This window comes from Cydia splendana, chromosome 10 (assembly GCF_910591565.1).
Source record: "Cydia splendana chromosome 10, ilCydSple1.2, whole genome shotgun sequence".
Taxonomy (NCBI): Eukaryota; Metazoa; Arthropoda; class Insecta; order Lepidoptera; family Tortricidae; genus Cydia; species Cydia splendana.
In genome coordinates, this window is record NC_085969.1 from 16146252 (window position 1) to 16288887 (window position 142636).

At 37.6% G+C, this 142636-nt stretch overlaps 1 protein-coding gene across 3 annotated transcripts; it reads left to right on the forward strand.

Annotated features, from left to right (window-relative positions):
* The first annotated feature begins 54736 nt into the window (after positions 1-54736).
* LOC134794383 (delta-1-pyrroline-5-carboxylate synthase) lies at positions 54737-117362 on the forward strand. 3 transcript variants are annotated; one of them, XM_063766188.1, is made up of 11 exons: positions 54737-54766; positions 55215-55262; positions 89529-89708; positions 92419-92562; positions 94143-94250; positions 112689-112859; positions 113781-113969; positions 114924-115116; positions 115220-116224; positions 116739-116876; positions 117111-117362. In XM_063766188.1, the coding sequence occupies exons 1-11, from the start codon at positions 54752-54754 to the stop codon at positions 117230-117232; spliced, it is 2313 nt and encodes a 770-aa protein (XP_063622258.1). In that variant the 5' UTR covers positions 54737-54751; the 3' UTR covers positions 117233-117362. The 3 variants fall into 3 exon arrangements, with proteins under 3 accessions (XP_063622258.1, XP_063622256.1, XP_063622257.1); XM_063766186.1 differs by lacking the exons at positions 54737-54766; positions 55215-55262 and adding an exon at positions 56542-56755; XM_063766187.1 differs by lacking the exons at positions 54737-54766; positions 55215-55262 and adding an exon at positions 70235-70434.
* The last annotated feature ends 25274 nt before the right edge of the window (positions 117363-142636 follow it).

Consider the following 142636-nt stretch of genomic DNA (forward strand, 5'->3'; position numbering starts at 1 on the left):
CCTCTACTATGCACAAGGAATCGTACCGACGAGAACGGTAGACGGTATCACTTGCTTTGGCAATGTACCCATATGTTTCCGATTTAGGCCACAAGATCGCAGACCTTCCAACTCGCACGGTCCCTATGATTTGTATCATCTGACCATGTTAGGTAGAAGCTAACTCTGTACCTATAGATTTGGCAGTACTAGGTACTCTTCTTCGACCTAGCGTTTTCCCGGCCTGGCGCCAGGGTCCGCTTTCCTGCTGCATCCTCGGGTGTGAGATTGTTCTCTCCCATGTTCGCTGTCACGACGTCCAGCCAGCGCTTCTTAGGCCTACCGCGTGATCTAGGGCCTTGGACAGTGAGATTGAGGCATCTATTTCCGACGTAGTCTACCGGTCTGCGGCGTATATGGCCATACCATGGGAGGCGACTTTCCTGCAGCTTATCCGCTACGTCACGGATTCCGAGGCTGCCACGGATGTGTTCGTTACGTATGCGATCTAGTCGCGTAAAGCCACACATCCATCGCAACATCTTCATCTCCGTGACGTGAAGCTGCTGGACATGCCTTCCGAGGACAGGCCAGGTCTCGCTACCATATAGTAGGACTGGTCGGATGATGCTCTTGTACACAAGGCCCTTTAGCTTCACCGGTAACCTGGGGTCGCAGAGGACACCGGTTACTTCTCGCCATTTTGCCCAAGCAGCGCTAATTCGAGCTTGGACGTCGTGATCGATTTCACCCGATTCGTGCAGCATGGACCTTAGGTATTTGAATTTATTCGTTTTCACGACAAAATCGTCTCCTACCTTTATGGGGTCGGGGTCCGTGCCGCCACATGCCATGTACTCGGTCTTCGCAACATTTAGTTTCAGACCGCCGTTCTCTAGCGCACCCTTCCATTGGTTCACTTTATCCTCCAGTTTCTGTTTGTCTTCATCTGTCAGTGCAATGTCGTCAGCGTACATCATAAGCCATGGAGATGGTTCGTGGACTTTTGCTGAAACTACATCTAGCACTACGCTGAACAGAAAAGGACTCAGGGCTGAGCCTTGGTGAACACCAACTGTGATCGGGAATGGGTGAGTATCGCCAACGGCGGTCCTTACTATGGATTCTGAGTTGTGGTACATGTCTCGGATAATGTCAATATAGGTTTGCGGCACATTCTTCTCCTTCAAAGCCCACCAGATTACCTGGCGCGGTACGCAGTCGAAAGCCTTCTGTAGGTCCAGAAAAGCCATATGCAAGGGCGTTTTCTTTTCCCTGTAGGCCTCGACTAGCGTTCTTAGGGCAAAGATGGGATCTATAGTGCCACAGCCAGGACGAAACCCATACTGACATTCCGAGACCGTGCACTCTTGCCGGAGCCTTGAGTCGATAACGCGCTCGAAGAGTTTCATGGTGTGACACATGACCTTAATACCTCGGTAGCTTCCACAGCCCTGTACAAAACTGTGCCTTTATAAACAGGCAGTACTAGGTACTATAAACGTAAATTCCCTAAAAGAATATGAGGCACACTTTGTCGCTGCAGTTACCTAAAACGTACGAACGGACGATGGACGGCTTACCTACATGTCGGGTTGGCAGTGTTGGCACTCAACACATGTGAATATTGAACGTGGTTTAACCCTTTGGACGTCAATGACCGATATATCCGCACCGTAGGTTCAACGCCAAAGACCTCGGAGTAATTAACAATGGAGCCGCCATTAACAGGCGTTCCCCTCTGTCGAAAATAGGCGGCCAATGGTCAACAACTTGTCAACCATATGTATGGACTGACGTTTATCTGACATGACGTACCTATACATTTGATGTGCCCCTCCCCCGCAAAAAACGGCAGACTATTTTGTACCGAAAATTTTAGACATGGCGTCTCCGTTGGTTATATCCTCTAAGCCAAAGACCGATTAATCGGTCACAGACCACAGAGCAACATAGACCTACGTGCATATGCATAAAGTTCAATTTCAGTTTTGACACTTCGGTGACGTGGCGTCAGCGTGACAGCTTTTGTGTTCGACACGGCGTCGAAAAGGTTAAGATAGGGTAATTGAACAAGATATCCAAAAGTATGACTATTAATAGATCTAGAAACTATTACGATCTAAAGACTAGGATTAGATGAGTCAGTGTCAAAAGTGACGTTTTTGTTTGAAGAAACGTCACATTTGGCACTGACATATCTAATCCATATCGTTATTAACTGACGTATCTTAAAGTTCGAATCGGGCCGTTAGGGCTTTTTCCCTTATAAGAAGTAGCATGGTCTAAACCTGCTTTATAGATTAGCATTTGCAACCGCTACATATATTTTCTATGCACATTTAACGTCGGACATTACGAGTATTAGAGAACAATAAAGACTTATTACAATATTGTTTATAAGTCACTTATTTATTACCGTCCACAACATATACAACATTAAAAAATTGGACCACATTGTAGTCTAGGACCATAGTTATTTCACTTTAACGTATTGCGTACCTACGGAACTCTTCATTTGAGAATGGACACCTAAGTAAAAATATAAAAGTAAAACATAGTATCTTTGTCAATTTTGTTATTGGAATCACAAAAATTACAGAATGAAATCAAAGTGCACACATTTTACTCATCAATGGGTTCCAGCAAATATTGGGATAAAAGTCAAAATACAGGCCACGATTGTTCCAAATAACATACAGCAGATAATACATCGAAAGCACAAGTTCCGTGGTTGACGACATCTCCTCCTCCTCCATCTCTTGAGCTTTCTTCTTTTTTTTCGGCGGCATTTGCTGAAATAAAAATAAGTAATCAAATTATTACCACAGATCACCCGAGGCAGAGGCAGACCAAAAATGAGATGGAGAAACGATCTAGCCGCGTAGCCAACATGCCAATCGCTTACGCTTCGTAGCGATCGAAACGCAACTGTCACTGTCGCACTAATATGAAAGAGTGGTAGAGAGACACAAAGCGTTTCATTGTCGAAGCGATAGCGATTGTCACCTTGGCTAGGCCGGCAGGACTCATTTTGTGGCGACTGGCGGGAGCATGCACAAAGCCGTGACCAGAGGCGCCAGACAGGGGAGGCATTTGCCCAGCAGTGGGACACAATATACTTAAAAACAAAAATATTTACACACGTCTTGTCTACTAGATATTCAAAGAGGGCAAGAACTGGGAACATAGGTAATGATCATCAAGTTCTCTTGATGGAGTCTAGCAGGCCAATTCTAACGTAAGAAATCAGAATGATATCTAACTGATGTCATTCAGTTATCGTACATTAAATTTCGCTTATAGTTGTTTGTACATGTACTGGGGCGGGCGAGACGCACGATAACTAAACATGATTCAAATATCATTCTGATGTCAGGTCGTACTCGTACGTTACGTACGAATTGGCCTGTAGGTCTAAAACCTAGTATTGGATTGCCTTACAAGTTTCAGCCGCAATTATTCAACGAGACACTAAAATATTGAAAAACAAATAAGTAAGTACGACAAATGGGTTAACTGGGGCAGATGGGGAAACTATAGCTAGACAACGTTTTTTGAGCATGTTCTAGCTAGTTAAAAAAATGTTTCTAAGACTGAACAAAGTACAGTCCTGTCAATCACGATCATATAATTATGGAATACTGGAATAATACCTTTTGGTATTGTTACCGAACCTGTCCCCAATTACCCCAATTGACCTAATTTTGGTACTCACCAGCATCTTCGCCGTTTATCTTTTGAGCAAGACCGTTTAGGCGGCCGCCTGCACTTAGGAACAGGTTTCCATTTGATACAATCACTACAACAGCAGTCTTCTAAACCTGTGCACATAGGGCCGCCACAGCCGGAACATACGCTCTCGCAAGAACGACTAGGTTTGACTTTATTACATTTACGTTTTTTCTTGGGACCCTTGCAAATTGAATCACAGGAATTGCAAGGAGAAGGAGGGCATGCAGAACGGTCACACTTGGAGGATATACGCTGGCAAGAACGACTAGGTTTCACTTTATTAGATTTACGTTTTTTCTTGGGACCCTTGCAAATTGAATCACAGGAATTGCAAGGAGAAGGAGGGCATGCAGAACGGTCACACTTGGAGGATATACGCTGGCAAGAACGACTAGGTTTCACTTTATTAGATTTACGTTTTTTCTTGGAGCCCTTGCAAATTGAATCACAGGAATTGCAAGGAGAAGGAGGGCATGCAGAACGGTCACACTTGGAGGATATACGCTGGCAAGAACGACTAGGTTTGACTTTATTAGATTTACGTTTTTTCTTGGAGCCCTTGCAAATTGAATCACAGGAATTGCAAGGAGAAGGAGGACATGCAGAACGGTCACAGTTGGAGCATATACTCTGGCAAGAACGACTAGGTTTGACTTTATTAGATTTACGTTTTTTCTTGGAGCCCTTACAAATTGAATCACAGGAATCGCAAGGAGAAGGAGGGCATGCAGAATGGTCACTGTCACGGGATATACTCTGACATGAACTGGTCGGCATGACTTTGCCTGACGAAGACTTACGTTTTTTAAATTTATTTTTCTCACTTTTCATTGAGATCTTGCAAGTTGAAGAACGGGAAGGGCAATAAGGAAGAGTACATGTTGATTGGTTGATGCAAGGACGAGGGGCACATTTAGGTTGCTCTGTGCATTGATAAGGGTTACATGCAGGGTGCTCCTTGCATGAATAAGGGTTACACCAAGGGCTGTGAGGACAAGGGATACAGACAGGTTTCTCCGTGCAAGTATAAGGGGCACATACGGGTGTCTCCGTGCAAGTATAAGGGGCAGATGCAGGTTTCTCCGTGCAAGTATAAGGGGCAGATACAGGTTGCTCCGTGTAAGGATAAAGGGTGCATACAGGTTGCTCCGTGCAAGAATAAGGGCGAAGCGCGGAGCAAGGTTGATCACGAGTATCACAGGTCGTCTGAATGCTATTATCATTCTTAGGAGGCGTATGTAATTCGGAGTCAATGTCATGGAACGAAGGTTGAGATAAAGTGAATGCAGCTCTCTTTAGGTCGCTTAGTTGCTTTTGTCGCCTGCGTTGTTCCTTCTTAAGTTTCTCAAGTTTCTTTATGCAACTCTGGTGCCTATCAATGTCAGGTATTTCTGTTGTTTCGAGGGAAAAAGATATCTTCTTGCTAACACGTTTGTTTGATTTCTTTGATATATTTGATTTCTTTGATTTCTTCAGTGGAAACTTATTTGTAATTAGAAGCTGTAATTTTGAAAGCCGAATCTTGATTCCTTGCTTAATTGCTTGCTTGATAAATGCCTTGGCATTTTTTGGGTAGTACCAACGTTTTTCATCAGGCATAGCAACTCTTGCATTGGATCATTTAGTTACTAGTTATATTTATGTCTGCTGTCGTCATGATTTGGAAATAAATAAGATTCAACAAAAACATTACTGTTGGTTCAACTACATGTTTGACTAGATTATGTCATTATGCTCTTTGACATACATTGACAAGTTTAACGTGTGTTGCTTGATCTATAACTTATTTATACCTTTAAATGTATATTTATTTATTTATAGACTCTATAATATTATTATAATTTTATCTTATACCTTTAAACGAGCAATTCTTGTATATTTACTTATTTATATGTATATATATTTCGGGGATCTCGGCAACGGCTCTGACGATTTCGATGAAATTTGCTATATGGGGGTTTTCGGTGGTGAAAATAGGTGAAAATCGATCTAGCTACATCTTAACTATGGGAAAACTCGCATTTTGAGTTTGTATATGTTTTCCGAGCAAAGCTCTGTCTCTCAGATATTATTCATTACTAGCTGTGCCCGCGGCTCCGCCCGCGGCGGAACTTGAAGCAAAGTTGACAGATGGATATGCTAGAGGACTGTAGTCCAGATAAAATATTTTACAATTAGGTACCACCTGGTACCACTAAATAAAACTACACTCCAAAATAAATAGTTTTTTTCGCCCTTATTCAAATTCAATTCAAAATTCAAAAATATACTTTATTCATGTAGGCCTAGGAACAAGCTCTTATGAATCGTAATTAATCTTAATCTAATTATCAGAGCAATTTATTGATGTTAATATTATTCCATAATAAAATTGGATTATTATACATATCAAATTTAACACTAAGAATTTCACAAAAGGATCGTCAAACATTAAAAAGATTGTATAAAAAAATACTAGTCTAGAATTTCTAGAATAAAATCTAAATGTCAATGTCAAGTCTTATTCAAATTTTACACGTGATTTAAACCATAGAGTAACTTATATATACTGAGATAGAGTATACACTCAGCGTTGAGACACTACGCCATCTAGCGAAATATGTCAAAATAACTTGCACTAGGGTAATTTTTTAGGGAAATTTTAATTCTGTTCATGGTTGATTAGGGTAATAAAACTATTCTTTGCACGGTTAAATTAATATAATAAATAGTTTGATTACCCTAAAAACTAAAGGCATCTTGTTAATCATTAAGTAAAACAACTTTAAAAATGGTTAAATTACTTTATTTACCAAATTTTATAACATTTAACAGCAATTTTAAACAAATCCACTAACAAAGTTATAGCAACACAACAATAAGTACTATAAAAATCTTTTAACAATTTAAAATACAATAATTACTCGTCATATCTTGACGCGTAAGCAAGTTATCGTAAGCCCCCGGATGACCCGGATCTAGGACCTATGATCACCTAGGTACTACTAATGGAGGCTTTGACAATCGAACTGGAAATACAAATTCTTTATTGCAGTAACTAATAATACATTGCAGTCGATACCTAAGCATATTCCAATTATGGTACATTATAATTGTAGTTTGGCAAACCAATATGTCAGTAGGAAAAGCGTAAATTGATATTTGCCGTTTGTACTGGTCTGGTGGTGGTGTTTGTAAAGGTACCTACAAGTCGCGCGAGTGTCTAAAAATACCTACGTTAAACATTATAAGCTTAGTGGTCTGCCTGATTATAAAAAAAAATATATAATTATCAGGTAGTCAGTTTATATTGCCTACTACCTATATTTTACAATATTCTACATAATTCACAGATAGTAAACGGGTACAAAAACGGGCGCTGAGGCTCTAGGATAAAGTCACAAATAAATAACTAGATTATGCTATTCTGTCTAAAAAAATGTGAGGAGTGAGATCGTCGGAGGAATCTTCTGGCTAAGGATTATACCTTTTCTGCTACGGGATACTTTCTGCTAACTTGCTACTAAGAGCTGTCTCTCACAGCAGAAATTATCCTGTTACACTTGTGACAGGATAGATTTAGCCCTTCTATTTCTATTAAGGAGATCACCATAAAGGATGACTCACGCTATTAGACAGGGCTGAGACCGAGCCGGAGCTCCGGCGCTTCGTTTTATATGGAAAGCACCACGTGAACACCGATCAGCCGTCATAGAAAATTACGTGTCGAACGCCTCGGCTCGGATCCCGCGCGGTCTAGCGTGAGTCATCCTTAATTTTTACTTAAAATGTAACATTACGTTAGCTATGTTTGTACGGACGTCAATCCTGTTTACAGAAGTTGTTGGAAGTTACAGAACCGACCTCTAGCTGACAATATTCGTTACCTACCATACATGTACCACACACTCTCAAAAGACACAAAGGAGACTGGCGAAGCCACGTCACAACTAGTAAAAAAAATGGGTGGATCAACTATTCCTTGACGTTATGTACATTATAAGCGCTTATTACACTTCCACACCGTCGGGCCTTAATACGATCGTGGCCGACGGTGCGCCCGAGCAAGATCGTTTTGCATTTCACGAAATATAAGAGCATCGTCAACAATATTTGACATGTAACATATACTTTGTCTCGAATTGGCAATCATGGTTGATATTTTTGTAGTTGAACTATTTTTTACACCAAGAAATATTGTGAACGATGTGACAATATTTCATGAAACCACATGACACGTAAAACGATCCTTGCCCGATATCGGGGCCGACGTCGCGGTTCATCGTTAGCCGTCTGAAGGCAGGATAAGTGTAATAAGCCCTATTGTGTCCAGGGATCGACTGTCTCATATCAAACATAAAGTGTCATTCTATGGAACTTGCTAACTATGTAAACCTACAACTACGTAAACATATTGAAATTGTCTCTGAATGATGAACTTACTTCTGACTTTTGTTTACATAAGTAAATGTAGTTAGCAAGTTCCATAGAATTACACTTTAGACAAATAATCTTTCAGAAAGAGTCTTTGTAGTGTTACGCTAATACTAGCACCCAAAAGAAAGGGATGAGTACCCATTGTTTTGTAGTTCAGAAAACCATAACTATGGCAATAAGTGGTAAAACAAGTTGATTCACCCACTTATACACATGTAGTGGCCACATGTATCCAAATACAGGTACATATCTAATATCGCCTGGCAAACCAAGCATTTAGTTGCGAAATTCAAATTTCATATGGGAGATAGAATTTTCCCGCCAATTTTTTTTCAATTTGCTGCCTTTTCTTCTAACAAATTTGGTTTGCCAGACCATATACCTAACGTTACATTGTTAACTTAGGTATTTGCTAATTTTAAATAAACTAGGTAAACTACTTACCTGTACTTAATCTATAGTTTGGGAAGAGTCGTTTTTCAGTGGAGCATTTTAAGCAGAAAGAACAGAGAGGCTATCGCAAAAACCGAAATTCGCAAATTGCGGGGATCTTTCTCTTTTACTGCAATGAAAAATTATATGCCTTCATTGGAGTAAAAGAGAAAGATCCCCGCCATTTGCGAACTTTTCATTTTCGCGGTTATAGCTCAGTACTCTCTTTTTCGTAACAGTTTTTTACTGACAATTACTTGTTTACCAAACTATAAAATTACAGATTTCAATACCTTTCATGTTAATATATATTACTGTGTCAACTTTTAAAAAGGCTGCCCCGCTCTCGCTCGGCACTTTTTCACACTTCTGAGGCATATCACACGCGAACTGATTTTTTAAAATAGAAGTTTTCTTTTTCTCCGGGAATCTAATATATGGTCACTACTGTCACTAGTTAAGTAGTAGAATACAACCAACATTGGAAGGAAAAATTGATGGCAAGAGAGGAAGGGGAAGAAGGAGGGTCACCTGGCTTGACAACGTAAAAAAGTGGACGAACATGGATAACGCAGCCACACTGGTAAGAATGGCTAAGAGCAGGAGAGAGATGGCAAAGGCGGTCGCCGACTTCCGTTAGGGCATGTCAAATGAAGAAGAAAAAGTAGTAGAATTAAGTAATACGCTTCATACCCTATTAATAAATTTAGTACCGTGACTATTAGGTATACATATTTTTTTTACTAAGCGCTTATAGCTTATATCGCTTTTTATTACATTAAACCATTGCCGAGCAATTTCGAAAGGGCGGGTGTACAGTCAACGGTAAAAATATGGGTGTACAAATCATTTCAAGAATATGTCCCATAACTCTTATGTCAGTGAATTAAGAACTATGGGACATATTTTTGTGTAAGTTGTCTACAGCCATATTTTTACCGTTGACTGTACCATGGATTTCCGATGGTCGATTGTGGCCTCGGCAGCAATTAGAGGGCGTGGTTACTTTTTGTTTAGTTTAAGACATCTATTTCAATTCATAATTTACTAGCTTTTGCCCGCGACTTCGTGGAATTAGTAATTTAGGTAGCTATTATTTTATCCATACTGCGTTTTGTTGATTCCCCATACAAACTTCGACGCCCCTTTTCACCCCCTTAAAGGGTGATTTATTGAATGAAACCTATCCTTTCTCCTTCCCCGGGACTCAAACTATCTCTATACCAAATTTCAACTAAATCGTACACCAGCGCCGGTGCTACACCTCGCGGGCGGTATAGTTCCTATTGACAAAGTTTGTTATGCAGTTGTTGTTAAGTCCCCATACAAAATTTCACCTCTTTCAGGGATGATTTATGGGTTAAAAACTATCCTATGTCCTTCCTCGGGACTCGGACAATCTAAATACCAAATTTCATCTAAATCGGTTCAGCGATTTAAGCGAGAAGAGGTAACAGACAGACAGATAGAGTTCCTTTTATAATATTAAATATTAAATTATATTATATTCAAAAAGTATGGATATGGTAGCTCAAACCAATTTGTCAGTAAATAAGAACAATAAATAGTACATTTCGATGCTAGTGCGGAAGGTATGTCATTACTTCACGAGTACCGAGATATCTTGCCACGAGCCGCAGGCGAGTGGGAAGACTCGGGACGAGTGAAGAATGACATTTCCGCACGTGTATCGAACGACGTTTTTTAATACAGTTGCGAAAAAATAAGTAAAACATTGTTAATCGTACACTAAACAAAAGTGGTAACAGTGACAGCTCGCTTAGACGTCGTCTTTAAGTATATTATATCTATGGGCGTTTGGCAGCTATTCCGTTCCATTCAGACAACTTATTAAGAACGGAATTTTCAATATTCAATATTAAAAAATAAACGTGTTATAATGATGAAGAGGTAAGTATTAAAATATGAAATATGTATAATTTTCATATTCTTACATTAACAGTAGGTTTTTATGCTGATTACGACGTTTAAAGGAAACTAATATTAACACTCATCAATAAGTAGTCGTGAATTGGAACAAGTATAAATTTAAAAAAATTGGAAAAGTAAAAAGCACTAGTTCGAGATAACCAACTTTCCGCACGCTAAACAGCTACGTAATGTAGCACTTTTTGAGCAACTGTATTAAAAACTATGTTTTGCTTTTGGATGCTAGCACTAGTGTAAGATCTTTAGATACTATGATTCTCTCTGTCTATGTTTGAAATTAGACAGTCCTTTGACATACTATACTTAGGTACACCTATTTGTAGTAAAATAATTAGATTTATTTCAATCTCTATTCGAAAATAAACTCGTCTAGTTTCACATAATTAATACGTATCGCCCGACGCTTAATACGTAAACAATACGTAGAGTAGAAGTGAAATGCTGATATCACTGTCGATAACTATAACGTATAGCTGCGCCCCTTCCGTCAGTTAAGTAGGTACACAATAAGTAAGGTATGTGAATTGCTTTAGTATGCTTTGTTATAACTGTATCCAAGAAATATTTTTCGGAAATAAACAATTTATTTTTTTATTTTATGACCGACTTATATCGGGCTTTTATTACTCGTAACAGTCGTAATGTAATTTACAGCTAGACTTTTGGCGCGCGAATGATATCTGAGGGTCTACTACAGCCAACATCACAAAATCGAAAAACGTTATTCTACCTGTCTACCGGCACCACAGCCGGTAGCAGTATTGGCTTAGGTACAAACAGCAATACTCTTAACTATCCATCGGTGGACCTTATGCTTTTTGTAATAAGGTTTAGAACATGGTTGCATAAAGTGTGCACGCATTGTGACCCCGGGTTCGAATCCCACCTAGGGCGAACTTTTTGTTTATTTATATTTTTATTTTTTTCCGTTACTTTTCCGTTTCACAAAATATCAGAAGATTGTTAACAATATTTTAAAATAAAAAAAAAAATTTGCCTTGTATTGCCGATAATATTCAAGGCCTAATATTTTTTCGTCACCTTTCCTCTTAAAAAATATATTGGTAACGGACATAACAGTGTCCTGATATTATGTGGAACGGAAAACGAATTAGGCGACTATTGTCGTAAGGAAAAATGACTAAAAATAATAACGTCTAAAATGTCTAAATACCTATTATTGTCAAAAAATTTAAAAGACTAAAAGTATCAATAACGAAGTACAAAAATGAAACTAAGTCTAACTGTGAATAGTCCGAAAAAAAATGTCGAGAATTGTATTTTCTAAATCAATGTAACCAATGCGATGTCTTAACATCTCAGGTTTAGGCTGCGTTTCCACCAGAGGTGTGCGAGGAAGCTGGGTGCTTAGCCAAGTTGCAAATCGCTTACACTCCGTAGCGAACGAAACGCCCAATGTCTCTGTCACACTAATATAACTGAATAGTATACTTAACCGTTATCTGAGACTGTCTGTTCGTCTGTCTGTCACCAGGCTGTACCTCATGAACCGTGATAGCTAGGCAGTTGAAATTTTCACACATGATGTATTTCTGTTGCCGCTATAACAACAAATACTAAAAACAGATTATAATAAATATTTAAATGGGGCTCCCATACAACAAACGTGTTTTTTAGCCGTTTTTTGAGTAACGGAACCCTTCGTGCGCGATACTGACATGCACTTGGGCGGTTTTTTTTTACATTATTATAATTCGTAATTTTTCCTTATAGACATTAATCGACTAATAATTCCGGAAAACTGCTTTTAGCATGCTTACTAACTAGGGTGGCAGAGTAAGACCAAGGTAACGTTAGTTGCAGTGTTTTTCAAAGCAAAGACTTGCAAAGTGTTATTTTAAAGTCATAATGTCATAGCTGTTTGACATTTAAAATATAACACTTGCATGTCTGGTCTGAATCTAGCAAGCAGCTTAGGTATGTTTGACTTAGCACAAAGTATTCGCTTGTGACTTGGGTTCTATTCCCGCCATCGGTGAATTTTTTCCTTTTTTTTTTACATTTTGCGCTGAATTTTTCCTTTCAGACAACCGGCTTAGGTAGAAACAGCAATACTCTTAACTATCCATCGGTGGACCTTATGCTTTTTGTAATAAGGTTTAGAACATGGTTTCATAAAGTGTGCACGCATTGTGACCCCGGGTTCGAATCCCACCTAGGGTGAACTTTTTGTTTATTATTATTTTTATTTTTTTCCGTTACTTTTCCGTTTCACAAAATATCAGAAGATTGTTTACAATATTTTAAAATAAAAATAAATATTTGCCTTGAATAGCCGATAATATTCAATGATTAATATTTTTTCGACACCTTTCCTCTTAAAAAGTATATTGGTAACGGACGTAACAGTGTCCTGATATTATGTGGAAAGGAAAACGGATAGCTCCTAAAATGTCTAAATACCTATTATTGTCAAGAAATTTAAAAGACTAAAAGTATCAATAACGAAGTACAAAAATGAAACTAAAAGTCTAACTGAGAATAGTCCGAAAAAAAAATGTCGAGAATCGTATTTTCTAAATCAATGTAACCAAGGCGATGCTTAAAATGTCAGGTTTAGGCTGCGTTTCCACCAGATATGTGCGAGGAAGCTGGGTGCTTAGCCAAGTTGCAAATCGTTTACACTCCGTAGCGAACGAAACGCCCAATGTCTCTGTCACACTAATATAACTGAATAGTATACTTAACCGTTATCTGAGACTGTCTGTTCGTCTGTCTGTCACCAGGCTGTACCTCATGAACCGTGATAGCTAGGCAGTTGAAATTTTCACACATGATGTATTTCTGTTGCCGCTATAACAACAAATACTAAAAACAGATTATAATAAATATTTAAATGGGGCTCCCATACAACAAACGTGATTTTTTCCCGTTTTTAGGGTTTTTGAGTAACGGAACCCTTCGTGCGCGATACTGACATGCACTTGGGCGGTTTTTTTTTTTTACATTATTATAATTTGTCATTTTTCCTTGTAGACATTAATCGACTAATAATTCTGGAAAACTGCTTTTAGCATGCTTACTAACTAGGGTGGCAGAGTAAGACCAAGGTAACGCTGCAGTGTTTTTCAAAGCAAAGACTTGCAAAGTGTTATTTTAAAGTCATAATTTCATAGCTGTTTGACATTTAAAATATAACACTTGCATGTCTGGTCTGAATCTAGCTAGCAGCTTAGGTATGTTTGACTTAGCACAAAGTGTTCGCTTGTGACTTGGGTTCTATTCCCGCCATCGGTCAACTTTTTCGTTTTTTTTTTTTTACTTTTTGCGCTGAGTTTCTCCTTTCAGAAAACCGGCTTAGGTACAAACAGCAATACTCTTAACTATCCATCGGTGGACCTTATGCTTTTTGTAATAAGGTTTAGAACATGGTTTCATAAAGTGTGCACGCATTGTGACCCCGGGTTCGAATCCCACCTAGGGTGAACTTTTTGTTTATTATTATTTTTATTTTTTCCGTTACTTTTCCGTTTCACAAAATATCAGAAGATCGTTAACAATGTTTTAAAACTAAAAAATTGTTTTATCTTGATTTGCTAAAAACGTTAAATGAATGTAGTTCATTTTTATAGAATAAAAGTGGATGACAGGCTAGATTTATCTCTGGATAGATGGACATATATTTCAATTTATAACTAACATTATTAAAGATATTTTGTTAATCGACTACTATGAAAATCTCTGCAGAGTTATCTTGGTCTTAATCTAGCAAGCAGATCTATGTATGCTTGGCCCAACGCAAAGTGTTCGCTTGTGACCTGGGTTCAATTCCCGGCACGGGAGAACTTTTTGTTTTTTTTTTTTTTCATTTTGGGCTGTTACCCTTTCACAAAATATCAAAAGATCGTTAACAATAACTATTTGAAAAGTCGACCGGCGCAAAATCACCTTTCATAACAAATCATCTATTTCAATTTATAATTTATAATATTTTTACACAATTTGATGTCAAGTAGGTACCTACATATCAATCACAGACATGCCGCATCGTTTTATTTTTTGAATTTATTGAGCTATAGCTTATAGGGACCGAACGCGTTGGAGGGTCTACCACCAGTCAGCTGCAGAGAAAAATGTCATACGTAGAGGCATAGCTAAGTAATAATAGTTAATAAGAATAATAAGTATAAATTAAATTATGTAAAAATAATTTTCCATAATGTCAATATCCTGAGAGCAAAATGGGGACTACGTTTGTTTGAAGCGGCTGTCCTATTTCCTCTTAAAATTTCGTATGCCTTGTCCCGTGTACGTGGTAGTACGTACCACACAATTTGGACTGTAATTTACAATTTTCATTCATATCAGTAGGTTATTAAATCAGTAGCAAATGTTTAACAAAGGCATACGAAGGGTTACGTATTATTAGATATTAAGTATAACGGAAAACTGCTGTAAGAATGCTTACTAGGATGGTATAGCAACCGTTGACCGGCCTTCCTACAAAGAGTGCCCTGGGCCCCGGGTAGATGTAATAACCGGTATTATACAAAAAGACAGGTGCCATTTGACTATTAGGTACTGATTCAGGTAGTGTGTGATGTGCCTTAAATAGTCGTCGAGTGAAAAATTTACTCATTGACTTTCGGTCCCTCCTGCTCGCTGCTTCTTGGACTTTAGTGAGAGGCCTAACTGAGGCGATTGGTAAGAAGTTACTAACTGACCCAGTCCGTAGGCTGCCTGGATCAAGGTCATTTTTATTATGTTCACTGAGAAAAGTATAATATTTTTTAATTAGTTTTAGTCCCAAAGTTCATTTGCCTTCTATTAGAAAACTACCGCACAAGTTCTTTACCAACCGCCTGAGATTGGAGTCACAGCCCGTAACATTGTTCTGCAGCTTTTGGAACTATAAGTACCTTCTTTTCGTAACTATTTATAAATCGTCCGCTGTTTAAGTGCACTCCTGCAGCCTTGAGACTCTTCTTGTGTTCTGAAAAAAAAAAGCAACAAAGAAAATTTTATTGAGTTTTAAAACATTATGTAACTATTGTAATAACCTAAAAATTCTAAAAACAACTTGATTAATTTACAGTCATATTGCTGGCATTTTGCTTCGGAAGAAAGTGTGAACGCATATGACCTGAGTTCGATTTCCAGGAAAGGTGAACTTTTTGTGTTTATTTTAAAATATATTTATTTCAAAATTAATAAGTAAACCCGCGCTATTGTAGATGGATGGATTATCTTTCAAAATGTCAAATGTATAGAAGTTTTGGGGGTTTCAAGCTTTTAATTATCGCTTTTTTCACTCCTTATTCATTTAATTATCGCTTTTTTCACTCCTTATTCATAATTGTGATAAATCTTTGATTGTAATCATGGTAAACCATAGCTATAGCTCAATAAATATTAGTGGTACTTATAAAAAAAGTGCCAACTAAAATACTTATATGCATTTAGAAAAATAAGCATGTAAAAATTTTGATATCTTCTGTTTTTCTGGACCACCATCAACAGTGGCGCCAACTGGTGAGCAAAGAAACGCTAGCCCTCATTTACAGTCATATTGCTGGCATTTTGCTTCGTCAGAAAGTGTGATCGCATAAGTGACTTGAGTTCGATTCCCAGGAAAGGTGAACTTTTTGTGTTTAATTTTTATTTGTAATTTTGATTGCAATTTGTATCCTTTTTTAGTTTTAACAAGATTAAAAAAATATGCTTCAGCTAAATAAATAATGTTCTTTACTAATTGTTATAGTTCGTTTTTTTAGCATTAGAAAGAACTTGAAAGAAGGTAAGTGATCTTGACATGTCTTTTAATTGAAAAGCGCGTTTTAAAAATCAGTAACTATTTTGCTATTACTTATGAAAGCAGAAGAATATAAATGATCGTATTAGATTCATAATTGTTACATACTTGCCGTAACTTATTTTTAAATTCTCCATCATCAGATCAGCTCGATGGTACCATAATATTGCATTGTCATCCGATTTATACATGCATGAAAAATTTCAGCTCAATCGGACACCGGGAAGTGGAGATCAAATTTAACTTGCAAGATTTGATTACAGACAACGGGACAGCTAGGTGAAACTAAATAAAAGCTTGTAAAAGATTTCAAAATTAATAACTAAACCCGTGTCGTACGTTCGATCCCCGACCGCGATGTAAATTATGTATTTACAAAAAAAATATAGAAATTAATGGGCGGTATCTTATCTTATCTTATTTTATACCTTTAAACGAGCAATTCTTGTTATTTATTTCGGAAACGGCTCTAACGATTTCGATGAAATTTGCTATAAGTATGGGGGTTTTCGGGGGCGAAAAGTCGATCTAGCTACTAGGTCTTATATCTGGGAAAACGCGGATTTTTGAGATTATTATATATTTTCCGAGCTAAGCTTGGTCTCCCAGATATTATAAACATAAATTTACACACGAGTGTGTATTGAATGGCTTAAGAGCCAACAGGAGTGGTCATTTCTCCATACAAACGTACTCGACTATTTCCTCCATGGGTTTTGATGCTAGAGCAATGATTTTTTCAACACAGATTAATATTGTCAATATCTGTGTCGGACCGTTTTGCTTTTTTTGATATTTTTGTTTTCTAAGGCGCTAGAGCCCTTCAAATATGGCCTCATTGACTATGCCGCAATGAGAGGCCTAGTATTCAAAACTGACATCAATTAGCCAAAAAAGCAAAACGGTCCAACACAGATAATTTCATAATTATTTAGATTTCCAAATTTGGTTACGATTGGTTAAGTTTTGGAGGAGGAAACAGTCGAGTACGAAACCTCCATTTTTGAGATTTTTACGCAGGATTTTTCGCCTTGTCCTTATCGCACTAGTTTAATTAAGGAGCCGCTTCCGTTAGCGAGACGGGTATATTTACCTAAAATATTTAAAACTCAGCTCCTGTTTCGTCTTAATTAACACAAGTTCGCAATTCCTGTACCTATCGCTGTTATATTGCGGTGCATGAATAGATATACCTATTTTGTTGACTGTAATCAAACACTCAAGCAGATTTTACTTCACATAGCTCAAAGTGGAAAAATAAAGCTATCTAATGAAAAATATATTTCAAGACGTAGGACGACTAATGCATGGATTATAAATTATCTACTTAAAACGATATTTAAATCAGCGCTGGGGGTCTACCGCGAACACCGAAGTTTGCAAATTGCGGGCATCTTTCTCGTTTACTCCCATTACGGCGTATTTAGAGTGACAAATTCATAATTATCTTTAATTGAATTTAGCTGACCTGCTAGATATCCAATAGTAGTACTTGTGTAGCCTGCAGTCTCTTTCGTTTGTCTTGTTGGTTGGAAACATGGGGCTCACCTGTAATTTTAAAAGTCCATCATACAAAAAGAATACAGGTACAGAGGTATGTACCTACCAGGTAGTGATCGGTAGATTTTTAGGGTATACACTCAAAGTTAAGTATTGTCGAGGCTCGCGAAGGCCGAAGGCCGAGTTCCGCGTAGGGTTGAAGGCCCGAAGCGTCACACGAGAGGGGGAAGTTGGAGCTTAAACACGACCCAATAGGAAAAGTGTCTTGACAACCTCACGTCGGGCCTACGGCCTTATGTACAATAACAAAAATAAATTACAATTGAATATAAATAGGTATCTTATATATAAATTACAATTGAAAGTTGAACAAATATCCGTACATTTAGATAAGTTTACACGTAGATGTCGCTGTTTCGTGCAGTCAAAATTCTGCTTCGCGTAATCATGGTTTTTAACTTTTTATTTACTGGGAATGGAGCTCACGGCCAGGCTGTGCTATTACAAATTGGAATTTAGACAAATTGGGATTCTCCTGTATTTCTTCGATTTTTCTTGGGATAATGATGACCATCAGTCCCATTATTACTTATAATGTCTACCGTGGAGTCAACATCATAATCTGCCACTTTTTCGGTTTAGCTTAGAGGTACGATCGAGCGTATGTTTTGGCTTAGCACTAACTGTTCGCAAAGTATCTGAGTTCGATCCCCGAAACTTTTAATTTTAATACGTATACTCGTATAGTACAGAGACGAATTGTTTCATTATTTTCCAAAACGTACTATTCTATTTTCTTTCCTCAGCAGCCTAGTGACGCCTGGATGATGTCTGTGTTATGTTATAATGTTGGGTGGCTGATGGTAATGGATGAGATGGCCCTACATATTTCTTAAAAAATATTTTACTATAATAGCCTATAATTATGTCGGACTACTTACCTGCCGCCCACAACTTCGTTTGCGTGGAATTAAATAAATAAATTTTCGTTGAATTGTGTGTAAAAAATCTAAAAAGTAAGTACTTATAGATCTTGATAGCAAAGTTACGTACACTTATCACCAAACATCGGATTCTAGGGGGCAAATTGTATGACGGATAGGGATCCCGTCATACAATTTGCCCCCTAGAATCCGATGTATGCTTATCACTGTGATCGTTCGATTCGCCGGCACGGCCTGAAATGACGGCCACGGTTCCTTTAAACAGTTCCAGTTCCATCGTCAGGGTTTAAAATCACATCAGTATAATATCTCTTCGATAAGGAATAACTTAATAGTAAGAAAACTTAACTTATCGCAATAATGCATATTTGTTCCTGAGTTATGGATGTTTCTATGTAAGTATATAAGTATTTATATAGGTATATATTTGTGTATATTATATATATCGTGGTCTAGTACCCACAACACAAGCCTCATTGAGCTTACTGTGGAACTATGTCGATCTGTGTAATTATTGTCATATAATATTTATTATTTAATCCTTTGGATTAGGCTGATCAAACAACAGTCCACCTACCCTGCCTATGTACAGTCAGCCAAGAAAGTGGTCTACCACTTTTCGACTCTATCATCTGATTGATAGAGTCGAAAAGTGGTAGATCACTTTCTTGGTTGACCGTACCTACAGATTCGATGAAGGTGTTATAGAGCTAGAAGAGCCTAGAAATTAAACCAAAGTCAAGTCTTAAAGTGTAACTAGTAGTCGCTCCCTGAGATCTTTCTAGCATTTTTGAAAGTTGGATATTGTGTATTGTGTAAAAGTTATTTTGTAATTTTCAGTCTTAGTTTCTTAATTTTATTACTTGTTTTATTATTAAGGTATTAGCCAATTGATGTGACCTGGTTAAAAAGAGTGGCTCGTTCTCTGCACGGCGCGGCGGCGGCGCTGTGGTGGAGTGTGCGCGTAGGTCTCGGCGGGACGTCACAGGCGCCGCGTCCCAGGACGGCCAGGATCAGCAGGGCAGTACTGTGTGCTCTCCGGAGCCACAGGTGGACTGGCGTCGGTAGTATTACTCCCTCTGGAATTTGCAGGTTTACACATTTAGTCAAATGTTGGATTTCACGTTACTACCTGCGACATTTGGCCGATCGTTGATAAAATCCAAGGCGAAAGTGCAGCCAGCCGTGTGGCCCGTGAGTTCCAAGTTGAATGTAAGAACTTTGCTTTGCTTTGCTCGGTCGATCGAAAAGGGCTATAGGCTATATATAAACGAAACTAAATAAAGGAATTGTGAACCTCTATATAACTATTACCGGATTTGACGCAGAAGAGCCACGTTACAAAATTCGACAAGTTTACTGGATTAGTAGTTTTTTTTATCGATCCAAATTTTGGAAATTTTTATAATGCGGAAATTGGCATAAAGGACTTACGGCTCGACCACGTCATTGAGCGACTGGTGACGGCGGCAGCGACAACCATAGATGGAAACGAAAGGTCCGATCGCTGTGTCTCGCTTCAACCTATTTATATAAATACTTAATTTGAAAAAGACGGGTAGTCTTGTCTCGCTCGCTCGCGAGGCGAGATGCTGTTGTCGTATCCGTCCTGTGCTAGGCCTAGGTACTATGATCTCAATTTGACTTGATTGCATTATTCTTCTTCTTTCTCACGTTATCCACCACTCGAGAATCGATTGTCTGACACTTTGTTTGTTGTTCACCTCATAGGTACAGATACCGCCTATATACAAGCACAGCAAGTTATCTTACATATTTTCATTAGGTAACAAATTAACTGGTTATTCCGTTATATTTAAGGACTATTTCTCATTTGCTTTTTATCTATCTTTACAAATTACTAGGTACCAAACTAACTTAAGCAGGTATTATTACTAACAAACTAGCTTCTAATCTATTTTCGTACCTACTTTTATGATAGGTATTACGGTTATTATAAGTAGGTAGGTATTTAAACTTACTGTAGTCTATCGGTTTTATTAATTTGATTTTATGTTCAAAGCCTTTTACTAGTTATACTATGTACCAACATATTGACTACAATTATATATGTAGGTACATATCAGCCGATTGATGCCTTAACTTAAACTAAGGCAAACCAACTTTGGCAGTAAAAAAAACGCGAAATTGGAAATTTGTATGGAATTCTACATTTTTCAAATTTGTCGCCTTATTCTAACTATAAGTATAACAAAGCTGGTTTACCGGAGTATATTTAGGTAACTAATGACCCATGTAAGGCCCATAGTGCCTTACCTAGCCCACTTTTTAAATACTAGATCCTTTTTACAAAAACTGTTACAATTAATATAAAACGCTGTTTTCTAACAAGGAAGGGTACCCAACTGGTCAGCTCCGATTTGATTAATTTTTATATATGTTATAGAGTAGTCTAAAATAACGGACACGTATTTTGTTTAGCTGCCCATACTCAACTTCCTGGGAGAAATTGGCCTCCAAAGTACTGAAAAGTGACAAAACGCTCTAACTTCTGTAGAGAGTTTTATTCAAGCAAATTTCAAGTTAATTACTGGTTTGTATATACGTTACAGAACATGAAAAAATACTGGACACGTGTTTTGTTATTTCGACTCAAACTCATATTTTACAAAAAAAAACACACTTCAAAGTTTCATAATTCTTATCCTTTCACTCGAACTTCACGTTAGTTATCTTTTCGTTTTTTTTATCATGAAAACTAAAAACTTCCCGGTATAGTGAAGAAAATGTTATCAATGTTAGCATGGTTGTAAACCGGTTTGGACATTAAGTCCTAGCATATTTTGAAACATCAAAGATTCTAAAAGTGTACATTTGAAATATTTGAATACCCTGTTAGGCGCGCGGCAACGTGTTTGCGGCGCCGGGCGGGCGACGTGAACACACGGTATTGAAGTGAAGCGCGTCGTGAAACGATGACAAGTATGAAATTTAGAAGTGTTTTTTTTGTAAAATATGAATTTGAGCCCAAATAGCAAAACACGTGTCCATTATTTTTTCATGTTCTTCAACATATATTCAAACCAGTAATTAACTAGAAATTTGCTTGAACAAAACTCTGTACAGAAGTTAGAGCGTTTTGTCACTTTTCAGTACTTTGGAGGCCAATTTCTCCCAGGAAGTTGAGTACTTATGGGCAGCTAAAAAAAAAATACGTGTCCGTTATTTTAGACTACTCTATAACATATATAAAAATTAATCAAATCGGAGCTGACCAGTTGGGTACCCTTCCTTGTAAGCCAAAGCTACAATAATAATTATGACGATGATTCGTACATGATTCGGAACTGTTCCCTGCTGATTTCGCCGTACTACCGTACTGCGTCCCGACCGGTCGGTGTCGGCGTCCTCCTGTCCGCCCACTCGCCTTTTGAAGACTCTAGATATGCTGGACTGCGGTGCGCCACCTAAATACGAAATGGTTTGTGCTCAACCATAGACTAGGAATTCTCTAGACCGAGTTCAGAGCAATTATTTCATGCAACCGATGATGCCAAGGAAGTCGGTTAAAAATGCGGGGGTGCGCGGGACGAGGTGAGCAAAGTCCCGTGCCGTGATTGGTCCGTTCAAAGACACGGACGTCACACAAAGACACTTTCGACTCGAACATGGAGTAAAATTACCGTATGCGTGGCAGAGGGGGTAGCGCGACTATGCTAAGTCTGGAGGATGTTTTGTCTGTGTGCTCAACTAACTAAAACTAACCCATATGAACATACCTCAGACACTGAAGTCAGAGTTTGATAGTTCATAATGTAAAATAATAATAATAAGCACTCTAGTTAATAATGTAAAACATGGAATAGGGTAGGTGTGTTAGTTTTCGTCCAGATCTAGTTTTCGTCCACTTGATGAAATTTGAATATAAACCTACATTAGTGCACAAATTTGTACGTATTGCAATCCTTAATGTCAAAACAATATATCTGTCTACATAAAAATGATATTTCGCATTTAGAAAATTAAAAATCAAATACATATATATTATTATTTGCTTTTCTGTCAAGTGGACGAAAACTAGAGCATGGACGGAAACTAGCGCAATGACCCTATATTTCCATTAGTTGAAATTTCCTGCAGTTGAAATTGCCCCCCTGCACTTATCGCACTTTCTTGATTTTCTTATGTTCCCATCGTGGGCCAACATTACACCATTAAGATTAACTGGAAAGATCCCTGAAAGAGATATACGAGTATGTTTGCATTTGTACAAATGATGTGTGTTTTTTCTTGTTTTATGTTACTTTTTGTACAATAATAAAAATCACTATAATGTAAGCCTATAATATTTAAAGAGTTCCCTCATTTCCTCATCGATCCCATCATCAAAAATGGATTTTGACAAACTGTATACTTTATACTTTACCTCCGTGATCGTTAGTGCTAGAAAGCTGCAATAATGGCATGGATTTGGATATGCACGCCATCATAAATCATGCATGAACATCAGGACCGGCTGGAATGCATACAGCGGGCCTCGTACGCCCGACGCTATTCTGAGCTGAGTATGAGGGCGCCGAAGGCGCCCGGCTTTGGTAAGCGTCTAGCGTGTCACGTACGTCAGTACGGTTACCATCAGTTTGTCACTGACATAAACGCCGTCGAGAACGTAATTTACTTTCTATACATCTCGCTCGCACTCGCATATTAGTGCAAACGGGATGTATAGAAAGTAAATTACGTTCTCGACGGCGTTTATGTCAGTGACAAACTGATGGTAACCGTACTCATCACTCAGGTCCTGGAACTTCATAGTGTTCAAGTACCTATACCTACCTACTGTTAATATAGACCGGTAGTAACGAAATATCACTGAACGATCACGTGAACCGCGGTTCCTTTAAAGATTTCCAGTTTCATTATCACATTTTGGGACAGGGATATTTACGATCTGCCGGCCTAGCCAAGGTTACAATCGCTATCGCTTCGACAACGAAAAGCATTATGTCTCTCTATCACTCTTCCATATTAGTGCGACAGTGACAATTGCGTTTCGATCGCTACGGAGCGTAAGCGATCGGCATCTTGGCTACGCGGCCTGATCATCTTCGATGAGGAAAAATATCGTAAAAAAATCTTATCACAATAAAGCCTAGATTTCTTTCTGAAGTTAAACTTCCGATGGCAGTTCCTTTCTTATAAATAGCGCCTGTACTTATACCAATCCTTGTGGTGTTATAAATGTGATTGCAATAAACTTAACTATAAATAAAACTAAACCTAAGCTAACCCATAATAACTATTGAACTTTATAACCCAACTCGCATCGTTACCTACTTACCTATTAGCTGTATCTACCTAAGTTAACTCAATTAACAAAATTGTATGAATCACATAGGGCATCCGATACCTGGCGCAGGTAGTAATGTATGTAAAGTATGAGCATGAGCGTTATGTGAGCATCTACTTAAAGGTTTCGTCACACAGGCGCATTTTCCGGGCGGGGCGTGAGCGCGGCGTGAGCGTTTTATATGTAAAAAATCAAAAAAATCACTATTGTTGTATGGGAGCCCTACATAAATATTTATTTTATTTTGTTTTTGGTATTTGTTGTTATAGCGGCGACAGAAATACATTATCTGACAATTTCAACTGTCTAGCTATCACGGTTCATGAGTTATTGCCTGTTGACAGACAGACAGACAGACAGACAGACAGACAGACAGACAGACAGACAGACAGGCAGACAGACAGATAGACAGACAGACAGACGGACAGAAGGACGGACAGCGGAGTCTTAGTAATAGAGTCCCGTTTTTACCCTTTGGGTACAGAACCCAAATTAAAAAAATTGTGAACCTCTTACTTGAAGAATTATAATTTTTTTCTTGCTCATCACACATAACAGCGGAATGCCCAGGGTGCCAAGATCACAATAGTTGATAGAAAACGCCAATCGAAACTTAAATAGTGCGTGACTTTTCGCAGCATCTATCACCCCGATACATTTCTTTTTATCGTTTGGCGTTTGTCGATTAAAGATTTGAGTCTAATTAAATATACCTATACAAATGTCCCGTCTTTTTACGAGGAACAATCTATAAGCGCCATCGGGATCTATAGCACTTACGACCTTCTTCGGGAAAACAGTCTTACAGGGTAAGCAAAAATTTAATAATAAGTACAACTAAGGTCTAATTCAAAATACACGTTGTGTAAACAAACACAATTTGCTTTAGTAGGTACCTATCTACCTACCTACCTATCTACTATAGCAAATTCAACGCATTCACACATTGATACTACACACTGTTTTGTACAAGTAAGTACACATAGGCTCAAACCAAGCGGACGACTGGGATCATATCTCTATCTCTCTCACCCCACCTTCAATCATGCGAGCGTGTATGAGAAGTTTTACGACCCCGGTCGTCCGTTTGGTTTGGGTCAACTATAGATATAGATTATTTGTTGTACCTTGACCGTTAAATTGGTTCCCATCCGGTTCCAGGTCATTGGAGTCAGGTGAGGTGTATCTGGTTGCTCTGCTGTTAGGCCAGAACCCCTGGAGCAGGGCTCCCGCTGCCGGATGCTTTGTCATTGGAACGCGTCGCGGGTTGGGGTTTGGAGAGCCCTGGATTAGAGCATAGATGATCTTAATGTATGATGTGCTATACGCGTGCGTCCGTGAGGGACAGAACATAAGCAATGCGAATTGGTTTGTTGCCCACCATAAAGCATACTAAATTTACGCTGGGGAATAAAAATGTGATACTGCGACAAGGACAAACAATTAGCGCTTTCTCTGCTACTCCTACTGAAAGATACATAAAACTCTCCCATTCGGTCATATCCCCCACCCCTCATGCCTGATCCAGTTATAGGTACTAGATTCATGGTTTAGACTTGAGTGTAAAGTTAGACCTAAGAAAAGTCTGCAACGATTTACATAGCACACGCTGTGCAAGTGTTATTTTAAACGTCAAACTTGCACTGCGTGTGCTATCAAAATCGTTGCAGACTTCTTTTGGTCTAACTCTAGTAGTGTTTTAGGCAAAACTAACGGGAAAATAGCATGAATTATAAATATTATATCATGTTATGATGACAATTCTTTGACATGTATTATAGCTTGCATATTAAAAATACGCTTTAGAATCCATTTCGCATGTACTAATCAGCGTGAGCGATTATTATACATCGACAGTTTACAAATAAATACAGAAAAACACATCATGGTCGCACGCCGGGCCGGTACAGGCCGGTTAGCACTATTATTTTAAATTTTCCCGCTCGATATTTTACTTACGATAGTTGCTGCATCCCCGAACGCAGCAAAGTTTTTCAGATGCGGCCATTATCTACTCCGCCTAGTTGGCCGTAAAACTAAAAATCAAGACACGAGTCACGATATTCAGAAATGTTTGTTTTGAAAATCAGGTTACCTAGTAAAAAGTCAAAAAGACAATTGAAAGACAGTTTAGGTATTTTTTTATTTCATTGCAGTGACATTATGCCAGTACAATATGATTTTATGTAGCAAAAATAACAAAAGTATAGCCGGTCAAACAACTGTGTCAGTAGAAAAAGACGCGAAATTCTGATTGTCTATGGGACGATAACCCATCCCGCTTATATTTTTTAAATTTTCCGCGTTTTTACAGACCATAAATACTGATAGCCGTAACAGACTAACCGCACCGCTTTTTTTCTGCGTATAACTAAACTATTAGGATTAGGGCTCCAAGCAGGAAAGAAAAAGCTTTTAAACACCAAATTAAGTTTATTACTCTCAAAACAAGACTACATACTATAATGGCGTCTCATACAAGAAGAACACCTACATTTGTTTTTTTAGATTGACAACCGAATAATTCAAATACCTATCATAGACTATACTCTTTATTTTTTGTTGACATTAACACCCTTCCTCAACAAAAGAAGCTAGGTACCGACAGCAGAAAAAACTATAAATTGAAGGAATATTTAGAAGTCCTTCAAACATAGATCGTCAGCAACTAAAACACTACGACCACATAGCGAACACAACACAATTAACCACTTTAAATAAAAGAACACTTTATGGGTCTGTCGGGTACCATTTACATACTTTTAAGGGTAAGTTAAAAATTACCACTCAAACCTATTTGAGAACACAGGTCTCGAAAAATCACTTTTCCCAACGCTTTTGTAAACAGATCAGCTAACTGTTGACTTGTAGGAATATGTTCTAGCAGCAATAGACCTTCAGTTACCTTTTGTTTCACAAAATGGTACTTTAGATCTATATGTTTAAGTCTTTTGTTGTCTACATTATTTGCAACATGAATGGCCGACTGATTATCAATATATATTTTAAAATTTTGAAAATGCAGCCCTAACTCCAGAAGGAGGTTACGTATCCAGCACGCCTCCATTATCCCCTTCCCCAAAGCTACGTATTCCGATTCGGTTGAAGAAAGGGAGATACATTGTTGTTTTGAACAACCCCATGACGCTGTACAACCGAAAACCTTCATAACGTATCCTGACGTAGACTTTCTATCCGCCTTGTCTCCCGCCCAGTCAGCGTCCGTGTATCCCAATAGTGGAGCTTCTTCAGTAGCATTGTAAATAAGTTTAGCATCTATGGTGCCTTTCAAGTATCTAAGAATTCTTTTAAGTGCTTTCCATAATCCAGAAGATCCCATCGACTGATATCTTGAAAGATAGTTTAGAGCGAAACATATATCCGGTCTTGTGCCCAGCATTACATACATGAGGCTTCCTATGAGTCCTCTGCATTTCCTTGTCATCTCCTCATCATTTGACGGTTCCGAATTTAGTTCAAGACCCACTTCAATAGGTGTCGCTATGATGTTGCATTCTTCCATTTTGTACTTCTTTAAAATGTCTTCTATGTATCTCTTTTGGTTTAACTCTATGGTGTCATTCTTATTAAGTATGTTTATTCCGAGATATTTCAGATTATTTTCACCGAGACTTTTCATTTCAAAACGTGTTTCCAGTGCCAATTTTAAATGGTTTATCTGCTCTGTACTTTTTCCTAAAATGAGTATATCATCCACATATATCAGGACATAAATTCTTTCTTTGCTCTTGTAGTACAGGCAACAATCCGCTTCGCTTCTTGAAAACCCTTCCTTAATCATGAAATCATTGAACTTATTATTCCACATCTTAGGCGATCTCTTTAATCCGTATAGCGATCGTTGCAGTTTAAGCACTTTACTGCTTTCCGCCATTCCCTCAGGTCTTTTCAAATATACGTCCTCTTGTATGTCTCCATACAAAAAGGCACTCTTTACGTCCATCTGTAACATCTTCAGTTTATATTTGCACGCAACTGCAAGTAGGATTCTCAAAGTTGGTAGTCTAGCCACTGGTGCATAAATCTCTGTGTGATCAAATCTATCTTCCTGCTGAAACCCTCTAACCACCAGTCTTGCCTTATATTGTTGCTTCCCATTCTCACCTTTCTTTATTTTAAAGACCCATTTGGTGTCAATAGCCTTCTTTCCCGCTGGTAAATCAGTCTCTATCCATGTGTCATTCCGTTCTAGTGCATCAAATTCTGCTTGTATGGCCTCATTCCACTTGTTTTTGTCACTTCCTTCTATTGCATTTTTATATGTGAGTTGACTTTCGTCATTAACTGCTGTAAATCCCAAAACGTAGTCGTCCAAACGCTTAGGCTTGGTTATCTGTCTAGTCCTTGTTCCTCGACCTGTTGCATTATTTTCATGTCCCGTATCAGGTCCGATTTCTGTATTTTCATCTTCCACAATTTGGTTTTCATCTTCCACAATTTGGTTTTCGTCTTCCACAATTTGGTTTTCATTTTCCACAATTTGGTTTTCATCTTCAACAGGTTCGTCTGGGGTTTCATATCCAGAAATATCATGCAACTGTTCAGGAGATGAAGACTCCTTTTCTTCTTCTTCACTCATGCACGTCTGGAAAATACAATCACTCTTTGTTCCTTCTTCTATTGTCTTGGTCTTCTTCTTTCCGTCAGACTTCTCTGTAACATCTTTTATAAATGTAACATCTCTGTATGTATCAACCATAGTTGTATTAGGTTCCCAAATCCTATACCCCTTACTGTACTCTCCATATCCCACAAAAATACCATGCTTACTTTTAGCGTCCCATTTAAGACGTCTCTGTTTTGGTATATGGATGTACACCTCTGAACCAAATTTGTGCAATGTATTTATGTCAAATTCTTTGTTATACATCAGTTCGTATGGTGTCTTATTAGGTACCTTACTTGGTCCAGTCCGGTTAATCACATATGCAGCTGTATTCACTGCCTCTGCCCAAAGTTCTTTTCCTAGTGCAGCTTCCTGTAACATTGTCCTTCCTGCTTCTACTAAAGTTCGCATGTCTCTTTCAGCCCGCGAATTTTGCTCTGGCGTGTAGCTGACAGATGTTTGATGAGTGATGCCTTTCCTGTTAAACAAATCCATAACATCTTTATTCACAAACTCTGTCCCACGGTCACTCCTAACAGTTTTGATTCTATGACCCGTCTCATTTTCAAACTTGTTAACTAGTGTTTCGATCCTCTCTTTTGTCTCTGACTTCTGTTTCAAAAAATATACAAAGCGATAGCTACTGTAGTCATCCTTACACAACAAGAAATATAGAGACCCACCTATGGACCTCTCCTCCATTGGTCCACACAAATCCATATGAATCAACTCCCCAGGGGCACTTGCCCGATTTGTACTGCTGCTGAATGGTAACCTGTGCTGCTTTCCTTTAATACAAGGTACACATTGCTCAGTCAGCCCTTCAAGTTTTACATTATTTTTACTCAATACTTCTTTTACCTGGTTAAGATTCTGGTGCGCCAAGATACTATGCCATTCATTAACGCTTTTAGTGGTAGCCAAAGCTACTGCTTCATTAAACTCGAAATCCATTAAAAATAGATTTTCCTTGCGATATGAAGTGCATGTTACTTGGCCCCATCTAACTAACTTACATAGCTTACTACCTGCAATCAACTTATACCCGTTGTCAAATGCACAAATTAATGAGAATAAGTTTACTTTAAGTTCTGGCACATACAAAACGTCAAACAATACTGAGTCTGTATATTCACAGCCATTGTTTGCTTTCAATTCTATAGAGCCAACACCACATACCTTTAATTGGTTGCCGTTACCAACCGTAACCCATCTATTTTCCACCTCTGTGAGTTTAGAGAAGAGCTCCCTGGATTTGCACATGTGCTCGCTGGCTCCCGAGTCCATCACAAATGCACGTCCAGTCCAAGAGCTCTCCATGATGTAGGCATTTGGAGCCCTCGATACTCTTGGGTGTTGTCTTGCCCTGCAATCTTTATAAAGGTGCCCTACCTTTCCACAATAATTACATTTTCTATTTCTACAGTCATTCTTATAATGTCCGGCTTTTCCACACTCAAAACATTTCACACTATCATTTTTATCACCCTTCTTGAAGACTCTTGCGTTGTTATGCTTGCTCAGGAGCGCGGCGGACGTGGCTTCGACTTGTACTTGACTAGCTCCGTTGCGTTCCTCCTCTACCAATAGCCGTGCTTGAAGATTCTTCAAAGTCCGCTCCCCTTCTGCAACTGACTCCCATGCAGAAGTAAAGTGCTTGTAGCACTCTGGTAGGGTCATGAGAATCTTCGTTATAACCATCTTCTCTGAAACTACTTCCTTCAACGTCTTGAGTTTATTGACAATTTCATCAACCGATGACAGATATTTTGCCATGGGTGCTTCATATTTAAGGCTATAAAACTTCTGCTGTAGTAAATGAATGCCCACCTTCGACTTAGAATCGTAAACAGTGACCAACTTGTCCCACATCTCCTTTGCAGTCTCGCATGTCGCTAAATAATGTAAAACTCCCTCTTCCACTCTTAAAACAATAACTTCCTGGGCTTTTCTGTCTAAATCATCCCATTTTTGTTTCTCTGCTGTATTTGTCTCCGTACATACCTCTGTCACTACTTTATATAGGTTTCTCGCTTTCAACACAATACGAGTTTGTAGCTGCCATGCTGGCCAATTATTTTCGCCGAGTATTACGGCCCTGCTGCTCTCCACTCTCTCCACTTTCTCCATTACGACTTACTTCCTCCAGTTCGGCCTGTTAGAGCCGACGACACCAATGTGCGTAAAATTTGTCGCAATTACTTCTCTACTGTTAACTTTCCGTGCATGGGCCCGTAACCTATTAGGATTAGGGCTCCAAGCAGGAAAGAAAAAGCTTTTAAACACCAAATTAAGTTTATTACTCTCAAAACAAGACTACATACTATAATGGCGTCTCATACAAGAAGAACACCTACATTTGTTTTTTTAGATTGACAACCGAATAATTCAAATACCTATCATAGACTATACTCTTTATTTTTTGTTGACATTAACATAAACGCTGAGCACCGTGAAATGTTGCACCAGGAAATAAAACAAGTGGGTGAGGGGTAAAATTGTTGCCGTTACCGGCGACATCTCTAGATACATTGACAAGACATACGCCCCCATACTTCATATTGGTAGTTCTAAGTGAAACAGCCCTGATTTAAACGACAGAGTACTAGATGTATATCGGACGATACAGTAGGTAAAGTATACTCGCGCGAGCGAAAGCGAAGCCTGGCTAGAGCGCCACTTACCGTGGTCTTCTTCAGACTCCTGAGGAAGATCACGTGCCCCTTGTAACCTCAACGCGTTGCGAGACTTTCGCGAATGATTGGATTTTTTTCTGGAAGGCATGGTAATGCGTATTAAATGCGAGTCCCAAATCGTTTGACTCCGCAAACGACCAGTGCCGGATTAAGATATTTTGATGCCCTAAGCATTTCTAGACCATGGTGCCCCCTCTCCCTAGGGTCATCGAGATTACATTGAATTTTTTTGGTAAGTTGAGTGACGTTCATTGCCGCATTACAGCTCAGAATGGAAATTAGTCACATCATTTTATCACGAAAATTGACAGTGCTGCAGCAGTAACGTTGCAACAGAGTAATGCTGCTGCAGTCGCCATATCTTAGAAAGTTATTGAAAACGCGAGCGAAGCGAGCGCGAAAATTTTTCGATATAAAAACGCAATTTGATAGACAGTTGTACATTTCTACTTTTAGTATGGAAATCAGTCACATCATTTTATCACGAAAATTGACAGTGCTGCAGCAGTAACGTCGCAACAGAGTAATGCTACTGCAGTCGCCACCCGAATGTCACCTTTATCACATTTTATAATGTTATTGTAAACGCGAGCGAAGCGAGCGCGAAAATTTGTTGATATAAAAAACGGAATTTGATAGACAGTTGTACATTTTTACTTTTAGTCCCAACCAGGCACGAATCCAGGATTTCATACAGAGAAGGGATGGGACAGTTTTCTATCAGCCTAGCTTCGCATAGGGCTCGACATTTAAGGGTCTCAGCGAGGTTGTTTTCATACAGAAAAGATGCAAGAAAGCAGAGCTTGGAATTGACCAAGTGAATTGAATTGGCGATGTGTGAGCAAGGCAGAAGGCCCAGCTGCGAAAGAGGAAAGCTTGGATTTGGATCCACGCCCAAGTGTAATTAAGGCAGAAGATCAACTTTGCCGTATGGCAGAAGGCATCGCATAAGACCTAACGCCGAACTGCAAAAGAGTCTATGCATGTAATCACGACTCTTCTACTGCTCGCTCTTTGGCTTCACTCGAAAGCGCTACTTGATAGGATGCTTTTAGTTTTCGGCTTTCACGGGGCCCCTTATAACACTTTGACAGTTAGGTCTCAGGATCGCGGCTAAGGAGCAACTCGGCTTGGCCGACAAATCTGGCGTGCAAGAGAGCAAAATTCGCTATAAAATCGGTAACCTATGTCGAAAAAATCGGTTGGCCGCAAGCCCGAAAGCAAGATTTTTTCCATAACTTTAAGGGCCTCCGCGTAAGGTCAAATCGAAAGCCACGTAGCAAGCAACGTAGGCACGTTGGAGATGTTCTTACGTACCCTCACTCTCTTACTTGATCCCTACGGCCCTTCGTTATTAGATTGGGTACTTGTACACGTATAAAAGTTTCATGTAGGTACCTACTCCACGACGACTGCAATGCTGATGCAGCCTGCGCTTTTTTTGCCTACGGTTTTGGTGCCCCCTAGACGTGGTTCCCTAAGCAAGTGCTTAATCCGGCACTGCAAATGACAGAGGTCAATGTTTCTTTTCCAAAGTACCCACCTTCGTGGCCATTAGTAAGTGTTTAAAGGAGGCGATACGTATGAAGATGGATTTGATATGGGTGCGATATAATTACGATTAGGTATAATTCATAATGGAGAAAATTAATAATTTTAAATAATTATGCAATTATACGCGTGTTGATATGTGTGTTTATTTTACCACTTTGTAACTATGTAAACTCATTTTTTGTTTTCTTGATTACTTAATGTTTACTCAGTTCCCCAAAAGATGGCACTGTGCAATGAGGGGCAATTAATTTACTGTCGTTTAATTTTGTTGTATTATTAATTTATTAAATCAACATAATTATTCAATTATTTTTGTTGATATCCGTAACCCCTCTTCTAAACTTAGAGTTACTTAGAGTTAATTTGGCAAAATCTTTCCTCTGTGGCTTATTCATGTCACAACGTATTAAATTCAGCGCCATCTATTAGTTTACCAGGGTACCTACTCAATAGTGGTAGCACATATTTGAAAAAAGTTTGCCCCTCCTTCCTAAGTAGCGCCATAAGATTCAGGGGCAAACTTAAGTCAATCGAGTGTTGTGGCTACCCCCCCCTTTTAGGGGTTGAATTTTTATAGCCTATAACCTGGCCGGGGATTTTCTCGACAGATTAGTAAAGTTTTCATCAAAATCCGTTCAGCCGTTTTCACGTGATGCGCGTTCAAATAAACAGACAAACAGATAAACAGATAAGCAGACAAACAGACAAAAATTCTAAAAACTTTTGGAACGTGTTCTGTTATCGATTCTAAGTATCCCCAGCCAACTTTTTTTTAAATATCTTCCATGTACAGACTTTCGACCGTCTTCAGCTTTCTTATATGTATATGTATGTATGTATAGATAGATATTACACACACGTTCTGATTTTTTCAGATTATGAATTTCTCAGATCTGAATAGGGAATATTACGAGAAACTCTGCGTAGGGGGCGCCACTACCGCAATCCATCACAGTCTGAAGGTCTAACGCGAAACAAGAAAATCGAAATTTAGTTATCTAACCTCTCTATCACTCTTGCATATTGCGATAAAGGCGCAGATAACTTAATTTCGCGTTTCACGGTAGGCCCTTTGTAAACAAACCGCCTTGATGCATCATTGTCATATTTTATTGTCTGTGAAAATTTGTCAAAAAATAGTTTAAGGCGCAGTATGTATAAGTTACTCTATCGTTTACTAAAGGCGCTAGTGTTGCACACTGGTGGCAAAACATTGCAGTACCCCCTATTCAGAATATGAAAATTAAGATTATGAATTCCCGACGCACCACTTTCCATACTTTACGTATGGGCGAGCACATACGTACGCCTATCTGATATGCAGGGGCTACTACAGCTCCTCGAACAAATAAGTTTTTGGCAAAAATTTCATTGTTGGTACAAGCTTTTATTGCTGACTGTTCTTTTCTTACGACAGACAACTAATACTCATCGAGACAATTCTAAAAACCCCTAACACAATTAGGTTGCGTTGTTTCATCACAGAGTTCCTATGGCCACCTCCTGTCTCCATCATCAGATCAGTTCGACAGTACCATATTATTGTATTGTCATCAGAACTACATACAGCTGCCAATTTTCATGACGCTACGATCCTTGGAAGATGGTTAAATTAGTTATCTTAGATTCCATTACATAGTTAGTTACAAACAGGTCGAGAGTTTCTATGGCCACCTCCTGTCTCCATCATCAGATCAGTTCGACAGTACCATATTATTATATTGTCATCAGAACTACATACAGCTGCCAATTTTCGTGACGCTACGATCCTTGGAAGATGGTTAAATTAGTTATCTTAGATTCCATTACATAGTTAGTTACATACAGGTCGAGAGTTTCTATGGCCACCTCCTGTCTCCATCATCAGATCAGTTCGACAGTACCATATTATTATATTGTCATCAGAACTACATACAGCTGCCAATTTTCATGACGCTACGATCCTTGGAAGATGGTTAAATTAGTTACCTTAGATTCCACTACACAGTTACATACAGGTAGACCTAATAAAAGCTTGTTAAAAAAGAGGAGATATATTTTGTCTATAGTTACATAGGTAGGCTCCCCATACACACCCGGAATGTCTCTCTGAATACATAATCTTCTTAATTCTTAAAGATTATAATATTAATTCAGAAAGCTTATAAATACATGACTTAAAAATTCAGATTCGTCAGGAGTCTCACTAGAGACAGACAGACGTCTAGTTGTCTCATTAGACAGACGTTTGGACTTGGTATTATTATTTATTACGCTGTCATCTAGTAAATCTTTTGTTTAATAAGATCTTTACAAATAAAACAACATCTTTATTTAATACACATTTTTTTATTACATAGGACCATAGGTAATTAGGTGTACCTAATTCAAACTTATGCACATTCGTGTAGAAAGGTTTACCGAACATGACTACTTTAGTCAGAGTTGTAAACACAATTGAGTACAATAAGCGTTAAAAGTTACCAAACAATAATAGAGTTAGACCAAGAAAGTCTGCAGCGATTTTGATAGCCCGCGCAGTGCAAGTTTTATTTTAAATATCAAACGTCTATGAAATTATGACGTATAAATAATACTTGCACTACTGCGTGGGCTGTCAAAACCGCTGCAGACTTTTCTTGGTCTAACTCTATATAATTTCTTAACTCGCTTCTACTCGCTGTAGGTACACTGTATAGTCGCCATCAGAGCGGGTGAGGTGCCATACTTGTGAGTTTATTTAAACTTGAACTTAAACTTGATAAAAGACACTTTGTTTTGATATTTTTGAACACTTTGGCCGCTACCATATATCTGCCAGTCACTGCGTACTGGCGCATTCGGTAGGATGCGCCACGATATTCAATGAATCGTACTCAAGGGCCAATTGGGAGTGCTATAGCTAATAAAATTACAAGTGCAATGACGACAAGACAGCAGCATGGGCGGAGTTTTTTTAACAAGAGTTTTTTGCAGACGCTGAAACCAAAATCGACATATTTTTAAGTGAAAAACGAACAGATTTCCGATTCTGATTTAATTATTTGTTATGGTTTTGATCTTGTAGGTATTGAACATTTGGGCCATTATATTTAAAGTTGTCTCCTACACTTTTTTTTTAAATTTGGGATTTTTTATGTTATTTCTACTCATCAGAATCACGAGCTCTTTTGATCCTAATAGGAGAAATAAGTGTCCCGAAATTGCCATAAATTTTTCGATCTTTCCATTCCGTGACCGCCATACAAAGTCTATGAAAAATGGTAACGGAATAGAAATAAAAACCTTGGGACACTTTTTTTCTTCTATTAGCTGGTTTGTTACTGCACACCGTTGTATGGGGACCTTGCACTTTGAGACTATGCGCTGAAACTTGGCACAGTTGATTCTTAGCTGGTCTTGAGCAGATACAGACCGGGAGCCGTCGAGAGCCACCTCTCATTTAGTGGAGGGGGGGGGGGGAAAGTTCGACGCTGCCGCGCTTCACTTGGAGCAACATTTCTCTAAAACTATACCTATTAGGGCATGTAATATATCATTTTCGGATAAATTAAGGATGATTAATCTAGTTTTGGAACAAAAACAATGCACTTTCTAACAAAAAAAAAAGCATAAAGTAGAAAAGACTAAAAAACGTATTTTTGATTTTTTCATAATTACCATTTTTTTTAAAGTGTAGCAGGAATCTGAAAACAAAAAATACAGTCGTAAAGCTACACTTATTACGTTTAAGAAAATATATAGTTTAATTTACAAAACTGTGGATAATGGGAGATAAAAAATAATATTAAGCGTGGGTCAGAGTGATCTCAATACAAAATATTATGAATGTGGGAAAGTTACTTATAATTTGTTCTACAATCGTTTATTTTTCTTGTTTTTCGTAAATAACTCGTAAACGGTAGCCCACAGCAAAAAAATATCTTTTACGTTAATAATCTGTTTCAGATTTCTTATAAAATAAGTACTACCGTTTTTCGCTACCATCAATATTAAAAAAAATATTGAAGGGAGAAAATAAATACTTAGGTCCCCTTTTTTAGTCATTCGTAAATAACTCGTAAACGATGGCCAATACCAAAAAATTTTTTAGTACATGAATAATTTACATAAAATTTCCTACAAAAAAGGTCATTCAAACTTTTTCGCTAGGATCAATATTAAAAACGATATTAAAGAGAGAAAATAAATTCAAAGGTCCCCTTTTTAAATATTGATCCTAGCGAAAAAGTTTGAATAACCTTTTTTGTAGGAAATTTTATGCTAATTATTCATGTGTTAAAATATTTTTTGCTATTGGCCATCCTTTACGAGTTATTTACGAATGACTAAAAAAGGGGACCTTAGTATTTATTTTCTCCCTCCAATATTTTTTTTAATATTGATCTTAGCGAAAAAAAGTAGCACTTATTTTATAAGAAATCTGAAACAAATTATTTACGTAAAAGATATTTTTTTGCTGTGGGCTACCGTTTACGAGTTATTTACGAAAAACTGAAAAAATAAACGATTGTAGAACAAATTATAAGTAACTTTCCCACATTAATAATATTTTGTATTGAGATCACTCTGGCCCACGCTTAATATTATTTTTTATCTCCCATGTAACAACAGTTTTGTATAATAAACTATATATTTTCTTAAACGTAATAAGTGTAGCTTTACGACTATATTTACGACTATATTTTTTGTTTTCTGATTCCTACTACACTTTAAAAAAAAATTGGTAATTATGAAAAAATCCAAGGTACGTTTTTTTGTCTTTTCTACTTTATGTTTCTTTTTTTGTTAGAAAGTGCATTGTTTTGGTTCCAAAAAAAAATTCCTCATCCTTAATTTATCCGAAAATGATATATCACATGCCCATTAGGTACAGTTTTAGAGAAATGTTGCTCCAAGTGAAGCGCGGCGGCGTCGAACTTCCCCCCCTCCCCCCCACTAAATGAGACGTGGCTCTCGAGGTCTCCCGGTCTGTATCTGCTCATGACCAGCTAAGAATCAACTGTGCCAAGTTTCAGCGCATAGTCACAAAGTGCAAGGTGTCGTGCACTAACAAACTAGCTATATTAGGATCAAAAGAGCTCGTGATTCTGAGTATAAATAACATAAAAAAATCCCAAATTAAAAAAAAGTGTAGGAGACAACTTTAAATGGATGCTGATACGCAATAATGTGGCAACCCACATACATTTTTCAATAAAATGTCAACTGTAAGCGTATATTTTTTGAGTTGACATTTCTCGCGTTTTGTACACATATTTAATTTCACAAACGGGTCTACCGCGATATAGTTTCATTACTCACACTCAACTGAGCCTCTACCATCAGTTTTAACATTGACATAACGCTCACGTCTACGTAATTTACTTTCTGTACATCTCGCTTCCACTATTGCTCGCATATGCGAGTACGAGCGAGATGCATAGAAAGTAAGTTACGTAAACGTGAGCGTTATGTCAATGTCAAAACTGGTGGTAGCCGTACTGAAACACACTCATTCAACTGACTCAGCTGAAACGTTGGAATTTGAGGTAAAAACAATGAAATTATATCGCGGTAGGCCCGTTTGTGTAATTAAATTGATCTCAAGTACGTTGTGTTCGAAAGTATTTTTAACCCTTTGACCGTGCTTTCCGACAAAGTTCAAAGAAAAAATGCGAATTTACATTAACCCTTCTTTGCATGATTTAACAATTTTTGCCCGAAATTAATATAATGTATCACATAATTGTTTGTCGATTCTAGGAAAAATAGTAAAAAAAATATATCATCGATTTTCACTGCGAAATCAGTGTTAGAAATTGCATAGGCTAAATCATATTTTTGTAAATATATACTTGTCGAATACCGATGGTCCTAAAAGCGGTGAGCGCGTGGGGTAGTACGATAATGTATTACTTCACAGCTAAACCAGTATGCTACCATTGCTACCAGTGCATGAAATAAACATTAGGACTCGTTAACCATACTAGTGCCTACTATACTTCAGTACTAAATGTTTAAAAGAACTAATCGCTATTAGGAGGTTAGCTGATTAAAAATTGAAAATAAAAAGATCACATGAAATCGTTTAAATCTTTATTCAATTCAAACTAGGCCGGCTCCAACCGTACACCTCTGATCTGAGAAGATTTAGCCCTATATGGGACCGGCAACAAACTCAGCGGGACACATCTTTTCAAAACAACACATCACACATCCTTTCTTTATTTCACAAAAGTAAGCTTCCAATGAATAAAACACTTATCTAAATGATTAAAGAACGCTGGATTCTATAAGCTATCAGAATAATCCTTCAGGTGTAAGCCTTCAGGAACGTAGCGAGTTAGGCACGAGGTTGGCTAACGAGTACGTCCGATCTCTAGCGCGGTCCGATCAAGAAGAACTACCAGCGGCGGAGCCTCTCCGCTCCCGCCTCAGTCAAGTTGGCAAACCTGCTCGACCAGTCTACCAACATACCGACAAAAACGCCAACTCGTGCCTACGCTCACTCGAGAGAAACCTCTCGACGTTCCAAAGCCTTCTACCTGTCATCTCAGTTCAACAAGACGCCAATAGATGGCGTTACTCTCTACGCAACTTTATTTCAACAATGCGCCAATAGACGAAGTTACTCTCTACACAACTTTATTTATTTCGTTACAATCAAATAACATGTAGCTCAACATTGCTAATCGATTTTATACAGGCGTCTAAAATAATGAACTATAACGCTGCAATACGTCTTTCTGGTGTCAGGTTCCGACACGGCCGTCCTGCGCTACACACGTCCTCGTGTGTGGGTGTATGCATTTGATTCTGTAACAAAATACTCAGCACAGTATCTCATCGCTCGGTCATTCCTGACCCACAATTTGGGTCTCTCTCAAATTACTATTAAAATCAAACTGTGTTATCAATCCAACCAGAAAAAATGATTGTTCAAAATTACTTTAACAATCCTCAATTCTCTAGTCAAAAATAGTCCATCGAGCAACGACTTAATAAAAATAATCAGTAATCATCGCCGCTATCTAGCGGATACACTCCATTAATCATCGCCTCCATCTGGCGGATACTCTCAAATTTATGTGAAAACAGAACAATCTCAAACATCGAAAACACAAATCACAACAGCATTCATTGCTCGACAGTATCACTACTATTGTCATCAATATCAATTTACGGGGAAATTATCTGGCATGAAAAAAAAATCTTTGGTCATATGTGATCTAAATTTTTGTAAGACATCTTAAAACAAATAACATTCTGATTTGATAATGCCAATTTTACTCATATGAACACAGTACATAAACAAAACAACACCAGTCCTTCGGTGCATTGCCAGTCCTTCAGTAGATACCAGACCCTCGTCAGAAGTAACCATCTCAGCCGCGTAAGTGCTACTCCTCGCAAAGAGCATTCTGCACATAAAAAGCAGACCACGTGCACCTCTTACATGCTCCGGCATTTCTGATGCGGTCACTAAACAATACCCAGTCCATCTAAAGCAAAACATTAGTGCCCAGTCCATCGGGCGTGCCTTCAGTCCATCGAAAGCAAAACAGTAGTGCCCAGTCCATCGGGCTTGCCTTCAGTCCATCGAAAGCAAAACAGTAGTGCCCAGTCCATCGGGCGTGCCTTCAGTCCATCGAAAGCAAAACAGTAGTGCCCAGTCCATCGGGCTTGCCTTCAGTCCATCGAAAGCAAAACAGTAGTGCCCAGTCCATCGGGCTTGCCTTCAGTCCATCGAAAGCATGACAGTATTGCCCAGTCCATCGGGCGTACTTTCAGTCCTTCGAAAGTACAAGCTTTCAGTCCATCGAAAGCAAAAACAATGATAAGAGCGAATTCCAAAAAGAAAAAAAAAGCGTTACAATCATGTTACTTAGAATCACTGATTCTATCAGCGTCAACTGATCGACTGAAACTGAACATCACTGATCAAAATCACTAAAGATAGCTTTCTACTTTAGCTTTAACAACAGAAACTCGCTCAAAACTTCTATGCAGAAGTAAATCCTCTCAAAATAATCCCAACAAAATGGGAACTGCTCACCAGATTAATAAAGCATGATGCACGCGTCCCAGTCAAAGGTGGTGGTGAAGTCCAACCCAAGCACGAAGGCTGATGCTTTCCGCCTTGCAGTTGCCGTTGCTGCGGCAGATGGCGAGATGCACGATGTAGTTTAACATAGCTGGCTGTTACTGAAATCATCATTAGCACGGCATCAGGTTTATCATGTAAGCAGGATAAACTCAAAGGTTTATTAAATGCAATGTAGCAGACACAAAAAAAACATGTTTCCAATGTATACGGGACTATATAGACAATTTTATTTCCCCCACAAAAAAAAACGGGACTTCAAAAATCTCTGAATAAAATTTAAACTTCAATGAGTGCGTTTTATTTCATTCTATGAACAAACAAACATGTGTTCCAAAAATAAGTAACACGGTAAAATGGGCCAATACGAAAAGTGACACCTAATTAGTTACGTTAGACTGTTATGCTTCGCCATTACACTCATAATAAAATTCACTAATAAACAATTGGAACGAAACCTGTCCTTTTATTTCCAAATCTCCAGAACAGACGATACTGCACAGCTGCTTCTGTGTTACAGGTGTGATGGCGTCTGTAAGTTGTCCCTGCTCAGGTTGCAGCACACTGTAACATTAATTTTCATATGCGTAGCTCATGCTTTCATAGTATGCACGATTTGTGATCTATCACGGCATTACGGGCAATAATTTGTAGCAATTTTACTAATTACTAAACTTTACAGGGTAGGGATTACACAATCCTATGCATTGGCAAATCAGCAGGATCCATTTCTAACGGTGCATTGTATTTTCAAAAAAAAAAATATTTTTGAGGGTAGAAGCACAAGTGAGCGATGAAATAATATCACGTCGTGATAGCCGATATTTGGTTGTAATTAACAACATGGATTTCACTTCAAAATAATTCAAGATCACTTAGATTTAAATGGATTATAAAAATGAATTGTATTTTCATGAAAAATCAATTATTGAGGGAAAATTCACAAGTAAGCGATGAAATAATATCACGTTGTAATAGCTAATACTCGGTTTTAATTAACAGTATGGACTACGAATCAAAATAACTCAAGGTCGCTTCGATTTAAATGGATTACAAAAAATAATTACAAAGAAACGTAACGATCCCAGGGATGACGTCACGTAACGACCGCTATGGTCGACTGCCTCAATCACAATTTTATTCACAATTTCACAATAATTCTCACCAAATAACAATGAATTACACTCACTTTTCAATCAAGGTTAGACACGTGAGCTTACCATTACCGCGTATCCAGATTATAGAATGTAGGTCACCAAAACACACGAAAATACACCACGCTCCCAGGTGGCTGTGTAAGCAATACGTCAAACTTTGCATTCATCCCACTTGCTGATGTCGAATACCGATGGTCCTAAAAGCGGTGAGCGCGTGGGGTAGTACGATAATGTATTACTTCACAGCTAAACCAGTATGCTACCATTGCTACCAGTGCATGAAATAAACATTAGGACTCGTTAACCATACTAGTGCCTACTATACTTCAGTACTAAATGTTTAAAAGAACTAATCGCTATTAGGAGGTTAGCTGATTAAAAATTGAAAATAAAAAGATCACATGAAATCGTTTAAATCTTTATTCAATTCAAACTAGGCCGGCTCCAACCGTACACCTCTGACCTGAGAAGATTTAGCCCTATATGGGACCGGCAACAAACTCAGCGGGACACATCTTTTCAAAACAACACATCACACATCCTTTCTTTATTTCACAAAAGTAAGCTTCCAATGAATAAAACACTTATCTAAATGATTAAAGAACGCTGGATTCTATAAGCTATCAGAATAATCCTTCAGGTGTAAGCCTTCAGGAACGTAGCGAGTTAGGCACGAGGTTGGCTAACGAGTACGTCCGATCTCTAGCGCGGTCCGATCAAGAAGAACTACCAGCGGCGGAGCCTCTCCGCTCCCGCCTCAGTCAAGTTGGCAAACCTGCTCGACCAGTCTACCAACATACCGACAAAAACGCCAACTCGTGCCTACGCTCACTCGAGAGAAACCTCTCGACGTTCCAAAGCCTTCTACCTGTCATCTCAGTTCAACAAGACGCCAATAGATGGCGTTACTCTCTACGCAACTTTATTTCAACAATGCGCCAATAGACGAAGTTACTCTCTACACAACTTTATTTATTTCGTTACAATCAAATAACATGTAGCTCAACATTGCTAATCGATTTTATACAGGCGTCTAAAATAATGAACTATAACGCTGCAATACGTCTTTCTGGTGTCAGGTTCCGACATACTTAATGTAACTATTAATAAGGGGTATAGGAAAAAATTTACTGCCATCAGAAATGTACACTATTTGTGATATTGCTATGATAAAGTTTGTAAATATAAAATAATTACAAACCCTGATAAATCTGCCCAAAATCACATACTAAAAATCATCAACTTTCAGGTTTTTCCAAGTTTCCGATATTTCGTCTTAAAACAAATGTATTATTTTATAAATTAAAATACTGCGTAAATTTATGGAAAAATATCAGAAAATAGTTGTTGTTAGTGTTGAAAGTTGACAGTCTTAAAAATAAATATCAATTACCTCCGAAAGCACCTTTATTACATAGGACAATGTTATGATGGAAATTTCCATCACCATGCAAAGAAGGGTTAAGGAGTACTTGCGATCCCTGGTGATTTCCATTACCTTATCCTAGCTAATAAAAGTGAACCTAGGCAAGGTCATACAAATAAATTCAAGTTGCTACCCATTCTAATTTTTTGCCGAACTTACCATTTCCTCGCAATTATAACTTTCGATGGAGTACGGAAAACACGACATTTCCTCCCGTCCTTTGGATCCCATTTTTTAACGGCTTTCTTAAGAGCTGATAATCGCCTCTTTCGTTTGTTTTGTAGGTTTTTCAATTCTTTTTGGAACTGCCTTTCTTCCTTATCATGACGCCTTTCTTGTTGTTTCATATCTCTTCTAATTTGGTTCACATATCGTAGCTCTTTTTTTGCGCATAGATGTATTGAACAACAATCCATTCTGAAAAGATGGCTAGCAAGATGATTGTACGGCGGTTGGGCTACATATGAATATATTACAGTAGAACTAATTTCCTAACATAGCACAGGCTTTTGTTCAGATAAGTTCTACTGATGTCTTTATATGATCTCATTTATTTCATAATGTTTGATGTGGTCTCTGTTTTTGTCAGGCGTCCAGATATATCGCCTGTATTATCTAAATTCTGTATCCAGTTCCAATAAAATGCCAGAGTATAAGTATTTGTTATTGTAATGCACTGTCAAACTTTGAGTTGTCACGTGAAGTAATCACATTGATCAATGATCATAGAGTACGTATAGGTGCTGATTTGATAGAAGTCGGACCAAGAAAAGTCTGCAGTGGATTTGATAGCCCACGCAGTGCGAGTGTTATTTATACGTCATAATTTCATAGAAGTTTGACGTTTAATATAACACTTGCACTGCGTGGGCTATCAAATCCGCTGCAGACTTTTCTTGGTCTGACTTCTATTCGCTATGTGCATGACTGTGACGCCGTCCTGACACGTCGTTGGCGGTGTATCAATATGTCGTCCCATGGAATTTCCCACGCCGTGCGTTTTCCTCGAGTATATATTATATTTCCTCAAACTTCGTACAGTCAAATATTACCTAGTCCCTTTTTGATATTGAATAACTGGGGCATAGCGTGATTATGGCGGGTCTTTTTTTAATGGGCTCAAGGAGCGTTGGTCGGGCTTAACGCGCATGTTTTGGCCTATTCACGCGATGCACGCTTCCTGTTCCAATAGTGTGCCGGAGGCAAGATTGCGGTGCAATAATAAATAAGCACCCAATGGAAAGGCAAAAATCTGATGTATTCTTTAATATGATGTGTGTGTGACTCACTATTTGACTTGTACTTGACTTTATGCAAAATAGATCGTAAACGCGACAAAGACGCCAAACACCGCGCAGGACATCAGACTGCAACAATGCATGAGGCAGCATCGTTGGCGTCGTTTGCATCCACTGTAATCGAACAAAAGAATAAATACAATACACTTGACGACCAGTCTGGCCTAGTGGGTAGTGACCCTGCCTGTGAAGCTGATGGTCCTGGGTTCGAATCCCAATAAGGGCATTTATTTGTGTGATGACACAGATATTCGTTCCTGAGTCATGGTTGTTTTCTATGTATTTAAGTACATATTAAAAAATATATTTAATATATTTATCGTTGTCTGAGTACCCAGCGTAGTCTAATAAAACATGGTCTTCTCTTCCCAGAGTGACACAAGCCTACGTCACAATAACATTGCCACTTTGTATAGCGCTATCGCATTTTATCATATAGCGCTGTCGCATGATGACGTAGGCTTGTGTCAGTCAGGTGACCTAGAAAAGACGGGAAGAGAGTACCAGGCGGAGTATATTATTATACCATGGTACCCACAATACAAGCCTTCTTGAGCTTACTGTGGGACTTAGTCAATCTGTGTAAGAATGTCCTATAATATTTATTTACCTATTTATTTATGTATACAATGGGATTGGCAAACCGTCTAAGGTTTTTCTAGATGGCGTCAGCATAGGTTTCTCCTATTTTTAGTTTTAAGGGATTTTGCCTTAAGTGTGTGACAAGAATTTGGGAGGTACTATTAAACTGAACTGAAACTTAAAAACCTTTTCTGGCGTCATCTGTAAAAACTTTATTAACCGGCCAACCCAATTTGGTTCGACTACCTGAACCGTAATATCCCTTATAAAGGTTGCAATAGAATGAGGGCAGCGCACGTCCGGTCGTTATGAAGATTTTGTACAGTACACTACTTACTGGATTTTTGATGTTTCTAGCAGTAATATCGCGCCGTATTAATTATTGCAACAGTAATGCTGCTGTAGTCTCCGAACGGTACCTTTATAATAAATAGGTACAGTCAAATTGTAAAAATATGGGTGTAGACGACTTACTCAAAAATATGTCCCATAGTTCTTAATTCGCTGACTGAGCTATGGGACATATTTTGAGATGATTTGTGCACCCATATTTTTACAGTTGACTGTGCTATAATGATCAAATAGTAATAATGCCTTACGGACTAACATTCATATTATTATAATAATTCTAATTTTAGAAACTGTAAATTATATTGTTGATAACAGTTTTGGTGTAGGTAGGATTCGGCACATTCCGACGGAACTGTCGAAATACCATAGTCTAAGAGAATTTTTTGAAGATACATAATCTCTTTTGTGTAGTGATGCTTGTAATTCTAAATCTATAATTAGTATGTGCGTGTAAGATTATTAAAATGTAAAATAATTAATGAACTATTAGGAATATATGTAAATAATATGTACAATTTTAGAATAGATTATTATAGTATGTTGTCCTATGTGGAACTATGTTGCTGTGCCCTAACAGGGCGTCACATGAACAGCTTATATTTAAGAACACCTGTAACTGCTATGTGATATGCAATAAACGATTTCAATTTAGGCTAGAAGTCCGCGCTTGCAATGGTTTCCAGCAGCAACCGCGGCACGAGCAGAATGAACGCGTTGCAGTCCACATAATGGCGTTCGCAGCAGGAACAACCTGTCGTAACGGGTCTTCTAGCGAACATATTCTACCACATCGTCTGCCGCGGCGGAAACATGCTGGCGCGATACGTTAAGCGTCAAGTTGAATACTTTCCTGCTACCTACTGACACTTACCAATGGGTTACATTAACAATTCGAGGATTCGTATTTTTTCTCACAGACATTCTTAAAGCTTGAAGTTTCTTAGCACTTTTATCTTGAATTTCTTTTAATTCCTGTTTATATTTGTTTTCTTCCTCTGTACCTCTCTTTTCTCTTTTCGCTGCTTGTTTCTGCAGTTTTTTTGCATACGCTATTTGCCACTGACGGAATTTCTCATAAGAAGTGCAATCCATTCTGGCGACTAACAGTTAAGTACAGATATGACTTCTACAGAAAGCTAAGGAGACTTAAATATATTACAGTAGTTATTGAGGTATTGAGTTAGGTTTATGTATATTACGAGCATTGGCGAAAGGAGCTGTTAGGATTAGGATATTATACCTTAATTTATTTTATTTCTGTTTGATCTTTTTTGTCTGTTAGTCACACACGGGATGGACACGAATTCTCGATGAGAAACGGTTTTAAGTCTTTGCTTTATATAACCAGGTCATTTGCTTGTGTTTGTTTACCAAAATTGTTTACTGAAACATCTGTCAGGCTAGATATGGTAAATGTCATTTAATTGTCACTTTCTCAAAACTTGTTCCAATACCACAAATAATTAAAGCATTAAAGTATAACGTTTGTTAACGAGGAGTCTGCATTATAATACTTAATAAACAGGGTGATTGGAAGGACAGACAGTGGCACCAAAGTGTATAGGGTGGTACAGGGTGAGTGAACATGCAGCGTATTCCTTGAAAAGGGTTATTCTATGGGTCATTTGCAATGATTAAAGTCCAGTCAACCAGGGGTCAAAACTCATTGGTTTTTAAGTTATTTGATTTTTTATTATTTATTAGGGTTCCGGGTTCCGTACCTCAAAAGGAAAAACGGAACCCTTATAGGAACACTCGTGCGTCTGTCTGTCTGTCTCTGTCTGTTCGTCTGTCACAGCCGATTTTCTCCAAAACTACTGGACCAATTAAGTTGAAATTTGGTACACACATGTAAGTTTATGACCCAAAGAAGAGCATGGTAACGTAAACAAATGATTTTTTAACATAAGGGCCACTTTTGGGATGTAAACGAGAAAATTAAAAAATATGTTTTCTAACTGTACCTTATTGTGTTACATATCAAAAGAAAGCACATTGTGAGAATCTCATATATAAATACGTATATATATATATTATTATTTTAGGATAAACAGTTTAGAAGTTCTTCAAGAAAATAGACAAAATATGACCATTCTCCCCCACTTTATCTCCGAAACACTGGGTAAAAATTTTGAAAAAAAATCTAAATAGTTCTTTACCTACATATACAATATACATGACAGGAAAAACTATCAGAAATGTGCAGTCAAGCGTGCGTCGACTAATTACTTAGTTTTTTGATCCGACTCCTACGGGTTTTCTAAAGACATTTCACTCACGTTTCACATTAAAAAAACCCTGTACGGAACCCTTGGGACGCGAGTTCGACTCGCACTTGGCCGGTTTTTGTTTTTGCTTTAGTAATTATTCTGAGATTCGAAACCTTTATTGACATGTGTTTTACCTATCAGCATATTATCAGTGAGGTCGTCTCAAAAGTGCATTTAAAATATTTTATCAATGCACCGTGCCGTGCGTGTGTCGCATACACCTGTACCGATATTTTTGAGCAACATGATTGTTCCGATATTTTGTATTGCGTTTCTGGTGATTTTTTGATTACACTAGAGTCGGATCAAGAAAAATCTGCAGTGGATTTGATAGCCCACGCAGTGCAAGTGAATATCTCATATCACGAAGACGGGGCGCTTGCGGAATCTAGACTCTAACACCTCATAATAAGAAACATGATTGCCGACTTCGTGAAATGAAATACTCCATAGCTTAATATAATATTAAGAGTAAATAAGAGCGATTACAGCGGCAGTTAAGCCTCAGGGGGCTTTGTTCGCTGTCATAATTCTTTGAATGTATATAAATATTTTGTGTTAATAAATAAATGAAAAAAAAAAGTGTTATTTATACGTCATAATTTCATAGAATTTTGACGTTTAATATAACACTTGCACTGCGTGGGCTATCAAAATCGCTGCAGACAGTCAATCAGTGAGGAATCAGTGAGGTTGTCTCAAAAGTGCATTTAAAATATTTTATCAATGCACCGTGCCGTGCGTGTACCGCATACCTACATCTAGGTACCGATATTTGTTGAAGCGTTCTTAATTACACTGTCTGTCTATAATTATACTTACAAACATATTACTTTATCTAAACAAAACATAATCTACTGCCGTAACCTTGCTCGAGGCTCGAGTAGTTGATAAGATGCTGATTGAACCAATAAACTGAGTGTGTCTTCAAGATTACTTCCGTCTTCGCTAGTAGCAAGCAGGAGCCGTGTTCTGATTGTAATAACAGGTTTGTAATTGTCAGACCGTGAAAAGTCTGCAGCGATTTTGATAGCCGACGCAGTGCAAGTGTCATTTTAAACGTCAAACTTTTATGAAATTATGACGTATAAATAACACTTACACTGCGTGGGCTATTGGGCTAACAAATCCGCTGCAGACTTTTCTTGATGCGACATGCATATGATCTGTCAACGCCAATAGTGATGTTATTGATTGATAAAATGCTGCAAGAAATAATGTCCGTTTTTAATAAAGTAAGTAGTGATCCATTGAGTGCTGAATTATTTTTAAGGAATAAAAATGTCATGCATTTCTAATATAATACATATTATAATAAAGTTTATTAGGAGGTTCCCTATAAATGCTCTTTTGAGACAACCTCACTGATAAAACAAAATGTCAATAAGGTTTCGGCAAAGAGTATAGTAGGTTTCGGTTTCGGATTGACTACTGACAGTACTGACGTTTTAATGACACATATTATCAATTTTATAAACTTCACATTAAGGAAACAAACAAACATATTATTTTGGAGTAAGTAAATACAAAATTTCTCGTTTTACCGTCATTCTGAGACATCATTCAAAATGCCCGAGGAACCCTGTCCAGGATGCCAACCGACTAAAGCAACTGAACGATACCAAAGAAAACTAACAAAAGAAGAAAAAAAATGCGAAAGGGAAAACGAAAAAGCATTAGACAAATATGAAAAACAACTAGCAAAATTCGAAAGAGAGCGGCAAAAAAAGTTGCACCAACTAGAAAAGGTGTATATATCAAAGCTAGAAGATGAGTTAGTTGGTACAGGCGACTTGTCTGGTAACCCAAGCTTAGTGGGCGCACCTCCTGGCGATTCAGGGGATCCATTTTACCCCTGCTGCTGTAGTGGTTTTGAAAATACGTACAAAAGCAATGATCCCATTCTCGACAGACGACAAGATACATCGAATATCATAAGTATATTTGTGAAACCTGAACAACTGGGGCTTGATGTCAAAAGAAAACCTTGGTAGGTTAACGAAATCCAACTCAATAGGCGAAGGTGAACGCGGTAGTACCTACCTAAGTAGCAGAAAGGATTAAGTCCACTTCGGTGTTTCATATATTATCTAACTTTGCAACTACCCACCGACCGACAGAATACGCATCAAAAGGCGTTTCCGAAGAGCGCAAGATCGCCTTACGTCGGTGATCTTTTAATTGTTGTGAACCTTATGACTCTATTTAATTCTACACCATGTACTTCAGAAGTATGTTACCTCCTAGATTTACATAAGTCCTGCTCATAAATGTGAACGCAACTTTTAGCTGTTGTTCTTTCATACTAGCTAACAGGGAATAGTAGATTGTTAACCAAGGGTTGAACGGCACCCATTTCTGTCGAGGTAGTTTGGCGCTCGAACGCAGTGAGAGCGCCAATAGTCCGAGACGGAAATGGTGCCTTTCACCCGAGTTAAACACTCTACTTTTCATATCGAATGCGAGGAAACCAAACAAGACAAGACAATTTTGCAAAATCAGTAATTCAACTACTTACCTAATAGACTTACGGCCATGATTTTTTCCTTAGGACTTACTTGCAATCGGAGACTTTACAATTACATCTGTGAAGATAAATAACCCCTAGCGAAAAACATTTAGATTGTAATATTTACGAAAAAACACAGATTTTAACAAACTGCAGTATTTTAAAATTATTTGTTCATTATTAATTATGTAGTATGAAAATCAGCGGGATTGCCTCTTACTTTTTAATTTTTTACTTTTTCGTTCTAAAAGCCGTAACACACTACCGCACTAAAAATATTTTAAGAATTTAAATATATTTTTTAAATAACAATTGATGAGTGAAATAAGCCATTTTTATCTTGTATTTTAATTTTATTTTGATTTTGAATATAGTGCTAAATAACTTTAAAACCCTATTTAATAACGTACACACGTTTAACTGTGGCTGTATAAGATTCTGCCTTTGCTCATTTACGCAAGTGTAAGGTTTAAAAAAAATATTTTTGGTGTATTCCTTTTGGTTCCCGCCTTATGTAATCAAGTAAATACAATTCAACATAAAATCAAGAATATTTTTTATTTAATAATTTACTTACATCATTCTCGATGAAAACAATTCAATACCTACGGGATTAGTAAAATTGAACAATTATCAATTGTTCCAAGCGGGGAAATAAAGACACTATTTTTCCATTTTGTTTCCACCCAGTTGCTCGTGGAACGGGGACGCAGAGGAGTACACCACTTTTCTGCGCTAGAGCAGAAACGTATCACTTTCTGCGCACTTTTTAGAACAACAACGACCCACTTTCAGAGCATAAGATATGAAAACGATAATTGTATGATTTACTGGGTTATCTTGAAAGCAATTCATCTGACAAAAACTCGAAACACTTAACAGAGCACAGCTTTACAAAACTTATATTCTTTTGATTTCAGTGAATGTGGCACCAAATCATGCTCACTTCGGAAGCAACTCTGTCAAGTTTGCTACCGTTACTGCTGCTACTTGCTGACCGTGTGTGCAGTCATATGTGTTGCTGCTACCATATTCATTTTATTCTTTAAATAAACGTGTACATGTTAATACATGTATTTTATTCCAATACTAATCGTCTTTCTCGCTGGAATTACCGATCTATCAAATAGTGGCCCGGCCAACGAAAGAAAAGTCTTCTAGAAATCGATTTTCGCTCATGTCGTCTCGGATATGGATGAATATGGTATCGACGCATTCAGTGTAATGCCCTGAATACAAATATATGAGATGACAAGCGCGAAAGTAGTGGGGGTAGTTGCTGTGACGTCATAAAGTGACTTAGCTTAGACTTTCACGTTACAAGCACTTGAAAGTCAACAGTGGATTGTAAAAATTTTGAACGATTTCTAATAATTTGTTAGACCAAGTATTGAAAATGTTAAAGTATGTTATATATTTGTGATCAACTCACAAAGCCCTTTCATTTGGTACCCCACATGGTATGTTTAAAAGAAACTAAAAAAAAGTTTGTACTGCAGACTTTATGACGCCACAGCAACTACCCCCACCACCTTTGCGCTTGTCATCTCATATATTTGTGTTCAGGGCATTACACTGAATGCATCGATACCATTTCACCCATATCCGAGACGACATGAACGAAACCTAACCTTTTTGTTTTTTGTTAGCCTGGTTAAGTGTCCCACTGCTGGGCAAAGGCCTCCCCTCGCTTCCTCCACTCAACCCTGTCTTTTGTAGTTTTCCGCCAATCTGGACAAAATACGTTCAAGTCGTCCCGCCATCTCCTTTTCGGTCTGCCTGCACTCCGGCTAGCACCATCTATGGTGTTCCGTGGGTCCCACTCCGTAACCATTTTGGCCCACCTTTCAGGGTGCATGCGGCAGATATGTCCAGCCCAGTCCCACTTAAGCTTAGCGGTCTTGACACCTACATCTACAACTCTAGTTCTGGAGCGCAGTTCCGTGTTTCTGATTCTATCAGTCCTGCGAACACCCAGTAGGTATACTGCGCTCCATCGCTCGCTGGCAAACCTTGAGTTTGGACTTCAAAGCCTCAGTCAATGACCATGTCTGAGACTCTGAGCACCATAGGTTAAGATAGGCAGGATACACATGTCGATGAGTTTGCGCTTGAGACACAGGGGAAGGTCACCCTTCAATAGCGCCTTCATGGACCAGAAGCTCTTCCAGGCGTTATCGATACGTCTATTGACTTCTATGGTTTGCCTGTTTTCGAAGGAAGCTATCTGGCCCAAGTAAATGTACTCATCAACATACTGTATATCCTGCCCATCTACTGTGACCCTATGTTTTGCTCTGTTGGTCATCAACTTGGTCTTCGCTCTGTTCATTGTGAGTCCAACTTCAAGGCTCGCAGTGCTGAGGTCTTGTAGCATGAGTTGCAGTTGAGATGCAGTGTGGGAGAAAAGGACAATGTCGTCGGCAAAACGCAGGTTAGTTAACCGTTTATTACCGACGACAATGCCCAACCCCTCCCACGAGACCGCCAGCTTTTTGAATATCTCCTCTAGGCAACTGGTGAACAGTGTAGGAGACAGCGGATCGCCCTGTTTAACGCCTTTTTCTATTTTGAATATAGGACCAGGTGCGTGTAATTTAATGTTGGCTGTACTGTTATTATAGATTGTTCCAACGAGTTCAACATACGTCGGATCTATACCTTGACTTTGCACCTAACCTAAAGCCTGAAAATACGGCCCTCTAAAATACTTGCGACCCTGTTGAATCAAACAGTACTAAAAAGCATTTTGCGGCCGCGACATCTGAATGTAGTGATCTCAACATAATTATACGGTTTTCATCAGCAGTCACAAATTAAATACATTAGTGTAACAATGATACGATTCACTAAAGGTGTGTTTATAATATTTGAAAAGTTCTCTTGATTTTTCCAGGATTTCATCCTCAGATTCTGATTTTGATGACAATGATATGACCCGTGAAAAAAAGTATATTGCCAATCGGCCCAGCCATTTACACAATACATCTAACCATCTCGAGAAACATGTATAAAAAAACAGCCAAGAGCATGTCGGTTTTAGGGGGTAGGGGGCGAGACACATAAAAAAAAAATGGTCCTTGAAGACCCCTATTCAATTTGAAAGACCTATCCAACGTACCGCACACCATAGTGTCGAAATTTTCAAGTCTGTTAAAAATAATAATAGGGCCTACTTATTCCAAAGTCATGTAGCCCTTCAAGTGGCGCCACCGAAAACGCGAAAAGTAGTCAAGTGGCGGGGCCCCGGTGGGTGGTCAGCGCAGATTAAGAAAATTTTACAAAATCGTCGATTTAAGCTTTTTTATGTTTGAAAGTATATTAAATCACATATTGTTAGAATCAGCGTTATATAGGCTATTTGAATATAGCAATTAAATTATTCTAATGTTTATACATTTGGCCAGACGTAATCAAACTCCGGAAGAATGACAGTTTTCCAGCTTCCTTGTTAAAAATGACTACTACCATAAAACTAATTGATTATTGGAGGTAATTGCTATTTAATTATCAAAGGAAGACTTTTATCTTTAAGATTAAATCAATAAAAAAGACCTAAGATACAATTTCTTTTACAAAACAACCTCTTAAAAAACGAGACTGACCTCGGACTAGGCGGTCGCTCCCGAATCAATGGTCCTCACCAACAAATTTTATACCAAGTGTTTTTGTGTTTCTTATGGTATGCTATCCTTCTTTAACTCGCTACCTAATTTTGGGCGCTAGAAGAGCGTAACTATACTTAAATGCGTTCAATTTCACCTCTAAATACATCAACACCTCATTAACCACTCACTGGTGGATGACAATTTACTGGTTTTCGCATCGACCATTTACGGGTTGACCGCCACTTGAAGGGGCAACTGTATTTAGAAAAATAACAATTTTAACATATACAAGCGTGTAAGTAATTAAGATAGAGGTGACGATTTAGCTAACTTGTTCTGACTAGATAGTCACAAGACATATATACTACATAGTAGATACTATGTAGTATATATGTCTCAATTAATGAAGAGTCCTGTTTTATTGTTCACTTGTTCACGGTTATTATCGATATTAATATCAGCATATCGATAACCGATGACTCTACTTCCCAACAGTGTAGCTTGTTACTTTCAGCATCAGGGTGAACCTTTCATCTGAGTATAATTAATTTCGAGACAGAATAGGAAAATGAATATCGATAAGGTAGGTATTTAATATAAAAAAAAAAACAAATGTTTTTGTGTAATAAATAAATCTTATGTTATGGAATTAACTAAGGTTTTCTGGTTTCTTGTTCCGTTTTGTTAAAATCGGGGTAAGTATAAGTTATATCATCAATTTCATCATTAAGAGCTAGCGATATACCTACGTACAGCCAACTTATTCAAAAATATGTCCCATAGTTCTTAATTCGCTGACATAAGAGTTATGGGACATATTTTTGAGATGATTTGTGCACCCATATTTTTACACTTGACTGTACGTGTCCGTCAGATTTTTCTGGCGGACAAATCTGTCAATGTGTCGCAAGAATTAGACACAGATGTGTAGAGATAAGAAGCCTGGCTTATGCCTATCACCGAAATAATCTTAGCTTGAAATAATATTGGAAATAGGAATTTGACATTTTTATTTGTATTTTTGTTCACAGCCGCTCCGATTCGGTGTTTCACTACTTAGTGCACTTCAGCATCCTCATGTAAGTAGCGTGTAAGGCCTTGTTAATTTGTAGGTTAAATATTAGACCATAGGTATTAGTAACTCTATCGATGGTAAGGGTTTTATTATATATTATCAGTATAAATATAAAAAAAACAATAAAAATCTGAAGAAGCTATGCAGGTAAAGTGTGTAAAATGCACACGCCTTTAATCTCTTAAAAATTGTGTTAATAAGGCCACCTTTCTCGCTCAGAAAGTAATGCTGCTGACTGTATCTACGTACAAGTTTTCCCTTAAGGCGTTTTCTGCAAGTTAACTATAGAGCCACACAAAATATTATTATTAAGAAGAAGAAAACCTATGTTCGGTATTAATTCAATTCAATAATTATTTATTTCAAATAACAAAGATTCATAATCAATAAAATATTGTTAAGAGCAGTTTAAAATATTATGATATAATTGTACATAATGATAAGTAATGCGGACGTATAGTCGCCATCAGATATATCGGAGCGGCCAAGGCGCTCACAAATATCTGAACACGCACCTAACGCCTTGACAATAGAGGCGTGTTCAGATATTTATGAGCACCTTGGCCGCTCCGATATATCTGATGGCGACTGTACCTAGTGTACCTACTCACTTAACTATTAACATTTTCCACTCCACATTTTCTATAAATAGTAACAGATGACAACTGCAATAAACTACAGAATGTTTTCTGATAAGCTTATTATATATGTACTTATTATGTATTCGTTGTTAAAAAATAACTAGTTTTCAATTAATATAGAATTTAATATTTTAAACGTCGGTAAATCAAGGTAATTGAATAAAATTCGCGTTAGACCCGTCTATAAATGTGAGTTAATATAGAATTTGCTTAAAATTTATTTCAGTAGCTATAAGAATCGGTTTTGATAGCTAGGGCCCGACACGTATACAATGTATAAAGGTCCGAAGAAACAATAAATAAAAAAATAAGATTTTAGTACACTTATACCTATACTTTCATATCATATTGGATTGTATGTACATTTCTCCGTGCACCATCCGTGAGCCGTTACATTTGGATATGAACTTATTGAATTTTTAAAGATACCGTATTATTCGCCTTCAATCAGGCATTACTCTAATATAAATTGAGTCATCCCGTATATCTCTACTTTATCGCTCACGTCACTCGCTGTGATGTTGATATAATATATATATAAGGCCTATCGTCCGTTTACTAACACAGTCAATTATACTAGCAGTCTAGCAATCGGGAAGTGCTCTAACATGCAACAGTAATAAAACAAAGGACATAATTATTTTAAGGTAATTTAATGGCCTTATAGTAACATATCTAACTATTTATACATTTAATGAACGTTTTAATTTATAATCAGTGGTAAAAAATAGTTGAAATGTGTTATCATTCCTTGATATTGAGCCTGAGGAGGGGATGCGTGCAAAACCGGCTGTTCGGAGAAAATTTTCGGATTCAACAAGCGAGGAATTTTAGCATAAAGGGATTTAAATTAGCCGTAAGTATTTAATGTAATTATTTATTTTTAAATATTAATTAAGACAAAACAGAGGAATCTGTTTACATACCTACCCATTTACAATGTACGATCTGAAAATTAATTAAAGATAAAAAATGTTGAGCGAGTGACTAAAAATATTTAAACCTTAAAATTTGTTTTAAAATAAATAGACACGTAAAAATGATAAACAAAACTCATTTTTGATAGTCAGCTGGACTTTGGTTTAATATGACTGATAAATAAAATTGATTTGTACGATTCAAATAGAATTGTTGGTAAATTTAATACTATTTTATAGGTACCTATCAATTGCACGTTACGCATGCATATATAGTGCTAAGGGCAAAGTCTGCATACGAGTCTAGAACTTTACGACGCATATCGGAATTATTTTACATAAGAAACATGTTTATATTTCCTACTAGCTCCTCTGTTTATTGTTAGCTTGTACGCATAAGGTATGTACAAGTAGGTATCTAGTTTCTTACTTATTAAGTAAATAACGAGATTAAGATTACATGATCTTAATGACCGAAATTACTAAACTACTTAGTTAACAATAATAATAACATAAAATTAACAATAACATAAATGTACTTCCGAATAAAGTTCTAGCTATATTTTCTATTATAAAACGTTCCTTATATGGGTACGTACTTACATCCGTGTAAAAATGATGAAAAACATACATAATATCGAAAATATGCTTTTGGTATTAAGCCACGCCTTGCTCAATAAGGTATGTTGGGGTAAATGCGGACTATTTGTCGACAAGTTGTTATCCTTCACGGTCCTCTGTAATCCTTTCTTGCTTCACTCCTGTAAGGATTTAAAAAAGTTAATACTTGTTATTAATAAGTATGAAAACAAGTGTACTAAGCTTACATATTTTTTTTGCATCATAGAAGATACCGTTTTTTTTCCTTTTAAGTGCACTCCGCGTTATAATATAAGTCCGGACTGGTCCCGGATGGGAAAATGCGGATAAATATGTATGTACATCTAAAACCAGCCATAATTCTTAAATCCAGCATATATAAACAGGTATTCAATCAATAATATGTATGTACAATAAATATAAAAAAACGCGGGGTATATTTACTTGGTTGTTAAACAACGTGACGCGGGAGAAGTGGGGATCTCAGGGCTACCTCGTGAAAAAACTATAAAATTTTACGGTCCTGATTTAGTTAAATTATGTTTTATCGGTCTAAAGCAGGGAGATGCCTTATCACCCGTGCTCTTCAACTTAGCCCTTGAACATGTTGTCCGAAAAGTGTTAGCGTTGGACATAGGGCTGGAGCTGAGCGGCAAGCACAAAGTGATAGGATACGCGGACGACCTTGCTTTATTAGGGGAAAGCCGCGAAGAAGTAGTGCAGGCAGCCAGTGTCTTGGAGCGAGAGGCTTCTAGTATAGGTCTCAGGATTAACCAGTTAAAAACTGAATACCTCCACATGAAGAGCTACAAAAATACACGAGTTCAGCGCAAAAGTCTCCATCTTGGGGGTAAGTAGCGGTAAGAAAGATCTTTCGTAAGATCCTGGGACCTATCAAGAGAGACAACGGCACGTGGAGGATACGGAAGAACCCCGAAATCGAGGAGTTGGTGGCCGGACCCAATATCATCCGGGAAACGAAATCCCACAGATTTCGCTGGTTCGGTCACCTATTAAGAATGGGAGAGGATCGGGCTGCCAAGAGGGCGTACCTGGGAAGACCGACTGGTGGCCGTCCGGTAGGCGGCCCAGATACCGCTGGGGAGACAGTGTGGAAGCGGATCTGCGTCAGCTTCAAGCCGATAATTGGCAGGAAACGGTGCAGGATCGGAAAAAGTGGCGTGCTCTCGTTTCGGAGGCCAAGATCCTCTTTGGATCGCTGAGCCATATTAGTTAGTTATGTTTTATCCCTTTCTTACAAATACATAAGTCAAAATGACAGATAAGGACAAACGATTATTAGCTAATTGAGGTTTGTACAGAGTTTATGAATAAGGGGGTAAATATTTACGAAAAACCCTTTGCTTATGTAAATATTAAGATGACATGAAAATGGTATTACGCGTACTTTTATAAATAACTGAATTATCCACTTAACCCAGATCCGCACTTATCCCAACATACCTTACATAAATATTAAAGAAAATCAAAGCAATCTTGAACATCAGAGAGCTTTTCTCAAATTCAAACCTCGCTGCTGCGCTGAATCACGGCGCGATTCGGGAAATGAATTAGAGATTAACTAGATACGATATAGTAAAGATATGTGACGTCCCAAGGTACCTTATGGCGGTTGGCGCTTACGCTAATATTAATGTCGCTCCAATATTATTGCGGCGGTATGCGACGTAAGCGCCAGCCGCCATAAGGTACCTTTTGCCGTGGAACGTCACATAACTTTACTATTTCATATCTAGCGAACCTCTAATTCATTTCCCGAATCGAGCCGGTAGACAAAATAATGTTATTTCATATATTATCCATAATATATAAGTGCTTCTTACGACAGCAATCTGTTTTCCTTCGTAGCATTAGTGTATTACGGTGGTATTACCGGAATCCTTAAACTGTAGAGAAAATGTGTTTTTTATCTGTAACTCACGTATGACTCATCATTAGGTGTTTTCAAAACTATTGACTTCAAGTAGGTAAGTAGTTATCTATACATTAAATTAGATTTTAAATACCTAAATTCGGCCACTGCAAAACGCAGAGTAAATAATGTCGGAGTGAAGCAAAATAAAGATCGCTCCCGGCTAAAAGGTGCCCTCAAAAGCTTTTAATGCGAGTAATACCACTCTACACTAAAAAGTTTCCATTTCCTGGCGAACCTGAAGAGACTTGGGCTATTATGGTTATGCGGGGTTGTAATGCAACGGCTGTTGCTTTCGGAGTTTTTTTTGGTTAGACTTGAGAAATGTAGTGATTAAGTAGAACATTTCGAAAAATCTCAGGATTTACATTTTTGTCGGATGGATTTCGCCTCGACGAAGTTGCGGCGGGCGGCATGCGACTTTGAGGCAGAATCTTGGTTACTTTAACATGGATGATTAGATTAAGTTTTACTTCAAATTGCTTTAGGATACAAAAGCGTGTACTGTGTACTTTCCAAAATATAATATAAATATCGTTAATTTTATTGTACCTACGACATTGATTTACAATAATAAATTATTGTCGTATATTATAATAAGAAAAGACACCTATCCAATTTATGCGAATGGTTACAAAACCTACAGGGAAATAAGCTAATGAAAAATAAATATAATGGGAAAATATGTGAATGGTTGGAAATGCTTTGAGAAGAAATAAACTGGTAAAAATTGCGAATGACAGAAATTGCAACTTGGAAAATACAATTTCCGAAAACAGAGTAACTAAAGCATGTGCCAGACGGTACACAACCGCAGTTTCTGCAACGTGACCTTGGTAGAAGCGAGGTAGAAGCGCGGCTGTCTACATGGTTTACAACAAGCCTAAATTTGTATGGTTGGCATTGGCAGAGCACGCCTGTCTACCAAGGGCGTTTAAAGGTCATGCATAATTAGTTTTCAACCACTTGCTACATGGTTTAAAACCACTGTTTTCTACCAAGGTCACGTTGCAGACTGTGGTTGTCAACCGTCTGGCACAGGCTTAAGTAAATACACACTCACAAGAAAGGAGATTAGGCTATTTGTACTACGGATTAAGTTAGTGTGTAGAACGAAATTTATTACAAATTAGTAGCATTTTTTTTAATGAACACTGAAGTTTTCAGCGTATGAAATTCACGAATTTTAATTTAATATGTTAAGCATCCGGCATCCGGTGTGCGGATATGAATTCAAGTTCGTGCTCGAGGTTATGCGGTTTTTCATCTATTTTCTGCAGAGCGCCTGTAAATTATTAACTCTTGTCTATACATATCACATCATGATGTTTTGAGATTTGATCAAAACATGAGTGTTAAAGACCTGTATTTGTTTTCAAAGACCTATCTAACGACACCCGATACCTAAAGCGAAAAAAAATGTCATCCTCACTTTTATCGACGACTGTAATTAAAACGGCACTGGTTTCGAGAAAAACAAAATGTAATCTGCCAAAATAATAAATAGACAAAAGGTATCAAAAACATAGACAAAAATACGTAAAAAAGGTAAATCTATATAAAAAGGTTGTGCAATCTTGCACATTCTCCCCTTTTTTAGAGAGAGACGAGGACCTTCGCTAGTTTTCTTAGGGGTCTGCGCAACACTTCAGCGGCGGTAGCAACATCCGCCACTCTTATTATCCCGTCTCTACCAGGGTAAAGGGCGGTAACGCGACCCTTGGGCCACGAGCCTCTTGGTAGGTTAGAATCGCAAACTATCACGATATCGCCTACTGCGACATTAGGCGGCGACCCTCCCCCCGCACGTGGTGCCAAGCAGGGCAGGTATTCCTTTACCCAGCGCTGCCAGAAATGGTCAGCCAGTCTCACCGCCCTGCGCCACTTGCTTGTACTAAGGAGATCCGCCTCGGTCAGGGTAGCGGGTATGGGGCGGCCAGATGGAGATGTGAGTACGAAGTGGGCCGGTGTTAGAGCCTCATCAGCATCGGGGTCGAGCGACACATGCGTAAGCGGACGCGTATTTACCAGGGCTTCAGCCTCCGTCAATAGTGTGCTTAAAACTTCGTCTGACGGAGCCTGTTCTCTGAGGGTCACTTTTAAGGCTTCTTTAACACTGCGAACTAACCGCTCCCACGCTCCACCCATAAAAGGCGGCTGCTTCGTGGCAACGGGTCTCGATTCTTTATCCGCAAAATATCCTCTTTGAAGGAATCCAGTTGGCTTTGCCGCAAAATATGGCGCTCGGCTAGGCGTAAATCGGTCGCGGTTATTCTTGGTGGGATGTTAGGGGGATTAGAGGTGCCAGGAGAGGATGTGCAAGTTGGATGGAAGGAACATAAAGAGTCCTTCAAGACGAGGAAGATTGAAGTTAACGTCTCGTCTTCTCATACTACGCATTCGCAATAGTGATATGAATTGATGCGCTTTTGCCGTTGCTCGCACCATTCTCAGCCATGAGCTGAATCGACTTGGATCCGCAGAGACTGGTGCGGGCAGATCAGTTTCGGTGATAAGATGAATGATATTTTTATACTCTTCGCGGCCTAGTCCGCTGACATCAATTTGAGGTTCAGCGGGCCAGTCCAAGGAAAAAAGAAAGGTAGGCCCTGAGATCCAGCGAGATTCTGGAGAGAGCACAAAACGTTTGACACGTGTGGCATCATCGGCTACGTTTAGGTCGCTCGGCACCCAATGCCACTCGCTGATGTTGGTAAGCTCCAGTATCTCGCCAACTCTATGAGATACAAAGGGTTTAAGGGTGCGCGCATCTCTACGAAGCCAACCCAGCGCAGTCATTGAGTCACACCAGAAAACACGTCTCATTGGCTTCAGTCGATGGGATTCGCATATCGTCGTGGCAAGACGCGCGGCCATTAGAGCACCTTGAAGTTCTAAGCGAGGAATGGAGACAGGCCTAATTGGGGACACGCGGACTTTACTGCAGATGAGGGAGAGCCTTACATCACCATTTACATAAAGAAAGCGCCAATAGGCCACAGCAGCGAAGGCGGACTCACTTGCATCCGAAAACACATGCAATTGGCACTCTACTACCTCGAGATCGCTTAAGTTATAGCGGCGTGGTATCCGTAAACTGGAAGTGGAGATCAGGTCTTGAAACCATAACTTCCACGCGGCGCTGTCACATTGAGAAAGCTCTTGGTCTCAGTTCAAACCCTTGCGCCAAGCGTCTTGAAACATAATACGACCACGAACGACGATTGGTGCAAGGATTTCGAGCGGATCATAAATTCTCATTACGTGCACTAGAACCTCTCGCTTTGTTAGCTTCTCCGGCAACGCGGTATCTTTCCTAATACCAGTATTAAAACCAATCAGGTCGTTACCGGGTTGCCAGATAAGACCTAGCGTGCGAACCGGCGTAGCCAGACGACCTAATTCAACGTCAACATCATTAGAGTGAGGCACCTCAAGCAATGATTCTTTAGGTAACAACGAAAGCGCACTAGGGTTATTCGACGTCCAGCCGCGCATTTCAAAACCGGCGTGAGCGTGTACGGTGTAAATATCGGCTGCCAGCTTGGCAGCTTTGCCGACGTCGTCTAAGCTAGTAATGCAATCGTCCATGTAATGGTCGTCGATGATTACTCGAGCCGCGTCAGGGTAGGTTTCCTGCCATTCTAAAGCATTTTTATTTTTTATGTGTATGGCAGTAAATGGGCTCGACGCGGCCCCAAAAATCATGGATGACATGCGGTACGTCCTAATCGGTTCACCCGGGGTATCTCGCCACAAAAACCTTTGCGCGTCTCTGTCTTTTTCAATAATTTTGATCTGCGGAAACATTTCACGAATGTCAGCATTTAAAGCGACGGCACCCTCACGAAAACGTATTAGAACACCCAGTAAAGGTTGCAAAAGATCAGGGCCAGTCAATAACAAAGAGTTTAATGACACGCCGTGAGATTTTGCAGCCGCGTCGTGTACCGTTCGTAACTTATTGGGTTTATTTGGGTTAATCACGCCAAAGTGAGGGAGGTACCAAACGGGGCGTCCAGAAGCAGGGCGAGAGGAACATTGTTCAGCGTACTCTTTGGATAACATGTCATGAATATTGCGACGATAACGTTCCGCATAGCAAGGATCTTTAGTCATTTTTCTTTCTAAACTGAGGAATCTGGACAGTGCTAACTTGTAGCTGTCAGGAATGTCCAGATTATCAGCTTTCCATAATAATCCTACCTCAAAACGGCCACCCGGCAGACGGTGAGCTGTGCTCTCTAGTACTTGTATGGCGCGCTCGTCATCAGCGTTGCGGGCCTCTTTTTTCGATATACCGATTGAATCGATCTTAAATTGCTCCCTAATAAGTTGCTCTACAGTAAAATAATCGCTATCGGAGTCAGGTTCGCTTACTGCGATATGGTTGACAACGTCAACCCGTTTAGTCTTGCTGCAACCGAAACCAAACAAAACCCAGCCAAGAGCTGTTAAAATAGCTGCAGGTTGTGTCTTGGTTCCTTTGCGCACATCTCTAGCGAATGAAAAATGCCAATTGTCAAGTCCTATAATCAGCATGGGCTTTATGTCCCCGTAGCAAAATTCACCGGCTATACCAGCTAAATAAGGGTATTTGCGCACACTATCTTGATGCGCACACTGCCGCGCAGCACCTAAACTGTTAGTCGATCTAGCCTTTTTAATAAAATGAACTTCGGTTGAATGACGACCCTGTATATTAAAATTGACATACTGCACTTTAACGTCCTTGCTTAAACCAAGCACGCAATCTACGTGAATTAGCCTATCGGAGGTTTTCGCTCCAATTCGAGAAGAAATTTCAGAGTCAATATACGTGCCTGAGGACCCATCGTCCAATAACGCGAATGTGTCAACGCTACCAGAGGGTCCAGACACGGTGACGGCAACTATTTTCAACAACGGCCGTTCGGAAGGCACTTTGGGCAATGAAGAAGTCGCATGCGTCAGAATATCGTGTTCCGGGTCGTCAGGCAGTGGAGCTGCAGCGGGCGCCTCGGGTAGGCTGCCGGCCGCGGGCGCGGTCACGCCAGACGTCGATGGCACTTGCTCGTCGTCGTCGTCGTCGTCGGAGTCGCCGTCGGCGAAGCCGTCGTTGTCCTCCACGTCGATGTGCGCAGTAACGACGCGTTCAAATTTAGACCCGTGTAACAAATTATGATGACGCATTTCGCAACCTTCTACGCTACATACTTTTTTCATACATGAAGTTTTGTTCTTATGGAAACCTTTTTTCAAACACCTATGACATATTTTATTCTTTTTGATGAATTGCCACCTATCATTTATTGACAGTTTGACAAACTTGTCACAATCAAATAAGTCATGGTTTTGTTTACATAATGAACGTGAGCATAATCTAACCACCGTGGACGCAGCAGCGCAGGCAGCTTGCTCCATAGTGCTTGAAACAGCTCAGGCGAGCGTAAATGGTCGGGCTTATTTAACATGCGGATAACCTCTACGCAGTTACGAATACGACTTGCGATAATCACTAGATCCTTACCGTCGTAGCTTACCTTAGGTAGGGCACGCACCGCTGCCACTTCATGCATGACAACGAGCTCGGGACGGCCGAAGCGCGCGTCGAGCGCGGCCACCACCGCGCCGGGGTCGCGGGCCGCTGCCAGCAGGCCCGCCACGGCATCGCGCGCCGTCCCTCGTAAGGCGCGTGATAACCTAGCTAAATTTTCAGTAGGCAAGAAACTATCTGCTTTATTTTCGTAAACTCTTTTTAAAGCTAACCAATCTAAGTATGACTTGCCGTCAAAGGTCGGCAACTCCGTCTTCGTTTGGTTCACTTTGTTTATCAACTTATCGAGCGAATTTACTAAGCGAGTCACTCCTCCGTCTTCAGGGCGATTTCGCTCAGGAGAGTTTTCATATGCCGCGGCACTCGCGCCGTGCGGCTCTCTCGGTCCCAGTGTCTCGCGCTGGGCCGCAATATCGTCGGACCTGAAAGGTGGGTTGGCACTTAATAAATGTTGTTCAGTGGTGTTAGGAATCGTATTATTCAACCATTCCTGTACGCTTGCACGACTGCGCGTGCCATGGCTTCCATGTCGGCTTGGGCCCCCCGCCTCTATGGCGGCGAGATTGGCTTCCAGTTCGAGATCAGCAACTTTGCGTTCGCGCTCAGCCACGACGATGCTCAGTTCGCGCTCAGCAGCCTGCCGCTCTCGTTCTTTATCTATTTCAGCCAGACGGCGCGCATTTTGCGCCCTCGCCTGCAGCTGGCGCGCCACAATGGTGGCGGATGAGCGCGACGAGGCGCCGCTCGCCACGCGGGAAGGTGTCGGCCTTGGTTCGTGAGGGGCAGGGCCCGCGCCTTGCTGCGCGAGCGGAGCGGTGACCCCCCCGACGGCTTCACCGTCTTCCCTTATGAGCCGTCTCACTCATTGCACTTTTTGAGCGAGTTATCATTTAGATTTAAGGTGGAAGAACCAATTTTATCGACGACTGTAATTAAAACGGCACTGGTTTCGAGAAAAACAAAATGTAATCTGCCAAAATAATAAATAGACAAAAGGTATCAAAAACATAGACAAAAATACGTAAAAAAGGTAAATCTATATAAAAAGGTTGTGCAATCTTGCACACCCACTATATGTCTAGGGAGGTACCCTAAAAAAATATTACTAGTTTTTATTTTACCTCTTTATCGGCATAATTGATACCTACATAAATATTGATTCTAAATTGCAGCTTTATAGCACTGACGATCTCAGAGCAAATCAGCGAGCGGACAGACAGACGGGCTTGGCGAAACTATAAGGTTTCCTAGTTGACAACGGAACCCTAAAAAACGTCCATCGCGTATGTTTGGTGTTTGTCATCTTAAAGAGTCCAACACCAGTGCCGCATTCACATCTGCATTATGTAACCTAATCTTTTTTAGTAATAGTAGTTAATTTAGTAAAATATCATGAGGACGTCGTAGTAACACTAATCTGTATTTTTAAGGTCACTCTTAACCATTTTAAAGTCTAAGGAATGCTTAGTACAACCCGGATGGAATATTTGGGACGTCCTCCACTCTAACATTTAATTTTGATAACCATAACCACACGTTTGTGGTATAAACATATTTAATACTGATAAACACATCTTTATTGTGTTAAACCAATTAGAGGTCGTTGATGATTACAATGACAATGAACTTTGAAACTATGTTTTGTAAAACAATCTTGAAATATTTTATTTATTTGCCTAATCATTCATTTGAAATAAATAAGTATGTTTGGATCTCTCTAATTATTATTTATGTCTATTGTCTAGTCGTAGTAATTAAACTAATTGAAGAGATTAAATGGATCACTATTTGAAAAAATATCATATAATAAATCACGAATACGAAATATTATTGTCCGTACTCTCAAAAATAGGCGTTATACATTTATGCGACAAAAATTGAAAAACACGAATTATGTTCATAATATAAATATTGCCGAGCCACTTCAGCCAGATAATTTGAAAAAAAAAACAATATTAAAAAAACTGCCTAATTGCAGTGTATTGCCCGTTTGCATAATAACTATTTACTACCACCCTACATCTATATTAAAGATGGAACTCTGAGCAACTATGTATAGTGGTTATATTCTCTTTGCTATGTAGTATTTCTTTTCTTAAATGTTACTTTGTCATACGTCATAATTCTCTCTTGCTTTATATATTAGGTAGGTACAAATTCCATCAGTGATTGCATTTAGGTTTATACTCGCACCTATAATTGTAATTTAAAGTTAAATCCAATATGTTGATATCGCGATCCAATTATAACTATGACAATTGCAAAACATGCCGCAGGCGCATGTCGCAATAAACGTTATCGGTGTTGTTAAATACTGTCTTTGTGCTTTAGATAACCACTAATGAGATAAAGTAGTGCGATAGGATCTGGCACGTGTAGTTGTTACCGAAGTTAACAGCGGAAAACGGTCAGTTCAAAAGTTAATGGTATACAACTGGCTATATCTAAACATCTATTATTTCGTAACGTGATAATTAAATCTAGAAAAACTAAAATATAACTGAATTAAATCTAAAATATTGTACCGAAGATGCTGGCAGCGTTTCGCCGCTGGATTATTATTAGCTGATACGTTAGATGAGGAAGCTGCTCGCGGCTCGTTCTCCTTTGGCGTTTCTGAATCTCTTCAACAGGTCTTTGAATTAGATGTAGTCATGCGTTAAACTATTATGTTATGAGTACATGGAAACATGCAATGTGGATAACTATCACAAAAATCTCATGATGATCTATCGTGAAATTACTTTAAACTCGTACAAATATAGTTCTGTGATTACTGGCTGCTAATTCCCGAACTATTTAGTTAACAGTGTTAATTTTTCAAAGATAGAAAGGTATAAAGAATGGCATACTTTAAAAAAAATAGATTGTTCAGGTTTCGACCCCTCAGGAGTAGGCAAGACAAATGAGGATCTAACGCTCTGACCCTTGCAAGATAAATCTAACGGCTCGGACAAGATCCCTTAAATGTTCCTTTAATGTTTTAAGAGCGTAGAGAGTTTCTACTGTGTGTAGATGAAGCAGTATGTATACAACTGAACATAATTAATAGGCATTAAAATACTCGTGTGGTGTTTTTTTAATACTCCAGACCGTTTTATGAGTGCTTCTATAATAACTGAATGTTTTTATATGCTACTTTGAAAACACATCTATTTGATGAATACCTACCGGTGAATATTTATTTCAAGCGATTTTTTCTCCCTCGTCATCATTTAAAACTCTTTGTCAAGGATAGCTGCATATAGAGCGATTTCTGTTTTCTGCGTTTAACCTCAGAACATCTATTTTTCTTTCCCTAAGACATCTTAAAAAAAATAAGTATAATTTTTTTTCAAGATTATGATTAGATATATAAAATTTTATTAAGTCTCGTTACAGCCATTTGATATTCGTTATGTATGATATTAAACAAATCATCTGTTCGTTATTGTCTGTGTTAAATCCCATCTGTTTGGTTTAGCTACTTCATTAAGGGTGATAGCAAGGTTTCTTTAAGTCTAAGTTTTAGTTTAAGTGTTAAAGCCAAACTACGGGGATTACGACGTCTGAACCAGGCTTAGAATAGGTGGTGTCTGTAGAAAATTAAACCTGAAACGCAGACTTTTTATATACCTCTATTAGAAAAAACCAATTAATTTCTCAAGCGACCGAGCTCAGACGCTACCAGCACAATATAAATAAATAATAAATGAATAAATAAATATTATAGGACAATTTTACACGGATCAGTCTAGTCCCACGGTAAGCTCAATAAGGCTTGTGTTGTGGGTACTAGATGACGATATATATAATTATATATCAATATATATACATAGGAAACATCCATAACTCAGGAACAAATATTTGTGATAAACACACAAATAAATGCCCTTACCAGGATACGAACCCGGGACCTCCTGCTTCGTAGTTGTTCGTAGGCAGGGTCACTACCGACTAGGCTAGGAGGCCGTCGAACAATATGGCTGTAGATTACTAAAATGTAACTAATAATCTACTGAACGCTGAATGGGTTAGTCAGGTGAAGGTTTAAAGATGAAATGACTTTACTTGTAAATCAATACGAGGATTTTATTAATTTAAGTTTCTCACATTCTTATAACTGAAATGGAGTCGTAAATATTTTGGAAATAATCGGCCCGATTCGAACTTTAAAATACGTCAGTTAATAGGTAAAGAAACGAAAAGGATTAGATATAGCAGTGTCCAATGTGACGTTTCTTCAAACATAAACGTCACTTTTGACACTGACACGTCTAATCCATATCGTTTCTAGATCTATTAATTGACGTATCTTAAAGTTCGAATCGGGCAGAATGTCCAAGGTCTTTTTCTCTGGGACCACGGGCGGAATATCGGAGGTAATAAGCAATTATACCTGTACTCGATTGAAATTAATTAATGTATGCACAAAGGAGGATACTTACAGTAGACAATATTTTCTAGCAATGAACGGCATAATATATGCTATAACATCCTTGTTGCTTATATCAACAATTAGATGCATGATATGGATCAAGGCTCATTTAGTTGTCGCTAACAACTACGTGCAATGTCCATTAATACCTTATTAGACTAAAAGGGAACATGTTTAATGACTACTGTAGCCGTTTAAGTCTTTTTAGTTCCGCGGGGCTAGAGCGCGTCTGACGTAGCATGCAAACATACCGTATTGCATTTATAAATGCATGTGTATTTACATATACAGCTATGTATAGAGCGATATCGGAGACGTAAACAGAGATCGCCTTTTAAATGCAACTGCTGCAAAGCTGCAACTACATAAGAGTTCTGTTATACATTTAATAAAAATAACAGATGAAGTAATTAGATATTCCTGCGTGCGTATATGATATTGCTTATTTTAAATGCTGCGTAATATAACGTTAATCAGTGAATACTGGCCAAATTGTCCGTAATCTTATAACGTTTTTTAGCTTTTTTCTTTACTTTTCATCATGTCTCATTATTTTTAATCGCGTCTAAGATGTCACCCTATCTTGGCAACAAAGTATTCTAAAAATCCTATCTAAGGACTTGATGTAAGATAATTGATAAAATAAAAAGGCAGTTTATTAGAATTTGTGCTAAAAAGTGGCCACTTTGAATTAGTTTCTCTTCTAACATGATTTTACTGCAATTCTCAACAACACCGTATGCTAAAATACCTGCTCTTATACCTACCTACATCTTATACATTGAGCTAAAATAAAAAAATCTTAATTGACACGTGTGCTCTGAACACATATCACGAGTAAATAAGATATAAAAATCGCAAACTCTTTATTTATTTAAGTTTTAAACAAATCACTATCAAACATTGATAACCGTTCTCATTTCGTGAGTGTATAAAGTTATCATTACTGGCTAACGAGTCCAAAGCGCGCGTTGTGTTGCAATGCGATAGAAACGGCCACGTGAACTAAGTGAACAGATAGTGCTGTGTTAAAATGTTGTACCTTAGTTCAAAACTTCTGAAAAGGCTTGGAAGGAGGTGGTATTCATACACTGTGGGTGGCGAGAAGCCGCCTCTTATCACCAACTTTGAGGTGAGTAAAACCATGTTACGAGTATTTCACTCTGCAAGTTAGTTAAAGTTTTTAATTGGTATAATTTTTTGCTTTTAAATTTATATTTCTGTTTCTTACTTTAGCTTAGTTTTGATGGAGCTCTAATTAACATGTTTTTCAACTTTGCACGCCTGTGGTAAAACCAAAGTGGGATTTAGAAACGTACCTAAGTGGCAAAGAGTAGGATTTTAAAACGTACCTAAGTGGCAAGGAGTATGATCTCTTGATACAGTGTAGGTAGTTAATTAAATCTGTTTTCTTTTTTTTATCAATTGAATGTGGTATGTTTTAAAATTCAGTGCGAATAACATAAACAAATTAAACAACAAAGTAAACTAAACACTGTTCGAAATAACGGGACCCTTTATTGTCACCGTGACACGAAACTGACTGTGACTGTGACGTGTGTGTGTTGTCGGCTGTGTGTGTGTGTGCGTGTGCGTGTGTGTGGTATGAAATGCTACTGAAATCAATCATCATCATTATCTTCCTCGCGTTGTTCACGGCATTTTTGCCACGGCTCATTGGAGCCTGGGGTCCACTTGGCAACTAATCCTAGGAATTGGCGTCGGCACTAGTTTTTACGAAAGCGACTGACCTTCCAACCCAGAAGGGAAACTAGGCCTTATTGGGATTAGTCCGGTTTCCTCACGACGTTTTCCTTCACCGAAAAGCGACTGGTATTAAATATCAAATGATATTTCGTACATAAGATTCGAAAAACTCATTGGTAAGAGCCGTGGTTTGAACCCGCGACCTCCAGATTACAAGTAGCACGGTCTTACTGCTAGGCCACCAGCGCTACTCGCTTATGGTGAGACCAGTGCTTTTATATCATTTAGTTTTCGCCGACGATAACTAAACGGAACTTTAGGACCAGACGCTTATGTCGCTTATCTACTGAGTTTTGGTTTTAGCCCTTTTCGTTTACCTACCGTAATGTTTAACGTAGTTTCCAGAACTAAACTTGTGAGTCTGGGATTTAAACACACACACCACATAGATACCTATGTAGCAAAAGTTCTAGGGTAAACATAATCTATTTGATTTGAACTTGGAATTTTAGGGTATAGGAGGTTTTATTTTTCTAAATCTAATCGAAAAACAGGACTAAATTAAATATATTTGTCAATCATTGTAGCACTCTTGGTTATAGTAATAGTAGATTGTTAACCAAGGGTTGAAAGGCACCCATTTCTGTCGAGGTAGTTTGGCGCTCGAACGCAGTGAGAGCGCCAATAGTCCGAGACAGAAACGGTGCCTTTCACCCGAGTTAAACACTCTACTTTTCATATCGAATGCGAGGAAACCAAACAAGACAAGGCAATTTCGCAAAATCAGTAATTGAAGTACATAACAAACCTACGGCCATGATTTTTTCCTTAGGACTTACTTGCAATCGGAGACTTTACATGCGTGAAGATTAATCACCCCTAACGAAAATCATTTAGATTGCAATATTTCCGAAAACACACATTTTTTTACAAACTACAACAATTTTAAAATAATTTGTTCATTATAGTATGAAAATCAGCGGGATTGCCTCGTACTTTTTTAATTTTATACTTTTTCGTTCTAAAAGCCGCAACAGACTACCGGACCGCACCGCGACCATGGTGCGCCGCACCACGTCATAATATTATAAAAGTATTTTTAATATTAAATAACAATTTAATTAATAATATAAGAAACTTTTATCTTGTATTTTATTTTATTTTAATGAATATAGTTCTAAATAACTTTAAAAACCAATTTAATAGCGTACAAACGTTTAACTGTGGCTGTATAAGATTCTGCCTTTGCTCATTTACGCAAGCGTAAGGTTTAAAAAAATATTTTTGGTGTATTCCTTTTGGTTCCCGCTTTATGAAATCGAGTAAATAGAATTCAACGAAAGAAATCAAGAATAATTTGTTTTTAACAAATTACTTACATCATTTTTTATAAAAAAAGGATCAACGTGGGATTTGTAAAATTAAAGAATTACCAATTGTTCCAGACGAGGAAATAAAGACACTATTTTTCCATTTTGTTTCCACCCAGTTGTTCATGGTTCATGGGACGGGGACGCAGAGGAGTACACCACTTTTCTGCGCTAGAGCATAAACGTATCACTTTCTGCGCACCTTTTAGAACAACAACGACCCACTTTCAGAGCATGAGATATGAAAAAGTATTTGTAGGTACCTGCTGACCATCATTCGACACGAGTGCTATAGTAATAAAATTGCTAGAATAGTAGTGTGAGTCAATTTAGTGTAATTGGTACCTATATCTATCTAGTGTATGGAATATTGTGTAATTTTCCATAGCGTATAATTTTTTGTTCTTTAAATGTCATTTTCAGCTACTGCCATAGACAGTAGACAAGATGGCGCCGGTCGCTGCTGCAAAGGCTGCGTTCAGCTTATGATAGGGCCGTGTCGTACGGCTGCGTTCGTGGCCCACAAATGGTCTCGCCGGAAGATCAGCGCTGGCTCTCGGGTCAGTATTATGCTGAGGCGAGCCCATTTCGTGGTAAACTTTAACGCTTACCTACCAATTTTATTAATATTTGTAGTATTTAGTTATACTCTTGTATGTAATCTTAGTTTTAAGTTTATCACGAATAAAATGCTTGATTCTGATTCTGATTTTTCGAAAATAATTCTTTAGTAATGTTCTGCTTGCCTAGTAAGTCAAAGTTTAGAACATTTTATATGTAATATACAGTGTGGAAAGATAAGTCGGGCCCTGGAGGGAAACTACCTTAAATCCTTAAGCTGGCTCATTTTACTTAAAGGAGACATTCCTTTATTTTTAAAAAGAAATAAAACTGCATTCTAAGATTTTCTAAAACTCGCTTGCCTCGCCCGGGACTCGAACCGACTAAAAATTCCAAATAATAAACACTGGCAATTTTATTCTACGAGTCGATACAGTTAATGTTAATGATAACATTTCTTCAAGAAACATTAGGTCTTACACTCGTCTGTCGTACAAAATATCCATAAAATCTAATATTTAGTACTCAAGATTTTTTTAGACAAGCCAAATTGAAGAAAAAAAGAATAATCTTTGAATGCAGTTTTGTTTCTTTTTAAAAATAAAGGAATGTCTCCTTTAAGTAAAATGAGCCAACTCAAGGATTTAAGGTAGTTTCTCTCCAGGGCCCGACATATCTTTCCACACTGTATACATACATCAAGGTCTAGACACTCGGCAGAGATAACAATTACAGACGATTGGCAATGTCAGGAACACTCTTTGTTTGAACATCAATTAAACAAAAAAACATCAGATAACAAATCTACAAGTATTTGTAAATATAGATAAAATGTGGATAAGGACACCCTATTAAAAGGTGTAAGCGCGTGTACTGAGTGAGAGCGTTTTGTGCAGTTGTAGTGATAGTGATAAGCGTAAGCGTAATATTAAAGGTTTGTTTTAGTGTGAAAAACTTTTTTTAAGCTTCCCGTGGTTGTTAACAAATGAGACAAATATTTAAAATAGGTATCTCTTATTAAATATTAATCTCATTGCCAAATTTTAATAAATAAATAAGCCGAGTGATGTCTGAGTCAGTCGTAATTTTAGCTCCGGTTTGGTTTCAATTAGGTACCGCAAAATGGGGTGAGTAGGGATTACGAGGGCAGTTAGGTTATGAATGGGGTGAGGAGGGATGGTAGGGGGGTGAAATGGTATTTTTGGACCATAGTTATCACATTGTTACGTAATGCTATGTATTTGTTTAACTACCGGACGAAAATCTATGGCAAAATTGGGCGAAAATCTTTAGCAAAGAAATTGACATTAATAGAACATAAAACACGTACATATTATAAAGTAAACAAATAACTTACCTTAGTACATACCTATGCCATTTAACACATTTTATAGGCCGATATCGTACCTACTTTGGTGATTCTCTACGGAGCGAAACAAAATACTTGAATGCTGTCTACTAGAGACAGATGACAGACGTAAGATACCGTAATGGGATTGCGACGACATATAGTTCTATACGTCAGCCCAAACCCTGAGGGAAATCTACGACATACCGCAAGATGATAAAGTCTCAGATACATATACTCGTATACAGGAATGACAAATTCTAGATAGAGGTAGTATATAGATATTCTGAATTTAGATACTAAACGTTTGGTTCACTTTACTGGCATCGATAGAGATCAAACAATTTAAATATTTCCCGGTTTAAAGTCTTTGGTTTAGTTATTCATACTTATTCTGAGCGATTTATAACTATAATAACTATATTTGTACACATGATTTGCTGAGGTTAAATTCATAGACCTAGTGTTAAATCAGTTGGTTGAATAAAGAATAAATAAATTCTTTGTTGATCCTATCTAGTATTTTTTTTTTCATATAGGTACCTACTCCTATTTGTAGAACCACAAATTTTAAGAATGCCCATTCATCATATTTGGGACTTTGTGTATTGTCGATTTGAGTCATGTCCCGTAAAAATAGCAAAATATACATCATAAATCCAAAAATGTCTGTGCCAATAAAATATCTTTTGAGACTTCTACACAAGTTTAATATCATAATATTTACCAAATATTTTATCTGACCGAGCATTTTATACCTAGCATACCTAAAATTATATTCGTGTTCTACATGACCGCGCTCGACTATTTCAAAAGTTTTACATTTCAGGGGTCGAAGCATGGTATAATAATATACTCCGCCTGGTACTCTCTTCCCGTCTTTTCGTGGTCACGTGACTGACACAAGCCTACGTCATCATGCGACAGCGCTATATGATAATATGCGATAGCGCTATATAAAGTGGCAATGTTATTGTGACGTAGGCTTGTGTCACTCTGGGAAGAGAAGACCATGTTTTATTAGACTATGGGTCGAAGCAACTTTACCTAGTAGGTATGCAAAATGGCGTATGATGTGCTGCACTAAAATAGTCAGACTACATGCTTTTGTCAGTTACAGATTTGCCAGACTTGCTGTACTGGTCGATTATCTGCAAAGAGCACGTGATTATGATTTGCATTTATATTGTGCTTTGAATAGAGTGTACGCCAGCAAAATAGGAGCTCGTATTTTAGATAGTAATTTAAGCTCCAGCGAGTGTTAAATCGTCCATCATGGTCATGCTCCGCTTTGATAAAAACACATTAAATAAAAAAACTTAGGAAACTAAATAAATGTCATCCCACGTTATTCTGAAAAATGACCTTATTTTGGCCCATATTTTTTGTACTATTTCACATAATCATGACAAGATTGACAACATTACGTACAACACGTACTTTCTTCCTAGTACGTCCTTACTTAGGTACTTATTAATTATTCTACAAAATTGCTGGAACCTACTCGCTGACTAGTACTTACATGGCTTAGGTACATATTGTATGCAATTATGCATGAGTGGTTTCATTGTGTCTTACAGTTTCACTGTACATCATTTAACAAGGGTACTGAACTCTCACGTCAGTCTATCAGAATATCTTTGTGGGCTGTGTGTACAATACAGTGCAGTCATCCAGTTAAATTATTGGTTACTTACGGTTAATTAATTAAGCATATTGAATGGCGAAAATTGCTCTAGATACAAGTAGCATAGGATAGAGGAAGCTTTGAAGATCCTTGGAAGAGGCCTTTGTTCAGTAATATATGGCTTTCTGCTGATCGGATATATTGATATATATCTACCATCTCAAACTCGTTAGCTCGTTACTATGCATACACTTCGATTCAACATGTAAAGTCGATACCGTTTATCATAGAAGTACTTTAAGTTTATGGTCTTAGAGTTTGAGTAATTTAGTGCAGCAGGCGTATTATGGATCGTTTTGTTCACATTTATCCACGTGATAAAATAACTGTCACTTTTTAACTCTGCGGGATAGAAAGAGACGGACACCGTTTTATCACCCTGTCACGTAGACAAAACCGACCATCATATCCGTACAGAAGATGTGAATGCTTTGTGTTGGTGATAACAATATTGCGCTACAGGCACAGGGCCCGTATTTAAAAACAAATTCAATTGGGATAGTACCAATTGTATAGTAATTTACATTTTGAATAGCATGCAGAAGCAATTGGAAACTCGCTGTGTCTTGTAGATTAAGTTATCTTAGAGGCGCGCGTTTTCGAGCGACAAGTAAAATGTAGATAGACATTAGACACCCATAAACTTGAATACCCATGGGTATTCAAGTCTATTATATCGTTATCGTTAGGGATATTATATCGTTTTAACCAAGTTATAACCTTATTTTCGCTTCCTTAGTTTGATATTTATTTTTCCAAGCTGCAAACGACATTATTAAAAATGTCACAATATATATTCTTGTCCTCATAATGCCAACTTGGCACCATTGCGACTTTTCCTCCGAAAAACAAAAAGAAAGAACCGACCTGCAAAATGAAATATTTTGAAGTTAACGGACACGTTTTCAAGCTACCTTTGCTATAAACTAGCGTCTTTTGTTTCTCTGAGTTATTACATTTTGCTTTTGAACACTTCTGCTTTCAAGAAATTAGAGCTTTAGAAATGCACCAATTGAATTGGCACTTAATACATATGTGTTTAAGTTGAATTTACAATGTTCGTCCTTGCGACTTAGTTCGTTCTAGTTCATAGACGGCGATGTGTCTTTGTGCGGTAATACTCTGTGGTCGGTCAAGGTGCAACGCTCATTCGTCTCAATTACTCGTTCGTCGCACGAATGCAGGCAGAATGTCGTATATTCTGGCGTCGTATTCTCATTTCTTGCGTGAGCGTGGCTCAGTATGGGTCCTGGGTGCCAGCGTAATGTGACCTGCAGGCGTAATATAGATCGCATTATCCACATTTACGTGACGGACACCGTTTTATCACTCTGTCAAGTAGACAAAAACGACCATCATATCCGTACTGTACCCGTACTATGAGTCACTGACAGTATCAACTCAAAACTTACATAAGTATGCCTATGCTAGCGTCTACGTAAATAACTTTCTATACATCTCGCTCGCACAAATATGCAAGTACGAGCGAGATGCATAGAAAGTAAGTTACGTTCTCGATAGCGTTTATGTCAGTGCCAAATTGGTGGTAGCCACACTGGAGATGCGTAACAACTATATTAGTCCGGCTCACCTTGCTCTGTAAGTGATCGAAATGACTTAGATGTTACTTAGTTACATGCGACATTGTTCTTTTAGGAATGTAGATGCACGTGCTTCCAGTGTATTATAAAGTGATCACGTGTACATGACTAATAAGTTGTGTTTAACACATCGAGATAATTACAGTACAGTCAGCAGCAGAAGTTGCTAAGCGGGCGAGGTGTTCAAAATGATCTTGACGCGACTTTATTGTTAAGAGAATAAGAGCGTGTCAAGGTGATTTTGAACACCTCGCCCGCTTAGCAACTTCTGCTGCTGACTGTACATTACGATTAGGTAGGTATTCCACCGTGCTAAAATAATCTGTCTTGTATATGAAGTTGATACGAGTTCACTGGGCTACTGAATATTAACCTCTCGTGTGCCGTGATTATTTTTTTCTTATATTAGGTCCTTACCTATGAAATTGGCGTTTTTGTTCATAGATATAAGTCTGATCCTAGTTTTTTTTTTTTTACAAAAGTACATACACAATTACAATAAAACTACAGTGCACTCAATAAACAACGATTTTACATACAATTAATTGTTATTTTTTATTGTTAAGTGTTCAGAATTAAGCCTTGAAAATAGGTCTTTTCATGTGCTGTCGGTTCGAGTATTAAAATTACTTATATTTTTCTAATGGTACCAATTTTCAAGAAATGGAGATATTGAAAACATACCTTAAAGGTGTCAAAAATTACTGGAAAAATTTTGTTTGGTTTGAATTAGCCATCAAAAAAATATCCGCAAAATTAATTGTATGGAAATTCGTGTTTCGTTCAAATTCTCCGAACAAAACGCCAATTTCATAGGTAATGACCTAATATTTTCCTCGTACGCGGATTCGCGCTCTGGCATACGAGGGCTTAATTAAGCTTAGTCATGTATCTTTGTTCGATCTTACTAGAGGTTGGTAGCTATATAATTGTTATGTTTTTAAAGCACTAGTAACCAAGGACAAGCAGTAAGGTGTACCTTTAGCTTCGTTTAGGTCGTTTGAGACAAAAATTTCTCGGAACTTGTGCAATATCAATATCATTGATATTTACCAGTTGCTTTTCGGTGAAAACAATAATTGTGTTTAAGTCCCCAATCCGCTAGCGTGGAGATTGTGCCCAGCAGTGGGACGTACTTAGGCTAGTGATGACAAACCGCCCGATTCGAACTTTAAGATACGTCAATTAATAGATCTAGAGACGATAATGGATCAGTGTCTAAAGTGACGTTTTTGTTTGAAGAATCGTCACATTTGACACTGAAATATCCAATCCATATCGTTTCTAGATCTATTAATTGACGTATCTTAAAGTTAGATTCCGCCGAATGTCTCTTAATTTTTTGCAGTCAGATTCTCTATAGGTCGCAAAAGCATGTACTAGTATTAAGTTACTTAAATAATATTAATTTCATTTCATAAATGTCATTGAAACTCTAGTTCATTAACTCGAGTGAAAAACTTTGATAGTCTTATCTTTAGTTGGCGGGCCTCAATGAATAATGGAATACTATAAATACCAATGCTCTTTTGTTATGAAAGGTGACTGTAATCTGAACAGTTTCAACTTCTAATTTTGTTTCTAACAACCCACGCAGTTAACTAAATTAATTAAAAGAAAGAGCTCACCGTAAAAATAAATGCAGATTTGCCTCAATTTTTATTCAATTTAAATAAGATCTGAGTTAAAAAGAAATTGAAATATGCGTAGGTATTTATTAAGATTGTTACCTGGAACACGTCAAATCACTCGAGGGCCAATTCGACTGAAGAGAATTTAAACTGTCGTGACCCATACTAAAATTAAATTAATCAATTTTTAATTCTGCATTTTTTGATAACTCGCGCGACATGTTTCTAGCTCTCCATTTTCGAGCACTAACAGTGCATAAGCAGCACTTTAATTCGAGGAAGTCAAATTTTGCAATTCGAATTCGGTCTGTATCAAGTCGTCATTTAAAATTAATATAACACAGTTCGGCCTTTGTCAACTACTAGTATCATAAAAGCACTAGTAGTGGCTGCCTATATGCTAACTACATTTTAATTTCGATCAGGATAAGAAATGCATAAAGTTTAGTGGCGGTAATATAAGTACCTACTTGAACTTTGTATATCTACTTGTATAATAGTCGCGCATAAACTGACTTTGGCCGTTGTTTATTCAGTGGGAGGAGGCGCTATTAAGAGCAGCTTCGCACTACGTCCGATCCGAATCCGATCCGAACCCGTGAAAATATGGTCCGTAGTAGCCGTAGAACTATTTCTACGGTAAGTTACGCACCGCACACGTTGAATGACGGAAAGAAATCGGATGACGGAGATCGGATCTAGTGCGTAACTTACCATAGAAATAGTTCTACGGCTACCACGGACCATATTTTTAAGGGTTCGGATCGGATTCGGATCGGACGTAGTGCGAAACCGCTCTAACACTGTTGTTTTACATTTTCCGGTTTCCGCATTTTGCTGGTCATCTGAGTTATTGTCAGTGTTATTGGTCGTTAAAAACAAAACAAAATGAACGTCGGAAAAATTGTGTTCGGGAATATTTAACTGCGAAATATTTTGTTATCTTTGACGGCACTTTTGCCAAAAATTTGCTTCTACTTTTGATGAGTGGTGCTATTTTAATATTCCGAGGTTTTCTGAGTATAATCCCTTATAAGTATATTCTTGATTGCTTTTACACATTAAATAATATATTCTCAATAATTATTATAATTTAAAAATGTACATATTGTAGGTAATCTCTGTAATTATTCTAGGTCAACTTAGTTTCCATTTCAATATCCCAAAGAATTATTAACGCTACCGTATACTACCGCAATAATATACCGCAATACTGGCAAATTTGGTAAGCCCAGTTCGGACCACATTAAGACAAATGTCCGAAAAAGGTTGCCGTTTAACGCCCACTCATTAAAAACACCCGAAATAACCAGGCATCATTGAAAACGAATGCCCCATTTCAGTTTAAAAGTGTAATTTGAGCTTTTTATATGCAATAACAGAAATAAAGGTCTGAATTAGGCTCAGGTCGGTCATGAAGCCTTTCCGTGGACAGACCGGGTTAGATATAGCGCCCAAGCGGCATATTATGTGTACTGTAATATTTTATATCCAGTTGAAGAACATTTTTTTCATTTTTTTTGCATTGTCGCTTTATAGCGATAAGTCCGCCTGTTGTTACCTACTCATTTAAGTCCTGTCTTTTTTTGTATTATGTACTTTTCTTTAGTAGTGCACAATAAAGAATTTTATTATTATTCTCTGTATTCATCTTAGGTCTTAGGTTAGGGTTTTATAATATGAATATAAAAGTAAAATATAAAAACACTTACAAAACAATAAAAAATACATATAAACACATTATAAAAAACCTAACCCAGGGTGCCGCCGGCAGCGGGGCAAGGCCCAAGCTACCGGTGGTCAGGGCTGCAGAGAGAGGAACCGTGTCCAATATCACCGCCTTCTTATTATTATTTGTATCTCCGTTTTAAAACTCTCGGGTCTTTCGAGCCCGGTCATTTATAAGGCGTGCGTGGGGATATGGATCCAACACGTAGAGGCCGTTATTATTATTATTATTGTCAGAGCACATATCTAGATAGAATAGCCCATATAATAATAGTTACGCTACAAATCGACTTAGATATACCTCGCACTAACATGAATGCCTAACAGAAAATAACGCAGATAATCTTTATTTAACGCGCGTAACTTATTATACTTCAATTAAAACTCTCTGTGCATTGTGTGAAATGGAAAATATAAACAAAAAAAGCTTAAGTAAGGAACTTTAAAGTTAAGTTATAAACGCTGTTGTGGGACCTAATTAATGTAATCCCCTGACCACTTCAGCGTCATAACAATTAGACCTACGCAAGGAGCTTTACTGGCTCAGATAAGCGCAAATAGGTTTATTTGGGATTAGATGGTGAAAATGTTGAGACCGACATAGCAGACCAATATTTCTAATGCACAATATAATTGAGAAGTAACTTGTTTCTTCTCCACTATTCTACTACTTTAGAGAACTATTACTACACTACAGAAGGGCTAAGATGGCCGGCTCTTTATCATTTGTCACCATGCTTGTCACGTTCTAACAAGTATGTAAGTGCGAAAGTGACGCATGACATGACAGGTGATAAAAACGCGACCATGATACCGCTGCAGAACGAGGTACGAGTGAGATGTGATAATTAAATAAGATAAGAATAAAGTTCGTTTTAAAGTTTCAATAAAGCTAGCATAGCGTAAGTGATAAAAGTAAAATCTCATAATAAATGTAACTTGGGTTCTATACACATTATACAGATGTAGTGCATAATTGTTTTCTATCGTCTTTCCTCGGAAATAGCAAGAGACGTTTGTACGTTTCCGTGAAAAAACGATAGAAAATAATATATGCACTACATCGGTATATTATTATGAGCTCTTAGTATGTAAGTTGGACTTTCTCTCATACGTCATGTCATCAACTTATCGATCATCGAGTCAGCCCTCTAAGATAAGAATTATCACGTCAAAAGCAAAGGATATTTTTTTCACAAATCACAAAAATCAATTACCAATATACATAAAATAAATCTTCAGTTATAAATAGTCTTACTTAGGACACAACTGTACATTTAATTTTCATCAAGACTACACAACGTAAATACCTAACAAAATTTTACTAAACTACAACTTAAGAATCCATAATGTCAAACAAACCTGCTGTCGCACTCTCCAGGACTATTCTCTGTTCGCACCGCAATCCAACCGTGCCTTCAGGTGTTAAATATCTCACGAAGATTTAATATTAGAATATGTAAATGTGGGGACACCATGGTAACGTCTCAGGCAGCTTTGAGACTTACCCCCAACGCTTTAGCGGTCCCAAGGGCTACTAGACTAAGCTACTTGATTGGATTTGTTTCAATCCTTAGGCCGAAAAATAAACTCGGTAAGCCGCAATCCAGTAAATTCTCGTTTGCGTTGCGGGCTTAAGGTTAAAGTTTAAGCACAGGTAGTGGGAGGAGGGATCATTTCAATTGACCTCCATGTTAGCGCTATATGTGATAGCAAAAATCAGTCTCTACTGATGAAAATCAAACGAGCCTTCTAGCCTCTACTCATTTACTCAATCAATCGTACATAATACCAATTTCGAAACGCCGATATACCAGTTTCACACAATCGGTTTGGTAAGAACCAACACACGTAGGTAAATTCAAATGAAATTGAAATTCAAAACTAAAAGCAGTAATTTGTTAATCTGTAGGGTAAAAAAAAACTTGAATCTACATCTGATGAATTGAAAAACAGGCCTATTCGGATTTCGAGATAATCACAAGATCTTGAGACGATTTAGAGATCAACTAGATCTACATTAGATATCGACTAGATGCGACTTGGATATCTAACTGCCGTATTCGAACTTCAAGATATTTACAAGAGACGACACGTACTAGATCCATTCTAGATACGTTATAGTTTAGATATCAACTAGTTCTCTTTTGCAGCGCAATTCGGGCAACCAATGTCACTTTTACGTTAGATAGAGTAAGATATCTATTAGATGTGAATTGGATCTCTAAGTCATATCCTGTGGAAATCGTTCAAGAGTATCTCCAGAATCGCGCAAATGTCAAATTTGACAGGTTAGATCTTAAACATATCGTTATCGTATCTTGGTGATGTCTAAAAGATATCTAATAGATGTCTATTTCAAAATCTGAATCGGGCCTTATGTCATAACTTGTCGAAATCGTTCAAGAGGACCTCCAGAATCGCGGAACCGTGAAATTTGACATATCTATCTTACAAATATCTTTAAATTATCCGTATCGTAACTTGTTGAAGTCTAGTAGAAATCTACTTCATTTTCCGAATCGAGCCGTAGGTCAGAGTAAATAAAACGGTGTCAATATCAAATTGTTGAAGACACAAGTTCAAGTTCAAGCCCATTCTGTTTTAAAAAAATGATATGGATCTATTTATTGTAATATGACCTTGAGGCCAATTTAACTTATATTTTGACATCGAAATGATGTCTGTTGCTTATCAATTTATACATCGGGGTTTTCGGTGCGGGAATGATTTCGTGTATTTATAACTTTTTTTATTGTAAAATAATTACCAAACTATGAATTAAACGTAGGTAGTAAGGTCGAAATGTGCTTAGAAATGTTAAATTAGTATCATTTTTTACAGTTTTTACCTGTTATTTGGCTAGTGTAAAACATTCCCGCACCGAAAACCACGATGTATGCTTATCATTCGCCCGTGCGTGTTGCTTGCGCCAATTTATGTACATATGTGCCAAAATGCACGCGCGAATGATAGATTTATAACAAACCGGCATTTAGATTTGAAAATATACGTTTCGATTTTGACTATTGGCGTTTTCTATCAACGATTGCCATGCGTAGGCCACCAGATGACACGACTCAAGGTCGTTAACAAATAAGATCGAAATACGAGTACTGTCAAATTCTTAAAACATAATCAGCCGCCTTTCGTAAGGCACCTAAATTCATTCTTATCCCTTTGCCTCGTAGGTCATTTTTACTGCAAAAAGATTGCCTATAAAGCAGTAATAGTTTTCCCATATATCAGCCTCTTTCGCTTCGAAGTAAGTTTCGATGGAGAGGTTACTTATATTATGTTTTAAGCTCTAGCTATTATTCAAAGGAACGTAGGTACACGTTCCTTTGAATAATAGCTAGAACTTACCTATACTATAATAGTAATGAAACAAAAGCAATTTGGAATACAAGGTTTTTGAAGATTCAAACGATTTTGTTAATATACACAATATACAGGGTGGAAAGGCACGACGATCCTTCCCGGAAGTATTAGGTCGTTTAAGTGATACAGAGACTATTGGTAATGGTAAGAATCGTTAATTGAGTAAAAAATAAAAATTGCAAAAATACTACTTTTTAACTGTGGTGATAAGCCTATAGCATGTGCACATGACGGCTAGATTAAGGATCTCCGTCGGGAAAGCTCGGGACTTTACACTTTTTTCCGATCGTTGACAGTATCGCAATGATGTATGAATGACGCATAAATGTCAAATAAATCAAATGCATGCAAAAATATTACAAACAATTTTATTACTTTCTTAGATAATTACTTTTTTCCAATATTTAATACTATCTTCTTTTCACATACGGTGTTCAAATGTACCTCCGTGTATTACAACGCCGCCGCAGCCCGTACCCGAGTATGTCGATGCACATGCGATATAGTGTATGCTCTTCGTCATTTATCCTCCGCAGAAAGCACCAATTAGCCTTTGTCTCATTTCGTCCGCAGTTTCACATTCAGTTTGGTTTGGTACACCATATCTTTTACACAGCCCCACAAATTTAAATAGCCACGAGCATCTAACATTTTTATTTGAAGAATATGACATTCAATAAGTATAGTTCAATGAAAATTTAATTTCAAACATCAGACGTCTTGTCTATTTCCTACCACGCAAGAAGGTTTGTTAGTTTGGTATTGAAGAAGTATTTATTATTGATTTATTCTTAGTATTTCATTTTTGCAAGTTCATTTGGTGCAACTAACACAACCTACATGTAATTTTTAATTATTTTAGATAGTTTCCAATTATTCGAAAATAATTTTGTGAAACGTGTTAAGAAACTAAAACCTTTTTATCAGTCAAGGAAACCAGAGATATTTATAAGACGATTGCGTACTTTTGAGTGGTTGTCAATGTCACCATTTGAACTGTCGTTGTAAACAATGTTGTGGTTAGTATTATTAATATTAAGGAATAACATAACTATTTCATTCAAGTATTGAACAAGTGGAACCACTAAGAAAGCGAAAATCCTGCAATGATTCTTACCGTGCTGTAAGCAGACCTAAAAATGGTTAGATGGCAACAAATTAGCATAATTTCCTGTCGAATACTGATTGTTTACAAGTAAGTTCATTGACCCTGTCACCTGTTAGGGTTAGAACAAAGTAGTTTTTTGCGTGGATGTTTAAAAGGTCATAATTTAGAAACGGTTGCCCATATTAACATAGTTTCTATGGAGAAAATATAGAGCTTAGGCTAAACTATCTCCCATTTCCGGAAAGGATCGTCGTGCCTTTCCACCCTGTATATTAACTTTCTTTATATGTACTTATTTTAATATCCACGAAAACATTTTATTAAACAAGTTTATAATAAAGTTTTAAAACATGCTACCCTTGTTATTATTAGATGGTCGGATTAAAAGTATTATTTTTATAACCCGTATCATAATTGCTATTTGTTTGACATCTCAGTCATTAAAATCAGCTCATAGAATAAGAATAGAAACAAACATACACGAGGTCAGGCTTTGTCTGCTATAAATAATTATAACCCTTTTTAACCTAAACCGTTTCGATTAAAAATAAATAACCATTACGTAATTTAAAATTAAAGACATACTATAAACATCAAACGAGTAGGAGTGACGTTAAAACTTTAAAAATATGTAACTGATTTTTTTGACCTCCTCCCCACCTAAACGTGTGATGTAATTCATTTAATTAATGGATGACCATATAGTAGACCTAACTCGTTGAACCATAGACATGTGGCCAAAAAGGCCAGTCCGCCACAACCCCTTGCCTACAATCATAAAAACAAAACTTAGGTAAATATATCTTAATTGACGAATAAACAAAATATAAGTATATATTTGTGGACAATAATATATGTACATACCTATATACCTATAAAGCTAGCTTCAAATATCAGGAAATGTAGACGGTTTTTTGTGTGGTCTCGAAAAAAACTTCCCGCTAATTATTTTGAGCTATTAAAGATTTCTTGAAAACACAAACTGCATTTACAGTTTATGAAACACGTATAACACGGGCTATAATAGTACATTCGCAACTCGTGTCGATTTAAAACACTCCCTTCAGTCGTGTTTTAATTTAGCGCCACTCGTTTAGAATTTTCTATTGTGCATTAGTGCGGTAAAGTAAACATTTGTACTATAATAGTACATTACGATACAAGTGCGATAAGTAGGAAATTCGAAACGAGTGGCGATAAATTAAAACACGACCGAAGGGAGTGTCTTAAACCGACATGAGTTGCGAATTACCTATTCGCACATATATCGTACAACGTTTTACAGTACATATGTGACGTTCCACGGGAAAAGGTACCTTATGAGGGTTTCTAGTTTCGGAGATATTAAATGTTTTGTAAAGAGGTGAAAAAATGCTCAATTTTTTTTTATTGTGTGATCTGAAACCTTAATGCGTAACGTTTGTTTACCTGTTTTTATTTTTGTTATAAGTTAGTTATAAGCCTAGTAATGTCGTCTCAGAGTTTAGTAGAAAAGGTACCTTATGGAAAAAAGATTGAAAATTCCCAAAAAAACTAGTCAATACGGGGAAAGAAGTTTGGTAGAGAACTGTATTAGCATTCTGCAAAACTAATTTGATAATTTCAGTTCTGGTTGGGGCGCCTCGCAAATATTATAACCGTACATAGACCGAAATCACAAATCCAAGTAGACTGCTATTATACCAAAGTTACTCTCGTCAAGTCTTTCTTAACTAGAATAATCTTCATTTGGTTTGGTCGCATGCAGTAAATCAGCCATTGGTTTGCTGAAAAATGCCAATACCCGACGCATTACCTTATGGAATATCTGAGGTCATTGAACCTCAATGCCGCTTATCTTCAATAGCAACCGAAATATATTATTGATAAGAAATAGACGATTTATACCATCTTAACCCCAAAATATTATTAGTTTATCCTAACTGTTCCATCATCATCATGCCTCATCATGTAACTTGACCACAAGGTACCTTTTCATTACATACAAATTATTGGTCTTTTTTAAGATTATTATGACGAAGAACTAATTAAATTGGGGGCAGTTTAATGTAAATTAATATTTTCTATTCATAAAAGATAAACTATAATATGATTGATATTTTGTAGTGATGTATTATTAGATTTATTTCCATAAGGTACCTTTTCGTAAATGTATGGAGCAAATACTGTTATTGTTATGTAAGTTTAAAGTGGCATAAGGGGTTAAATATAGTATTTAGTTGGGGTTTTAGGATTTATTTCATTTGAATGACAGAATTTCTTTCATATGTGCTCAGAAAAATTGATTGTGTGTCACATTAAAAGTAAAAATATTCAATTTTGTGATTTTATATGAAAAAGTCAGAAAATACATTTTCACCTCTAAATCGGTATTGTTTTTTGCTTAAACTGTCTGTCAGTGTCGTTTTCTAATAGATAAAATTTAAATCTTGAGAGCTCATTGCAATCAATCGTGAAAATGAAATAAAACTTTATTTTCAAGAGATTGGTTAGTATACACATAAATCAGTCGATATCAAAAGTTTCTATTTGCATTACAGAACAAGTCGCAATATTTTTTTAATCTCAGATATATAAGGCATTATTATTTGTAGTCAACTATGTAACTTACTTCAGGAACATAGTTTTTTAGGCGGCTAAACTTAAAACTTCTCTATCGTAAAGTTGCTCATTTCACAACATTATTTTCAAAAAATCATATCTCTGTAACTACGCAACCTAGAAGGTTGATCTTTTGTGTTATCGATAGGTTATTTATTGTAGATTACTGGGGTATGCATAACTCCATACCCGCCATAAGGTACCTTTGACCGTGGGACGTCACATATGGCCATTTAAATTTTCGACATAGCTACGTAATGTGCTAATTATCGCACTAGTGCGGTAAAGCAGCCCCACTGTAAAATACCATTCTTGTGCTAAAATAAAAAAAGGTTTCCTATCTCCCTCCCGATCTTTATAAATAGAGCTTAGTTTTTAGGTATTTTTATATTATTAAGGCAAAATTGAGTGATCGCGAGTCTTTTCGCCCTGTGATGTTCAGGCGAGATGCGTGTTACCTACATTGATTTATAGGTCCTAAAGGGACATCCCATAAACTAAGAGCTAGTCACTATTTTGTGTGAAATCTAAAACCCTGAAGTGTCGGGACTTTGGATATGAGATCTCATCCACGTGAAATCTGTCGGGATATACATACATATTTAACCTTATCATAACTTTTTTGAGACCTCAAAATGCGGAGTTTCTCTTTTCCCCGATTTCTCAAAGACGAATGGACCCGTTTTGATTTTATTTTTGTTTTCAAGGGTTTATTTAATATCATACTTGGTCCAATTGTTATCACTTCAAGGTTCTGTTGATGAAACCCGAGATAAATCAAGGGAACTCTTAAAATTTTTATATGTAACTCATGAATTTGCTCTCAAAATCGACATTGGTAAAGAGGAACTGCTTAATAGAGACCAGAAAATTACGGTTTAATGTCTTGTGAAGTCGAGTCCTTATTTTAACTTGAATCGGTGTCAGCTCCTAGTTTATATTCAAACTGTCAACAGAATTGAGACAAAGTGACTATTTTCCTTTTGCTGAATTCACCTATTAATCAAAAACGAAAAACTCAACTTGGATTCGAGTATTGGACAGAAGAGCTAAATCGGATAGGTACCTATTTTTGGATTGATATTGTATCCACGAATCTGGTTCCAGAAAGTGAGAAAAATTTATTGGTTGTTAAATATAATATTGAGCTTAAGTTCGCGTTATTCTTGTTATATTTAATTCTAATTAGTAATTTGAGAGCTCAGGTAAACCCGATACGTTTATGTCAATTACGCTTATGTTTACCAAACGTCAAAATATTCCTAAAGTGAATTTTGAAATTTGAAAATATAAGACAAGATTTGAAGCTAGTATTGGTTAATATCAGAATTCTGCGGACATAATAGGGAAATGTAAATCAACCTTTAGAAAATAAAATACTACGTAATGCAAGAAAAAAAAGTTAATTCTCTTTCACTGACTTGAACTTAAATCTTCTTGCAGAATTCTTCAACCTCGTTCCCTCCTTCGCATTAATTTTATTTTTCATTTGTTTTTTTTCAGGGTGCCAATGTGGACAAGCGAACGCTAGCGAGCGCTGAGCTGCGAAAGCAGCGTACTTTCAGCGACAGGTCTCAGCTGAAATATGCCAGACGCTTGGTTGTCAAGCTTGGCAGCGCTGTGATCACGAGAGAAGACGCCAATGGTCTGGCTCTAGGCCGTCTAGCTTCTATTGTTGAACAGGTATGTTTTTTTTGTCGCGATAGCACTGAACAAGATGAGTAGCCAGATCAGTGCCCCAAACGCGTTAGTTCCGCGGAGCATTATTCCCGGTCGCATTTTTCCCCACTAGCGTTAGTTCCTCGTAGCATTATTCCCGGTCGCATTTTTCCCCACTAGCGTCAGTTCCGCGTAGCATTATTCCCGGTCGCATTATTCCCCACTAGCGTTAGTTCCGCGAAGCATTATTCCCGGTCGCATTTTTCCCCACTAGAGTTTGTTTTCGTTCATAGATGTCACCATTATCATGTGTTCACCGGCGAGCTACTCAACAAGATGCGTGTCGTTTTTTAATATTCCTTTATATATTTCTTAGGTTTTATTAGGCGGAGTTTTCAATTGATTACAATTCGAAGAATAGTTTCTTTCTTCGTTTCTATGATAATTATGCAATTTAATGACAAGGTGTCTTGACCTTATGGGTGTTATATGTGGTGTAGTTATGTAGTATTACTAAAGTAACAAATAAGCCACAATTATATGTTTATGTTGTTTGAATTATATGTTTGTTAATTGTTTGTTTGTTCTATGTTTCTTTTTGTACAATAAAGTGTTGTACTACTACTACTATATTACAGCGAGATGTCATTTAGAAATCAAATTAAGATTATAGCCAAGTAAATCACATCCGCTCCTTTTAAGTAGTTACATTATGTAGGTTATGCGGTACTGAAATTGTTATTAAATAAAATAAATAAATAAATAAAAATAAATATTAAGGACATTTTCACACAAATTGACTAAGCCCCACGGTAAGCTCAAGAAAGCTTGTGTTGTGGGTACTCAGGCAACGATATATATAATATATAAATACTTAAATACATAGAAAACAACCATGACTCAGGAACAAATATCTGTATCATCATACAAATAAATGCCCTTACCAGGATTCGAACCCGGGACCATCGGCTTCATAGGCAGGGTCACTACCCACTAGGCCAGACCGGTCGTTATTTAATAGCGAAGTTGTTTAAAACAGAGAGTAAAATATAAAAACATATTGTAGTGTAAACCACAGTATAAATCGCAACAAAAATACCACATAATACCTCAAATAGTTATAGCTGGAAAGAATCTGTCATAGACGGTTCAATGAACTAAGTTTTTCAGCGTAAGTAACTAAATATGGTTGATTATTATAGGTATCTCGGTGTCCTTAAACTCTAAGAGCTAGACATTATCAATAGTCTTTGTTGTCAAATTAGAAGCAAACAAAAGAACAGCTGCGACTTCTGACAGCTGCCATTAAACAGAAATGTTAATATATTTTTCCTTTTCAAGAATGATCGCAAAATTCTTTTTTCACCTCAGCAAATCGAACAAGGGTACTTTGCTTCTTAAAAACAGTGAGCAAAATGCGATTTTGCTCACTGAGTCATTTTGTCTCACTCAGTGAGCAAAATCGCATTTTGCTCACTGAGTTGACTCATTCAGTGAGCAAAATGCGATTTTGCGCACTGAGTGAGACAAAATGACATTCAAGTGACCTTTATAGTCAAATGTCATTTCAACATGCGGGGTCTAATACAAGTTCGATACTTGGGTTCTATTATCTCTGTCCCTCTAGGTATGTTCTCACCGCTTAGGGTGAAAAATTTTGTGTACTACACGAGATCAAAGTTATTTACATCTCGTGCGCTTTTGAATCCCTTACTACGCTCAAGATTCTAATTTAGATTCACTCGCTACGCTCGTGAATCTATTATAGAATCTTTCGCTTGCACGGGACTCAAAATAAGCACTCGAAGAAATATCAAACTTTGATCTCTTGTTGTACAAATAACTATTAAAGAGCAGTGGGTGGCTGACTTTTTGTTTGAGCTTCTCGACGGATTTGTGCACAGAAAATCCGAAAAGGATTCAATCCTGTTTTGCACTAGCTACGGACTTTGACTTTATTATTCCTACGTTAATTATAATAATTTAGAGAAAATATTGAGAGAAAACATTTTGCAATCGACTGTTGTGTACCTATTGTAATTTTTCACTTAAACTAACTGTATCCAACGCGTGTTCTACACGTGTATGGATGAAGCTGAAATTCGTTTGTAGGGACACATAATGACATTTTGTATTAACTTGTAACTACTATATATATTCATATTCGTCTACATATCCATTTAATTTTATTATTTTACAAAGTAATTTATTATGCAAATTAATGAATGAAATTTCAATAAACAAAGATAAGCGACGGTAATTTTGTGCCTTATTATTGATACATTAGATTAATATTTTCGTGTTCTATTGAAAAACTCCCTATAAAATATAAAAGCTTTAAATACCTATACCAACACTCCAGAGCATTATTCAAGAGTCATCATCATATATTTAAGAGTATGACTCTTGTCGGTGGAGCAATTTCCATGTTTGGCGGTCCTCTGCCTTCTCTTTGACAACCTGATACGACACCACGTTGATCTTTTCCTTTATTTGATCCATGTACGCTCTCCTTGGACTTCCCTTCTTCCTGTTTGCTTCAACTACTTACCTAGGTAGGTATTCAAGAGTACCTACCTCAAATTACAACTTGTCTTTATTGCATAGGTAACAAACTAATTTAAGTAGACCACCACCGGCAGTCTTATCGCTCAAAAGGTTTTAGGTACCTACTTATAAAAATATGTGAGAACACTAGGTTATGCCACAACTTATGCACTTTCCTTATCCTCAGGTAGCAGAATGCCACCACGAGGGCCGCGAGTGCATCATGGTGAGCAGCGGGGCCGTGGCCTTCGGGCGGCAGAAGCTGACTCATGAGCTGCTGATGTCCATGTCTATGAGGGAGACGCTCTCGCCCAGCGATCACACTAGAGAGGTATATAACTTACCTACTTGTATCTACTGGTGGTCATTTCCATTTCTATTCATCTTGATACTTGAATTAACTTTGTTTTTGTAACAAAATTACATCAAGGGCAGCCGCGACGTCCCGTTCAGACTGTATGGATGCTACTGACAAAATAGCGGCGCATCCGTGGTATAATAATATACTCCGCCTGGTACTCTCTTCTCGTCTTTTCGTGGTCACGTGACTGACACAAGCCTACGTCATCATGCGACAGCGCTATATGATAATATGCGATAGCGCTATATAAAGTGGCAATGTTATTGTGACGTAGGCTTGTGTCACTCTGGGAAGAGAAGACCATGTTTTATTAGACTATGGGCGCATCCGAAGCAAATCGTTGTTGCCAGCTTGTTGTAGGTATCTGCTACTTCTATGTGTGCGTGAAGTGTTGAACGAATAATACCTACTGGTGCAACTGTTATTTTTGGTTGCTAGGCCTTGCTACTCACTGGGACTTACAGGCCTCACCTATCTTAAGTATGACCCACGCTAGACCGGGCCGTGCCCGGGCCAAGGCTTCTGACATGTCATTTTCTATGACAGCTGATCGGTGATCACGTGGTACTTTCCATAGAAAACTAAGCGCCGGAAGCTCCGGCCCGGCATCGGCCCGGTCTAGCGTGAGTCATCCTTTACTCAAAATGTTCAATTTGAATGACAAATTAAAACTTACAAAACACACACACAAAAAGTGCCCACCATGCCTGCAGCTTTGGCTAGGCGCGGTGGAATGGCAGTTATATCTGTTACGCATGGTGGAGTAGAGTTTTATATGGTGTCATGAGTAAGACTTTTATTTAACTGAGTTGAATAGACCCCTGACAAATTGAAAATTAATAACAGAATAGATTTCAATAAACCTGTCCTTGCTTTATAAACCGGAGAAGTCACTGTAAATGAATGAAGGGACCTCGAGAGGCTTTTCGAGAGACCTTTATCCGTGGGACGTCACATATATTTACTATATCGTATCTAGTTAATCTCTAATTCATTTCCCGAATCGCGCCGTAAATGTTATGGCCCAATTTTGGATGAAATATTTACCGTCTGTTCTTCAAAAGTTTGTATTATTAAATTGTACAATGGGACTTCATCGCGTATTTAACAATTTAATAATGTTTAAAAACCGTGAAAGTTTATATCAGTGAAAAGTTTGTATGTTTAGTGTTTTTATGAAAAGTTTGAACTACAAATAGTTTGTATATCTCTTTACTGTACCTACCTGAAGCTTAGCTTAATATACATGATGTAACAAATTACCCATTGAAAATAGTACTTTAATGAGTAGCTTTTTAGTTAATGAAAATAAATGCAAATAAGTATTTAGTTTCAGGCAACTGATGAGTAGCGTCCAAGTTACTGAAGTCTTTGTTACACTTAGTCTTAAATTGAGTACCTATCGTGGATGACAAACTTGACCTTACCAAGCATGAAAATGCTTTCAGTATTATGATCTAGTATAATTTTCAAGTACAGACGGTTTTAGGTGTGTTTTATAAAGAGCATACCTGTGTTCTAAGATAGTTTGGTTACCTTGTTGTTTGTAGGATGCGAGCAATACCCTGGATCCCCGCGCGGCGGCGGCCGTGGGTCAGTCGGAGCTCATGTCAATGTATGACGCCATGTTCTCGCAGTACAACGTGAAGATCGCACAGGTAAATAAATATACTTTACAGATGTATGAAGGAAAACAAAAGTTTTCTCTCCGATCCCCGATTGTTTAGGATCTACAGCCTTTCTGGTTATGACAGGTATATGGGCCAAAACCGGTTTGATGAAGTTTTGGGAAAATTGAAAATTGTAATCATTCAGCAACAATCATCAACTTTCAAACATAGCAAATGAGAAAATGAATCTGTGTATAACCATAAACCATTCTATTTTGACGTGATAACGTCTTATAAATCGATGAACACCGGTAGCATACACGAAAAAGTGTCACGTAGTGGACGGACCTCCATGGTAACGTTGTGGACAAATCTCCATGGTAACGTTACGTAATGTAATGGTAATGTTTTCTTATGACGTTGTCACGCAAAATTATCGTCCATAAACCGACTTTACAGAGAACCATATTTTTGTGTTTTTTTTATTGAGCACATATAACACTTCAATTATGAACATATCGGAAGCTAAAATAACTGACGATATTTGTAAAAGAAGGAATGTAAAAAGTCGTCTCAAATATATATACTCGTATATGTCGGGGCGTGACTCCAGAAGGACGTATTGCAGCGTTACAGTTCATAGTTTTAGACGCCTGTATACAATTGATTAGCAATGTTTGGCTACTAGCAATGTTTGCTGTTTGGAAGTTGTAACGAAATTCATAACGTAGAGAGTAACGCCGTCTATTGGCGTATTGTTGAACTAAGATGACAGGTAGAAGGCTTTGGAACGTCAAGAGGTTTCTCTTGGGTGAAAGTAGGCACGAGTTGGTATTTTTGTCGTTATGTTGGTAGACTGGTCAAGCAGGTTGACCAACTTGACGTTGAGGCGGGAGGACTGGAGCAGCGAGGCTCCGCCGCTGGTGGGTAGTCTTGATCGGACCGCGCTAGAGATCGGACGTACTCGTTAGCCAACCTCGTGCCTAACTCGCCACGTTCCTGAAGACTTTTATACCTGAAGGATTATTCTGAAAGCTTATAGAATCCAACGTTCTTTAACCATTTAGCTAAGTGTTTTATTCCAAGTGTTATTTTGATTTCTTACGTGTGATTAGAACCTTACCTTTGTAAAATAAATAGAAGAAGTGTTGTTTTGAAAAGATGTGTCCCGCCGAGTTTGTTGCCGGTCCCAAATAGGGCTAAATCTTCTCGGGTCAGAGGTGTACGGTTGGAGCCGGCCTAGCTTGATTTGAATAAAGACTTAAACGATTTAATGCGATCCTTTTATTTGAGTGCAATCCAAATACATCCCAATAACGACTAGATATTTTAGTAGGCACTAGTATGGTTAACGAGTTCGAATGATTATTTTATGCACTGGTGGCATACTAATTTAGCTGTGAAGTAATACATTGAGGTACTATGCCCACTGCCGTCGCCCGTGCCTCCGTCATATACATATTTGTTTTGGGTACCAACGATTCCAAAAATAATGTAGTCTAATCACAACAACTCATTTATAGTAAGTTAATAACAAGCAAAAGCTTTTAAGAAAACACGCGGGCTAATAGTCCGTCTAGACGATCTAGGCCAGTCAAGTTAGATTTTTTTCAGGAATAAATTCCCAGCAAGCTGGAAATCGTCTTTATACTTTCATTTGGTTCTAAATTAGTCCGAGTTTGCTCCATTCCAGGAGTTGTGGAAAAATTTTTGCTCTTCTCAGTTTTTTGCTTATAGTTCAAAAACGGTACGTCCGACGGAATATTTGCTCTAATTATCATAAAAATTGACATTTGAGGATCCGAAATGTACCTTAATATGAATTCGTAGTCAAATATTGTAAAAATTGGCCACCACTTTGAATATCTTTTTTTTATAATAATATGATCGTGTTAATATCCGTTTTTTTTTCACCAGTGTCTGATCCACAACAACCTTGCTGGTAGTGACATTGTAAATGATGGTGGGTTCCTTCTACATCGAGTGGTTTTGTCAATCTAAGGTAAAATGTATCTCCCAAGGCTCCCAAAATTTATCCACACCTCCTGGTATGGAGCAAACTCAGATTATATGCATTTACGACCAAATTTAGGTATTAAAATGATTTCCAGCTTGCTGGGAATTAATTCCTCAAAACACTTTTTTGAATCTAATTTGACTGGCCTACTCGTAGACCGGAGGGTTCAAATTTTATTATGTTTAATTGCTTCAAAAAAGTAATTGACTGAGAGCGCGTTTGACTGCCCAATTTTGGCGCTTTTAGCGTAATGACTTGTTTGAAGTCGTTCCCAATTAATTCAACTAATAAAAAACAAGTAAGTTAACCTTTTCTTTTAAACGCTTCGTCAAATTTTACGGCAAAAGATTTGGCCCTTCCAAATTAGTTACCAATATCAGGGTTCCGTATCCTTTTGCTTCGTCAGTTAAATCCTATCAAGACAAGCAAAACAAGCTATCAAACTTTAATCAATGATTTTGATTTCACACTCAGTGTATCTTGCGCTAATATTATAATACTAGATGAGAACCCGGCTTCGCTCGGGTAAAATAAATAGTAATACCTACTCATTTTTAATTAAGTAACTATTTACTTTTAGTCTTTAAACCTTCATCAAGGCTTCATCATCACTTTAAAATCTATAGTAATGTTTGCCAAATATTTAATTAGTTAGAAAACCTTATTCCGATATAAATATGCAAAATACGCGACAATACGAATTTTGCGGATATATGTTGTCGTCTGAGCATAATTTCATTTGCGGCTACCGTCAAACGGGCTCGCGTTTATTTAAAAGGAATTATACTTCTATACGCGAGAGCGAGATGCACTGCCAATAAATAACTTCAATGTCAGTTTTTTAAAAGTTGAATACTGGCTACAGAGCGCATTATAAGCAAATGTTGCTCTTATACGCCTACTATGCCTACTACTTATATTTTCCGGCTACGAAAGTTCATTGCTACGGGCTACTATTTAGTAATTATTTCGTAGCGAAGCTTCAAACACTTCTCTTTCTTTAATCACACAGGTATTCGTTTTATGATAGTAACTTAAGAAGACAAAGCTACTTAGCATCCTTACTTCTGTATAGCTACTATCTACTTATTAAGATAAATAAAGTACATCTGCTACAAATATGGCGCACTGTGTACGCACGTCACGGACTCCAAAGATGTTCACCAAAACAACTCTGCAATGTCGTACGTATTTCATAATATTACCCAGCGCCGACGAAGCATTCAGCATACAAATTCACATCAATTAAACGTATGATATGAATTTTGAACCCTCTTTTAGGGCAAGTAATATTTTACGAAGCTTAAAATATAAGCTTATAAACAACTTGTTTATGCACGTTAACTCGTAACATGAACGCAAATATTATGTTTTTTAACGAGAAACTGCGGCTTATGCTGTATGGATAATTAACTTTGTATATTTTTCAAGAGACGGTGTCGCTTAATTTATGCGACATTAATATTGTAAAAAATGGCGTGTTTTTATTATTTCAACCTTCAAAACATTGAAAAATTAAAAAAAAAAGGTTTGTATACACGCGAAACTCTGCTGAGTGCTATAAGCATTTAGAGTAAATAAAAAAGCTAATGAAAGTAGTTGGTTGGTTGGTTAAATGGTTACATAAATCATTGTAAAGCATAAACTACATTTGTGTCGCTTAACTTCAAACTCGGGTAAATCCATTCGACCCTCTCAGCAAATATCTACTCTATTACCTTTTCTTAGTACCAAAATCGCATAATCTGACAAATAGATTTACCCGAGTTTGAAGTTAAGCGACTCATTTTCAAGTTAAACTAATCTTAAAATAAACACCTCTCAAAATAACTGACATATTATTATTTCTACCCGGTCAGGGTAGTATCATACGCAGGGCAAACTGAAAGTTTTTAGAACAGGAGAGACTGTAGTAATTATGCGGTCATATTTATTATAAATAGGTACTATATCTTCATAGTTTGTTTTATGATCATCATCATCAACTTCTATTCTAAGTATGTTACCTAACTATGTCAAATTAATTATACCCACCTACTTCTTCATCTTCTAAGAGCCGCATTTGAACAAATATCATACTAGATATTTAAACGATATGGATCGGATATGTCAGTGTCAAACAAGTATCAAAATTGACGTTTCTTCAAACAAAAACGTTACTTTTGACACTTGTTTGACACTGACATATCCAATCCATATCGTTTCAATATCTAGTATTTGACGTATCTCATTGTTCGAATACGGCCGTAAATCTCGTTGTTAAACTTTTAATTATGTAAATATTTTAAAAACTTTACAAATTCTTTAAAAAGAAAAGTCATCGCGAGTTTGTTGCTGATCCTTGGAATAAGAAAATGAAATTTGGATCGGATTTAGACAGCTTGTAGAGGTAATCTCCAGCGCCTTGGGACTTATCTGAAAAAAGGCATCTGCATTTTAAAACTCTAAAACAATCTTCAGTATACAGTTACAATGGATTTATGTAGACTGCTATAGACTATATGTAGAAAATAAACTGAATTTAAGTTGGATTCAGGGTTATTGTTTATCTTAGTTTAAAACTAACAGTTGGCCGAAATGTTATTACTTACATACAATAAAGTTTAGGTATTAAAGTTATCGGGCGATAGTTATTAACGTTTAGTTACTGTATATTATTTAGGTATACATGTACCATTTTTGTACCTAATCGAACGAGCGAGCGAAGCGAAGCGAAGTTCTTACATTCGACTTGGATCACGCGGCTGGCTAGCGGCACGTCCCGGCATTTCGATGTTTTTAAGCTGAACTGTCAGAAGATAGTTTGATACTCAAGAACTTAAGTAAATTTGTTCTAATTTAAATGAAATTGGGTAAACGTGTAGTTGAGTGCATTATATTTTAGTGATTAAATTATGAGCAGACTCGATTAAGGGATTATTGAGCTAGAAGAGCTTAGAAGGCCATTCTATTCTGGTCATTTTATTTGCAAAAACATGGTCAAATTTAGTATCAAATTAAAGTGCTCGGTTTGCACTTTTATAAGATCGTTTTTAAATTTACCTTTTTGAAATAATTAGCAAGATAAAAATAAAATAATATAAACATAATATAGGTAAGTACCTATTTGACATTTGACAGGAAATATTTCGGCTTAGCAGTAATACAGTTTATTTTAATCTATGATTTCTATGATGACTTAAATCCAGGGGAGAGACAGTCGTATATAAAGCACTTTATTCGAAAAATTAGCGACATCTATATTACTTAACGCTAAATTTTTTTTTAATATGGCTTCACTTAATTCGTCAAAACGTCTTAAAAGTCTTGTATGTAAGGCATGGATCAAACAAAAAACATCTGTTTAGAACAGATTATTTATGGACATCGTTGCCATGGAGGAGATTGTCACAAAAAACACCTTTGTCAAATAAAACTCAAAATATTATAACTCCCCATTTATTAAATATATTAATTAATACGGGTCACTCACGGAAGTTTTGTTATTAAAACACCCCATTTATTGTCTGTACTACGACATAATTCAGATAAATAAAAATACTTTCAGTTTTACAATGTTAAAAGAAACAAAGTTTTCATACGCCATCACAGTTGCTGAGAACTTTATTACGAAACAATTTAGAAAAATTATAACGGGTAGATCACAACCTGCTGCGTGTAATTGTGTTTCGTGGTCAATTGTATGTTATTCCAGCCGTGTATGATAGGTAATTTATTTACATCAACAGTCAAGTTAAAAGTATCTAATCTGTTTTCGTGTATTAATAAATATCCTGAAGCCTTTCTTCAAAGTCAAAGTTTTTTACGTTCGCAACATACTTAGACGCTATTTATGCCTCTCCCCCCCTGATATTGACGTTGATATTTCTGGTTAAGAATTACAGATGGCACTTCAAAATGGATGCAAACTTCCACGAGAGGGCTCTCTTTGTCCTATATATTATACATACTACTCTTTGCTTAAATCTATCAGTCAAGGGCTCCACAGACCTTGCAATAAATCCAGGCGATTTTTGATCCATTACAGCCTATAGTGCGACATGAAATAGTAGAAATTGGATAAGATGGAATTCAAAAATGTCCATACTAAATTGTTGCCATGTGTAAGCATTTTACGTCAAAAATGTGACAGTTACGTAGAAAGTGGCGCCCTCATTTATTTTCTATTAAGTCAATCGCTATATAATTTTTGGTTAACCGCGAGTTCTCAGTTCGGGGCGAACTACTAGTAATAATTTAATGTAAGTTAATGACTAATGACATTCGTATGTTAAGTCTTACTCATAATAACCTACATTATTGTAGGTTCATTTCAAAAATTAAGGCTTTACGCAGCTCGTATGAGTGAGTATTAAGACTGCGTCGGCCGTCCAGTGCCGCCCTCATTAGGAGAATTGTATTTTCTAATATACCAATTAATTTATGTTTAAATCAGTAGGTATATTAATATTGTCGTCCTACTGATTCCCCAACCTTTGGTCTTTGTTACATAGTTTTATTTTGCTTATTTTTCGCTTTGTCAACTAAACGGCAAATGGTGGTTCATGATATTGTTACTTTCTATTAATGAGAATTCATCAATTTACGAATCTTTACTAAATCGTAATTTCATATTTATTTATTAACTAGATAAATATACCTTCAAAATCTTTGCTGATGTTTTCTAATACCTATTTGAAAACCATTGAAACTGTCTATTCAACGTAAGAAATAGCTGTAGGCACGAAAAACCTTGAGACCGATTCGGACCTAGAAAATGAAGTCAATTTGATTTCAGTTTGACGTCGCTCGCCCATGTATCTCCCTCGCACTCATATATTGGTGCGAGCGAGATGTGCTGCGAGTACTCAACATATTAATAAGAGACTTCCCATACAACCATTTCCAGTCGCCGTTACGACGCGGTGTTGACACATCTTGTGTCGACACCGTCTGTTTCGGTCACAATTCCAGTCGCAGAGTCGTCGCCGTGTCGACACAGTTACCAGAAATGGGGAAGGGTCGACACATGACACAAAGTGACATAAAGTGTGGTCGCCGTGTGCACACATTGTTTCGGGTTTGCGACTACTTTATGCCAAAATCATTCGTTCATTCGTTCATTTTGTTCCTGTCAAATGGAAACTGTCAGATGGAAAAATACTTAAATAAAAATAAGTGACATTAATACGCCATCTCTTAAACGGATTACAAGACGTAATTATATACTGTTTGCATTTATATTACAATATGACTTAAATTATTATGGGGAATTAAACTGCTCGAGTGATTTGATAAACTAAGTGTAATATAATCAACGCGCCACCACATTGTTGTAGTTTAGCCGGAAATGAAATTGTTTACTTCTCAGTGCCTGTGTTCATAACTATATTATTTGAAGCATTTTTAGTACTTCGATGCGTATACTATACTTAAATAACAGAAATAACGCTTTACATACTACCAAACTTGTTAATTATGATGTATAAATATGGTTTAAGGCTGAGAAATATTGCAGTCACAAAGTAGTTGCAATGTTTCGACTTTGTGTCGACTCTGTGTTGACACATGACACGCGCTGTCAAAAGTAATAACAAAGTTACTGGATTTGCAAAATGGCTCCTTGTGTTGATTTGTTTTCAGATATTCTCAAAGTGTAAAAATGCCGTGGCCAGAGATGGGCATTAATCGATTAACTGTTTATTTGACTAATTAATGGAATAAAAAAAGTTAATTCTCAAATTTTAATCGCGATTAGTTTAGTCGACCTAACATAGATTGAAATTGAATTAATCTGAATATTAATCGAATAAATTATCGATTAAATCTCGATTGAAAGTTGACAGGGGGCCATTTTTGTACGTAAAAATAATAGAAATGTCTTGCATGCAGATTGCAGATGGTAGCAAAACAGTCATAAAAGTCGAGATGGGTGTCGATATATAGGTTTTAGGGAGTGCCGATTTCGAAAATAATGATCATTTTGGAATCCGAAATGGCGGCCATGCACTGTGTCATAAAAGTCGTCATGGATGTCGTTTTATACGTTTTAGGGGGCCCCAATTTTGAAAATGATGACCATTTTGGATTCCAAAATGGCGGCCATGCACTATGTCATAAAAGTCGTCATGGGTGTCGTTTTATAGGTTTTAGAGGGCGCAGATTTTTAAAATGATGACCATTTTGGATTCCAAGATGGCGGCCATGCACTATGTCATAAAAGTCGTCATGTATGTCGTTTTATAGGTTTTAGGGGGCCCCGCTTTCGAAAATGATGACCATTTTGGAATCCAAAATGGCGGCCATGCACTATGTCATAAAAGTCGTCATGGGTGTCGTTTTATAGGTTTTGGGGGGCGCAGATTTCGAAAATGATAACATTTTCAATTTAAAAATGGCGGCAATGCACTATGTCATAAAAGTCGTCATGGATATCGTTTTATAGGTTTTAGGGGGCGCAGATTTCGAAAATGATGACTATTTTGGATTCCAAGATGGCGGCCATGCACTATGTCATAAAAGTCGTTATGGATGTCGTTTTATAGGTTTCTGGGGGCGCAGATTTCGAAAATGATGACTATTTTGGATTCCACTTTTATGACAAAATACGTAGCCGCCATCTTGGATTATAAAATGATCATCGTTTTCGAATTCTGCACTCTCTAAAACCTATAAATCGACATCCGTGACGACGCAAGTTATCTTTATTTTCAGATCTAACAAATTGCTACAGAATACAAAGGACAAAAAAGAAGCGAGGAGGTAATGAAACAAGCAAAAATACAGATGATTCCTCGACGCAATTGGGTGATTCTTAAATTGTGTCCAGATTTTTTTTGTCATAAAAGTTTATATTTTTCACATATTACTCTCACAAGTTCCGTGACATTTCGACCTTGTAATTTTTTAAGTAAATGTTTTTGTTTATCTATGAGGATCTCACTAGAATAGTATAATCAAGGTATGTTTATATTTGATGAATGAAATAGTAACGCAAAAAAAAATATATTTGTGTCTTATATTCCTGCCGAAGACTTTTATTTTACCTTTTCCTTCTACACAAGTTTGGCCAAGTAATAAGAATTTAGGGCTCTCAATTTTATTTTGACTTCTACAACAGTAAAGCTACGAGGCCATGTTTGGTATCGTTTTCGTATAAATTCGCAGTACCAAATTTAGTTAAGGTATCACATTGACACCATTCCGAAGTAAAAACATATAAACTTATTAAAATACTTTCTTTTAAACTCCTCTTCACGCTTAAACTGCTGAACAGTTTTAATTTAAATTTGGTACACATATATTTTGAGTCCCGAGACAGGATATAATAAGTTATCTCAAAAATCATCCTTTAAAGGTGTGAAATGAGGTGTAGGGGGGAATTCAGAATTGACTTCTTGAAGAATACTGTTTAAGTTTAGGTTTGAAGTCATGTTTTTTCATCATTTTTAACTAAATCAAAGATGTAGACCATCCCAAATTTCATATAAATCGGTTCAGCGGTTATTGATTTCCCGTACAAATTTCCACGCCACTTTTCACACCTTCAAAAGATGATTTTGGTTATAAGATCTATCCTATGTCCTGTTCCGGGACGCAAACTATTTCTATACCAAATTTCAACGAAATCGGTTCAGCGGTTAAGCATCAAGAAGAGTTTCAAAAAAACCGGCCAAGTGCGAGTCGGACTCGCGTATTAAGGGTTCCGTACATTAAGTCCGACTCGCGCTTGACTGCACATTTCTAATAGGTTTTCCTGTCATCTATATGTAAAGAACTATTTTGTGTATTCAGACGGACATACATACAGACGCACGAGTGATCCTATAAGGGTTCCGTTTTTTCCTTTTGAGGTACGGAACCAAGGCCTATTGACTTCCTTGGAATGACGTGACCCTTCATAATTGTGCATGTGTGCTCCGTTCCTAGAGGAGGATTGCCAGTAATTACCATAAAAATATTTTACTACAGCAACATTGCTAGAACTGGCTTCGTCTATACGATTTCTAGGAACAAATCCAATTATTTTATCAAATATATTTTGATTTGTATTTTATGAAGTAGTTGAAGTCATATGTAAATTATTATCTATTTCAGTTTGTCTTTGTCTATGTTCATAAAATCTATGAAGGGTAGACGTGCCTCTACCCCAAAGAATATAATACTCACTAGGAGAAGAACGGTAACTCCATACAAAAAAATGTCCCCAACCGTTTATACGTTTATACTAGTGGCGCCGTCTTTGTGTACCAATGGAACTAAAGTTGACAACCGGTTTAGCCTGGCGGGTATTGGTAGGTAGTAATTCTGTTGATAAACATATTTGTTATCTTCATATCACGAAATATATGCAAGATGCAAATATTACCCCTTGTTTGTGGTATTATCAATTGATTTAAATAAAAGGCATGTTTATGTTTATAACATTATATATATTATTTATTAAAAAATGTTTTACATATAAAAATATACACTGAAAACTGGCAACTGGCAACTTAATAAAAAAATAGACATTAATAAAGCGCATTCACAAAGTTTTCAGTACCTTTTATACAAATAACATTAGGCATGCCTACCTATTACACTTTACACACAGATACACTACACTTTACATACGGCATTTTACACAGATTTCCAACTTGTATTCATACATTTCTTCACGGTTAATTAATACGCTTTCCAGATGCGTTATGACTCGGTTCCTTCTGAACCCACTAAAGTTGTAAATTTCACTCTGGCTGCTTCAACAGCCGTTGCTCCGCATTTAGCACATTTTCTATGTGCATTGCTGTAATCCATGTAGGTACAGACTTACAGTCTTAAGTGGTACGTAGCGGTACACGTTGTATGTATTATTTAAAGAGTTAATAAATAAAATTTTCGTTATGAACTTTAACCACAGCAGTTGGACAGAGTCATTGACAAATATATTTTTTATTATGGTGGATAGACGTACCTACCCTCCATATATTTTATGAACATTGATAAAGACAGTTGGAAGCAAATATTCATTATAAAACTTAATCGCATGTAATTAAGTTTTAAGCGTTTTAAGTCCCGTTTTATGATTAATATTGTATAAAATTCGTGATAATTTAAATCAGAGTTGGGAGCAATGTTGCTGTAGAAAAATGTTTTTATTTTTATTACTCGCAACTTTTTCCCGGAGGCCAACGCACACATAGAAGATTAAGGCGCACACATGCGCAATTATTTGGGGACATAACTTTCTTGGGAAGTGAACAGGCCTTGCTCTACCCTCCATGATAAAATTAAAAAAAATCTTTGTCAATAGGCCTCTTTGATAGGCCTTGATTTGGGTCTGGCCGGTAAGAACATAGGCAAGACAAAAGTCTGTAATGTCAATGCTGTCATTAAAGTCATTTAACGCAAAAATATCAGTTTTCATATAAAACGATTTATTCACTTGAAATATATTTATTTACCTATTAATTTTAAAAATAAAAACGATTCATATGTACGAGCAACATATCTAAATGCGTCTTCGCACATACTTAGTTAAAATTAACCCGTTGTAGTAAACCAGAAACAGCGATAATTTCAAGGTAAGAAATACATAAATATATTAATCTTTAAATAAAAATGAGCGTACTAATTGCCAAATTCAAATATAATAATTTAATCTTACTATCCCCGTAAGTCCCGCGGACGCTATATCGCGTCCGAAATTTTAATCAAAATTTATCATAGATGTAAAACCTCACATTGTTTCAGCTGGTAAATTTAGACCCGGTAGCAATTAGCGTCGTTAGTAATTAGGCAGTAAGATTATATTGTTTAATTTGTGACTGTTTTGTTTTAGAGAGTGAATCAGCAGATGGCTTGAGCGTGAGATAACAATATAATCCTGGGCCGTCATATGATTTCTTGGAAAAAGCTCAAAGGGCACGTATCTGCCGCATATCCAGACTACCGCACCGAAAAAAATAATTTTCTACAATATTACCAGAACGTATAGTAATTAAAAATATAGTTATACCTACTAAAATCCGGTAGTAATAACAAAAAATGTTGTATCGTGTAAAACTTGTTTTTTAAACATCACTGTTTAATTCTAGTTAAATGCAATTTAGTACTGCTTACAATTTCGTTGTATATGTAAAGATGCAAGTGTTGTAAATATTAAACGTTTGTCTCGTTTAATATATGCATCGTAACACTAATTATTGATATGTAAAAATAAAGATACGAGTGTACACGTTACAAGTTATTATGTTGTGGTTACTATAATGCATTGTAGTCTGAACGAATCAAACAGTTGTGCCAACACCACGGTGTATGCGCGGGTGGCGGGGGGCGGAGAAAGGAATTGCGCAAGTCACAGAACGGCAGCCATTACGCCAGCGTCTTACGTTCCGGCCGGTCGATGTTTTATTTACGTAGATCCTGTCCATAATTTTATTGTAAACTAGTACAAGTGTATAGTATAAGTGCGTGTTGTTTGCGTGTTGCTGACACAGTGAAATGTGCGGGCTCCGTGGATAAGGAGGGACTCTGTGTGGCACTGCGGAGCCGGTTAATTCTGGCCTACGAGTTGCGACACCGAGTAAGGCGCTCTACGTGTCTCGCCTGCATTACTCCGCCGGGGCCGACGAGGTGGTGGAGTACGTCCGCCGGAAGACTGGCTACACGCTGAGGGTGCACCAGCTACAGTCGCGTCACTATGTGCACTTCAGTTCATTTGTAGTGCGCGTGCCGCGGCCTCTGCAGGACACCATCGCAAGCGCGGACTTCTGGCCGAAGGGTGTGGTGTTTCGGCGGTTCCGGGGCAACCTGTCGAATCCTACGCCGAGTCAGACGACGCTACGGAGCCACGCTGTTACGTCGTCGCCCAAATCCAATGTTTAATTTGTATGTCATTTTTGTGTCTATTGTTTTCTTTGTGGAGACAAAATGTTTTTTTCTTTTGTAGTGTCACAGTGCCTTGGTTTTACTGTAATGCTGTGTTACTTATTTGATCAATAAAATAAAAAAAAATAAGTGTGCTTAAAAACTTGTCTGTATTTACTAGAAGAGCAGTGTACTGGTTATATATTGTTCACGTAACCAGAACCCACTGTGCTGAAGGGACTTCTAAACGGGCCATATGTTCACTGCAATATGTGGCCGGCAACTATTAGTGACCCTCTCTAACATGTGAGTAAGAGGACACCAATAGTTGCCGGCCACATATTGCAGTGAACATATGGCTCGCTTAGAAGCCCCATTAGCACAGTGCGTTCTGGTAACGTGAACAATATAAAACCAGTACACCGCACAAATCGTTCAGTTACATATACTGAATACCTTGTTATAACAACAGGACAGGAACGTATATGTTACTTTATTATTTAGTAACCATTAACAGACCGGCTAGTTGGGTTTACTAAAAGTCTTATACCCACTACTATACACTTCATAGAATTAACAAATTTAATTTAACAAGAATGGTCTGGTTATGTTTACAAAGTGTCCTGTCGTCACATATACAACAAGACAATATAGTACAGCTAACCAGATTCTGGTTACCAGTACCAGGTTTTTTTTTCAGTGCGGGATACCGGTGAACAAGAACGCTACGCGGAGCTGTGATCAAGCAGAAAATGTCCGATAACCGGATAGATGTAATAACAACTTGTAACCATTTGCCATATCAATGTATGTATTCATATGTATTGCTCCTAACATATACATATACAGTAATCCTAATAGGAATGAAAATATTTATATCTTAATATACTTTTTTGTTGCCTTTTATATTTGACGAATTTCTAAATATAGTACCTAATCATTACCTTTTAACGTATTTTTTTTTTGTGATATGCTAATTTAAGAGCCCATGAACGTGCACACTAGCGCCGCTGCTAAATAATCGTGATTATTTAAATTTAATGATAGGTATTTAAAAAAGGGGGCCGCTACGCGTCCAAAGTTAAAACGGCCGTTTTTATTTTGAGCTCATAGATCGACTAATCCAGCAACATAAAAACTAGTTTGGTGTATTCAAAAGGTACTTAAATACACAATACAGTCAGTAGCGGCCCCTTTTTTGAAATACCTGTCGCTAAATTTAAATAATCACGATTATTTAGCAGTGGCGCTAGTGTGCACGTTGATGGGCTCTTAAAAACCTGACCCCAACAAAAAAGAAAAAATACAAAAAGAAATTCCCTCTCCGGGATTCGAACCCAGGACCATTAGCTTCCTGAACAGGATTACTGCCAATACCCGCTAGGCTAAACGGGTTGTCAATTCTAATTACAATGGTATCCTACCAGAGCGCTAGTAGTATAAACGAACTTTTGAAAGGGACATTTTTTTGTATGGAGTTATCGTTCTTCTCCTAGTGAGTATTATATTCTTTGTACGGAACCCTAAAAAGATTTATTTTTATTTTGTGGAATGGTGTCAATGTGATATCTTAAATGGATTCAGCACCCCAGATTTATACGAAAACGATACCAAACACGGCCTAGCACCTTCACTGATATAGATATATCAAGATAAAATTGAGAGCCCTAAATAAACTTTCAAGAGCGGATATCACAAAAACTATTCAACATATCGAAAAAATTGTCGGAATAAACTTATAACAAATTAAATTAACTTTCATTTTGTATAAGTGGCCATGTCGCTGAGATGCATAGTTTCCGAGATATAATCGAAAAACCGGAAAATGGGACCTTCAAAGCCCCCTCTCTCCCCCCCGCTCAAGGGCTACGGCCGGGGACTTTTGATATGTTCACCTCCTAACTTGTCAAACCGAGTTACGGAGTCAAAAATTGTGTTCCGAGCATTTCCCTCTACAACTTTTGGAGCATTCGTTGCCTGACCTAAGTAGCTTATTGAATTTCTTTAAAAACTTTTCTGTAAAAGGTTGACGGGTGTTGGGTGTTTATTTGGTTTCGGTCGATTATTATCATTTGCATTGCCCATGATGACTTACTAGAATTACGAGCACACGAGACACTAATAGTAGTTTGACAAACCTTGGTTTTCAAGAGGTATTTTATATTGACATTTGCTGTCACAAATTTGCTGTCAGATTTAGTCGCAAACCGCACGCAAAGTGCACACAAATGTGTCGACACCTTGTTACGGAAAAGTGTAGACACGGCGACGACACTTTGTTTCGAAACAATTCTAGACACATTGTGTGGACTCTGTTACGACACATCTGACATTTAGTTACCACTTTGTGATTCTGCGACTGGAATGGTTATATGGGTTGTTAAATTTCGAATGCGGCTAGGCAGCTAGGATAATAAAAAGGCATAGTCAACGAAAATACCACGTATTTTCACGCCCAATAATTCAATGAATAATAAATTTGGCTCACGTCTGGAGAACTCAAGAATAAAATGTTTTAGCGTCAGTTTCTTTTAGTTTAACCATAAATAACGTGTAACACAAACATCATCAAACTTATGAATGGTTTGTTTTTGTATAAGTATACTATTCAACTGTACTATCTAGAGGTCCGAGGGCTCGTCACTGTCCTAGTTATTAGTACATGTCATCTTTAAACTTAGATAGGTGATTCATTAGCAATTAGAGGTCAAAGCAGGTCAAAGGGAGCATGTCGAGCACTGAGACGTTTACTATACAGTGAAACCTGGATAAGTGAGACTTCAAGGGATAAGCAGATTTGTCTCACTTAAAGAGGTATTCCACTTACCCAGGCTCTCAGTTAGCCAGCTACAAATAAATTTCTGTCTCATTTACAGAGGGTTCCATTAATAGAGGTGAGAATAGAGTATATTTCAGTTATATAGGTGGTTAATAAGGTATTTTGTAATAATCTTTAATAATAAATAAGGTAAAATAATCCTTGTCCCTAAATATTTTTTAAGACTGTTTTAAATATTTCTTTACAATGTTGGTGGCTGCAATAGTGCCCTGGCTTTTCCGTTGTCGGACGAGGCCAGAGCACTATTCAAGCTAGTAAATATAGGCCTAAGTAATCGTAAATGAGTGTGATTGCATGTTGATTATATGGAGCGACATAATCGCTAAGCGATAAAGCTCTTTAATAAAGATTAAAAAAAAAAAAAAAAAAAATATTTCTTTGAATTTATTTTGAATGATTCTCCAAAGGATAGATATTTTAAAATAAAATTAAATTTGATACGGACTTCATTGCGTCTTAGAAATTTATTAAATGAAAATTTGTTTATTCGTGTTACTTATCAAGATTTCAGCTTTCGTTTCGATAGTCTTAACTACATAAAGTAACTAAATCAAACTTGAAGTCGTTTAGACACAATTAAGCAAATGCGGAATTTGTGGATAGACTAAGAGTTAGTATAAGAATACGGAAATTGATCAATAAAGTCCAAGTTAGAGAGGTCATAGATTGACGTTATCTCAGATACAGAGGTCAGTTCCTATAAAATTCTAAAAAACAATTAGGAAAATGTAATCTTATAAATATAGTCTCAGTAAAAGAGGTAAAATACACTCTCTGTCTCAATTATAGAGGTAAATGTGACTATAAAATCACAACAACTAATTCCAATTATAGAGGTTCGTTTTATCTCACTAACAGAGGTAATTTAGTGCTAAATTGTCGGGACCGCACCATGAGTCCCAGCTATAGGGGTTTCTCACTTATCCAGGTCCCACTTAACCAGGTTTCACTGTATATCGGAATACCTATCTGAAGTTTTCAATTGTTATTATCACGCGCCGTAGCAGATTTGGCTACGTGCTTATCTGTTCAAGCAACTGCTTAGTAGGATTATTGGGTTGGGTTAACAAAAAAAACCGGGCAAGTGCGAGTCGGACTCGCGCACGAAGGGTTCCGTACCATAATAAAAAAAAACGGAAAAATATGCAAAAAAAACGGTCATCCATCCAAGTACTGACCACGCCCGACGTTGCTTAACTTTGGTCAAAAATCACGTTTTTTGTATGGGAGCCCCATTTAAATCTTTATTTTATTCTGTTTTTAGTATTTGTTGCTATAGCGGCAACAGAAATACATCATCTGTGAAAATTTCAACTGTCTAGCTATCACGGTTCGTGAGATACATCCTGACGGGCGGACGGACAGCGAAGTCTTAGTAATAGGGTCCCGTTTTACCTTTTGGGTACGGAACCCTAAAAATATCAACTCTTCTCCCCTCACAGAACCTCCCTCCCCGCAAAAACCATGAATGTGCAATTATCTACGGTAAACAAACAAAGTGCCCTGTTTTCCTCTTTCCATGTTCCACAAATAAACACAGCCTTATTGGTTTTATCTATGTTATGTGTAGGTATATTTTAGTCGTGAAACCCGTGTAAACGTTTTACGCGTCGACGTTGGCTGGCAAAGATGGATACAGGGGTTAACTAGCAGAAGGCCGAAATATGTTAGGTATTAGTTTTAAGCTTTGACTGAGATAAATAAAGATAATGCAGTCTTGTAGTAGATCTATCTTCGAGATATGCCTACAGCATAGCTACTTGATAACTCCCTATCCCTATCGTAACCCTTATGTGGGTAGAAAGAAAATATACAAATCTTTACTACTTTGAAAAAATCTCGTAGGTATCTCGCACTGTTACTCAAAATTGAAACGCAGTAACTCTGTATTACTTTTTCTTTTGATTCACAGAACAAGATACGAGGTTTTTAAAATTAAGTGACGAAGTAGAACCGTAGATAGTCATCATCATCTACCTGGTTGTCCAGTCAGCATCAAATAGATATAAAGGAAAAAAGTGGCCAAATAGATATATCGTAAAACACCCTATTGTTACCATAAATAAGTAATGTGTTCATATAAATCCTAGTATAAATCAGCATTTTACCGCGGTTTTCCATTGACTATTTTACTTATTTAACTGACATTTAATCACCTACTACATCTACATTTTAACCTAATAAACGGTAACCTATTATCTACCATTTGAAATTAAACATAATGACAAAAGTAATGAATTATTTGAAATACCTCAAATTATTTTATTAGTGTCTAAGATTTATTATTATTTTGAATAGCCGTCCAATTAACCTAATTAATAGTCAATGTTTGATCGTTTTATTATTATAAAACCTCTTTCATTATTAATCATTCATAATTTTGGCCAATCTTTATTTTTAATTAAATCTTCTTTAGCAAAATTCTCGCTAAAGCCTGGCTATAAAATTTAATTGAACACTTTAATGTATTAGGTAAGTAAAGGTTTATTTAATGTATATGTAAATCAGGTATTAATAATAATGCTAACTTCGAATTTATAAACATAGTTTTTAATAATATTAATATTAATCTATGGGATTGAAAAAAGGCGCTTAATGTTACTATTTTTCCTATTTGTGATTTTTGAAAACCAGCAGCTATAAAGGTCCACAATTTTATTGTCATATCTTAATTACTTAATTATAATTTATTGTAGTCATAATATGTCTTGTCTCAATAAAGAATACAAACAGATGGTCTTGGGATGATATATCTCGCCTTCAAAATCATAAATTAATAACCAAAATGTTTTATTCCTAGGTGCTAGTGACAAAGCCCGACTTCTACAACGAGGAGACCCGCAAGCATCTGTTCGCCACGCTCTCAGAACTAATTTCCCTTAACATAGTTCCCATTATCAACACAAACGACGCAGTCAGCCCACCCATGTTCGTACACGATGACACAGTGGTGCCAGGCACTGGGAAGAAGGTAAGTGAATGCCTGAAATTGCACATGTATAAGGTGCATTTTCAATGCGATAGTGTCATGCATTTGAAAGAAGCTAAGCGAATTTAAACCTTAATCGTACCGTTATAAGGTAAAGTTCTTCATCAATGCATTGAATTTTAAATTGAAATTCAGCTGTCTCTGATTTTCCGAACGTGACATTGACTGAGGAATGACACCAGAAATTTGTAGACGGGCAGCTCTGACACTATTTTTTGCATTCTGCTTTAAAGCGAAGCGTTACATCAGTTTACAATAAAGTTACGTATCACTGTTAAGTCGTTACTCAGTACCTACCTATAGAAATTATTAAAATAAAAGTTCTAAATAAACGTCAATGATATAATTTCGATGTTTCAAACATGAGTCATAGGTACCTATTTTCTCTTAGTAGCTTTAATTTCTGATTCATGATGACGATGTTCTCAACTAGTTATTTATTACATAACACCAAGTTATCAAATTGAGTAGCACCGCCAGGAGGATACTCTGGCATAAAAAAACCCTCATCGGATTTTCAAAGAGAAAAATCTAAGGGAATTATTAAAGAAAAGAGTCGACTTGCTTGTTAAAAGTACTTGGAACTTTCTCGGGATCTTAAGTATAGGAAAAACTTGACGGCTCCTTTAAATTGTGTTTTCTTGTACTTACGACACTGATAAGGGTTATATCGAGAATAAAGCTAGTTTATCGTATTACGACGAAATAAATAGACTTTTAGCTACAATTGTTTTAAAGTTGTGTACTTATACTTTTATGAGAAATCTGATATTTTATTATTAATTAAATCAACCTGTCTAATATTAGTTTGAGTTTATTACGATGCCAAATGGCGTGAAAGTATTTGAATGGGTATGTTGATAACAGTTTTCGCCGAATACTGTAGTCTTCTTTTTCAATTAGGGTATTGGGCTGAAGGACAACGACAGCCTCTCAGCGCTGCTAGCGGCTGAGGTGCAAGCCGACCTGCTCATCATGATGTCAGATGTCGATGGCATTTACAACAAGCCGCCGTGGGAGGACGGCGCGCGCATGATGCACACCTATACAGCCAAGGATAAGGACCAAGTGGAGTTTGGAACGAAATCCAAGGTAAATGCATTATGCCAGCCATTCTCTAAGTGTGTTCCGCGGAACCCTAGGGTTCCGCGACACCCCTGCTGGGTCCCGAAGAATTTAGGACACTATGCTTTAGTCGCCTCAAAAAATTTGACTATGCAAAAAACACACTTCTAAAAACTATTGTTTTATTGTAGGGTTCCATCAAGTATTTCGCTTTCCAAAAGGGTTCCGTCAAAAAAAAAAAGTTTGAGAACCGCTGCATTATGATATAAGATACCGAGGGCATTGTAGGTACTTTTCTAAAGAAACAATAGTTATTTGTTTTACAAGGGGGCCAAGTTGTTGTTTAATCGCTCGTGCTAATATTGATACCCGAGCAAGCGAAAGATTCCAAAATTGAACCACGAGCGTAGCGAGTGTTTCGAAAAATTGAATCTTGAGCGTTGCGAGGGTTTCAAAGCACGAGGGTTAAACAAAATTTGCCCCCGAGTGAAACACAAAATTTTTCACTACAACAACCCGAAGCAAATATTAAATGTGAAATATCAAACAAAATCAAACCAAATCAAATCCAAATGAATGTTATTAAATATTTATCATCCAAAATCATCATTTAAAAGTATTGTACCGATTATTTGTGCTTACGAATAAATCAATTCTATTCTATTCTATTCTATTAAAAGTCAATTCTACCAGCAAACATAAGAAAACAACTCAAAATTTTGATTTGATTACTTTGCCTCACATGTGAATAAAATGCAACTTTGCTATCAGTTTTTGAAGTGCAAAGTTAGCCTTTCCGAGCTGGTGTGGTGAAAAATATTTGATTTATTATAAATATAACTGCTTGATTTATTATAATTCCGACTCTCAGAGTCTACTTACCATTGTTTGGCAAATCTTAACACAAAAACTCTTTCTTTTGATTTTACCTACCCTAAATTAATAATTCAAGAATATGATATGATATAAAATACTGTTCAGGTCGGCACCGGTGGTATGGATTCTAAAGTTAACGCCGCGACCTGGGCCATGGCTCGCGGCGTAAGCGTGGTGATCTGCAACGGTATGCAAGAGAAAGCCATCAAGACCATCATTAGTGGCAGGAAAGTCGGCACATTCTTCACCGACAGCCCAGCTCCTAGTAGTTCTTCTGTGGATGTTTCTGCTGAAAATGGTACGCAAAGAAAATAATATATTTAAATTATTTAAGTACATCAATTTAGTTACCTAGCTTAAATTTTGTATATCACTCATGGTACTTAATGGTCTTATTTTAGCTCGCACGGGCAGTCGTGTTCTGCAGCAGCTGTCACCAGCGGAAAGAGCTTCGGCAATCCACACCCTTGCTGACCTGTTAGTTGACAAACAAGATCAGATATTACAGGCAAACTCCAAAGATTTAGAAGAAGCCACGATAGGTGGCCTTGCTAAACCCCTCTTGAATCGACTTGCGTTGAGCGCAGGAAAATTGAAAACTTTATCGATCGGATTGAAGCAAATTGCTGACTCAAGTTACGAGAATGTCGGCAGAGTTCTAAAGAAAACTAAGCTGGCAGAGAACCTAGTACTCCGACAAATAACGGTACCGATTGGTGTTCTTCTAGTCATATTTGAATCAAGGCCAGACTCTTTACCCCAAGTTGCTGCTTTGGCCATGGCATCGGCTAATGGTCTACTGCTGAAAGGAGGCAAAGAAGCCGCTCATTCCAACAAAGCACTCATGGAATTAGTTAAGGAATCTCTTAAAACTGTCGGTGCTCAAGATGCCATATCTTTAGTATCAACCAGAGAGGAAATCAGTGACTTGCTATCAATGGAGAAGCACATCGATTTGATCATCCCCCGTGGATCGTCAGATCTCGTCAGGAATATACAGAAACAGTCACAGCATATTCCCGTCCTCGGTCACGCGGAAGGTGTCTGTCACGTGTACGTAGACAAGGATGCCGATCCGACTAAGACCTTGAAGATAGTAAGAGATGCCAAATGCGACTACCCCGCCGCTTGCAACGCGATGGAAACTCTCCTGTTGCATGAAGACCATCTCCACAGCTCTCTATTCACGGATATCTGCAATATGTTGAAGAAGGAAGGCGTGAAGATTCACGCTGGACCACAGCTATCCAATCACTTGACTTTTGGTCCCGCGCCGGCAAAAACGCTGAAGCACGAATATGGTGCTCTGGAGTGCTGCATTGAAATTGTGAAGGATCTTAATGAGGCGGTGGACCATATACACAAGTTTGGAAGCTCCCACACCGACGTAATTGTGACTGAAAATGGTGAGCTCAATTTCATTCATATGTTTAATAATTAATATTATAATTATACTCTTATCTTATAGCTAGTATTTGGTTATATAATCGGATATGTTTCTAATTATGCGTAAAGATAAAAATATAATTATTAAGACTATTTTAAAACAAAGATAACATGTTAATTGCTGACGTCCATTCACTTTGTTTGTGTGTGATTATACAGACTATTAGTTTAGCTTGTTTACATAACAGATGTAGATAACTTAAATAGGAAATCATAAACTTTTATTACCAAGGCGTATCAGTGGTTTGAAGATTTTCTTTTAAAATAACTATCTTAAAGTCATAGGAGTATAAGAATTATAGTCACACAGTTACATATCATTTTGTCCAACTGTAGTTGTTTTAGTTAAAACTCGTTACCTGTAAGAATTTACTTAACCTTGCTTTGTTGTCTGCCTTTATGATTAATGAATGGTTTTTCTTCTGAAGCAATGTTTTTTAAGTATTGAGTAATAGAGAATATCTTATCTTTCAGACGAGTCTGCGAAACGTTTCCTGAACTCTGTGGACAGTGCGTGCGTGTTCCACAACGTGTCCTCCCGCTTCGCGGACGGTTTCCGCTTCGGGCTCGGTGCTGAAGTCGGCATCTCAACTGCCAGGATACATGCCAGAGGTAAGGTTTTATGGCGATATTCATAAACGTCTGTCAAATCTATTTAACAATTTATTTAACTTATTTAACAGACGTTAGTAGTAGTGTGTAGGAGATTAAAAATTCGTAAAAAGTTATACGCCCCACTCTGGCGCAAGGGATATTCCACGGGTTATATGCAATATATCTTTTTCTTATACGAAAATAATCGTAATATATACATAAACAGAAATCAAAATTTCCTCATAATTTCAGGTCCAGTTGGCGTTGAGGGTCTGCTCACAACGAAATGGATCCTCGAAGGCACGGACCACACTGCCGCCGAGTTCAACGAAGGCAGGAGGACTTGGCTGCATGAGAAACTTCCCCTCAATTGACTCAGAAGGGGTTTTGCGAAACTGTTAAAATACTTTTAGGAGATTAGTATGTATAAAATCGATATAATTGTTATTTGTAAAGTTTTGATGTTATTTAATCTTTAATAAATGAATAAATGTTACATAATTTTGTTCGTACTATGCGGCCTGCCAGGCTTGTGGTCGTGTTTGCCGCTCCCGTATTGGCTTACACAGCGTTGTGGCCCTACCTGACACTGTTTGTATAGTCTGTTATAGACTCGAAGGCCAAAGAGATGTGACTGGAAGACAACGTTTTGCAAACTAGTGGCTCTAGAGTCTAGAGCAAAGTTAAGGTACAGTAAAGGGCCATAAAGTTTGCACATCGGAATTTCGACTTCGTAGAGCGTTGTCTCTTTCATTCTCGTTGCCTCCAATATTCTCTTTCTAAATACCGATGTGCAAACTTTATGGCCCTTTACTGTACCTACCGTTCGGATTCAGATTACACCAGCGTTACTGCTATTATAGTTATAGTATTGGGACGCCACATTACTGCCGCAAAGGTCAAAATCCCGGCCAGAAACATCGATTTCATATTTGTGGCAGCAATACATCGACCGTAATGTCGCGCCGCAATACTGCTGACGTAATGCTGCAGACAGCATTATTGCAGGAAACGTCAGGAATGTCTTGATAACTGACCTTTTTGACGCTCGCTTCGCAGCAGTAGGTAATGTAGAGTTAGACCAAGGAAAGTCTGTAGCGATTTTGATAGCCCACGCAGTGCAAGTGTTATTTATACGTCATAATTTCATAGACGTATGACGTTTAAAATAACACTTGCGTGGGTTACCAAATCGCTGCTGACTCTTCTTGGTCTAACACATTAATGCATCAGTACCTAATGCTGTTGTAGTCTACATCCGAAATGTACCGTTAGTCAGAGTGATAGTCATAGTTTTATTTTAAAAGAAAAAAGAATATACTTACAACATCAAAATAAAATCATTACAATCAAAATATGATAAATATAAAATAACATTCAACCACAAAGCTATGATGAAAACTTATACAACTTCAATTAAATATTCTATAAACAATATGTACCTTTAACTCCCGTTAGCTACTAGTATGAAGCAAGTAATATTAGAAGCCAATTACGAATGACGGGTTTGACGAGTTTGGTCTTATTCGGTACTTTTGAAGTAAATTCGGCTAAACTTGTCCAATTACTACTCAACTTTTAGTCTTTTGTTTATCTTAATTAAGGTAATAAAGTTTAGTGTTATCTGGTACCTTCTTTCAGTAGTATCCTTTAATTAATATAAAGAAAAGTTAAAGAACAATCAGAACAGTTTGTGGACTTAGTTAAAAGAGGAGAATTGTTAAGGATTCACGCCGAAGGTTGAGTGAAATTGTTGGCGGAGCTTAAAATATATTTTCGCGTGTCTTCGAGTCAACTCTGTTGTTTAAAACTTTTGTAAATATCATTAATAACGCAGCAAAATGTTGGCGTTTGCATGAAAACTTTGAGCATTATGCAATAAAGACTTCGTGACCAAAACTTTTAACAGGATCATACAGAAACTCAACGCCTCTCTAGAGTCTAGACGGAGGGTAAAAAAACAAACTGTAATTGTATAAAATAATCAAACTATATTACCTACAACAAACGGAAATTACCAAATTTTATATTTTATTAACCAAAAGCTAAACCATAAAAATACCAAACTATGTATTTTTTGAAGAACAAATGTACAAATTGAAATAAATGGCATACCTATGCTTTTATTATGCGATGCTTGCTAAAGAGTGACCAAGGCCGTCAGTGCTTGAGGCCGGGCCGGCACACTGGTGCTACCAAAGATAACGGGTAGATTATTAGGGCAATAAAAAAAATATTAAATTTAGTTCCACAAAACATTTCTCAAAAAATGATTGTAGCTATATTAATAAAACAATAAAATGATCGTTGAACAAATCATAATATATTTACTAGTAATAGTTACTTACTACTTACAGTTTTGCTGACTGTAACTTAATACAAACGCTTTCATACAATAGTTATTTGTACAACAAGAGATCAAAGTTTGATATTTCTTCGAGTGCTTATTTTGAGTCCCGTGCAAGCGAAAGATTCTATAATAGATTCACGAGCGTAGCGAGTGAATCTAATTTAGAATCTTGAGCGTAGTAAGGGATTCAAAAGCGCACGAGATGTAAATAACTTTGATCTCGTGTAGTACACAAAATTGTTCACCCTAAGCAGTGAGAACATACCTAGAGAGATAATAGAACCCAAGTATATCGAACTTGTATTAGACCCCGCATGTTGAAATGACTATAAAGATCACTTGAATGTCATTTTGTCTCACTCAGTGAGCAAAATCGCATTTTGCTCACTTAGTGAGACACAATCAGTGAGCAAAATGCGATTTTGCTCACTGAGTGAGACAAAATGACTCAGTGAGCAAAATCGCATTTTGCTCACTGTTTTTAAGAAGCAAAGTACCCTTGTTCGAGCTGCTGAGGTGAAAATGTATGTTTCCACACTCAACAAACTTTATACAAAGAATAAATCATAACATTTTTGAGTAAAAATTAAAGTGAATGATTGCATACATTTAACTCATTTTATTAACATAAAACTATTGAATGAAGTACATTTTCGAACATGTTTCCGGGTGTGTAAACACACTCAACTAGCTTTTTACTCTGTATTTTAGTTTGAGCTTTACCTGTTCGCCTCAAAAGGACAAAAAAGTGTACGTACAACTTTTGTTTTATATGTAACTTTCGTATGTATCATCATGATGACATTTTTTTCATTTGCTCTTATTTATTTAAATCTTATGGAGTCATTAAATTTAAGAGTCTTTAATATGTTTAAAAGATCAAACATTAGTTAATTATTACTTTGTTTATTTATTCTGTCGACGACGAAGAAGAAGAAGAAGACAAATAGATAAACAAAGACGAGTAGGTAAATACTTCAGTATTACAATATTTATGATTTATTTACTTACCTACATATTATTAGGTGTATATTGTGTAGGTAATGTTAAATATTACGTCGTAATAAAATTTTATTCATATTAAGTACAACAAAATTTCAGAGTTAACGATCCTGGCAAGGATTTCAGTTTAAAGTTGGTTGAGAAAAATACTAATAAATTTATTGTTATTCGCTAACTAGCCGGGCAAGTGTCCAATTCCGTGGAGATTAAAGTCACAAACATTCCAGGAAGGAGCCGCTTTGCGGGTGGCAGTTCTCAAAAGCAACGTACCTACACTTTTGTTCTATTGAAACAAAGAACAAATAAAGCACCTAGGTTAGTGAAACTTTCTGAATAGAGACAGTCATAGGTAGTACACGCAATAATAGGAAATATTTTCTTAAAGATATAAATCTTTGTCTATTTTGTGAGGTAATTTATTCGGTAGTTATTTGTATTCGTATTTTAGTTTTTCTGGCAACTGTACATTTTAATCCGATAAAACTTATTCTTGCGTTTTTATACTAACAACTACTTAGACCACATTTTAGGACTTAGTCGACACCAAACTTATAACAAGTTATAACAGACTTCGACCGTAATTTTGACATACTTATATGTATATCGGGTGGAACAGAACGAAGGACTTTTATGCAAACGGGGAATTGTTTAGGCTACGTACTTTATTTTTCACTTATTAATTTGGTTAATAATTCTAACCGTTTTTGAGATACAGTTTGTTAAACATTAGTGTAATGATCAACCCTAGCAATTAGATCCTATTGAATGACATGACATGTGTCAATTTAAAATTTGAATAACTTTGTAGTGTTGTCGCTGATATTAAACATTTTATTTTAATGTAATAAATAAAAATATTTAATGGATTAAAAAGTGAAACACAATTTACTTTATAATCCAGCATTACGATTATAATAACTCGATTATATATCACTTAGATAACACTATATCCTTTCAGCTCAGTCCCTAGAAATGTTCTACCCTGTATAAAAAATAAAATTTCATCAATTACTTTTACTTACCTGACTACAAGCGGGAATTCATCAAATAGAATATAAATAGAACGCTATGTTTACTCATCAAATATAATATAAATGAACACTAATTCATTCGTTGACAATATAGATAATTTACGATTAAAGTAAATAGGTCCTTAGAACTAGGTAAATAAACTAACTTGACTTCAAAGCGGGGTTTGTTTGTGTCAAATTAAAGTATCGGGGGTAATCGAAGTAAATGGTTGATCACAATTTCAAATCATAATTGGTTATTGTCATGTTGTACTTTTGTTTGTTAGTGAAGGGTTGTTTGATAAAGATTACGATCCCGATAGGATTATCCTCAAACAAAACCAAAATTTTATATAATATAATTAAGTCCATTTCAATAATGCATCCTTATGTAGAAATACTTAACTAACTGTTGATCTTGCACTGCTGGTCTTGTAATGAAGTAACGAATTCCTTTAATAGGATATTTGTGGCAAAAGAGTTAGTGAGCTTCTTTCTATAGGTCGTACGAACCAGCAATTCAAGGGAAACATGTTGGTAGAAGACGAGTAATAAATAACTATGTGATGTTTATCACTGAAAGCTATAAATATCGTGGATATTTGCGGGACTGACAGGCAATTAGCCCGATGTGCGTGCAGCTTAATTCGCATAACCTGCGTAATTACGAACGACTGAGAGCAGGCCCAAGGGGAGTCGCATCTATAAATACCTACCTATGTTGTATGTAGGTACACGTCCTACTTAAAATTTGTTGTTATTTAATTTGACGTGTTCTTGTATGTGTTCTGATATGCGAAATGAATTAAGCATCACGTATGTTAATAGCCTAGGTAAAAAGTTTAAGTATCAAATAAAGCAAAAAGCATATCGGGATATACGTAGTAATAGAGTATACTGAACCCCTTATTATTTACGTATTTTTCGTGCCAGGTATATATACGACAAATCGGCGTTTCTCTAAAGTTCTGTAAGATATCAATTAAAAAGCCAAATACCTATTGGCAGAGATTTGCATAATCATTTTCTACTACTGGAGAGTAGAGGTACGTCATGCAAAAGTTACAAAAAATCGCCGTTATAATCGAAACAAAAAGGCGACTTATCAATATCCGTGGTTATCTATGGGACTTAGTAATTTTCTGTAAGAATGTCTCTATAATACTTATTTATTTTTTAATTATCATAATCAAATCGAGCGCTCCTGGTTTACGAAATCCAGCGAAACAAATTAAATGTGTATAAAAACAATTAGTGAACAAATAATTAACAATGAATGTGTACAGAATCCCGCAAACCACTCAATTGCTATCTAAATTTGTAAAATTGAATTCAGAAACAAGTCCTCTAAATTGGTTTTAATTGGTCCCCTGTTTGGTGTAAACAATATGGGTATTTGGAGGTAGTTTTCGCTTTAAACTGATTACTTATTAGGGACTAAAGGGCCGTTATTTGTGGTTTATGTAAGTGGAATTATCTATGTGAAAATTGTTGAGGGTAAGTTTTCTAATGATAAAAGGGTTTACGAAACTTTCTGAAGTTATGCGTGGATCCTTGCTGGATAAATCTATTTTAGTGAAACAGGACTTTATTCTAACTCGGAGGATTTATGATAAATATTTACGAAAAATGTGAAATGTTCGAACTTTGATGTAAAAAATACTGAAAACTGATTTCTTACAATAATTTGTAAAAATGATAAATCATAAGTATAGCGATCGGTAACAACGTTTTAATTTCATGGCAAAGTTGTTGAGTTAAAGGAATCTGTAAAGTGAAATTCAGCTGAAATTATTGATTAAGTTTAATGACTTTTATGTGAACCTTAATTGATCGTCTACTTAAAAATTACTACTTTCCTTTACTAAGCACTGATCATAAGAAACTGATATTTTCTATGTGTTTCCCTTAGGTGTTAGATAAGAAGTCAACACCGCTTCCCTCACTTGGTGGTGTGAAGTTGGTTCGGTAGGTATATATTGTGCCTTGAATGGCTTTGGTTGGCACTGATTTTAAAAGCGCTCTAAGGCTCAAAAGCATCCGTTTCAATCAGGAAGGAATACTCGTATAGTAAGTCAGAAACTTCTTTCACAAAATCGTCATTTAAATACATTTCACGAGTATAACCGTTATTACGGCCAATGACCATTGACCACCACCTCCTTGGTGTGGTCAAACACATTTTAGAAAAAGGTCACTTCTGTGGACAGTAAAATAAAACTTAAGGACTGTGGTACATTATATTATATCCCGTGTCTCTTATTTGAGTCACAAGTACAAAAAAAAATATTCCGTCTCTCAGTGTAAAAATTAGCTTTAGATTCTCTTAACCTTGCGATGTCTACAAGAATGACGCAAACGAGTTAAGCATACTATAAAATGTGTATCACCCTAGTTTATTTCGCGGATGTTTAAATTAACTATGTAAATCATTCAGTTTAATTATAAATAAACAAATCGAGAAAATGTTGAATAAGCGATGTGAAATAGCGCGGCAGTCGAAATTAAAACTCTGAAGTGAAAATACGTTTTGTAGAAAAACGAAATCGAAATATATCGTTCGGGAAAACATGGGAGAGTATATTCCGTTTTTCATTAAGGTTTTATTTTAACATAATATAACTGTAAATCCACTTGACTATATAATACTTATTGTGTGATATTGAAATCCAAACAATTAGGTAGGTACTCCCAGGTTTCAGGCTTTAATTAGTTCGCATTAGTGGCTCCAAAGCGCTAGTATACAAAATGAATGAACGTACTAACCTAAGCGTACCGAGATCCGATAGACCTAAATCCGTCCTGCTGTCAGCTGCACAGTGCACACCTAAGTGACTTAACTCATCATTAGTGACATCACGAAAATTGACAGTGCTGCAGCAGTAACGTTGCAACAGAGTAATGCTGCTGCAGTCGCCACCTGAATGTCACCTTATTCATATCTTAGAAAGTGATTGAAAACGCGAGCGAAGCGAGCGCGAAAATTTTTCGATATAAAAAACGCAATTTGATAGACAGTTGTACATTTTTACTTTTAGTATGGAAATCAGTTACATCATTTTATCACGAAAATTGACAGTGCTGCAGCAGTAACGTGGCAACAGAGTAATGCTGCTGCAGTCGCCACCTGAATGTCACCTTTATCAAATCTTAGAAAGTTATTAAAACGCGATCGAAGCAAGCGCGAAAATTTTTCGATATAAAAAACACAATTTGATAGTCAGTTGTACATTTTTACTTTTAGTATGGAAATCAGTTACATCATTTTATCACGAAAATTGACAGTGCTGCAGCATTAACGTTGCAACAGAGTAATGCTGCTGCAGTCGCCACCCGAATGTGACCTTTATCAAATCTTAGAAAGTTATTAAAACGCGAGCGAAGCGAGCGCGAAAATTTTTCGATATAAAAAACACAATTTGATAGTCAGTTGTACATTTTTACTTTTAGTCCCAACCAGGCGCGAATCCAGGATTTCATACAGAGAAGGGATGGGACAGTTTTTTATCAGCCTAGCTTCGCATAGGGCTCGATATTTAAGGGTCTCAGCAAGGTTGTTTGATGCAAGAGAGGTGAAAAGATGCAAGAAAGCAGAGCTTGGATTTGGATCCACGCCCAAGTGTAATTAAGGCAGAAGATCGACTTTGCCGTAAGGCAGAAGGCCTCGCATAAGACCTAACGCCGAACTGCAAAAGAGTGGCTTGAAATCGAATCTATGCATGTGATCACGTCTCTTCTACTACTCGCTCTTTGGCTTCACTCGAAAGCGCTACTTGATAGGATGTTTTTAGTTTTCGGCTTTTACGGGGCCCCTTATAACACTTTAACAGTTAGGTCTCAGGATCGCGGCTAAGGATCAACTCGGCTTGGCCGGCAAATCTGGCGTGCAAGAGAGCAAAACTCGCTATAAAATCGGTAACCTATGTCGAAAAAATCGGCTGGCCGCAAGCCCGAAAGCAAGATTTTTTTCCATGACTGTAAGGGCCTCCGCGTAAGGTCAAATCGAAAGCCTACGTTGGAGATGTTCTTACGTACCCTCACTCTCTTACTTGATCCCTACGACCCTTCGTTATTAGATGGGTACTTGTACACGTATAAAAGTTTCATGTAGGTACCTACTCCACGACGACTGCAATGCTGATGCAGCCTGCGCATTTTTTTGCCTACGGTTTTGGTGCCCCCTAGACGTGGTGCCCTAAGCAAGTGCTTATTTTGCTTAAAAGTGTTAATCCGGCACTGCAAATGACAGAGGTCAATGTTTTTTTTTCAAAGTACCCACCTTCGTGGCCATTATTAAGTGCTGTATATGTATGAATATTTGATATGGATGCGATATAATTACGATTAGGTATAATTCATGACGGAGAAAATTAATAATTTTAAATAATTATGCAACTATACGCGTGTTGATATGTGTGTTTATTTTACCACTACGTAAGTTCTATGTAAACTCATTTTTAGTTTTCTTGATTACTTACTTAATGTCTTCTCAGTTCCCCAAAAGATGGCACTGTGCAATAAGGGGCAATTAATTTACTGTCGTTTAATTTTGTTGTATTATTAAATCAACATTTTAATTATTCAATTAAATTTGTTGATATCCGCACCCTCTCTTCTAAACTTAGAGTTAATTTGGCAAAATCCTTCCTCGGTGGCTTATTCATGCCACAACGTATCAAATTGCTAGAACATATTTGGAAAAAGTTTGCCCCTCTTTCCTAAGTAGCGCCATAAGATTCAGGGGCAAACTTAAGTCAAGCGAGTGTTGTGGCTACCCCCCCCTTTTAGGGGTTGAATTTTTATAGCCTATAACATGGCCGGGGATGTTCTCGACAGATTAGTAAAGTTTCCATCAAAATTCGTTCAGCCGTTTTCACGTGATGCGCGTTCAAATAAACAGACAAACAGATAAACAGATAAACAGACAAACAGACAAAAATTCTAAAAACTGTTGGAACGTGTTCTGTTATCGATTCTAAGTATCCCCAGCCAACTTTTTTTCGAATATCTTCCATGTACAGACTTTCGACCCTCTTCAGCTTTATTATATGTATAGATTACAGAACATACCTACATTAATTTCGTTCGCTTCACTATTCAGTTGAAAAGCGCCGAGTAGCATTTAATTGTTTCAATGTTAATTATTGCTGATCAATTATTGAAGTACGGTTGATTCAGCTTATTTCACATTTAATCATTTATTGATATAATTATTCTTGTTACTAGCCAAGATAAAGTGAGGTAAGTAAATACCTCAGAGGTTTTATATTGGTGGAAGATAACAGCTAATCTAGAAATCTTTTGCTTTATTGCGTAAGTTAAACTTTTGCTCAAACACACTTCATGGTTTTATTACAGGCGGAAATATGTTTTCAAATTCTATAAATACCTACATAAGTAGGGATTACCTATTTCATCGACAATTATAATATAGTATTTAAATATTTAGACTAGACGTCCAATTAGTTTAATTTAACAACCAGTGTTTGATCATTATTAATGTTTGAGGTAAGTCGGGATGAAGTCGATATATCTAATTTTAGATTTAATTTTCTATCGAACGTTATAATGAAGTATATTTATTTGTGTAGGTACTTATTGTAACCATAAAGCAAGTTTTAAGTTACGTAGGTATCAAACGTAAGAAATAACAATAAAAAGCTATATATATAGCTATTCCTATACCAGCATGAAAACGACTAGATGCAAGATGTCAACATGCGAAAAATATAATCCAACCTTCGTGTGACAAAACGCTACAATTGAAGAAATGGCATCTGTCCTTCTATGTTATGAGCGAGAAGTGATCTGCCACGAGATAGTTTAATAATTTGAATATGCTTCACTTAAGGATACATGATCTACAACACATAATTGACATAATATAATTGATCTACACCTACAAGTAGGTACATTTTCTGCGCTAATAAAAATGTGCAACGACGCTTTCTTGCCACCAATTAGATAGGTGGACTTGCACACATAATAAAACTGTGATTTTGACTAATTGAGGATCTGCATTCAATTTGTTCGATTAGGTACATCAAATGCACCATTTTGGAAAATTATAAACGGCTAATCATTGTACAGTCACTACAGGGGATTGTTATGCCTTTCAGGGTTCTTGCTAAATTTTAATTCTATAGCGTAAGTATTGAATAACCAATTTAGCTAGGACCCTAAATGGCGCAACAATCGCGGAGCGTGATGGGATATATAGGTAAGTAGTTAGACGTTTAGTCATGTAGCTAACTTGGCATCCTAAGTTTGGTAATACTCGTATAACATTACCTACCTATCGAACAAACCATAGGTACATTCCGAAAGTACCTGCTCTGCGAAATGAAACCAAATAACAAAATGTTTTCAATGCAAACGTGTATTAATTAGGTATACGAGTAAAACAAATATGGCGTTTAATTAACGCTATGGAAGTCATAACTCATTGCAAACTCGTCGGATTGTGAGAGGGTTTGTATGAACGAAGCCATTCTGATCAAATAAATGTTACCTTCAAAAATGTAGAAATCTTCACTTGTAAATTCAGTAATTGCAAAATACCTACTCTGGCAAGTAAATAAGGCGCAATAAAATCCTTTTTGGTACCTATGCCAAACTGTAAGAGCAGTTTTAGACTAGCGTTTCAGGGTTACGAGCTTATACGCGCATTACATTTTCCTACATTTGGTTTTTACGAGCTTACACGCGCTTTTAAGCGTACGCTCGCATAAAACGATAGTCTGAAACCACTCTTAATATTATAATCTAATCGTGATTTAGAAATAATGGCAGGCTAGTTATAATATGATAGTAGTATTCTTTTTTAACGTCTTTCTACGGCCTGATTCGAACGTTTAAGATACGTCAAAAACTTGCTAAAGATACGATATGGGTCGGAACTCGGATATGTCAGTGTCAAAAATTACGTTTTTGTTTGAAGAAGATGTTAGTAGAGTCGGATCAAGAAAGCCTGCAGCGGATTTGATAGCCCACGCAGTGCAATTGTTATTTATACGTCATAATTTCATAGAAGTTTGACGTTTAAAATAACACTTGCCCTGCGTGGGTTATCAAATCCGCTGCAGACTTTTCTTGGTCCGACTCTAAGACCACTGATTATTTTCGGTAGACGTACCCATCACCTATTAACCGTAACATTATCATTGGGTTTTCAAATAAATAAAAAAATACATACCTATACATATAACTATAACTGAGCTGACAATCGGTTTGAACTTTGAAGTATTCAAATACGAAACGATTGAGCGATTTAAAGATATTCTATCGATATTTACGTCGTTAAAAAGCCTCGCAATAAACTGCTGTTTTACGGCTGAAAGGTGAGCGGTACACAGGGGACTTGTTCTTATGGCACATTTAAATTACTCGTATAGTACGAGGGCAATAAAAATCAGTGCGGTTTTTATAGTACGTAGGTTTTTACGAGCTCTTATTTACCTTCAGGGCAGGATTGACCTATACTAACAAGCATTCTCAGTAACCACAAGTTTCAGGTCTCCAAATCAGATGAAAAACATACGTACGGCCCGATTCGAACTTTAAGATACGTCAAATATTACGGCTAGATACGATATGAATTAGATAAGTCAGTGTCAAAAGTGACGTTTTTGTTTGAAGAAACGTCAATTTTGACTCTGACATTTCTAACACTTTAAACTCTCGTGTTTTGTACACATATTTAATTACACAAACGGGTCTACCGTAAGACCACAATCTTTCCGTGACCACAGCTGGTGCAACTCAGCTGAAACGGTAGACCCGTTTGTGTAATTAAATATACTTCTGACATATCTAATCCACGGCGTAAATATCTAGATGTAATATTTGACGTAGGTACCTTATAGTTCGACTCGGGCCGGTAAATAAACTATTTTTATGAAGCAGATACGTCTGCAAACGATACTTTACAAATTTTTAAAATAAAGGAAAAATTCGCTTCGGGCAAGATTCAAACTTGCGACCTGTTGGAACACTGTTCCAATCTCTCTTAATCAACTGAATCAGCAAAAGTAGTAAATGGTAAGCTTCGCTAGCCTGGTTAATTATGAAATTTGTTTACATTACTCTAGATATCATGAGATAATATAATGCCTATTCAATTAACGGTGAATTTCCTGAGTGAGCGATATAAAAAAAATACCGCTTGCAAAATTGTTTTTCAATGTCACTGTCCAAAATGTTACCTACGCCCAACGCTCATTTGATATTCCACTCGTCACTTTGAATTACACCCGATCAACATAAATTCAAATTTTTCATATTTGCCATTCTGCCCACGGCGGGCTTGTTGGTGCAAATGATCAAAACTTTCTTGGGACCGAATTAAATTTGCGCTGACATTCAAGCCACTGTGTAGTTAAATTTTTCGAGATAGATTATGAAAAGCAATTATATAAGCAACCTATGATAAAAACGATTAAAATTAGATTAGATAAAATCTGGTGTAAGACCAGTCGATCTGCCAGTCCAAATTTACGCAAAGAAATTCTTACAAGTTTAAATAAGTTGATTAAATTTATGATTAGTTTGTTTGGAGTAAAACAAATGTGAGTTGTAATTGGGTAGACAATTTTTGATACAGCCTTTTGTTAGCCGTAGGCCATTTTCCTTCACTCGTAACGAGGACAAACTCCATAGGCTTACATCGCTTTGTTACAGAATTTGTTTTGTTTTCATCGTCGGAGCTAGTAACTAGATCAAGTAAGAAAAGAAAAAATGCTCGCATAATTTAAATCGGTTAGGCGGACCCCGGGTCCTCGCGCCCCGTGCGGGGGCACAGCCGGGATTGACGCCAGGATGATGATGATGATGAATTTAAATCGGCAAACCAACGTATAAATACTTATGTACCCGATCAACATAATTATGAGCGATGAAAGAACTTAAAACTTGTAAGTATATAAACTGGCGAACTTAACAAAACTTTGTGCAAATGTAGACATCCATAATAGCTTAATCCTCGGAATGAAACCTAACGAAAACATCCCGAGTAATCAGTTTCCACTGGCATTTCATCAGTCCGAATCCGAAATCAATAGATTTCAATTCCTTTGTGACCTCAAAGCAATTCTAATCAAGTTACGTTCAATACTATCAAGTGTGGAACAGTAAAATGTGGATGTGACAGTAAAAATAAGGGTTTACTACTGACGGTGTATCTACTAGGCGGTTGTGTGTATCGAATCAAATTGTGCAAGTAGGTATATATACTTTATAACTTTAAGAATTGGCTTGTTCGGCTGTTTATCCTCGTAGGGATGTGGTAGCTATAGGTTACCAAAACGCTATTCTTTAAGTGACCATATTATACCCATATTACAACTTGTATCGGTGTTCATCACCGACGTCACTTTCTGGAGAACGTATTTATACATAATTGCTTGCTAGATGTTCATAAACTTGAATAATCATCATAAGGATCATGGAGACTACTATCACCAGCAGCATTATCAGCTGCGACAAAACAGCAATTAGCTTATCCTAGGTTATCTACTAAGTTCCCGTAACATCGTAAATCTACAGAGAATTTCAAACTCGTTAAGTTATAGGTATTCGTTATAGTTGTCAATGACATACAAATAATTTAATGCTAGAAAACTAATTCAATAACTGATGTTCTGCTTGTTTGGTTTGCTGCTGTTTTTAATTCCTTTTAACCTAACATGTTCTACAAGTGCTGTAATACCGCCTTTTATCTTTCTTAAAATATCGAGCGCCGTCAATTTAAAGTCACCCGCAATACTTCTTCACAAACCCTCGACATGTTCAAGTCTCAAGATAGTTCAAAAGTGAGTTTTGTAGTGTGCCTCAAACTCGTTCACGTTCGGTGGCTGTAGGTAATGGCACTAGTATTTTAAACTTCCGACTTCACAGTTTGATGTCGTTAGGCACGATCGGGAGGTTAAAATATGGCTTCCTTGGAAAAACATCGCTTGACATGAGATACCTAATCGACTTCATGAATTCTGAAGACAATTACTACGAGCACAATCACCAATCCGGCTGGAGTTTTTTTCCATAATGTATTTTAAATAATACTTAACAGTTAACTTATTCATCATCATATCAGGCCTTTATCGCCCACTGCTGAGCATAGGCCTAGCTCTCTTCCAGTACGCCACTTGTCCCGATCCTAAGCTAATCTCATATAAAAGTGACCCGCAATTTTCCGTATGTCGTCCACCCAACGAGCCAACGGACGCCAGGTGCTTCTTTCATCCCAAAGCGGCCACCATTCTTTTAACATTTTAGTCCACCTGCCATCACTCTGCCTAGCAACATGTCCCGCCCAACTTCATGTTAGCTTGGTAATGACGAAACCCACGTCATGCACCTTGGTGCGACGACGAATCTCGACATTCCTTACTCGATCTTAAAGCTTGATACCGAGCATGGCGCGCTCCATGGCTCTCTGTGCTACTCGGATTTTATACACAGCCCCCTTAGTGAGCGTCCATGTCTCGGCACCGTAGGTCATAGTGGGCAGGATACATTAGTTAAAGAGGCGAGTCTTCAGGTATTATGGAATGTTAGCAGGTTTCAGGATGTCTGCTAATTTATTAAATGCCACCCAACCCAGCTGGATTCTCCTGATGGAGATCTCCTTATGCTGGTTTGTTTTATAAATCAAATGACAGAACATGTCCAAGATACAAGTATTGCTCGACAACCTCTAGTATTTCGTTCCCAACCTTAATGATTGGAATCGATTAACCGGGGATGTTCATCATAACCTTAGTCTTGGACATATTCATCTTAAGACCTATTTTCAAAGAAGCATGGTATCTCTCTATATCCAGGGTCTCGGCAAACAAAACAATGTCGTCGGAAAATCTCAGGTGCGACAAGAAGACACCGTGGATATTGATACCAGTTTTGTCCCATGCAAGCGTTTTTATGACGTCTTCGATTACCGCCGTAAAAAGCTTGGGTGAAATGGTACTTATTATTAATGTTTAAGTAAAGTATAATTTTACCGTCGTAAATGTTTTTGCCCCTGTTCGTTTTCTTAATCTCTCAACTTTACCAATATTTAAGTTACGTTACACGAACAGGCCTATTCGGTTTTCGAGATAATCACAAGATCTTGAGACGATTTAGAGATTAACTAGATCTACATTAGATATCGACTAGATGTGACTTGGATATCTAAGTCATAACTTGTCGAAATCGTTCGGAAACATATCTATCTAACAAATATCTTTAAATTATCCGTATCGTAACTTGTTGAAGTCTAGTAGAAATCTAATTCATTTTCCGAATCGAGCCGGAAGTCTTATAGAAGTCGACTACTTCGAGTTGCGTTTCTAAAGGAATACAAAAAGGACTTCATTTACGAGTAGAGTTCTTCTAAAATTAATAACGCACTTTTACTGAAAACAACATTATTCAGCCATCTCAGCTAAACGTTTAACGTAATATAATTTTATGCTCCCTTTGTGTTTGGCTCTTTTTTTAAATATTAATACCTGCGATTTTTCAAAAACCCCATGACAATAAAATTAATTAAATCCCAAAAGTAAGCATTTTTTAAGTTGAGTGAAATGTGACTGCTTTTTCCTTGACTATAGTTTGTTTTTTTTTAGCATTAGAAATAAGGTAAACAATCTTGATGTGTCTTTTAATTGAAAAACACATTTTAAAAATAAGTTACGGCAAATATGGTAACAATTATGAATCTAATACGTTCGTTTATATTCTTTTGCTTTCATAAGTAATAGTTATTGATTTTTAAAAAGCGTTTTTCAATTAAAAGACATGTCAAGATCGCTTACCTTCTTTCAAGTTCTTTCTAATGCTAAAAAAAACGAACTATAAAATTATTGAAAATTACGGCTTGTTTTTTTTAACTAAAGTAGGTTAGGTAAAATGTGACATGACGACTGCAGCACTATTACTGTTGCAATGTTCTGCAACAGATTTGACGTGGGCGATGTCACTGTTAATTACGGGAAAGTCGGTTACCTATATTCTACCTGTAAGTCTGGTTTAACGGTTTAGATAGCAGAAGGTATCGCAGAAAGCAAACCGGGAATGGAACCTCAGGTGGCATGAGCTTTCTCTGCCAAAAATGTGGGAGGTCGTGCCGCTCACGCATCGGCCTCCACAGTCACCAAACCCGTTGTCTAAACAGCAATGCATAAATCGTCTGCGATAGATGCAAAGGCCTGTGGTGATGATGATTACTTAAACGTGGTTAAAATACAGGTTATTTTGTTTATGAAGGTGGTTAGGTACAAATGTGTTTGACTGTGCATATAAACGTTCAGTATCTTGGCTTCAAAATATATGAAGATGAGCATTCTGGGATTAAATTAACAAGGTCAAATAATTTTTCGGTACGATTTAGCCGACTAGTTAGAAATTGAATATATTAAGCATTTTTCAAGTTTATTGCTTACTTTAGGTTTTAATACCAAATATTTATTGACAGCCACTAAAATCGTACAGATAAACGAAAAATATACCTACTTGGTTGTTTAAGTTTAAATCGTACCTACCTATGTAAATAGGTATCGACGACTCTCCCTTACCTTGAAAAAATAATTGCGTTGATATTGCGTTAATGTTTCTAAAATAATAATTTTATTTTACCCAGCCGCTAAAATTACCTATTGTTGAAGGCCTTATGCTTCGGAAACTAAATTTCCCTGTCGTGAGAAACTTTTTACAGATTCGTTGTCTGCAAAGATGCTCTCAATACGGAGTACCTAACCCACAAGTCGATGTTTTTATGAGTAAAAGTTGCAATGTTTTACGTGAAGTTAGGCACGTGATAAATTCTCTGGAAAGTCGTAAAATATTGAAAGTATAGACTGAGCATAAAAGACGCCGTGTAGCTACTTATTTTATGGAAAAATCTTTTTCTGGCAAAGTTTTTTATCTTGGTACGGCATTGAGAGCTCCGTAAAATATATGAGTGAAGAACTTTATTTTGACATTATTGATGGTTCATAAATGTACCTAGATCAAAAACATTGTCGCTAGCTCATATGATTAAAAGTATTTGAAGATTTTTCTGATCATCTCATGGACAGTTTGAAGACAGTTGATTTTTTTAAAGATTTGTTAATTTCGATCTTATGTCTAAGTTTATTGTTGCGGGCTTAAGTTACAGACAAATGATAAGGGCTGAGGGCGTATGCCATACATAATATCGACGCTGGAAAGGAGAAATGGGATAAGCGACACGCAGCTAACTTTACGGGGGAGCCAAAAAACTGCAAGGCTTTCTAAAAAAAAATCATTAAAATTCCTAATGATGACGTATTTCCTAAATTAGACATTTTATATGGTCATAGTGATGTATTCTACATTATCCTATTATTATTTTACCTTCAAATGAGTTATTTAAGAATTTAGTGTCGCTTAAGCAAAATGGTCGTAAAAATAAATTTAGGTAAATTTATCTTACCGACATATTTCACAAGAAATTAGTCAGGTAAAAAACTCCAAGGTAAATTTGTTGTCAGAACTGATCGAGTAAATCTTATTGCAAAGTATGCTTATTTTATAGTCAAGCAAAAAAGTATATACGTAAAATTTTCCAAAAAACAAATCAAGATAAATTATCTAACACTTTTTAAGGTGCAATTTCAAACTCGATAAGCTGCTTATGCGAAAGATTCAACCTATGATACATCTACATTCTATGAGTTTTATAGTTATCAACCACAAGGAAGATTGTCATACCTACGCATATAAAAAACATCCTTTAAGGAATTTGTATAGCTTTATTTCAAATAAGAAGTTATGTAACGAGTATTAAGATAACAAGTGTACCATTTCTATTTGAGATCAAAATTGCTTAAAAGGGTCAACTTAATTATGAGGTATCAGTAAGAATGGGAAATTTATATTTGAAACCAAAATAGGAAAAAATATTATCTCGTGTTTTCATACCTGAGATTAATATATATTTACGTCACCCTAGGCCCGTAAGTGGGATTTTCTTCCCACGGGACGGGAAGAAAATCTCACTTCCTGGCCAAGGCAAGACGTAAAACTTTATACAAACCACGGGAGGTAAATGTAAAAGCCCCAGATCGCATATTTATCTGCACTTGCACTCTAACACCTGCGATCTGGAGCATTTACGAATTTACCTCCCTAGGTATGTAAATTACTATTTTTCGTTACTTGGCATTTTCTGATATTATGAAAAATAATAACAAAAAGAAAGTACTTAAGTTAAAAAAATTACTAGGTAGCTTCCAACAAATTTCAGGTAAAATGGAATAAACGACAAAATTTTTATATCTGAAATTAGGTAAATAATGATAAACGCCAATAATTAACATTTGACAGTTAAGTAAATTTATCCATATGATATAGAAAGTGTAGGTTTTTTGCGCTATGTGTATGAAATGTGTAAAAATGTATAATATTATAACTTTGTAACGTCTATGATAATTGATATCGCTATCATGTGTTGCATGAGTAAAGGCGCGGTTGATAGGAGAGTCACGCCTAAAAATAATGTTTCTAAACATCGTAATTTCAAGCAACAAATTAAGTTTTGGCTGGAAACATTAAAAAAAGATTTTTTAAGTATTTTGCTTATAGATAACTATTAAAACCGTGTTCAAAATACTTAAAAATGTCGGCCATTTTTGGCTTCTATCCAATTCCATTAGGCATTTAGTATTCCGAGTTCGTAGAGAGTCACCTACCGTCAAAATTGCGGGCAAGACTTGACTTTTGCTAAAACACACTTGAAAAACAATATTCGAGATTTTGTTATTTAATATAATTAATTTCCGCTACCTATATGAAGGTGGTCAGAAAGATATCGCTGTTCGGCCTACAAATAAATTACAATTAACATAAACACTAAAAGTAAACTTACTTATAAAAACCCCTATTATAAAAAGAACACCCCGTCCAAGTAACTATTTATTAGATATATTAATTAACAGCCAATGTCAGTGTAACAGCTTTCATTTACTGACTTATCTATGACGCTCATGGTTCGTAATAAAACTTGAAGTATATATCTATGTATTAACTAATTATAGAAATCACGACCTAATTAAAAGCGAACCCGATATTATAGAATATCATTTCAAAGACATCAAATTCGAAACTAAGCAATCTTAACCTACAACCTAAAGGTAATCTTATTATGGCACGGCGACCACCTGCGCCAATATGTAAATGTAATTAAGGCTACACTTGCCCCACTAATTCCAAACATGGGCCCAAAACAAATGGATAATATATGTGGCACTATCACGGTTTGTTTGTTCTCGGCAACTGGTAAAAGCTTAGTGTTTGTGCAAGGCCCTCGTTTTAGGCAAATAGAGTCTAAGTCGTGGTTAAGCCTACCCGAAATGATGCGAATGGTCTATGGTGTGGGATATTTATGGACGAAGTGTAGGTGATTCTATGTGATAAACGTGGATGTGCTAGATAAATTACCTACATGCGGTTTTCATTTGTTAGAGACCGGGTACAGTCACATGCAATAATATGTTACACAACGAAGGCCGCAGAAATATCTGACAAGACCTTATTTGTAGAGCCATAAGGTCGTGTCACATATTTTTGCGGCCTTCGAAGAGTAACATATTATTTCAGGTGACTGTACACCGGCATTTCACGCAGTGTTTACGGAGTCCAGTGCAGTGTAATACAAAAGGTGCAGTGATGCATTAAGCGTTGTTATTGGCTGCGTATTTATTGGACAAGCGAGAAATGCGTGGCCGAGGAAGTATTAGCGATGACAAAGCGGCGCGTGTAGAGAAATTGTGACAAAAGTATTGTATTTGAATTGAGACAGGTGTCATTGACTGAAAGCCCAGGAAGTCTATTCATATAGAGTCTGTTCGGAAAGAGAAGAGTCGTAGAATGTATTGGGCCCCATACATTCCACGACTCTTCTCTTTCCGCACAGACTCTAGTAATTTCTTGTTATTAATTTGAAAGAAGGAATCAAGGTCATTTATTTGATAATATAAAACAAATACATACAAAACTTAAGAACTAAAACCCGTTCTGAGCCATGCCGGGTCCAAAGGTCCCCATCACACTTGCAGCGTTACCCCGCTGTATGGCGATGGAGACCTGTTGGACAAGCCATGACTCAGAACGGGGGTCATTCCCCTTTTCCCTTAGGCGCTTGCCGATCTCTCTAAATAGCTCACGCGCCTCCCGTCCCCAGGGCCCGGCTGTCTCGACGGCAACGGGCACGAAGTCGTAGTTGGCTCCCAAGGCAAAGTATTTTTGGTGCTTGTTTTTGGCGGCAGTCTCTGCCGCTGAGCCTGCCGACTTAGCGGTGTGTCCTACATGGGACGCAGCAAATGTACTCACACAAGTTGCGTCCCATATAAGACACCGCCCTCTCTGCCAGGGAACCAACGTCAGCCCGTCGGGTCGTTTGCCGTCTGTTCGAGACAGCCCTGGTGGTTCAAGGAGGCACGGAACACCCACCGACAGCATGGCTCGACGTACGATTTCATTTAGAGAATGGTGCCTGGGGAAACGACCGGCGCATCTCTGGCAGCTGAGCCCATGGTGGCCGTTCTCTTCCACCATCACTCCGCAGATGCAGCGGTGCGGGTTGCACACCTTGCACCCCAACCTTAAGGCCACTGCGATCCTAAGGGAATCATTGTCCAGCAGTGTGCCTAATTGAGGGGATGGCAAGGCGTGCAGCCACGCACCCGACTCAGGCTTGGAGGCGGCCTTGAGACGCGCCAGATCAGTTCCCGAGGCACCAGCCTGTAAATTTGCGTGGCGTAGCCTACAGAGGATGTCATCCCAGCCCCTCTGAACGGCCGGGCTATCCGGATGTTCGTTGGATGGACATAATGTGGCCCATTTTGCTAAGGCATCGGATGCGAAAGGTATGCAGATATTTGTGCTCTCTATTGCAAGTATGCGACCAACTAGATCAGCTGAACCGTGTATCGAGGCCAAAAACGCCACCAAGCCGATATCCTGGACTCGACGGATACCGAGGCCGCCATAGCGAACAGGTAAGGACGCCTGACGCCACTGATCAACGCTCAAACTTACGTTCAGTACTGTTTCTAGGATGAGTTTTAATGTGTCGTCAAGGGTTTGTAGGTCCTGTTCGAAAAGCCAAGTCGGAGATGTTCGTAGGGTGTACACAGTACGAGGTAGTGCGAAACAGTTCCGCAGAAGAATGAGGGAGACGTGCCCAGACAGATTAACCAGGTGCTCCCGTACTCCCGAGAGTGCCTGCCTTTTGCTTTGTAGTACAGAGCTGACACCCTCGGAGAATATGGGAGCACCTAGGAGTTGGAAGGAGGATTTAACAATCTGCCTCATTCCCGGCAGAACCGTTTCGAGATCTGTGAGTGTTTCAAAAGTTATATCGCCGCAAGTAAAGAATTCGCACTTTGAAGGGTTAATCTCTAGTCCTATTGTTTTTAATGCTGGTATTAAGGTCTTTAAATTTTCTATGACGACATCGGGGCTACCTCCAATGACACCATCATCAAGATACCATACGTTTAATGGTGCTTTAACTGCAGAAATCATTTTATGTATTGCCAGACAGAATAAAAGGGGCCCTAGGGGGTCGCCCTGTTGAGCGCCGACTTGAGACTGGATGCGTTCACCCGAGTAAAAGAGATTACTCGGGGAAGCATAGCATTGATAGATAAAGGGGTAAAGGCGTGGAATTTTGTCAAGAACTTCATTTAGGATGACGTCTCTTTCTACACTATTGAAAGCATTTTTAATGTCTATCTTGATGATGATGTCATTCGTTGTATGGTGTTCCGTTGCGAAGTGACGAGTGGCATGTATTGCCGCTTCACAGCCCAGAATTGTGCCAAAACCCAACTGTCTGGGCTGCAAATAGCCAGACATTGTTTCTCTTACTGCTCGGCAACAGAGTTTAGCCGTGAGGCGCCGGAAAATACTGCCTACTGCAATCGGTCTGATGCCACCGTCTTTTTTAGATAAGGCGCAAAGAGAGGCCCCATAAAGAAATGGTCTCACCTCCATGTTTAGCATACCTCTCAGTAGGAAAGTGCATAATTTGGCGAGGGCCTCTAGCAGACGGGGGCCGTTGTTCCCGGCGGCCGGCGAGATTAGTTCTTTAAGGTGCTGTGGTCGCAAACCATCGAGACCAGAGGCCGACCCATTATAAAAAGACAAGATTGCCGTGGTTACGTCTGAAGGCGTTACAGACAGAAAGGGGCTTGCAATGTTAGGCTCAGGCGGCAATGTTACTAGCCTAGATGGTGGCGGATGTTTCTGTTTCAAAGCAAGTAGGGTATTCTTATTAGAGGGAGCAAGTGCGGAGTCCGACAGAAGCAACCGAACGGCTCCTCTCAGATCACCGTCGTGTACTTTGGTCTCGATGGTGCGGTATAATGAGGCGGGTTTGGCTGTAGCTGTGGATGGAAAGTATATTTGAATGTTATTAATATTGTTTTTAACTTTAGACGTGAGTGATCGGCGCTCAGTGGCGTCTGGCACCCTTAAGGCTGAGTATGAGAACGACAATAGACTAATCCAATCGTCAACGCTATTAGTATGTAAGCAATTATCGATAATTGAGCATAGCTTATCGGCAGCGAGGCATCTGGCTCCCTTAGGGATGTGTCTAAGTACTGGCACATTAGATTTGAGTATTGGTAGATCATCTAGTCGGTTTCTTGTATGTTGTGACAGTGGTACTACGTCCAAGATTCCGGTTTGGGTGGGATTGGTACCGGAAATGCCGCTGGTACCGTGGTGTCGTCTCAAATGGATATTCAGTCCCCTCTGTCCCTTAAAAGAGCGATTCTGAGGGCAAAGAGGACAACGTGTTGAATTATCCAGAGTGGTCGGGGTCAATTGTCCTGTAGGCCCGTGGCATGCCGGCTGTGGTGGCAGCACTCTTTGCAGTGATGGTGGCGGCGGCGGTTGTGGCAGCGACATCGGTGGGGACGGTGGCTGAGACTGTGGCGGTACCGGTGGTAGTAGCAGCGGTGGCGACGGCGGTAACGAAGGTTGTGGCAGCGAAGGTGGTGGCGATCCCAGTGGTGACCGAAGTGGTTGTGGCGGATCGTGTTCATTACAGGATTCGTCTGTGTCGGTTGCTGACGCAAACTCATCTTCTGACGAAGAAATTCCGTGTAGGGACTTGGGCGAAGCGGGCCCTGGGGAAGGTAATGAGGATGGTCGTGCATTTGTAGCTGCTTTTTTCCGTAACCTTGTGAGCATACTATTGGTAGTGTTTTTTGTAGTTAATCTTCATCTGACAGGGGTTCATTATACGGGTATTTTCGGCGCCACAAAGTGGCCCAAGATTTGAAATTATGTGTATGTGTATGTTAAGGGGCGTAAAGAAGAGCACTACACTAATAAAACACTTATTTATGCGGAAAAGAAGTACAAAAGTAAATATTATGATATAAATTTTCACTTGACACGTCTGTCATGGAACGTCACGTCAATTCAATCATGAAGGAATCCATTTGAAATGGATATGATCTGTCCGTTCTGGTCGAAGTCCATTCCAGTTCATAAATTGTGTTTGACCTCATAATCGTGTCGCATACAGCCCACAGTCTGAAAAATAAAAGTTTTATTAATCATAAACATTTTTATTCATGGGTAAGTTTTAGCAATTAAAATTGTTATTGCTCGCCCTCCAATATGGCCTTGAATTTGTAAAAAAGATAGCATAAAATAATGTTCTATGCCCCGTCGACATAAATTTCTTGTAACGACTGTTTTAACAAAGCCAACGATGCTCACTCGTATTTTTCCAGTAAACTTGTCAAAAAACATAAATTTCTCTACGTTCACGAAACAATGTGGGTTTGGCGTATTCGTTACTGCTGTTTTATACTATTTTCTTCGTGATACCTACCCTACCTCTAACCTTGTATACGAGTAGGTTATGATAACGATTTACAAAAATATACTATTCAGAGTTCTGCATCTGATATACCTATTTGAGATATATTTTTAGTAAAGTTAGTTAGTTACAACTACAATTTCCTCATTATTTGAGCGCACTTTACTACAGTCAAAGCTATTTGAAGCTTATACCGGGTGTGGCCTGTAACATGAGCAAAAAATTAAACTGTAGGCTGTACTCCTCATACTGACCAACATTTGTTCAGCGACTTTTAAAAATAACTTGTGGTTTGATTTTTAATACACTTTAAAGTTTATTCTAAGACGCAATGTATTGCGAATTTTGTTATGTTTAAGGCATGACAAGCAACGTCAATCACAATGATATGGCATGGCGATGGCGTCCATTGAAGATAATATTTATTTTGTATGAAAAATAGGGAGTCTAAATACTTCATAATTTTTAAAAGTTGTTGAACAAAAGTGTCACGGTTTGAGGAGTACAATCTATGTTTTAATTCTTTGCTCGTGTTACAGGCCACACCCGGTATAAAGTAAATACTTTTTAAATTAAAATGATAGTTAACGCCAATGCTTGCGTGTAGAAATTTAATTTTAAGAGATAAGTGGTGGCACAATCTAGCCAGGTTTTTACTGAGAGCGGAGCGAACTGTAATGTCTCCGCTTGATTGCTATAATAAAAATAAACTAGGTACATAATATAATACCTTTTTTTTTTCTTGGGGTAATGCATTTAGGCATTCCGCCTAGCCGGGGAACTAGGACGGATATGTCGGACTCGTGGCCAAGGGGCCAAATACCGACTAAACCCTCCACGGTATGCCCGTCTCGCAGCAATGGTGACGGTGAACACGAGATCGCAGAGCATTCTACCGCGAACACCGCCTGCTGCCGACAGCCGAGGCTGTCCCCTCCTTGGACCCGAAGGCCCTGGAGCCGAAGCTCCCCCTCTCGAAGGTACACCACACACTGATCCCTCATGACAACCTCCACGCCGGGAGGAGATGGAAAAACCCCGGGTTCCACCCCCTCAGGTTGTCTTAGCAATTTTTTATAGAGGTGGTCATCCTCGTGGCCACCACGCCGGTGCCGGCCAGCAGTGGCAACCCCCCCGGCCGTCATCATAGGCCCTCTGTCTAGACAGTTACGGGGACCGCAGTTTTATACAGGTCAGCGGCATTCCTGTGCCCTCACGCGCCCGAAGGCGCCCGGTCCGAAGGCCCCATCCTCGACCGCAACCGCCCGGCCCGTAGGCCCCCTCCAGCACACACTCGGGTGAACTCTCCCTCATTGAGAGGACACCCTATGCGGAACCACCTCAACCCCCCCCACGACAGGACATTGGCAGCACCGGTAAGGAATTACTTGAAAATCAAGAGATTACTTACCGTTGCCCCCGGGGCGCACCGTCCAAGAACCCTTACTTTTCCCCCGGATCAACTGATCAAGAGGAATGACAAGAGACTCGGCACTCTAGGAGGTTTCCTGTCCGTAGCACCCCACATAATATAATACCTATGTGCATCTATCAACATCAATTTATGTTT

Coding starts and splice junctions, on each gene's coding strand:
- LOC134794383 (XM_063766186.1), top strand. CDS start 56,636: ATGTGTTATCATTCCTTGATATTGAGCCTGAGGAGGGGATGCGTGCAA. Junction 94,251..112,688: donor ACAACGTGAAGATCGCACAG/GTAAATAAATAT, acceptor TTTTATTCCTAG/GTGCTAGTGACAAAGCCCGA. Junction 113,970..114,923: donor AGTTTGGAACGAAATCCAAG/GTAAATGCATTA, acceptor AATACTGTTCAG/GTCGGCACCGGTGGTATGGA.